The following is a 144,179-nucleotide window of genomic DNA, read 5'->3' on the forward strand; positions in this document are numbered from 1 at the left end:
AGAGGAACATTATGTTTGCCCTCAAGGAGAGTAGACATTCAAGGGAGAGAGAGAGATGTACAAAATTTATTTACCATATAGAGGACATAGAAACTAATTCTGCCTATGGACTTCAAAAAAGACTTCACAGAGAAAGTGGGGCAGATTTGGGGGGAACTCCCATTATCCACTGTCTCCTTCTCTTCATAATAGAATGTACTCCCTGCACCCTGTCTCCACTTTGGGTTTTAACTGAGCACAAAGTCACCAGAGATTCCAGCCTCCCTTCTCTCTAATTAGGACCATGTAATTAAATTCTGCAGGGAGTAAATGTGATGCTTGCAACTACTAGATTATAGCCTTATTTTCTACTAGAGGCCTGGTGCATAGGATTTGTGCACTGGTGGGGGGCGTGGCCTGCAGGGATTGCCTGCTTTGGAGAGCAGCTGCTCATCCTGGTCAGCGGTCAGCTGAGCGGCACTCCCCCTGTGCGAGCACACCGACCACCAGAGGGCAACTCCTGCGTTGAGCATCTGCCCCCTGGTGGTCAGTGCGCGTCATAGCGAACAGTCGACCAGTCGTTCTGCTGTTCGGTCACTGGGCTTTTATTATATAGGATTGCCTATATTGCCCTTTCCCATGGGCTGAGATATAGGTGTTAGTAGAGGATTTAGACCTTCTGGACAAGGACAAAACCTCAGGGGGAGGCAGAACAATTAAGAAGAAGGCCCCAGGGCCCCAGGTGACTCAATGGAACAGCAAGCACAGCCCATCTCCTAGGCCACCAGCTCAGACTTTTTGTGAAATAGAAATACAGGTCCCCTCTTGTTTCAGTCACCATTAGAAGATCTCTGTTAAAGTACCCAAACCAATATCCTAAGTAACATAGGAAACCCCATCTGGAAGAAATTCAAGGACAAGGTGCAGAAGGCAGAGGCACAGTGGCCAGGAATAATGAATGTGGGGGCTGGAGTTGGGGGGCCAGAGAGGTGAATGGGAAGTTGGGACTCCATAAAGCCATGCAAGAGTTTTCACTTTACCTTAAAAAAATTGGTAGCTATCAAACTTTCATTCATGTTAATAACACAAACTCTGTCATTAAAATGACCATGTAATTATCTGGAAATAATCTGTAATCCAATTCATGCATTTTAAAAAATACATACAACTAGATTAAATGCAAACTGTACAAATGGTCGCATACAATACTTGCTATCTCTAAAACTATCGTGGTTGGAACTATTGGCTTTTCTACTATATCCAAACTGGTCTTCCTCCATTCAAATGATCATGTTACAGTCTTGAAAAATAATTTTATATTTTATACATAAAATAGGCATTTCTAGGATAAAGTTATCTTTCCAGTATTAAAACTTACTTTCTGAAAATATTCCTGCCTTATTTAACAATGTTTCTAAATAGTTTATGATGCTAAATAGAAAGTTTAACTTAGACTAATAATTCAACTAGGAAGAAATAAATACTTAATAACTGCTGGTGGAAAGATTAGTTAGAAATCAGTACAGAAAAAGAAATTAAATCCACTTTACATACGATAAAACAACACAAAAATGAAAATTAGAAGACCCCAATAGTAGTACAAAAGAACTTTACAGCAATTGAAAAACGTTGCTGACAAAGTAGGTGAGATTCATTAAAAGAAAAATGAAAAAGATATCCTAAATCAGAAGACAAAAGAAGAGATGGAATAAAGTTATTTGCATACATGAAGAAAGTTTAATATTTTTTAAAGTGATGTAAATCCATATTATTTTTACTAGGCAAATCTACAAAAAGATAGAGAACAGATAAGAAGATACAAATAGAAGTCAATGCTTAGGATAATATTCAGATTTCCTAACATTACAAATGAAAATTGAAACAAATGTGACCTAGTTCATGCTATTATATTAGCAAAACTTTTAAAATTGCCTGTATCTTATACTATTAGAATTATAGCATCCTATATAATAAAACCCTAATAGGCAAATCGACCAAACAGTGGAACAACCAGTCACTATGGCACCCACTGACCACCAGGGGGCAGACACTCAACGCAGGAGCTGCCCTCTGGTGGTCAGTGTGCTCCCATTGGGGGACCGCTGCTCAACCAGAAGCCAGGCTCATGGCTGGCGAGCACAGCAGCGATGGCAGAAACCTCTCCTGTCTCCGCTGCAGGCGGATGGTAAGGAGCGAGGGGTCCTGGACTGCAAGAGCCCCAGACTGCGAGAGGGCGCAGGCCAGGCTGAAGGACCTCCCCGCCCAGTGCACAAATGTTGTGCACCGGGCCTCTAGTATTAGTAATATTTTTAAAGAACTACTTAGAAGAATATGAGAGCTCTACAATCAATCTATCTTTACACATACTAACTTACTTTAAGTAGCATATTCTCAAGAAAATACAGGGGTGGACAAAAGTAGGTTTACAGTTGTGAATAAGTGAAAGAGTTTATTTTTGTATCATTATTTATTTATTAATTACTAGAGGCCTGGTGCACGAAATTCGTGCATGGGGGGGTGCGGTGGTCCCTCAGCCCGGCCTGCACCCTCTCCAATCCGGGACCTCTCAGGGGATGTCCGACTGCCGGTTTAACCCTGCGGGATGGGGCCTAAACCGGCAGTCGGACATTCCTCTCACAATCCAGGACCACTGGCTCCTAACCGCTCACCTGCCTGCCTGCCTGACTGCCCCTAACCACTCTGCTTGCTGGCCTGGTCACCCCCTAACTGCCCCCCTGCCAGCCTGGCTGCCCCCTAACTGCTCCCCTGCCAACCTGATCACCCTTAACCACCTCTGCCTCAGCCCCCGCCACCATGGCTTTGTCCAGAAGGAAGTCGGACATCCAGAAGATGTCTGGTCGACCCGGTCTAATTAGCATATTACCCTTATATTAATATAGATTGTATTATTTATCTGTATTATATAAACCTACTTTTGTCCATCCCTGTATTTAAAAGCAATAAAAGTTACTGGTACAAAGTTGTTTCCAGCAATTTCATTCATACAAGCTTTTTAAAAAGCCCAATTAGTAAATGGATAAGTAAATTTTGGTGTATTGTTATTGCTATTATAGATATTACATAGCCATTAAACAATATTGACATATGTGAAGTTATATGCAACAATGTTTAACTGAGACCCAAAAGTGTCAAATAAAACCTAAATTACTTTGTTTACTAATTATATTGATGTAAAAATTAAGTTTCTCCATTGAAAAGTATCAGAAGACATATGCAATTAAGTGGAGCTTAACATTAAATGGTTCTTCATCTTTTTTCTGCAAAATGTTGACATGTAGAATAAAAAATTAATTGGTAAAGTTAAAAAAGTACTTCTACCCATTTGTAATCACCTCAAACCACAGAGTAATAACTTTCATAAGTGCTACTTATTGTCTAATGTGTGCCAGCAATTCTGCTAGGCTCTTTAAATACAATATTTTGTTTAAGCATCACAGAAACTCTGCAAACTGAGAGTTACCTTTCCCATTTTACAGATGATGAATTGAGGCTCAGAGACACTAAATAATTTTCCAAGTGTCACACACTGAGAGCATGGTAGAGTGTAATTAAAATCTAGTTCTGCCTCCAAAGTTCTCACTAAAACATCTTTTAATGAGGATCAAAATAACCCATCCTCACTGGGGAAGATATGGAAAGGCACAAACATTATTTAAGAGAAAAAAATCTATAATTCTACCATCCAGAGGCAATCACTCAATATTTTCACAAATTTCATTTTAATAGTTTTCCAGTATATTTTTTCTCATAATTGAATTTATAGGCCATACATAATTTCATTTCCTGCTTTTTAATTTAACATTACATCATACTCATAAGCTTTAATGGTAGCATGATATACTATTATATAGATATTCCATCATTTAATTAAACATTCTTGGATGCTGCCCGATTTTTTCTATTATAAAAAGCACTTCAATAAACCTCTTTATACACAAATCAAGCTTGGCAAGAAAATCAATTAAAAGATGAGTGCTTGGAATAAAGGGCATGGGAATTTTTAAGACTCTTATTGAATTTTACCAAATTTCTTTCCAGAAAGGTTATATCTATTCAGCAGTGACTGAGAACGTTAATCTCACAACACCCTTCCCGTGACAAGTATTATCTTTGAATCTGCTAACGGATAAGTGAAAATTTAGGCATACCATTCTTGTTTGAACTACAGATGGAAGTTGCTTTTTCACATATTATTTTTAAAATGCAATATTTTTCTTCAGAGGTTATGCTAATTCCCCTGAATTATTCCAGTGTTAGGCACGTCATGAAGCAATCATAAGCCCTTGAGCTTTCTATTACAACATGCTGCCTCCTCAAATAAAATGCATCTGCCATCTTTAGTTCATTTATTCACCAACCCATCCATGCAATCCTTAAACAAACTTGATGGAAAACATTTTGACAACAAGTATTGCATCTTTTTTAAAAATATATTTTTATTGATTTCAGAGAGGAAGGAGAGGGAGAGATAGAAACATCAATGATGATAGAGAATCATTGATTGGCTGCCTCCTGCACGCCCCCTACTGGGGATCAAGCCCACAACCTGGGCATGTGCCCTTGATTGGAATCAAACCTGGGACCCTTCAGTCCACAGGCCGACACTCTATCCACTGAGCCAAACCGGTCAGAGCACAAGTATTGCATCTTTAAAATATTAATCTTTTAACCCCACAGACTCTCTCCTAGTAGGATGCCTTCTATGGACCAGTCACATTTGATTTGGTTTCTGAAGAAACTTAAGGAAAGTAAACCCAAAAAGATAGCCCTCATCTTTTGCTTTTCTTTGTCTCTCTCACCTCATTTCAGAAGAGTAAAATGTATTACCAAGAAAAACTGTTTTGACAACAGTGGAAACTAAGCAGTTGGTACAACCTATAGCTATGTAATTACAAGCTGTGTAAGGGGCTACCCAGTTGTGCTGATATTTAGTTATTCTAGATTCTGTTGAAACCAGCTCCAAGCCTTGAGGAGATAATAGTTCAGAATCTTTCTGATAGACAGATAAGTAGACAGGTAGGGTAGATAAAGAGATGATAGGAGATGATAGATAGATAGATAGATAGATAGATAGATAGATAGATAGATAATAGATAGATAGATAGATAGATAGATAGATAGATAGATAGATAGACAGATATATGGCCTCTGAAATATCAATAAATGATCATCTTACTTTCTAATTTAACAGCTGTCATATCAGTCTCTTTCAGCACGTTCCAGGGTTGATCTCTCTGTAAACCCACCACCTGCCTCAGGTCTGCCTAATACAGAGAGCAGATTGGTGCACGCTAACTCTCTCTAATCCATCGTCATTTCCTCTGCAACATCATGAAAGCATTATTTATGTCTATGTGCATGTGTGCTGGTGGGGATAGGTGGGTTGGCAAGTATTTTGTAAGCCTTAAAGTGCCACAAACCAATAGGCCTTCAAGCCTTATACATCCAAGCATGTACACATTTGTTCACTTAACAAATATAATGGGTACTTAGCATGTGCTAAATTTTAGACATAAAGTAAGAAATAAAAAGGATAAGGTCACTTTCCATGTGTAAGGTCCTTGCACAGTGCTTACATTCTAAAGGAGAAAGACAACATGAGGAAACAAATGCATAAACAAGAAAATGTCAGCTTATGATAAACATCCATAGGCAGATATGGTAGAATAACAGGGGGATGTGGCCAGTTTAGAACTTCTCAGTACGGATTTGGCATTCCGGCTGAGACCTGAAGGGTGAGAAGATGCCTAGGAACCAACCATGATAAACCTCCAGGGATGAGGGTCTCGGGCAACAAAGAGAATGGGGTCTGGAAGACACAGAGGGTTGACCAGTGTAGCGGGAATAACCTAGGCCTGGGCTAGAGAAGAACAAGATAAGGGTTGAGAGGAAAAGAAATCTTCTATGAGATCCTGTTGAAGGGTTAGGCTTACCTTTAGGAGCTGTGGGAAAACTGAAAGGCACTAAGTGTGAGGGGGACATTGGGGACAGACACAACCTGATTTATATTTCTCCTGCATGCACGGCTCTCTCCCTCACCTCATTTTTTTGCTGAAATATAACCTGGCCAACAAGACCTCCTCTCAGCACTTTGTTTAAAATTGTGAACACTGGCCCTCCCCCTTTACCGCTCTCATCACCCTTCTTCTGATCCCTTGAAACTGCTTGACCTTTTTTTTTTTTTTTTTGAGAAGTTTAAGCATAGTGGTAAGATTTATAGGAGTGAGAATAAATAATATACCCTTGGGTTCTAGGGAGGGGGCAGGCTCTAGTAGCAACTGCCTCCACCTTTTCTTTTTCCAGGACACTTAGCACCTTCTAACACACCATGCAATTCACTGTATTTGCCTTTTATGGTCAGTCTCCCATGTGAATGTAAGTGCCATGAGGGAAGGGATATTTGTGTGATTCACTGAACCATCCCAAGAACCTGGAATGGTAACTGGCACATAGTAGGCCCTCAGTAAGCACTTACTGATCAAATGAATGAGTTTACATGACGATAATAATTTAAAGTAAAAATAACTAGCATGGTCATATTTCAAACCAGTTTTTCCATAGAATGATCTGAGAAAACCACACTTTCTCCACAGCAATGGAAGAACTTGGATGGGACACTTCAGTGCCTGTTGTCATCACTCCATTTAACCAAGTCAATGGCAATTTTCTTACGGTACAAACAGCCGGCTTCTTCAAGGGGCAAAGAGCTGCCATGTGTTAGTCTGTGGGTCTTTACTCGTGCTGGCGTGTCATTTTACCTGGATTCTCGCAAGGGCATGAAGCAATGTGCATTTTATTGCTTGTGACTTCTTGTGCCTTACCATATAGTCCTGCTGCCAGTAATAATAAAGGGACCACAAAGTCTATTCATTTACTGGAATGCACTACTCTGTATTTTGCAGCTGTAGCTATCAATATTGTTGCGTAAATTCACAGAGGTATATAAGATATCTAGCTACTACAGTTACGGAAGCTTCAGGCACAGATAATATAGAAAACTTGCAAGATTACTATATTTTATATTTATTATATAAAATATGCTGACAAGTTCTGCTTTTGTACCTCGTGATTATACATATACTAGAGGCCCAATGCACGAAATGTGTGCAAGAGTAGGCCTTCCTTTCCCCCCGACTGCCAGCACTGGCTTCCCTCTGGCACCCGGGACCCAGGCTTCCCTTGTAGCCCTGGCTTCGTCGGGAAGGACGGAAGGACGTCCAGTCTAATTAGCATATTAGCTTTTATTATTATAGATTCACAAGCAAGCCAGGGTCATAAAACAGGATGAGGATGACAAAAGAGCCACAGTGAGGCTCACAGACAAACAAAAGATGGACATCCAAGAGGTGTGGTCCAGACCCTCCTTCTGTGAAGGCCATTTTGTTACCCAGTGTCTAGTTTTTTCCTCTGTGAAAAACAGAAAACGTTTTTGCTATGCCTCCAGATTTCTGGAGCAACCACCCTAGACAAAATTATAATCCACTTTAGGATCCCAAAGAATTTCATGAATAGAAACTAGAATTTTCAGAAAAGTGCCATGAGGGTTCCTGGTCCCAAAACACAGACACTGATTTGTTAATCACAAGCACTGCTCCTGCCTTTCTAAGAATCCTCTGCCACGGGGGTTGGCTGCCCAAGGCCATTCCCCTTGTCTTTCCCTTGAGAAACCCCCCTGTTACTCTGGCTTCCACCCTCCCTCAGCCACAGAGGGTGAGTCGTGGCGGCCACAATGCTGGCCAGTGAGACACAGCATCTTCTGTGGGGTTTCTCAAAAGATCTTCATCACTGGTAAAGCGATACATGAGAAGAAACAGCCTTTTCATGCCTCTTGGTTGTTTCAGTTGAATGAGGTTATGTCCACGCAGTGCCTGAGAATACGGCACCAGATCACATCCAAAAACAAGACAAGCTGGGCCAGTTTGGCTCAGTGGATAGAGTATCAAGGGCATATGCCCAGGTTGTGGGCTTGATCCCCAGTAGGAGGAATGCAGGAGGAAGTCAATCATTGATGTTTCTATATCCCTTTCCCTTCCTCTCTGAAATCAATACATACACACACACACACACACACACACACACACACACACACACTAGAGGCCCGGTGCACAAAATTCGTGCATGGGGGGGGTGTCCCTCAGCCTAGCCTGCACCCTCTCCAATCTGGGAACCCCTCAAGGGATGTCCGACTGCCTGTTTAGGCCCACTTCTGGTAGGATCAGGCTAAACGGGCAGTTGGACATCCCTCTCACAATCCAGGACTGCTGGCTCCCAACTGCTCGCCTGCCTGCCTTCCTGATTGCTCCTAACTGCTTCTGCCTGCCAGCCTGATCACCCTCTAATGACTCCCCTGCCAGCCTGATTGATGCCTAACTGCTCCCCTGCCAGCCTGTTTGCCCCTAACTGCCCTCCCCTGCAGGCCTGGTCACCCCTAACTGCCCTCCCCTGATGACCTGGTCACCCCTAACTGCTCTCCCTTGCAGGCCTGGTCCCCTCCAACTGCCCTCCCCTGTAGGCTTGATTGCCCCCAACTGCCCTCCCCTGCTGGCCTGATAGCCCACAACTGCCCTCCCTGGCAGGCCTGGTTCCTCTCAACTGTTCTCCCTGCTGGCCATCTTGTGGTGGCCATCTTGTGTGTTGGATGATGGTCAATTTGCATATTACTTTTTTATTAGATATGATAGAGGCCTGGTGCACAGGGTGGGGGCCAGCTGGTTTGCCCTGAAGGGTGTCCCGGATCAGGGTAGGGGTTCCCTTGGGGCGTGGGGTGGCCTGGACAAGGGTTTGCAGGCCAGCCATGCCCCCCAGCAACCCAAGTGGAGGTCCTGGTATCTGGGATTTATTTATCTTCTATAATTGAAACTTTGTAGCCTTGAGCGGAGCCAAGCCTTCTGCTTGCTCCGTGGCCACAGCCATTTTTGTTGGGATTTATTTATCTTCTATAATTGAAACTTTGTAGCCTTGAGTGGAGGCCTAGGCTGGCCAGGGTGTGCTGAAAGCTTGGCTTCCTCCATTACCGGGGAAACCCAAGCCTCCTGCTCACTCTGTGGCTGCAGCCATCTTGGTTGGGTTAATTTGCATACTCGCTCTTGATTGGCTGGTGGGCATGGCTTGTGGGTGTAGCAGAGTGGTGGTTAATTTGCATATTACTCTTTTATTAGATTAGATTTATTTATTTATCTTTTATTTTTTTAAAGACAAGCTGGAATGTTGAAGATGGCTCAGCAGAAACACAGGAGAATGTAGGTCCATGGAGATGTCCCACACTGTGAATTTCCTCTCCTGAAGCCACTCTGCTTCTGGACTTCTTGATATGTATAAAAATAAAACCCTTTATGGGTATAATGATGTCATAGACTGGATAATGCTCCCAGAGATGTCCCGGACCCAATCCCTGGCTTCTGGAAATTTAAGTTATAATGCAAAGGGTCATTAAGGTTGCAAAGAAACTCAAGGTTGCTAATCAACTGATGACTATCCTGGATTATCTGGTGGGCCCACAATAATTACAAGGGTCCATAAAAGTGGGGCAGGAAATCAGAGAGAGGACCAGAGAGATGGCAGTGTCCGAAGGACTCAGCAGGACATTGCTGGGTGAAAGAGCCACAAGCCAAGGAATGTAGGCAGCTTCTAGAAGCTGGAAAGGCATGGAAACATATTCTCCCCTAAAACATCCAGAAAAAACACAGCCCTACTGACACCTTGATTAGGCATAGTGAACATACCAATGCATTCCATATATTGACATATATTCATTTTTTAAATGCTTTAATTTTAAGACATTAATTTCAACACACAAACATAGAGCCAACATCACAGGAATTAGTAGTTACCTCAACCAAATACCAGCTACACATGTGAAGGGCACCCTCACAATATGGTGAACCCAATCCCAAAGTCAACTCAGAGTGTGGAGGGAAGAAAAGCGAGAAAGAACTAGTCCCCACTTTCAGAAGTTGGTCATTAAGTTGGAAAAGCAAATGTCACAGAAATTAAGTGCTTGATGAACTGATTTATAGAAGGACCTGTTTCTTGGCAACCCTCAGAATGCTCCTATGCCAAATTGTTTTATTCCCCAAAAGCCAAGGGAAACAGAAAACTAGTATTCTCACTCCCTGGTATTCTCATTCCCAGAAGACAGGGATTGGGTCCTTACCACTAAATGCAGTGAAAGTTCTTTCCCCAACATGAGCTAAAAGAAACAGAATGCAAAGGTTCATCTTGAAAAGCTCTGTAAGAAAGAATTTGGTGCATAAAAGAATGACAGTCAACTGTTGAATACAGAAAAAAAACATATATGCATTAGAACCTCACTTAAAGAAACTCTCTTTAATGCAACTCTACCTCTATGCAAGCAAGTAAGGATCAGCAACGGAATGAGCTTAAGGGAATTTCCCTTTGGTATTTCAGTGGAGAACAGCAGCAGATTTAAGAGGCATACGAAACCTGAAGGAATTAACTGAGATTATCTGTCTATGAAGTAATGCAAGAAGAAAGAGGTAAATTCAGGGGCTCCTGCTTGGGAAAGGAATTCCATTTCCTGGGATCACTGAAGCGGTGAAAGCCCTGTACACAGAGCCATCCTTCTGGGGAAGGATCAGAGGACCCGGCTGCTGTGGCCCGTCTGGGCATCCGTGGGAGAGTGACTCCACTTACCAGTACAATTTCCTGCATTGGGAGGAACAAGGGAAGATGAAGGGAGAGTCTGTTGGTTTAAGATGTATATAGGAAGAGATTCAACCTCCTATAAAGTGACAAAATCTGTCGGAAATCACAGATGACTTTTTCTTTTAATTGATTTGTTCAGGTGTATTAGAAAATGCTTGGAGAAAAGCGAACCACCCTTTGAAGACAGAAGGCAAGTCTGCAAAAGACTAAGCAGGTTAGGGAGCACACTGCTGAGGCTGTGAAGCTGGGTTAAAGAATACGTAGGTATCCCATGCAAAATAGCTTTTATAACAGAGCAAGCATGTCCATGGGGAACCAGACACCTGGAATTTGGCGTTTGATGTGTCTCATTTCTGTGAGAGAGGAAACCAGGGAGCATTAAGGATATGAATTTGATTGGTGGAGCAGTTGAAGATCTGGTATAAGCAAGGCGTCTAATTGAGTCAAAATGATCCCTTTTATCCAGCTGAACTTCCACCTGCACCACCACAAAAAGAAACCACAGTTTCCATCTAGGTAATGACTTCTTCACTTTTATAAAGAAAAATGGCTCTACTCCGTTCTGAACCTTCCTCAACTCTCCATAGCTTCCAACCATTGATCAATAGCTATTAACTTGCTCCTGCTTCTGAAGTATCCTTCCAATTTAGGTTTCCTTCCCTCCTTCCTTCTCTCCTTCCTTCCTTCCCTCATTCATTTTATAAATATGTGTCAATATCCCAGCGTGCCAGACTCTAAAGGAAACTAAATAAGATCTAGTCTGATTCACACCCTGATGAAAAAGACTCTCCTTAGGCAACAGAATCAGAAAGATCATCCGCATTACTTTGGATTCACCTTTTCCATGTTTCCCCCCATTGCCATCCTAGGCAAGGCCCTCCAAAAGTCATCCGGGGCTTTATCAACAACCTCAATATAGGCTTTCTTTCCCAATCTTCTCTTCATATAGGTACAGTGTAAATCTGGCTCCAACCCCAATTTGTCTCCCCTACCTCAGAGACCCAGTTAGATCCTCTCCTGCTCAGCAGAATAAAGCAACACCTCAATTTGGTATTGCTCTAACGGGAAAATATCCTCCCCAACCACTTCTATTGATCAGGTTCATCTTAGGAGCTAGCTCAAATCTTAAAAGATCCAAAAAGTTGCCCTTGGCTAGCCCCACTTAACGCATTATCATTATCATTATCTGTGATGTACTCTGGACATATGAACATAGGCATTTTTATCTTCTCTTGTTCAGGTGTTGCTATTTAATTGTCCCATGGTTCTGTGTGTTTGGCTTCCGCAAAAATTTTCCTTTTATTTCATATTCTCAAAGTACCTAATACAGAACTGTATTCATAATACATTTAAAATGTTGTTCAACAAATATTTGCCTCATCATTAATTAAATGTGGAAAAGAAAGAAATTTTCCTCTTCCTTCTCCAATTTATCAAAGTGTTCTATTTACTCATTACCATAGCAACAGTGCTATTTCAGACTCTCACAGGCCAAAAAAAAAAAAAAAAAAAAGGCCAAGAGTCATGTTGAGCTCACACTGTCTTCTATGCATCCCCTATGACCACAGCCAAACACTACTGCTCTGCATGCACCACATTCTCAGATCCATCTTCTTCCTCTCAATCTCCACAACCAAAGTGTCAGCCCCAATCCTGTCTGTCCTAATGTCAGGAGCCCATCTCCAAGACTTGGAGAGAAAATCCATCCACCTCGTCCACCAGACTTGACTCAGCAAATAAGACAACTTGTTGAGTGCTTTGAAGATGGCAAGGGCATATCAAATGAGGAGCACCTGGGACAATTTCACTCCCATGTCTTCACTTTACATGGCACTTTCTGGAGCAGCCCTGAGTGGCAGATACTTACCTGTAGCCTTTGGAGCCAAATGGGTCTAGTTTAGCAAGCCAGGTCAGCCACTAGCAAAGGCGTGTGAAATGGGTAACGTTACTTACCCTCCCTGTGACTCAGTGTCTTCATCTGTGAACTGGAGATAATACCACCCGCTTTGCAAGGTCACTGGGGCATTAAATGAGACAACACATGCCAAGGTTGTCACTTTTCAACATGAATGCCCTTCCCTCTTGCCCTGCTCTGCCACAGCACCTACCCTGCCCCTGCTCCTTTGAAAGTGTCACAGTGGCTTCTCTCTGGCACTGACCACAGTTTTATTTTCAAGTATCATGAAGTCCAATCTAAACCACTTCAGCAGAAAGGGAATTAATTGGGTCACAGCTGAAAAGTCTAGGGTAAGACCCACATCAGACGCAGCTGGACTGGGGCTCAAGGAGGTCTCCAGGACCCAGCCTTGGCTGGGCTCTGCTCTCCTTCGCCTGCTGATGCCCTTCTCACCTCCACATGGTCCACAATGGTGTAGGTGCTTCCTGCCTCCCAGGTTCAAGACCAGCAGCAAACACCAGCCTTTTTAATTTTTTTAAATCTTTATTGTTGAAAATATTACATATGTCCCCCTTTTTCCCCCATTGACCTCTCCTAGCCCACCCCCACCCCAGAGCTTCACCACCCTATTGTCCATGGGTTATGCATCTATGCATACAAGTTCTTTAGTTGATCTCTTCCCACCCACCCACCCACAACCTTTTTAATCTTGACTTTTAAAAAAAGGATTTAGATGAACTGTGATTGGAATAACTTGAGCCATGGACCCATCCCTAAGCCAATCATGGCAGTCGGGGGATACAAGCTGGATTGGCCAGGCTAACAAGCCAACACCCATGAGAGGTACCACGTTGCTACACATTCTGAGTTTAGGAAATCTTCGGTCAAGATGGCAGATCTCAGCTTTGAATTGGGGTGGTCGTTAGAGTCCAGGTTGTTAGTGTCTGAGGGCCAGGAGAGGGGTACTTCTGAGCAAAGAAACGAAAAGAGGATTTGGGAGATCCCAGAATGACTTTCGAGGGCTTTTTGCTCGGTCAAATTGTGTTGATCTGGGTCGTGGTTAAGTGCACAGCTTCTGGGCTGACTGGGTCCAAATCCTGGCTCTGCCACTTCCTAGCTTGACAAGTGATTTCTCTGAGCTTCTGTTTCCTCGTGTATGAAAAATTGTGAGTAATAATCGTCATCAGCAAGTAAAGAGCTTAAGACAGCGTTTGGCTCTGTAAGCCCTCAGTAAGGCTTCTCTGTTAATGGAGACCTTAGGAACAGAGCGCCCACAACCCGGCCAAGGGCATTAACACTGAACCGCAAGTGGATGACTAAAGCTACATATGGAAACCTCTTTGGAGAAACAGTGAACCACACGTGGCACTCTGAGTTTCCAATTCCCCTATGATGTAAGCACAAAACCTTTGCATTGTACTGAAAAATGTAATTACAGTGTACTTCAAATAAAAAATGTAAAAAGAAAGGATGGTTATGGAACATCCTACCCCCAAGTGTCTTTGTTTACTGAGTTCTTACATGGATGGGCATCTAACATGCACTTCATTAAACCAGGAAAGCTAGAGCCAGGCTAATTGCATACCTGGTAGCAGGATTCATTACAGAGGCCCCTTAATCAGATGGTGAGCGTGAGTGATTCCCCTTGGAAGGTGACCTGACTAGTATCTGAAAACACTCAGATGTCCCAGCCAGGTTGATGGAGGGCAGGAAACGTAACCTTTGACCGGGCAAGTGGTAACAATGTTGCCCTTTCTGCAACCAAGAACCAAAGGAATTAAAATTGAGTCAGTCACCAAGTAGATTGCATTTAGGGTCACCTATAAATCTCTCAGAAGCATTTACCAAAATGTTTACTTTTCTTAGTAATTTAAAACGAATGGGAAAAGCCTTTGTACCAAACATTGAAAACAGAAACTTGGTTCTGTCTTCCTGGTTCCATTCCAGCCGTCGGTCTTCACTTCCTCTCCAAGCACCCTTTACTGAGCACCTCCTCAACATGATAATGATGCTGCAAATTACAGTTAATTCCTTCACAAATTAGATATATTTCTGCCCCTTCCGCCGAGTACACTGAAATGATTCTTCAGTAATATACATATACGGATGGCATTGAATTTTGTACAAACTAAAGCAGAAATGACGACAATTTGTTTCATGTAATTTACTTTAAATCTCCCTTTGTTTTGCACTTCCCTTTTAATAACATTCAGATTGTGTTTTTTGCAGTGCCACCAAGAATCTGAGTGGGACGCCAGGGACCCAATTCTGTGGTTTTCCCTGTTTGCAGTTATGCTGTTTATTCTAGGGAAGGGGATGGGGTGTCGTGGATGGAAATGTTCTTTTACAATTAAAACCAAGCAACTGTAAGTCTAAAAGCAACTCAAGCCTGATTTCCAGCTTCATCTTGTAGCATAAGGTTGGGTCAGTCCAGGGTAAAGATTTAGGTGGCATTGTAACTGCCTTCGGACCTTCCTTTCTCAGATGCTCAGCATTGACCAGGACTACTTAGGGCCTGATGCAAAGTAAATGCAGCTTTCAGAATGCTTCCTACTTTGACACTACATCATGTTATCCTTCTCAAGCAACATATTGATTTTAAAATTGGCTTCCTGACATCTAAGTAATTGTCAATTTTTTAAATGGAATTCCTGTTTCCTGCATACACATTCCTTTTTTTGTGTGTGTGTTTCCCCTTCTCAAGTGAGGGACATTTTGAATTTCTCAGAATCATTCTTGTGTTCTTCTTTTTTTTCCTTTTTAATCCTCACCTGAGAATATGTGTGGGGTTTTTATTATTTTAATTGATTTGAGAGAGAGAGAGAGAGAGAGAGACATCGATGTGAGAAACATCTATCAGTTGCCTCCTATACACACTGCGACCTGAAATCAAACCCATAACCTGAGTATGTGCCCAGGAATCAAACCCACCACCTTTTGGTGAATGGGACAACACTCTAACCAACTGAGCCACACCAGCCAATGCCATTCTTGTGTTCTGAAGATAAGTTGAGGTAAACCAGTGGAGTTCTGACCCAGCCCCAGGAACTTTCTCTCCTTCTCCACAAAGAGCACCTCAGCACGCCCTGTGTTCATGCTCCCCCTGAACTTTAACTTCAAAAATCCATGTAGCATTGGTCTACTTGTAAGAGAGATGATTCTTTGCCCTCATCGAGCAAAAATTTCTGTTTGGGTTTTACATTTGCTATATTAGGACAGTCCAGTTTAATTGGCCTCTACCTGCCAGGTCAACATAACACAAGCAATTTCATTTGTAATCTAAACTTTATATGCATTGTCAGAAATGAAATGCTATGTTGGTCTGGAAATTACTGGGGCTAGACAGGGCAAGAACTTGAGGCGCCAGGCTATTTCTCAGGGTATCCACCTGCTATTGATTTGAGTCATTTCTGAGAAGGCCTGAGATGATCTCTTTATTAGACACTCAGGTAGATGGAACTTTCTCTGAATGTCCTTGAAGGTGGTAGAATAGCAAGAGTACAATAAGCTACAGCGAGAGCTTCATCCAGAGAAAGCCACTCATTGCAAGGCCTCCTGCTGCTCAGGGCCCCCAGAGTTTGGCTTAGTGCTGTCTCTCTATGGTTGTGCCTCATTGTTAATCGTCCATTCAGAAGTGTTTCTTGAGCGTTGGCAACATCCTCCTTAGACCCTGGCAATCACTACCCCTGCCCTGGGCTGCACAATCTAGAAAGCTTGCTGGGGCCCATCCCCCATTTTCTAAGCCATGCTCTTGGTACCCAAGACCCCCAACCCCCCACCCAAATGGCCCTGGAGGAGGAGGCAGAGGACTAGCTGTGGTTGGGTAGAAGAGGATAGAACCTCAGTGTAAGGCTGGGTTGTTCAAGGTTGGAAGAGAAAGGAGGGTGGGGGAACCAAGGTCCAGGGCCTCCATTTGCAGCTTTGCCTCCGGTCCTGCATGCAGGGATTGGATGGTGAAGGAGAGGGACTGTCCCAGCTCGGCAGAGCCTCCGCCCCAACGGGGAAGACAGATGGGGAAGAAGTCATTGGAAGGGTGATGAGGTCTGCAAATGAGAAGTACAGGGTGCTTTGGGAGCCTCTGCTGGGGACAGGGAGCCAGACTTGCGTGGGGGTGAGTGGAAGAAAGTAGAGATGTCTTCTGTGAGGAAGTCCTACCCACAGTCTCCACCCACAATTTCCCTTGTACCCAAGCCAGAATTTTCACACTAGCACTCAAGTGTGCAATAGCTGCAACTTTATAAGCGTAAGTCTGATGGGCTAAAGTAACATTCTCTTTCAAGAAGTCTTTTCCAGTTTAATTCACTTTTTTTTTCAAGTTCCCCTTAATTGACAAATATACCTTTTTCTCCTAACAGCTGCTGAGTAGTGTCTTAAGAGCAAGATAAGATCCATTTTTAAATAAAGAAAGCAATTTTTTTTTCTCATAAACTGTAGAGTATAAAGTCTGCACCTTGCTACCCATTCAGGTGTCCCTTGACTCCCAGCTCTATGACCTTGGACAAGTCACCTCATCTGTGTCCTGGAGAGAACACTGTCTATCTCAGAGGTTGGCATGAGAGGTAATAGGATGAAATATTTAAAAGCAGGAAGCACAGAGCCTAAACTGAGAATCAGGTAGGTTTCGGTAACTGTTAGTCATACTTCTCTGTTCTCCCATTAACCAGATTGGTTCCGAAAACTTTTGAATTTCAAAAAAGAGCCCAGCCAGTATGACTCAGTGGTTGAGCATCCACCTATGAAGCAGGAGGTCAGGGTTTCATTCCAGGTCAGGGCACTTGCCAGGGTCGTGAGCTCGACCCCCAATAGGGGGCGTGTAGGAGGCAGCCGATCAATGATTCTCATCATTGATGTTTCTATCTCTCTCTCCCTCTCCCTTCCTCTCTGAAATCAATAAAAATATATTTTTTTAAAGGGAGAAAGAAATGCTGATTCTTCATACTCAACATACTCTGCTTCACTTTAATGCTAAGAAGCCATGATTATGTTTTCTGCAAGGATAGATACCTAATAATAAATGCACACATGCCTATTTAGAGAGAGACAGAAAGAGAGCAAGAAAGCTGCTCCTTCAAGGCAGACAGAAATATAATTAGGGCAAATATCATCATTCAGATTTCTGTTTTATTTGCTACTAGTTTTGTAGTTTAAAGTCAGAGAAATGGATTCCTGACCTGCAATGGCAGATTTGGAAAGAAACTAAACAGAAGTCATTTGGAGTTGCCAGTGGTAAGGGTTGTAAACAAGTAAACAGATGTGGAAATGATGAGCATCGTGACACTACAGATTCCCTTTGAATGTGAACACTCCCTCGCCTTCTGTTGCTATCTGGAGTGTAGATGCTCCGCACGCCACTCGTTCATCTTTGTTCCCCATCAGCCTCCTACCTTCTAGACTCTACCTCTTAGTTTTACTAAAAAGCTTTCCAAAGATGACGGTCTAGGATAAAGAATCAAACCCTGGAATTATCTGAGCTCCGGAAACACAGAAGACATAAAAATCCACAGCATCATAGCTCTCAGTGGGTTGATAAATAGCACTTTTATCCTCACCTTGGGTTTCCGGGGTGTTATGGTAATGTAACATGCCACCTTTCTATATTTACTGTCTCTGTCTCCTTTTATTTATAGGGACTGACAAAACCAGACATCTATATTTTTTGTTTTGTGTGGTTTTGGGTGGAAGGTGGGTCTATAAATGCACTATTTTCAAAATAATGTAGTAAGTGCAGCCTAATAAAGGTTTTTTCTAAAGGCAGTGTGACTACCTCCATAAAGTAAATTTAAAGATAAAAGCTGTTTGGAAGTCTGTTTTGAGTTGTTGAAAAACATAATGGATGCAATAAATAAAATGTTAGAAAAATTTTATATAAAAAACCACATCTATTCCCACATACACACACACACACACATGTCGACTTTCCACCCTCCCCCACCACACACACACACACACACACACACACACACACACATTCAGCTGTTTTCACTGTCTTCTGTGCAATTTTCATTCTATGCATGCATTTCACAAAGCAACCTTAATTTAAATGCCATTGAAGGTTTTGCTTTCTAAACTTATATCCCCAGTTTTCTACAGAACAAACAAGTTTTGTTCATTTACTGTGAATCTATGTAATTTAATTACTATTAATGGCTTCAGTCACAATGATTTATATTTTGCTAATCACCGCCTTCTGAAGAATTCAAAGTTTTAAAAACAGCACCTTGGATAGCTCATAAGCCTTCCTGGGGCAGTGTTCCATTTTTACAGATGGGGAAACTGAGGTTCTAAAGAGGATATGGGACTAGCCAGGATTATTCTTAGCAGGTCCGGGACTGTAACCCTAGACCCAACCATGGCTTTCTGCCCAACCACAGCTGCCTCCTGACAGCCCCCAGCATCTCTGCTCCATCCTGAATGGATGTTGCAGTGCGGGGAGGTCACAGAAAGATAACATCCTGCTGATCAGTTTTCCCAATTCAAGTGGACCAGGCAGCCGCTACCTGCTTCTACAAAAGGCTGGTTCGAATGGTATGATCCTAATCTGACTACTCAGAATGTGATTACTTTTCTACTTTTGAAAAACTTTTCTATATTTCATGGGAAGCTGAGCCCGGGGTACTGGGTTCCACACAGTTGCAATCCTGAACATCGTACGGTAGAATTGGAGGCTCTATGAAGGTGGTATGCACCTTCATGTAAATTTTACTGCATCCAAGTCACATCAAAGGACTGGGCCATGCCTCTCCTGGAGGTCACTCCCTGGGGTACCTCTTGGCGCTTTGGGGTGAGACAGGGGCCTGCAGGAAACTCGGAGCTACGTGACTTTTTCAGAGACATGGAGTCAAACCCAGAAGCCAAGCCGTCTGTACACCAGCACGATTCTCGGCAGCTGGATCCACGCAGAAAAGGTTTTTCTCTGGGCTGACAGAGCTCGTGCAGTTCACACAGTCACGGGGCACACGCCATGAGCCTGCAGAGCCCGGGGCGTTAGCAGGGCAGATGGCAGCGGGGCTCGCAGATCGTGGGAGTGCTAGTGAGTTGCAGTTTCCCTGAGTGCCAGCTGAAAGAGTGGTCCTCCTCGCTGGGGCTTCCGCTGCCCAGCTGTCGGCCAGGGAACCAGGAGCGCCCGCCCCACTCCCCAGCTGGCCCAGGAAGCCAGCCTGTGCAATAATTTTTAGTAATGGCTGAGCACAGCTGCCTTTGAACTGACGACCTGGTAATCTGCACTAGAAAGGCCCGGATCCCTTTACAAATCCCTCGAGCCCCCAGCCTGGCCATTTGTTTGACTTGTTGCTCTTAAAGTTTCACATAATTTTCAACATGTTAAGCCACCACTTCAAGAGCGTTATTGAGTCTGAGGAGAAAGGCAGCCCTGAGCATGTTTTCTTTGCCACTTTGCCCTCTTCCTTTTCTGTCACAGCTCACCCACCGGAGTAGGCAGGCATAGCATTGGTTTCAACATTCAGTGCTGCTTTGCTCATTTGAGGGATCCATCTGGTGAATATCTACAGAGGAATCAGCGCTTGAAGAAATGCTTTAATGAACACCTACGTGCCAATGTAGATGACTCTCCATGAAAAATAGTGATACAGCGTCCTACGTCCTGCGAGAGTTCACAAACACACAGATGGCTGCTCCAGAACAATCAAGCGTTTGTCAGGAATGTTAGACAAAGGAAGTTTTATGTTCACTCACTATTACTGCTGCCGGCACCATCCGTTTAATACAGAACTTGCAGACCCAAAAAGTCATCTTACTTCTGCTTTATGGGCAATACTGCACTCTGTGTGTGCTCCTGCAAATTGATGAATATAATCATATGCTTAAAAATAGGCATTTCCTTCTTAGTCTTTCACCCGACCAACATATGATCATAACTATTCCATGAATCATATGTATGTTTATTAAGTATATATTATCTACTAAAGAAAACCAAAAATTGTATAAAATATGACCCAATTAGAACTACTGAATCATTTCAGAAGTTTTAAACTATTCTTATTGTGTGTGTTTTTACCACTTCTATTTCTTTATGAATTTAAAGACAACAAAACTTATCTGAAATCTGATGCAATAAAAAATATGTGGCATATGTCAGAATTGTGTTTTTCTTTTTTTAAATGGTTATCATTTTTTTGGCACTTCCTGGTGCTTTATGGATCTAAGGCATTATAATCTTTTATATTCTATCCAAACTGACAACTCGCTTTGTGCCCAGTATAACTCTGCTTGAAGAATTCTCTAGTGGTGAGTATTTGGCAGCATTATTTTTTATCTTATGTACTGATATTTATGACAAGACTGAGAAATGTGCAGGATAGCCAAATTCCTTCCTTAGTCCACACACACATTTTATTCCAAAAGAAAAGTGATGCTTTTGCTCAGGCTGTTTTGCAAAAGACCTAAAAAGGGAAGCATTATGCAAAACGTTTTACTATTCCTTTGAGTTTGGGGGAAGAGGTATAAGGGCTTGTAACAAACATATATAGTTATATGCTTAAAAATGGGCATTTCCTTCTTAGTTTTCCACCCAACTAACATATGGTCATATGATCAGTTTTTAAATAAACTAGCAATAATATGTGTTTCTAGTAGCATCTTAAGTTTGAAAGTTCCAGATTGAAAGATAACCTTCCTAAGCATCTTTTTCCCAAAAACATGTGTCATGGTTCCTCACTGTGGGATCCTGGGGGAAATGAGTACCATTTCCCTGATCCACTTATGATTGCTAGACCTTACTTTCCACAGCCCATATTCTAAAAGCATATTTGTCTTTTTTCTTTAACTTATCCCCATCAGGTATTGAAGAACAGAAATTTTCCTCAAAGCAGACAACTTCAAGGTAAAATGGTTTAACTACTGACCATGCCACAGGCCAATTGTTAAGCTAGGCCTCCCTGCCCTTTTTACTCCGCTGTTAGGACTCAATCTAGAACCTTGCCTAAAGACACAACAAGTCAGGAGGGTGGTCAGTGTTACTTTGATTACTGTATTTGTCCTGGTGATTGAAGGGGTAAGCGAAAATGAGGACTATTTCTGGAGCCCTTAGCAGAGGAATTTGGATTGTACTTCCTATGAAGAGAAACGTGTTGAATACCGAGGGGCACTATATCCTAAACTGACAACTCTTTTTGCTAGTGGCTTTTTGCACAGCAAATATTTACTAAGGAATCCTTTAATGATCAAAGGGTTTTTTTAAGTGTCAATATTCTCAGGACTCAACAGGTTCTGACAATTACGTTGTATTTATCAACTCAGGCTGCCATAACACAATATCACAGAGTAGGTGCCTTAAATGACAGAGGTTTTCATTTGCACAGTTCTGGAGGCTGGAAGCCCAAGGTCAAGGTCTCAGCAGGTTTGGTTTCTTCTGAGGCCTTTTTCCCTGACTTGCAGATGACTACCTTCTCCTGTGTCTTCACTTAGTTATCTCTCTGTCTGTGTTGTCTGTGCCCTAATCTCTTCTTCTTCTAAATACACCAGTCATATTGAATCACAACTTGCCAATATGGCCTTTTACCTTAATTATTTCTCTAAAGGCCCTTGCTCACATTCTGAGGTACTGGGGGTAGGACTTCAACATTTGAATTTGGGAAAGTTACACAATCCACCCCATAACATATGCTTATGAGAAATATGAGGTAACTCTTAAGTGGTAATGTTTGTTTGGGTTATTCATAATGTTCTTACATTTTAAATGTAATGGTGGCCCTATAGCTCAGGGGTTAGAGCACTGGTCTTGTAAATGTAATGGTGACACTAAGTCACTTATCCATCTATGTGGTGCGGAAAGACAGAAGACTTAAAATTCAGGCAAAGTTTAGAAGATTTTCCTGAGACTATTAGTAGAAGTACTTATCCTGTAGCTGTGAGGTACAACATACTCCTGCTTATAACAGTAAGGGGTCCAAGAGAAATTGCAATTTACCTGACATGTTTATATGTAGCCTCGTGAGGTCCAAAGAATAGTGTGGTAGAAATCAAAAGAGCTGAGTCTTACCCTGATGAGAAGTGACTAGCTCAGGGCACTTGTGGCTTCTTTCCTCAGTAAAGGGTAGCAGTTAAGAATAAACTTCTGGATGAGAGAAACCAAGATGGCGGCATAGGTAAACACCTGAAATTGCTGCCTCGCACAACCACTTCAAAACTACAACTAAAAGACAAAACGGACATCATCCAGAACCACAGGAAGGCTGGCTGAGTGGAAATTCTACAACTAGAGGAAAGAGAACAGCACACTGAGACTCAGAGGAGGTGCGGAAGTAAAGTGCAGAGGTACGGAGGCGCGTGCACGGAAAGGGCTGGCAACTGAGGACGCGGTTGTCTTTTTCAATCGGGAGGGAGACACAAGCTCCCGACTGCTCTGAACTCCAGTTCCGGGCATGACTCTGGGAACCCAGACTCATACAGGGAGAAACTGGACTGTCTGGCTTCGGGCGGCACTCGAGGGCGGCTTTCTGTCAGAGGTGCTTGCAGCGATTACCAAGGGACACTAAGACCCGGGGGCCCCTTAGGGCAGGGCTGAGGATCAGCCATAGCTGTTTGCTCCACCCTGTTGATACCCTGAGACCCCACCCCGTCCAAGCTGTGCACAGAGGCTTTTGCATATGAATGGCTTGGCCCTTTGCAATCTAAAATTACCTAACAAACTGCAGCTGGGTCAGAGAGCGCCAGAACTTCCAAAAGAAGGCCCAAGGCCCCACAGCAGCTTGCATTGCTTCACAGCTGGGCCTCATCTGGGCACCTCCAAACCCCAAACAAAGAAGAGGAATCTGCAGATCTTTCTGTAGCTCCTGCTGGGTGGCCTCAGTCAGAGGCTAAATTTTCACCTCCTTGGATATCCAAGAGCCAGTGTACCCAGTGGTCAGAGTGGGACCATCCATATTACAACTCCTCAGATCCATAGGGACATACTCAAGGGGCAGACTCAGTGTGCACCAAAGCCCCACTGCAGCAAGTCTTGCCCCATAAGGGTGTCTGCAGCACAGCTGATCCTCACAGCCAATTGGCCTGGAGGTTAATTCCTCCCAGTGATACTAACAATAATCAAGGCTTAACTACAACAAGACTGTGCACACAGCCCACAAAGGGGTGCACCAAGAGTGTCCACCTCAGGTAATTGGGGAGGCTGAGCCACTGGGCCCTATAGGACACCTAGCACACAAAGCCACTCTATCAACACAGGGAAGCAGCCAAAATGCGGAGACAAAGAAACAGGTCACAAATGAAAGAAATGGAGAAAAGCAAACTACTGAATATAGAGTTCAAAACCATGGTTATAAGGTTTTTCAAGAATCTTCTAGAAACCGCCGATAAATTAGTGAGACCCTCAAGGATATGAAAAAGGACCAACTAGAAATTAAACATACACTGACTGAAATAAAAAATATTATACAGAGACCCAACAGCAGACTAGAGGATTGCAAGAATCAAGTCAAAGATTTGAAATACAAAGAAGCAAAAAACACCCAACTGGAAAAGCAAAAAGAAAAAAGAATCCAAAAATATGAAGATAGTGTAAAGAGCCTCTGGGACAACTTCAAGCATACCAACATCCGAATTATGGGGGTGCCAGAAGAAGAGAGAGAGCAAGATATTGAAAACCTATTTGAAGAAATAATGACAGAAAACTTTCCCCACCTGGTGAAAGAAATAGACTTACAAGTCCAGGAAGCACACAGAACCCCAAACAAAAGGAATCCAAAGAGGACCACACCAAGACACATCTTAATTAAAATGCCAAGAGCAAAAGACAAAGAGAGAATATTAAAAGCAGCAAGAGAAAAACAGTTAGTTAACTACAAGGGAGTACCCATAAGACTGTCAGCTGATTTCTCAACAGAAACTGTGCAGGTCAGAAGGGAGTGGCAAGAAATATTCAAAGTGATGAATAACAAGAACCTACAACCAAGATAACTCTACCCAGCAAAGCTATCATTCAGAATTGAAGATCAGATAAAGAGCTTCACAGATAAGAAAAAGCTAAAGGAGTTCATCACTGCCAAACCAGTATTATATGAAATGCTGAAAGTATTATATGAAATTCTTTAAGAAGAGGAAGAAGAAGAAAAAGGTAAAGATCAAATCTATGAACAACAAACACAAATCTATCAACAAGTGAATTTAAAAATCAAGTGAATAAAAAAATCCGATGTAAAGAATAAACTGGTGAATATAATAGAATCAGGGGCATAAAAACAGAGTGGACCTACAATTCTCAGGGAGAAAGGGGTGTAGGGGGTACGGGAAGAGACTGGACAAAAATCGTACACCTATGGATGCGGACAGTGGGGGGTGGGGTAAGGGCAGAGGGTGGGGTGGGAACCGGGTGGAGGGGAGCTTTGGGGGGGAAAAAGAGGAACAACTGTAATAATCTGAACAATAAAGATGTATTAAAAAAAAAAAGAATAAACTTCTGGGATCAGATTACCTAAGCTCAAATTTACCACCTATTAGCTGTGTGATCTTGAGAAAACTACTTAACCTCTCTGTCCTTCTGGTTCCTTATCTGTAAAAATAATAATAACCTACCTAAAAGGCAGTGAGATTAAATAATGCTCTATCTCCAATGCACTACAACAGTGTCTGTCATGATATAAAGCTTGGGTATTTACCATTTTTATTGTCTATAAAATGCAAGGATTAAATGAAATACTTTTTAAGTCTCTTTAGACTCTAAAGCTAAGATAGTAATGTTGTTATTATGTTTTATGATTTTCAAAATTGCTGCTTGGCGCTTGCCCATCAGCATTTGTAGACACTATAGCACCTCAGGAGTAAATTCCCTTCATACTCTTTGCAATAAATTAGCTGTTTTATACTTTAGAGAATCAAATGCTCTGTCCATCACTTTACCAGAAGCTCCTGAAATTACTCTGTATCAGCTCTTCAGCATAACACAATTTGCCCTAAAACGCAAATAAAGTAGTTCCATATTGCTTTCTGCTGTATTTCTCTGTTATGCTGTAAAAGTTTTTTCTTTTGCTCTCATAATATTCAATATTTTATTGTGGGTAGGGGAAAGTAATAGCATTTTTCATGCTCATATCGAGGATGCTAAAGCATTCTATGATTAATAAATATACCAGACCACTATGAAGGTCCCTTTCATTTAGAAAATCAAGCATTCAGAGACACTTTACCCTCAATTATAATTCTTCTATGGAAATTGTTGGCAATTTAATTGATAATTAAGTAACATGATAGGTGAACCATGGATTGGAAAGATGAGGAAGAGTAACTATTAGAAGGCAATGGGAATACTTGTTAAAAATATAGATTCCCAGATCTTTCTTTGGAACTCTTGGGTGGGGCCAAGGACTCTATTTCAGTGAGTGGCCCAGGCTATCCTTAAGGCTAGTCAGGTTTGGGAAACACTGCAATAGTCCAGAGATTAGATATGTAGAGCCAGCCCTTGAGAAAAGAACAGGGTGGAACAATATATGAAGCCAGTATTACCTGAATGCCAAAATAAAAAATAGCACAAAAAAGAGCCTACAATCAAATCTCTCTCGTGAACTTAGACACAAAAGTCCCCAACAAAATGTTAGCAAATTGAATCCAGTAATATATAAAAATAATTAAATAACACAGCAAAGTGAAATTTATTCCAGGTATTCAAGGCTGATCCATTATTCAAAAAGCAACAATGTCATCTAACAAATCAACACGCTAAAGAAGGAAAACATATGATTATATCAACTGATAAAGGAAAAGCATTTGATAAAATTCAACACTCATTCATGATTTTGAAAAAAAGACTCAGCAATCTAGAAATAGAGGAGAACTTTCTCAACTTGATAAGAACATCTACAAAAAATCCACAGCTAACATTATTCTAAATGGTGAAAGATTGAATGCCTTTTTCCCTAAGACTGGGAACAAGATAAAGATGCCCTATGTTACTGCTCTTATTCAACATAGTTAATTTAAAAAATCACAATCTTGGATGGAAAAACTCATAAAAATTTTAGAAAAAAAATTTTGTGACCTAACGCTAGGAGAAGAGTTCCTAAACTTGATACCAAAAGCACAATCAATAAAAGGAAAATATGATAGATTGTACTTCATCACAATTTTAAAATTTTGCTCTGCAAAGGACGCTTTTAAGAGGATAAAAAGATAACCTACAGACTAGGAGAAAATATTTGCAATATATCTGATGGACTCTCAAAATTCAACCATAAAAATCAAACAATCCAATAGAAAATGGGAATAAGACATGAACCAACATTTCACCAAGGAGAATATACAGATGGGATATAAGCACGTGAAAATATGTTCAAAATCATTCGCTATTAGAAAGATTAATACTATAATAAGATATCACTACGCACCTATTAGAGTCAATGGCTAAATAAAAACAGTGGCCAAAAACTGGATTACTCTTACATTGCTGGTGTGACTATAAAATGATACAACCACTCTGGAAAACAGTTTGCAGTTTTACAAAAACAACAACTATATATGGAATTACCATATGGCCCAGTAAGTGTATTCTTGGGCATTTATCCCAGTTAAATAGAAACTTGTATTCACACAAAAACCTGAATGAGAGTGTTTATAATGGCATTTTTCGTCATCGTCAAAAATTGGAAACTATCCAGATGTCCTTCAATGAGTGAATGATTAGGCCATCTGTGCACATCCTTAGCATGGACTACTCCTTAGCCATTAAAAAGGAACAAACTATTGATTCATACAACAACCTGGATGAACCTCAGAAAATTATACTGAGTTTTTTAAAAAGCCAATCCCAAAGGGTTATACACTGTATGGTTTTATTTTTATAATAAATATAAACTTACAAATAAGAATAAAATTGAAATACAGTTATAGGCATGAAAAACAGATTCGTGGTAACCACTGGTTAAAGATGGGAGTGGAAGGAGAGGGGGTATCTAAAGAGATAACACAGGGAACCTTGTGGTGGTAAACAGTTCTGTGTCTTAATTATAATGGCGGTTACACAAATCTATGCGCGTAGTGAAGTTACATAGACCTACACACACACACACACACACACACACACACACACACACACACATACACACACACACCACACGCATAACTGAGTTCATGTAAAACTGGTGAAACCTGAATAAGCTCTGTGGGTTGTACCAATATCAATTTCCTGCTTTTGATATTGTACTCTAGTTTTACAAGACATTAGCATTTGGAGAAACCGAGTGAAGGGTACATAGGACCTCCCTATACATTTGTTTTATGCAACTTTGTGTGAATCTATAATTATTTCAAAATAAAAAAATTCAAGAAAATAAACCCAACTATTTTTACAAAAGCTAAAGCATTCAGGAATGTCAGGTTGGGGGGTTGGGGAGTTGGGGATGTCTTTCACTTTTTACTTTATATACTTCTATAATTGGTTGAGGTGAATATATAATAAAGGTGCAGATCTTGGCGGGGGATGGGGAGAGAGACTGATTTCTCATTGAGGAAGTTTGGAGTAGAACTTAAGAATTTACATTTTTAATCAGCTTCAAGGTGAGCTGATGCTGCTGGTCTGAACCCACACCTAAAGAAAAAGGCTCCTTAACCCAGTGGTTTGATAATTGCAAAACTAATCTGAGCCATCATTTCAAATTTCACAGAAGCCATTTCTCTCAAATATACAAATATAGACAAATAGTTCATATAAAATATCTTTCAACTCAAACAAATGGCTACTCAACCTGGTCCTGGAAAATGAATAAATAAATTGACTTAAATTAAAATGAAATACAATCAGTCTGTACAGGGAGATATCCCCATCTAATCTGTATCATAAAACGAATCAATCCTTCTGAAACTCTAGACAGAAGCAGCCTTTGTAAAAATCTCCTGCTCGCCCTGAGCATGGTAATCCTGAGCCTTGTATTTTTATATCTACCTACCACCCAAAGGAGGGATGCCCACATCTCACAGATAGAAGCGGAATGTAGCTCAGTAAGTAAAATGTCACTTTCTTTTCCAGTTCCTTTCTCAGTCACATTTCATACCCTCTTCTCAGAATGTTTATCACCACCAACAGCCATATTTCTGTTTGAGTATCTGGCAAGTGACTCCCTGCTGAACAGGCAGGGAGAAGCCCCATAAATCAGTCCTGCAGTCCAGCCAGTCGTGGACCCTTGAATATTCTTCAAAGCTAAGTACTTCAGAGCAGCACTCTTAAAAATAAAGACCCAATTATTCAAGGCTGGATGGCATTAGAAATACACCAAGTCCCCAAGTTAGAGGAACCCTGAGAGGCTGTGAAGAGTACCCTTGGCTTTCAAGAGCCCTCATCAGCGCTGACCCAGAGAGTTTAATGGAAACATACCTGTCTGTGATGCCAGCCTTCTCAGATGTAAGAACAAGGTACCCACTGGGACACGAGGAAAGGCAAATAAAGTACAAAATCATGGGTCTGTAATTATCTGTAAGAGATCATGGCAATTCAACGTAAGGAAGTTTGGCAAAGTCTACGGCCATACCACCCTGAACAAGCCAGATCTCATCTGATCTCGGAAGCTAAGCAGGGTCGGGCCTGGTTAGTACTTGGATGGGAGGAAGTTTGGCATGTCTGCCACACTCTTACTTTTAAAAATAACACAATTTGAGCATGAACAAATTTTTATGAATATTGCCACCTTCTTACCATTCAAAGTATGTTCCTCATAGGAGCAGCGTTGCATCACCTGGGAGCTTCTGCAAATTGAGACTCTCCGGACCCACCCAGATCCACCAATCAGAGTGGATTGATAACATGATATCAAGATCCAAGCTGACACCTTAAAGTTTGAGCATCTTTGGGGAAAGGTAGCCTAGTGCTCATCTAGCACTGATTCAGACACACACACACACACACCCCTTCCAGATCACATGCTAGATACTCACTCTTACAAATCAGCAGGCAAGGATCATTAGACTTCTAAGAAACACTTCTACAAAAGGGGGGAAGCGAGGGAAGGAAGTAAGGAAAGAAGAAAGGAAAGGAAAGAAGGAAGGAAGGAAGGAAGGAAGGAAGGAAGGAAGGAAGGAAGGAAGGAAGGAAGGAAGGAAGAAAGGATTAGATGGACAATGTAGATACAATGTAGAGGCAGAAGAAAACATTAAAAAATCAGTAAGGTCCTCAAAAATATAAGTTATTTTTAAATACATATTCAAAGACCAGGAAGAGTTCTTAGAAATTATAACCACTGAAATGAGGAGGGGGGAGCAACAGAATGACTGGAAGACAAAGTTGAGGAAAATTCTTAAAAAGATAAATGTATGACCATGAAGGAAAAAAAGATGAAAATTTAGATAATTTCTTCAGAAAGTCCAACTTTGATTATAGCAGCTTAACAAAGAAAATACAGGGAAAGAGATGGGGAGGAAACCATTGGAGAAATAACAGTAGAAAAGGACACAGAAGAGAAAAACATGGGATTCTGTATTAGGGGGTTAAAGTATCCAACGTAGTAAATGAAAAAAGACTGATTTCAAAGCTCGTAGTCATGAAATTTCAAACTCTGAAAACAATGAGGAAATCCTGGAGCTCTGATGTAAGGCCACATACAAAGGATGGCATAGGAAACCTTAATGGCAAAATTGGAAACTAGAAGACAATAAAGCAATGCCTCCAAAAGGCTGAGGGGAAATTATTTACATTCTAGAATTCTATTCTCAGCCAAACTATTGAACAAATGTAAGGATAGAATAAAAACATTTTTGGAAATGCAAAGACAAAAAATGATCTCCTCTGCATTTTTTTTTTACTAGGAAGCTAATAGATTAGACACTTCCCAAAGGAGTGATAAAACAGGAAAGAGGAAGATTTGGGGTCCAGGAAACAAGGGATCCAGCACAGAGAAAGGCAAGGGAATGTACATGATGATGGTAAAGGGGTCTTCTAGGGCAGCAGCCATGAGCCAGTCTAGACTAGAGCAAGGTGAAAAAGGCATCCTGGAGAAATGTATCTACGAAAAAACTATCTGATTTGTTTAATTGTCATCAAAGAAATATATCCCTTTGGCCCAAGATTTGGGGCTAAACTAGAACAAAAACAGAAAACTAAGCAAATGAAAAAGAGAGAGAGTTATTAATTTCAAGAGAAACAACAACATAGAGAATAAAGGAAAAGCTATCGTATCATACAGCTCAGTTGTAAAAAAGATGTACTTAGTCATAGACTCTGAATATTTATCCTACCAAAATGAGTGAAGGTGTCAGGGAGGAAGGGTGTGAAAGCTAAACCTCATTATTAGAGGTAGGAAATTAATAGGTAATACCTAAAGCTGAAAAATAATTTAATCATAGGGTAAGGATGTTATTCAGAAACACGATCACAAATACTAGAAGAACAAGTTAGAAGACTGAAAAGTGGTTACACTGAAGAGGTCTCAGGAGAGAAAGACTGAGTCAGGGGCTGCTGCTTTTAATTTTAAGCCTTGAATATAATTTTCCTTTTAAAATTGTATCTATGTACACCTTTTTTAAAAATATTTTTTATTGATTTCAGAAAGGAAGGGACAGAGAGATAGAAACATCAATGATGAGAGAGAATCATTGCTTGGCTGCCTCCTGCACACCCCACACTGGGGATCGGGCCCGCAACCCAGGCATGTGCCCTGACTGGTTCATAAGTTGATGCTCAACCACTGAGCCATGTCAGCCAGGCTATACCTTTATGAAAGTTTAAAAAATAAAGGGACAAAAAATAAGCAGAATCAAGATATCAAAACAAACCCGTATTTTAGAATCTGATGCATTTATGATAGTGAATGCATATTTCATATTTAATGACAAAATGTGTTAAACAGTCTTTCAAGTGTTACAATTCCAAGTTAATAAAATTTTTTAAGGCAGAAAAATGAGAGAATTCTAATGGAATTATATAGCCACAATATTAAAAAGTGCTTCTTAAGACAGTTTTAATACATTAGGTACAGTTTAAAATCTTAAGTATTTTTTTATTTTTAAAATAACACACATCAATCACTCTTTTCCGAGTATGTATTTATTGAGAAACAATACTGAGTAGATGACATAGTACAAGATCTCCAGTCCGCAGAGGTTTAAAACATTTATTTCCCATGTTTTCCAGATGTCTATGTGGTAGAATTTTTCATTGATGTTTTCTTTCAATTCACTATTTGAATAGTTTTTCCCATTTGTAAACACGAGTATCCAAACAGTAGCTCACAACACATTTCAGTGTACACATATAAACATTTCAGTGGGACAGAAAACTGCACTTCATTCAAACAACAGATTAGGGATAAAATAGTGGTTTTAAGGTTGTTTCTGACATTTAAAAAGGGTGAAGTATTTTTTATCCCTTTGCTGCCTGTTGTATCTCTAGATACCTAATAACGTTGAAGAGAAGATCCCAGCATGTTATATACACTGAAACCCCCTCCAATAGCAAAGTGATATTTTCCTTTCTATTTTTCATTTCTGGATGCTGGCTACAGTCAACAATATAATTGTGTTCTCGTATTGATTTTCTTATAAAAATGTATCCTTGTTAGATTCATTGATGACTATACATTACTGAGGCACCTGATAAAATTTCATTGTGTTATTACCACTGCACTGGAAATGCTCTTTGCTCGATGATAAGAATGACTTTTAAGGTGAAGATGAAACTGCGTTTAATGCAGAATTCCAGAGAGTGTCATCCTTACGTGAAAACTAATCATCAAGAACTCCCACCCTCAAATCCATTCAGTATTATTCTCTGTTGAGAAGATGCACTGTATCATTCTAACTTGACCTCAGTTTTCCAATTTTAAGAAAAGATGAATTTCCCACTTTAAACACTTACCCACTGAAAATTTTAAATTCTTCATAAGAATCCTGGTTCTCTGGCGGGAGGAGGGGGAGGGCGGGGGCTGTGCAGTGCCCCTCCTCTATCACGCTGGATAGACTTCGGTGGCCTGTACCCGGTTAACTTAAATTGATTTGGGTTAGAAGATTTGTTAGAACAACTCAAGTCAAATAGTGACTTTGTGTTTGTAGGGTTGCACAAATATATAACCCATAGTTCTTTTTCCTTTTTTCTTTGAGGGATTATAATAACAAGTCCTCCTTTTTACTAAGAAATACTAAAATGTTCTCTTTCATTTTTACCACAATTCTAGGCTTCCTGAAATTCCTAAAGCTCCCCACTGACAAAACAAGGCAGAATACATTTTTTTTAAAGTTTATTCAACCATTATAGATTATTTCTAAGGAGTCCAACTACTCTTACAAGATCATTTACTATCCAGTTAAATGCATCTCAGCCTGTGCTATTCCTGATGAAGTGGATCATGGAGATTCCGTTTAAAAAAATAAAATGTTCTTCTTGGTGGAAAATAATTTTTAAAATCAATTTCTCATTTAAAATTAGAATAATTGTTAATTTTAAATAATAAAAGTATTCAGAATTCCACATCGATTAGATGACAGCAAATTTATGAATAAACTTAATTTTAAAGACTAGGACACAAAACTAGCACTTTGCTACCTAAAAGATGGTGTCATATACCACCACACTTCCTAGTTCAGTCTAATCTGAATTAGAAACTATTTTAAACCCATCTTCTTATTTCTTTAAATCACATGCCATAACTCAGCCAGCTCACTAGGCACTGCTAAGAAGAAATTATTTAGGAGCCTGATTGACAAATAGAGAAATAATTCATAATTAGCATATCAATGGCATATGACTGGCTGCTTCCCGGGACTTAAAATAACATGTACACTAAACTGTGCTTTGTAGAATATTAGTTTGTTTAGTAAATTTTTTCTCCAGTCTAGAAATAAGAGCCCAGTTCTTGTCTTGATTATCGGAGCTCTTCTTACAGGTAGCACATTGGCAAGGTTTTCAAATAATCTGACTTGGCTCCTGACTTACCCACTGTTTTTGGCTCAAACTAGAGTAAGGTATTTGTATATTCGCAAGCCTTGGTTTCCACACTTGAAAAGTAAGGACAAGGGTCTGTGCAAGTTCATGTGAATCAAGAGTTCACATTGAACCTGATGCTAAAAAAGATGACCAGGTACATAGCAGTTTTCTCCATAAATCATTTTGGGGGAGTTCTGCCCACAATAACATCCCACTTGGCCACTGTAGTAAATGTGTGTAAACAAAAGTACTCTTTTAAGCTAGTCTTAAAAAATATGCACTTAGGGACTTATAAATAGCATATTTTTATTCATTAAATCATTTTTAAAATAGGCTGTGAATGAGGACTTAAACGTGCTTAAGAAAATATTATTCATTCTGCAAAAGAGTTACTATGGCCTGGAATACAAACTGGTCACTGGGGACTGTTTGAAAGCCACAAGCGGGAGGAGGCAAAGGCCATTGCCCTCCTCCCTCTATGACAACTCGAACCTCCTCAGCCTTGGCCTGTCCACTTCTGAGGGACCGTCCACTGAGGGTTTTGCAGCCTGAACATGACTGAGATGTTTGATTTGAACGAGGCAGAAAATCACAAAACTAAAAACAAATTTGCTATAAGGGGGGGAAAAAGTGCTTTGCTTTCCAGATTTTATTTTAAAACATTTATTCAGGCTTCTCTATGATTTCAAGCCCCACAGCCCAAAGGCATTAAACTGAATTGAAGCTTAATGGCCTGAAAAGTTGCCTTTTGAATTAAAGCACATCCAGTTACAAAGCAGGGAGGGGAGGGCATCTGCAACTAATCTGAAAATTCCATCTGATCCTGGACTTTGAGGACACAGGAATAGCCAGAAGAATACAGTGCTTTTAAATCACATAGGGGAGCATATGATTCCTGGGAGCTGGGTTTCTGTACCAATGCCTAGTTAAGGGGCTTTCCCATTAGTGAAGAATAAACTATAATAGAGAGAGGTTGAGATGGGCATGGAGAAGAAAAAAATAAGCTTTTCCAGATTCTCTTCTCACTACGTTATTCACTTATTATGGAGGCAAATTCTACAACCTTTCATTTTATAGGTAAATGGGGCATTGTTCCCAGACCAGTGGGCTCCCAAATAGGAATGATATACTGGATACACGTAGAAATTTTTAATGTTTTTATTTCTGTGTGCTACTTCGACCATCTTTCTAAATTTTGTGTTTGGTATGTGTAAAATACATGTGACATCTCTTAAATAAATAAATGTACTTATATGGGGGTGCTTAATTAAGAAGATCCAGAGAGAGCTCCTCTAAACATTTTATCTGAGTCACAGTGAAGTTATCCTAAATCTTAGTCCATAAAGAAATCCCCTGAATGCTGCAGGTGCAGCCCCCTCAGTTCAAAGAGCCTGATCAACAACAGCTCCCGCTGCGTTTTCTGTTATTGCATCAGGATCCTTTACCTTTCTTTAAAAAAAAAAAAAAAAAAAGGTGCTATTGTGCATTAACAATGGGACTATTTTAAAAAGCACAAATAGTTGAGTCCTGTGCAAATCGGCAAATATTTAGTATCAACTGTCATTGTAAAATATGTATATTTGTGTTAGTGCAAAAAAAGAGCAACTCTGACATGATCATGTTACACTGGACATCCCAGTTATTATGGTAGCATAGAGTATCTCAGGAACAGTGATATACTTACTATCAAAGTGAATATTTTTCAATCTGCTATTTTTGAAGAGCTATTTTTTGTCTCTGTACAAACAGGATATCAATTATAACTTTCTTTTGTTGATTACCTGTATTTCCTTTTTTTAGTGTAAGTTGCCTGCATGGTTATTTAGCAAGTGGTTCTTTGGAAGTGAGAGAAATAAAGCAGGGAGCAGAAGAAAACTTCCAAAGAACTACAACTAAAATTCTCCAGGGGAAAAGAGAAAATATTGCATCCATGAAACAAGAAGAAACTATAAAAACAGAATAAACAAGGATGAGCTTTTAGGGGGGGAATAAAAGAAAGAAAAGATAGCCAAAATAAAAAGTCCAGTAAGAGGACTGGGAGATAAAGTCAATAAAATCTTCTAGGGAAATAGACAAAGAAAATTTTAAGAAAATTTGAGTATCAATGTAAAATATTAAACAGCTGATAAATAAAACAGACAAAAAGAAAATGATTAGAAGACAATTCTCAAATAAATAATATAAGAAACATTCCCAGAACTGAAGTTTATAAATCTGAGAAATGAAAGGCCCTCTGAGAATCTACTATAATCAATGAAAGATGTTCACATAAGGAATTTTAGATCACTCTGGATAAAGGGAAGATCCTAATAGCTTCCAAATGGGAGACTCGGCACATACAAAGGATCAGGAATAAGAATGGCATCAGACTTCTCAAAAGCTACATTGGGACCTACAGAACAATGAAACAATGAAGATCATATTCAATTAGCATTTCATAGCCAAACTATCATTCCAATGTGAGGGTACAATAAATATATTTTAAAACAAGATGAAATAATCACTTCTCGTGCCCTTTTTTCTCAGGGGCCCTTTTTTGGAGCAAAACAAGAAAAGAGTTAAATATGCACTTAAGCCAGTTTGGCTTAGTGGATAGAGCATAGTAAGCCTGCGGACTGAAGGTTCCCAGGTTTGATTCCAGTCAAGGGCACATGCCCGTATTGTGGGCTCGATCCCCAGTAGGGGACATGCAGGAGGCAGCCAATCAATGATTCTCTCTCATCATTGATGTTTCTATCTCTCTCTCTCCCTCTCCCTTCCTCTCTGAAATAAACAAACATATATTTTTTTTAAATATGCACTTAAAGAAGATAGGGAATCCAATGTAGACAAAAGGCAAGGAGAATTCCAGGACCACAGGCCTCTAGAGCAACTGACTCAGATTAGAGCAAGAAGACCCACGGTCCAAGGGAGATATTTCCAGGGCGAAAGTCAAAGGAAGGGTATAGGGGGAACCTGATAGAGTGTCAGATAGGTTAACCATTAGGGAAATTGGACAGAGAGACATAAGAGGGTATGGAAAGATCTATTACTGAGTACAAAGAAAACAAATCCAATGAAAATCAAGAAAGTTAGTAACTGGGGAAAGTGAAAACTTATATGACAGAAGAAACATAATCATGGTACACTCTTGGGCTCAGACAAGAATAATGGTAGTCATAGTTTTATAAACTCTGAAATACTAATTTAACCAAAACTAGTGGGGAAAGACTGCAGGGTGGTGTAAGAGAGCTAAGTCCTCTCTGTCAGAGTCACAGTCAAAGGTGGTGAGTAAAACTGACCACTCACTCTTATTTAGAAATTGTGGAAGTCATACCAAATAACAAACAAACAAAGAGCCAAAAGAGCTGAAAGCAGTTGAAGGGTGAAGAACAGAGTTTTATTACATAGTCAATGAGACATTTCCTCTTCATGGGAAACTTTTATGGCTTTTACCTAAAGAAGAACACCAGTTCTGATATTCTACTACAAAGTGCCTTAATTCTGTACTTTAAAAAGTAGATTATCATGTTCTTGTTAAGCATTTAATATCAAAAGGCAAAGAAATTCCTCCCATCCTACCCACTTCATCACAGGCCTGCCAAGCCCTCTATGCCAAGATGAATGGACCAGACTAGACACTCCACTGGCCTGAATAAAATATATACTATCTCTAGCCTGCCAATGGATTCTTTCAAAAGTTCCTGGGCCAGTTGTTTGAAATATGAGAATGTTTTTTTCTGCATTATCCCTACCCCAGGAGATATGTTTTAGATGATTACTTATCACAGGATTTTGGATTCTGCTCCTTGGGTCGAGGAGGAGGGAGATTGGATGGGGGGAACAATAAGTTAGATGTAGGTTATTGTTAAGACTGAGCTTTTGTGTTAGATGGTGGTTTCATGGATACTTATTCACAAAATTATATTTATGAAAAAGTAAACAATAAAAACAGGACCATTGATAAGAATATGTCATGAACCAAAAATTATTAACTCATTTCTACATACCAGAAACCCAATGGAGACAAAAATCTATTAGCCCAGAATCCTGTTTAACTCATAATTCAGATGGCACATTGCCTATATATTTATCAATTACATGCAATGAATATTTATTAAATAACTCCTAAGAAGTAAGGCATTAAATAGGTCCTAGGGTTACAGTAATAAATAAAGGTAGGGCCCAAGACCTGTGGGTATCAGAGAATCACCTTTATCTTTCAGAATTCAGAAATTATATTTAAATATCTAGACCATTTCAAATGTTTTTAAAATATACACACAGCAGTTCCCTCAAACATCTCATATAACTATTAACAAAAAGGAAGGCAACAGTAAAATGGATTAGGAAAAGTATATATATATATATATATATATATATATATATATATATGTATATGTATATGTATATGTATATGTATATGTATATGTATATGTATATGTATATGTATATGTATATATATTATTGTTGACACTTTTGAAAGTATATTTAATTGGAAATTCCAAAAAAGTCCAAACAATTTTGATGATGCTGGTCCTTCCCTTTCCCTTGACATGCATGCCCTTGAGCACTGCTTTATGCTTATTAGTCAAGATTAGGGACATATTTAGGTCACAGATATAGTGGGTACATGTTAATACTGAGAAAATAGCTAAAGTCTCTAGATTCTCTCCACAAAGCAATATTTTCCCATTATTTCTTGATTCTTCATTTTCAGAGTTTATCTCTCATTCTCTTGAGTTGCTTTCTTTCATTCTAAAAATATCTGAGTGCCTTGATTACAAAACAAGTTTTAGCCCAGAGGGATTCTGGTTTAAACCATACTCTCCACAGGTCACAGACCACACACACACTCACCCCACATATACCTGACAGCTGCAGTCAGCAGTCTCAGACCTGAAGTTCATGGTCATACATCAGGGCCAAGGCTTCACATGGGCTCATTCAGGGAAAATATACTAACCCTTAAGTTAAAACCTTGTCAGGGGCTGGGACTGCCTGGCTCCTGGTCCCCAAACATATAACCTCATCCCCCAGAATAACAATACTATAGGAAATAGCAAAGTAGAGGGAAGAGCGAAGAGGAACAATTTCTCATTATTTGAGAAACACTAACATAGCACTTACTCTTTGCCAGCTCTGTTCTAAGTGCTTTACAAATATTAACCTGTGACGTAGATACTATTATTCACATTGAAAGATGAAAAGATGGAGACCAGAGAGGTTAGGTAACTTGTCTAAGATCACACAGCTACAAAATGATGAATTTGATCCAAGCAGTCTGGCTCCAGCATCTGTGCTCTTAATTATGACTCTCTGCAACCTCCTTAAGCCTATTCTCTACCGGGGATAATTAATAATCTGTTTTCATTATCAGAAGGAGTAGAGAGTGTGGGTGGGGAAAGTGCTTGGGCTAAGCCCAAAATCTACCTTTCCAGGCAGGCAGAGGAGCAGCAGCTAGAACAGGGGAGTCAGGGAAAGAGGGTGTGGGTTCAAGATCTATAGAGTGAGAATCTGGTACTCCTGGCCAGAACATGCGTGGGGATGGATAATGCTGGTAGCCAATGTGGAGGGAGGTGACTCCAGGCCTGGAGGCCATTCATAAATAGGAAATAAGCCAGAAGTAGAGGTTAAAGTCTGTCTGAACTGATAAGAGGACTCTGACTATCTGTGGATGTAGCACATTGGAAAATGAGCCAAATCACTGTCATCAGAGAAGCATATAAATAGCATTAAGACCTTGGCCTCTTTTCCTCTTCAACTCAGTGAATGTTCCTAAAGGCCTTCTATGAGGAAAGGATCACATTCGACAGAATCAAATAAGGATATGACCCAGATTTTTCTCACCTCAATGAGTCTTTACATTGAACTTGACTGTGGGTATGATAGGCATGAGATGTTTGGAGGGGACCTCAACCACCAAGGCCCCTTGAGAGCGCTGTCAGCACAGTCTGCAAGACTGAGAGCAGCAGGGATTCTGGGAACCTCCACCAGGTGGAGGAAAAAATAAATGGGGGGGGGGGGGGCGGGGGGGAGCAAAGCAGCCAATATTAGTCAAGATAAAAGAAATCCACAATAGGAAGGTCAGCCACTCTAAGAATAACTGTCCTGCAAAAACAAAACCAGGCCAAATATAACGTCTCCTACCTCAGCCAAAATCATCTGCCTTTTGAAGTTAGTGTTATGTTCCGGCTTTGTTTTGGTTTTTTTTTTCTCTCCTTTATCTCCTATAGGTTCTTCTAAGGTAGGCCATTCTCTGTGAGAAGATATATGTGAACAAGGTTTCATTTGACATCTGTTTTCCAACTATTAAATTTGAGGTGGTTATTTTTAGAATAAAAGATCATTTAAGAAATAATTAGGTGCCCATATATGATACAGACTAGATGGTTGTAAATTTTTTTAGGATTATGTCTAAAATAATTCAGACTGACTGAAAAGTAGGAGAAAATAATGTAGAGCTGAAGTTTATTAAAAGGACCAAATATTTAAAAATCAGCAATATAATGTATCTGTGTGCACCTCCATTTCCCCATTTGCACGCTGCACTGTCGTTTGCAAAACATGACTCCCCTGACCCTCCCAGCCCCCAGCCTGGGAGCCAGCATGAGCAGTTGGGTTTCCGGGAGTGGTGATGTGGTGATGGATTTGCCATGATCCACCCTCACCCTTTCTCCCGTTTCCACCCATGATGAATGGACACCATTACAAGATGGTGACTGGGGTTAGGAGTGCACCTGGGAGAGCTCACCTCTAAGGGGGAATCAAACGCTGGACCTTGGCCTCTTTTGTGTGATGCTTTACCCCTACTGAACCAATCAGAAAAATAAGGATGCTTATCACTGGCTTGCCAAATGGAAGTGCTGTGAGAATGTATTTTTTAAAAAGAAGGGGAAGGATGAAGAAAGATGTTAGAAGCTTTGCTTTCACAGTAAAAAAAGCTTTACTTTCAAATACCAGCTAAGATTACTATAAATCGGGAACTGAGGCAATGGCATAAAAGCCGTTTCTGTAAGTCAACAACTGGCTAGAGACTACATGTGTCTACAAAATAGGTTTCGTAAGATCATGCTTCTTTTAGAAACATCAATACTAAAACAGCAGTAACGGAAAGTGTTTTTTCCCCTTAGTTTAAGCACTGCTTGAATATGCATTATATCCAGCCAAGCAATAACCGAACAAATTCCTTTCTTAAATGTCCCCAAGTTCAAGTAGATGGCTTCGAGCACACCACAAGCTTTATAAAACAGCCTAGCTTTGAGTGTGCAATAATCGCTCATTTCCTGGCCATTCATTCAGACATCATGCAATCAGTCAAAGGCATCCATTTTCCTCGGCTGCTATTTTGGGGACTGCTGCCCTATTGTCATCCCTGCCTGAGACCCCTGACTTAGCCGTCTTTTAATTAGAGCCACCAAGAGTGACAGGCGGAGCCAGCCTACTGAGGGTGATCCATCACATGGCTCATTTTGCTCCCTGGCCTCGTGAATGACAGTGTATAAACAGGACATCTTGGATAGCAAGATAGCTGCTTAAGGAAACAGAAGAACAAATGGTGACCACCTTGTAAAGCTCCTTCCCTGCGATTATAAGCTCTAGTCTAGGGCTGCATGTACTGACACGGTATTTTGATTAATCATCCAAATAAACTTTACCCATGATGATGCTCTCAAAGATGTTTTCTCTAAGCTTGCCCTTAAACAAACTGATGTCATAACCTAACATTTGTCCAAGGTATTGATTCCTATACCTACACTGAGCAATTGGGCCAATTTTTAATGGAACTGCTTTTTAATTAAATCCTTTCCACATTGGTCAACAGCTATAGTCCCAGTCCTAGAAAATAAAAATAAAATAAAATCAACTCAATACTGGTAGGCTCTTTCTTTGTCATTATAGAAAGCACTACAAATTAGCCTAGAGAATGTTACAATTCAATTATCTTTTCCAGGTAAAATTAAAGGAGTTATTTATGCCTGATTAAATATAACCTTATTTTTACAGAGAGAAGATATATAAGACCCAAAGTTATGTTAGGTTGGAACTCAACTCTATACCTATGTGGTGAGCCAGAGAAATGGAGTCCGGAAGTGATGAGGGTCAAGAGGTAAATACTTGGTATTACCTTCCTGGGCTCGATGATTTGTCCATATCTGGGAAGGTGCATGAAGTTTTGGTCCTCACACTCAATATCTACACATGGCCAGAAAGTTAGATGAAAGGCAACTAAAATAATCATGTGGATAAAGCAGTTTTCAAAAAAAGGAAGACTTAAAAAGTTAAGACTTCCCTACCCAATAAAGTCTAAAAGGGAAACTGTATTAAAGCCTATGAAATTAAGATAAATAATGAGTAGGCTACCATGATATACTTGCTCATCAAATCCAAAAGATGAAATTTTAGACAAAATCCAGCCAACCAGGGCATTTCACATTAACCCTACACTTGCAGAACCTCCAAACAAGGGCCTTGGAATTTATACTTTAACAAATGTCTCAGGTGGTCCTTATGCTTAGGCAAATTTGGGAATAACTCAAAGTAGAGGCTGCAAACTCCTAGGATGAGTAATATTAATTGCAAAAATGTTCTCACCTGTTCTGCTGTTTGTCTGACATGTGCCAATTATCAGTCCACCGGACAGCTCGGACCACCCCCCCTCAAAGGATGGCTGGGGCTGTTCATGGATAACACAACTGACCCAGAGCTCACCAGCCTCTTCAGCTCAGGGAGACAATAAAGGTTCAAGCAACACTGTTTGACTGTGACGAGCTCAGCCTCCTTCAAAACGTACCTGTGGTTTCCCCAGGTTCTCTCACAGGAACGTGTTCATTTAAAGTCTTCTTCTCAAGCCACAGGCCGTTCCAGGCAGTCACCACATGGCAGCTGCAGCTCCTGGTGGCCTCCTGTGTCCCTCTTCTCTCTCTCTCTCTCTCTCTCTCTCTCTCTCTCTCTCTCTCAATGCCCTTCTCTAAAGCCCTGTCCTTCCTTCAGACTTCAGGACCACAATGGACTTGTGCTACATTCCCGTTCCTGGCTTTACTTTTCCAGGACTGCACTGCTAAAGGCAATCCCCCTAAAAAGACTTGATTTTTACCTGCTTGTCAAAAAATTTATTGTCATATTCACAAGTATCACTTTAGGTAATATTCCCAAGCACATAAAAGAGATTTTTAAATATGCTTATTTTTCAATTACAGTTGACGTTCTATGTTGTTTTATATTAATTTCAAATATACAGCGTAGTGGTTAGACTACGCTGTATAACTTACAAAGTGATCCCCCGATAATTTTTGCACACATCTGGCACCATGCACAGTTATTACAATATTATTGACTATGTTCCCTATGCTGTACTTTATATCACATGACTATTTTGTGACTGCCAATTTGTACTTCGTAATCCCTTCACCTTTCTCACCCAGCCCCCTAACCCCCTGGCAACTCAGTTTGTTCCCTGTATCTATGAGTCTGTTTTTGTTTTGTTTGTTCATTTATTTTGTTAAAAGAGAGAATTTTAAAAAATATCTAGAATATAAATTGTTTTGTCGAATTGCAGCTTGATGGCATTTGAAATACAGAATCAGTAAAATGACGGGGCTTCGGCATCCTGGGAACCACAGGGGAAAGAGCATGCCTTTCCTGGCACTTGCATAAGCCAACAGCAAATGGAAGACATTTACAGCTTAATGAATATGGTACATAGACGCTTCTAAAATGTACTTGCATTTCAATAATCTGTATTAAGTGAATATGTTCTAAGTAAGAGCTCAGTTAAACTAGAATCATAAATACAACTGTTTCACAAACCAAATCTAAAACTCCAAAGGTTTAGGGTGAGTGTAGAACCTTCATTAGTGTGAGTCAAATTTGATCCCTTGTTTTTGGGTCCTTTCACTGCTTGCTAAAACTATCAACAAAAGGCAGAGGAAAGACCCCAAATCAATCAATGACAGATGTTGATTTGTTACATAGAGAACCCTACAGTCTGAAAAGTCTGGAAGGACCCCTTCCTGGGTAATGTAGACCAAGAGAAGTTTCTGCTGGGCCAAACATTCTCATATGCTAAACAAGTGTAGACATTCTGTTTACAACTTAATTAAGTTTACTAGTCAACATCAGGGTCAATTTACTACAGCCACGTGACTCCTCAAGAGAATTACATGAGTTTCATAAAGGGAAAAGAAGCCATCGCCAAACAGAGCCACTCCCCTGCTCAACCTGTTATCTTCAGAACACATATTGCCCTCATGTGATGAGTGTGCAGGTCTTTGATAATGATAATTCTCCTACTCAGATGATTGTCCAGGAATGGGGCGCGCTCACCCTATCACTTCTGTTTCTCCATATGATTAAAGTCTGGCCACTTGTGATGTGGATCCTTATTTAGAAAAGGGAATAGTTCTCTAAAGATGTCAGCCCTGGTCATAGGTACTGATCAACCACTTTTCAGTAGTCAACATTTTGTACTACAAGACCCTTTTCAAAATAAATTATGAGACAATATATTTGTTCATCTGGTGTGTTTGGGGCCCTAGACATACATCAATGTTATTCTCTTTTTTCCCCTTCAATTCATTGGATAATAGATCTTAGTGTTGAAATGCTTCTTTCAATTAAACTTGTAGTAGATCTAAAGATTCAGGATTGTAAACTCATTACAATGGAAGTAACATAGGAGAACAATACCATTGCTGGTGGCCCTGGGTACCCAGATGTAAGGGGAAATTCCTTATAACAAGTTTCAAATTTAATCTTTGTGTGAGAGGATTCAATTCCTGTGAATAAGACAGAATCAGACATCAGAATGCAATAAAAGGAACTCTGAGCATGTAAAATTAGTAGTGGTGAAATATTTAATAAAAGCCAAATATTGGGCTTGGACCTGGAAGAAGACTTTGTTTCTGTTGTGACCTGTTGGGGGTGAAATGGAAACCCCCAGTCCCATGTTGAGCCAGACAACAGAAAGTGGCCACATAATCCAGCTCAGACTGTGGTGAAAGACAAGCTTGGGGGGTCAGGGGAGGAAGGGAGGAGTGTTCATACCCAGAATATTTTACCTGATTATGTAAGCCCAACAACTAGCGTTGCCCGATTTAGCAAATAAAAATACTGAATACTAATTAAATTTGTATTTTGGATAAGAAATAATTTGTTAGTATAAATATGTCCCATACAATACTTGAGATATACTAAAAATATATTCTTTCTTTATCTGAAATCCAAATTTAACTGGGCATACCATAATTTGTTTTTGTTTTTGTTAATTCTCATCCAAGGATATTTTTTCATTGATTTTTAGAGAGAATGGAAGAGAGAAGGAAAGACAGAGAGAAACATTGATGTGAGAGAAACACATCAATTGGTTGCCTCCTGCACAAGCCCTGACCAAGGCCCGGGCCAGGGAGGAGCCTGCAACCAAGGTACGTGCCCTTGACCAGAATCCAGCCTGGGACCCTTTGGTCCACAGACTAATGCTCTATCCACTGAGCCAAACCATCTAGGGCCGGGCATACTATAATTTATCTGTTAACTCTACCAGTTCACTGCCACAAAAGGAGACCACATTTGAGTCTAAGATAAGAAACAAAATTTGAATTAATTTGTCTGGTTCAATATTACCTGAAGACCAAGAGTCCTAAAGCAGAGAACAGAGATTTGGTACAAAGGAAAACCTCTTGTTTTTTCCGTAAAATAGAAGGACATTGCATGTTGTGATGATGGTTTTATTTTTGTTAAATTTCCTTGAGTTAATATAATATAAAATCATAATCCTTTGCATTTGTAGTAGCCTGGGGAAATAAGAAGAATGTCATCCCTATGGGAGTTTATGTGCATTTCTAACAAGACTACCGTGACAAAGGACTAAGTACACACCACAGTTGTATTTAACAAGGGAAAAAAGGATTGTCAATGTGGCCCTTATGATTCGAGATGGGCAACCTTAAGGTGGGTTTATTTATTGTTTGGGGTTTAAGGTTTGGTGTGTAAATGTGTGCATTTGAGAGTTTCTCTGTTATAATAGGGTAAATCTCAGAGAAGCATTGAACAGTGCACTGATAAAAACAAATTATTTTTAAAATCCATGATAAAAAATTTATATGTATTTTTTAGAATGCAGAATACATATATCTCTTTTTATAAATAGCAACCTGTAAGGACACAGAACACATTTATTAACTTGTACTAAAAATACCAAGGTGACTCAAGATCAAAAATTATCATATATAATTCATTCCCAAATACACGGACTATCTTTGAGACGAAGGAAATTACCCAGCCACCTACTATACTTCTTGGGTATTCTGATGTTTTTTAACATATATAAAATCCTATTTTTTCTCAATATGCATCAGGAAATCAGAAACTGACTCCAAAGTAAAAGAAAGATTGAACTTCTTTATTACACACATTAGTCTCTCTTTATTTATCCAGAGATCTCTTAAGCACAAGAACATCTCTTTGTTTTTTATGTCCCTGCAACTCGGCAGTGCCTGACTCACCATAGGTGCTCATAAAGTTATGCTCAGTGGATGAATCAATGATTCCAACAAGATTTTTTGGAAAATAATTCAATACCAAAAAGTGTCAACTGCCTTTTAGCATAGGTTTTATTGGGTAAGATTTGAAATGAGGTGTGTGTGTTTTTTAATCTCCATAGTTGGGGTCTAAGAAAAGTGATGTCAAGCCCTAAGTTGGCTTTAGATTCCAGCCCTAAGATCTCCAAAAGCCGCACTGGCTTTCTCTGCATCCAGGAAAGGTCCCGTTTGCTTCTGTGGGAGCAGAGCAGCAGAGATTCCTGCATCTGCCCGTGTCTTTAAGGAGACTGACCATGAAAGCGGGCGGCTTACTTACCAGCTCTTGTTACAAATACCATCCTATCAAAAAAAAAAACACACACAAACCCCACATTATTTTATTCCTTTATAATCTAACTCCAAATAAAATGAAATATATAAAAAATGAAATATAAATTAAATGTGAATTTCTTCCATAGCACAGTGATAATGACGCTGAGTTGTGTCAATGGCACACTGCAGAGAAAGAACAGGGAATGAAATAAACCGTAGCCCTCTCTACCCACACCTGCATTACTGATGCCTTCATAAAAGACAAGGGAGAAAGGAGAGAGAGAGTATTACGCACTCAGCACCATATTGGAAAGCATCATGTACTCATTTTACAAATGAAGAAACTGACTTTGCAAAACTAGGAAGCAGCAGTGCTAAGATTTGAACCCAGGTCTGACTGATCCCAAATGCTGCACTTTTGCTAAGGTATCATGATGTTCTCCCTACACCAAGGGCAGGTGGCTTGCAGCAGGTCATCCCTGCTAGTGCCTAGTCAATTAGGTACACATATCTGACTATGAGTGGATAAGGGGTGTCATTGCCTATTTGAAATGAGAGCAGATAATTCTATTATTTTATGGAATGAGAAGTGCCAAAGTTAGGATGAATCAGTTCTCACTAAAAATTGCAATGGAGCACACAAGATCAGATTAGTACAAAAAGAATAAAATACATGACTTCTTTCATTGTTAAATTTGGATTTCTATTCTCTGCATTTTTCATGCTAGCTTGCTGAAACATCAAGGTTAATGTCTGTTAGGTTCCAACTCCTGAATGACCTTTATCCAATTATCCTTCCATGCAACACCTGCTTCAGAAAAATTAATCTTCAAAATTCCCCTGAAATGGAATTTTCCCCAAGATCTTTATCCCAATCCACTCACTTCTTGAGTTAAATATGCTCAAATGCCCATGCTGTCACAAAGGGTAAGATTTCCTTCTTTTTTATAGCTGAGTAGTATTCCATTGTGTAAATGTCCCACAGCTTTTTTATCCACTCATCTACTGATGGGCACTTGGGCTGCTTCCAAATCTTAGCTGTTGTAAATAATCTGCAATGAACATAGAAGTGCATGTATTTAAAGCTGATACAAGTCATCTAGAATCTAATTCAACTCAATGGCGCACAGAAACAATGGGAATGTACTAGTATGTATAGACAAGATTGTGAGTTCATTATTGTTGAAGCTGGGCAATGAGTACAGGGAATTCACTATATTATTCTCTGAATTTTTATATGTTTAAATTTGGCATAATAAAAAGTTATTTAAGTACCATATGTAAATAGTCTAAAGTAAAAGAGAAATCAAGATCTGAACATGTGAGCTAAAAATAGATGTCATGTACAAGAGTGAGCAGACGTGGTGAAAGCTACAACTCAGCTTAAAGAACAACATTCTAAAACTCTATTCAAGAAGTTAATAAGAAAATAATATTTGATAAGACATGTTTGAAGAGACATAAATAATCAATCATATAATAAGGCCATGAAGTTCCTGGAGCTGGAAGAGGAAAGCAATACACGGACCTCAAGGAAACATGTACCCAACTAGAGCAGAGGCAGAAACTGGAGACCTCAGTCTGGAAAAAATAGCAAAAAGTAACAGAAGAACAAAGAGGATCTGAAACCAGGAAACAGACAGTGAAGTGAAGATGATGGGATACATTATAGAGATAATTCATAACAACAGTTGGCAGTACTTGATGTTGGGATGAGAAAGAAAGAGGAACCAAAGATGATTCAATTCAGTACAACAAATATTTACCGAGCATGATTTAGCCTGACATGGTCTCAGAGACCTGCAGTCTAATTGAAGAGCTAAATAATTAAAACAATTTACTATATACAAGTGTTTTATAACAGACATTAGTATGAAAGTTGTAGGAGATCACAGATGAAGGAGCAACTATATAGATGGTGCTATTAACTGAAATGGGGAAACACTGGAGGAATAGCAGCTTAGAAAGGACTGTAGAATTTGAGATGCTTATGGGACATCCAGTTGAAGAGGTTCAATAGGAGGTTAGACTTAGAGTTCATATATCAGCATATAGCCAACGACTTCTAAAATAAATGGATTAGTTAAGTGTGTTGGAAGACAATTTTTAAAATGCCATCTTTATACTTTGGGCCTATAAATATAATTTGATTTTATCAACATCTTCATCAAGTTAAAAAAATTTTATTTAAATCTTGCCTGAATGCTAAGTAAACAAAATTCCAATTTAATGCTACTATAAAGATTTGCCTAAATCATCTGAACCTAATGTCAAATTCCCTGATGCACCATTTAAGTGCATCATTTAAGATAAATTAAAACAATTTCTTTGTAAATGCTTGCCTCACTGCACTTATCAGTACAGATATAAAACAGCAGCATGATAATGGCTACCTTCAGTGAAAAAAAATGTTACTTCAAAAATGGAAATGCAATAAATCTTTGTTTTAAGGGCTATGTAAGAGAAGACAGATGCAGCTCTGAATGGCAGTAATTTTCCAAATGAAAACAAATCATATTTCTCTTTAGAAATGTTTGTACTCGATTTCTGAATGCCCTCTCTTAGAATTTATTGTTTTCTTGCAAAGTAGGAAATTGTGAAACTGTCTCTAAAGTTCATTTATCAATTGGTCCAAATATATGCACAGAGCAATGACTCTGAAGTGTCTACATTTGCTATGTATGGTTAAGCTGTAACACACAGTTTTCAACATCAGTTGACATCATCAAGAACTCAAAAAGCAAAACGTGCCATATGGCGTAAAGTTCATACTGTAGAAACAAGGGACTACACCGTCTACTATTTAACCACCACTGACAGTTATTTTCTTAGGTTGAGAAAGAAATCCCATATTACCAATATACAGTATACAAAATTTAAGCAAGCTATGAGGTATCATTGAACATTTGCATATTAGCTTCTTTAATTTATTAGAAAACTTAAGAAAAATTCTTAGGATGAGCCATTTTCATCTTACACCTGTCTATAGATCGTCATGGTGAGAAATGAAAGTCTATATTCTCAAAAGTAAGCTCGCCAACTTGAACGATGAACTAAAGGTGAGTAATGGTATAGATGGAAAGGTTTATTTAACTACCACCTCACCAAGATATGGCATGGAAGGCTGCCTGGAGATCCCCATCCCCTGGAACGCACGTTTTTATTTTTATCTAAGCAACGTGCATGATACAGTACATGACTAAACATAATCCAATTCGATTTGTGTTGCCGTGGTTCTCCAAAGAACAAATCTGTAAAATGACAACGTGTGAAAGCTTAACACAGTGATAGAAAATGGCAGTGGCTCGGTTCATATCTTAAACTGACAGACTGATGGTGATTATTGCAAGGACAATGCCCTGCATATGTCAAACGATTTGCAAATAATTTATGTCACCTTCCCCTCCATTATTGTTTTTGCAGAGGACATAAACTGTGTCACCAATATTAAACTGTCTGCAAAAAGAGCCGAGCTCAGCTTTCTCCTCTCTGACAAAGCAGAGCCATCTGCACCCAGACAAACATGCATATGGCCATCATTTGTCCAACATCTTACACAGTGTGAAGGTTTTTTACTTGAAATGCCAACCTGGGTGGCAGATGATGTATGTGTTTCCTCAGTCCTGTGATTACCAGGCCCGCGCGCTGCGCCGCGCTCTCACCTCATCAGTTCCACAAGCTGCGCTGCAAGGTGCGTGAGGCATTTGCAGCAGGATGGCTTCTGACACGCGCCGCGGGGGAGGCGGCCTGGTGTGAATACCCGACTCCAGGTTTTGTTCCAATCAGGGTCAAAGTCTGACCCGCCGAAATTGGTGTGGGTAGAGATTTAGGACTAAAAAACGGCAATTTGAAAACGGGAATGAATATATTTTGATAAAGGGGAAAGCAAAGGGCGTTCGCTATCCCCCGCTGAACTGCTGTGCCAAATGCCTCGGAAGCGGCCCGAGCATTGTTCCTCCGGAAGAGGATGCCGGGGAAGGCATACTGGTTGGCACGGGTTGTCAATAGGAAAGGTTACACCTGCAACTAGAAGGGGTCATTAGTTTGGGGCATTTGCCATTCCTATAGACGAGAGGAGAGGGAATTGTCATCCCTGCAAAATGACATGACCAGGCAGCTCTCCTACAGACCTGTCGCAAGGTTTAGGGACACTTCAACAGGATTTTCTTTCATGTATTTGTGTGTGTGTGTACACACACAGAGGATGTGAGACCCTAAAATATAATTTCAAAACGATGAAGATCTTTTCTTTTTAAGAGCTCTCCAGAATCCAGGCATGTGATCCAAGGCAGAATACATTATTTTTCTCTTCCTGTGAGCCTCTGTTTTTATTGGGGAGGGAGGAGAAGCAATAGAGGAGAACTGAGTTTAAAATGGTCCCAACGGGATCTGTTTAGACATCAAATAGCTTTTACAAAACCACACATTTTGATGAGTTACGTGTAAATTCATTAGAAACATATGGACTTAGTTTCCTATAAAATTCACATGGACATAAAATATCTCCCCAAGCTCCTTTATTCAGTGACGGGTGGTCGAGGGACTAAAAGAAGACATGTGACACTTAGTTCTCGTCATAAACAAAACACTTTTCAAACATGGACTTTGAAAATTCAACCAAATACCTAATTTTATTTTTTCCCCCATGGATTTTTAGAGAGAATGGAAGGGAGGGAGAGATGTGAGAGAGACACATTGATTGGTTGCCTCCTGCATGAGTCTGACCAGCCTGGATTGAACCTGCAACCCAGCTACGCATCCCTGACCGGGAATCGAACCTGAGACCCTTTGGTTTGTGGGCTGACTCTCTAACCACTGAGAAACACCATTCAGGGCCAAAATACATAATTTTAATTAAAAGAAATAATTGCTCAAAATAAATTTGTTAAGAAAAAAGTCTCTGTACTTGCCAAATTGAAAATGTATCCCACCTAGGAGCGGTTATGCTTATGGGAGTGAGTGAAATATAAGCCATCAAGACCATCTCAGTAGTGACTCACTGTGATATGATTTCCAGAAATTGAATTCTCTCAATTGAAAATAACAGGCAGTTAACATTGTCTCCATCAATATTTGCCACTTCTGATTAGCTGCAGTTCTTTCAATTAATGACAAGAGGGATGAAAATGGAACATACATATGTTAATAATAAAATTATAGAAAAACAAGCATGATGGATTTTGTGGATTTACACTTGGGGAGTTTGTAAAATGTGGCCAGCAGCCCCTTAGGAACTTATCTTGACAAGTTTAATTTCCATGTTTTTAAATGAGCATTGTCAAGGTTGGCAGAGCTAAATAACGTCCAGTTTCCCCCTCCTCCAGGCTTTTTGTTCTCCTACACCTTAACAATATCAACAATACGGTTATTTAAGGTCTCTTTTATGTACAGAAGATTTTTTGAGAGATTCATTAAATTAAAATTGTGAAAATTTAGTCTTTTATTTATTTTTTAATATATTTTTATTTACTTCAGAGAGGAAAGGAGCGGGAGAGATAGAAACATCAATGATGGGAGAGAATCATTGATTGGCTGCCTCCTACATGCTCCCTTCTAGGGATTGAGCCCACAACCCAGGCATGTACCCTGATGGGGAATCGAACCTATGACTGCCTGATTCATAGGTTGATGCTCAACCACTGTGGGGCTAATGTCTTTTAAAACTGTCAATGGGGGGAAAAGGAGACATATGTAATACTTTCAACAATAAAGAATTTTTTAAAAAAGAGAGATGTCATATACAGAAAAATAAATAAATAAATAAATAAATAAATAAATAAATAAATAAATAAATAAATAAATAATAAAAGTGCCTACTGGACCTTTCCATTTGGATGTCCAACACAGCAGATCTGAAACTGGCCTCCAAATTGTCAAGGTCTCATGAATTGCTTTTTTATCAATTACCGTATACCTTTTCTTCCATTGAGGCTCAAAATCTTTAATGCTACTTTCTCCTTCACCACATCTGATTAGCTATCAGCCCTGTAAACTTTTTCTTTCCAGTTTTGATCAGACCTGCCCCTTTATTTCCTTTTCCTTGGCAATGTTTCTGATCCAAGTTCTCATTACCTCAATTCAAATTAATGAAAAGGCCTTTCATGTTTGCTTCCTACCTCCAGGAGGCAGATGACACATCACTTCCTGATCAATCCTTCTCAATGGCCAATTTAATCGTATCTTATTCTTCTCTTCAATAAGAATAATATTTGGGATTTGTGGAATACTTAAAAATCCACAAAGCGCTTTCACATTCATAAATCTGTTTGATCTTCACACCAAGCCTGTGAGGTGGGCTGAACAGGTATGGACATTTCTGTCTTGTAGCTGAGGAAGCTAAAACTTGGAGAGGCACTTGCCTGAGGCTGTGCATAGCTACCAATTGGAGCAGAAGTCCAATCCCAGAGCAATTTCCATTACACTATTCTGTCTAGGGTAACTGCATGTTGCCTAAATGTAGAAATCGCTTAAGTACACTCAAGGCCTATTGTAATCAAATCCCAATTTACATTTATAAGATTATGTTTCATGGCTACCCTACAGAAATCTTCTGATCCAACTGCATTAATTTACCTACTGTCTAAAAATGTGCAGGGCACTCTTTATTCCTACTGTGAGCTTCTAATAAAAGTCATCCCCTATTCAAAGTCTACCTACCTACCTTTTAAAATGCAATTCAGTTTACCTTCACCATGAAGCTTTCCAAAACCATTCCATTAAATGTCAATATTTTTTTCACAGGTTTAAACTCAATGTAATTTTTTTTAAATACTAATTTGGCCCTCCCCTTCTGAGGCAATACCCTTCTGGGGACTCCATTTGATGACCATGTGTATCAGGTGATCTTTCCGCTCCCTGGTGGGAACATGAATGATTCCCAGCCCTTTGTGAGCTCTAAAGATCGTTTTGCTTGTTCTTTTCCAATAGTTCTTTTTGTATTTAAAAGTCATTCTTTCTTCTCTTCTGGAATGAGAACAACTACACCACTAGTTCTTTCCTGAGTCTTGGTAGTGTCTTCATATCCATGTGATAATCAACACTCAGTTGAAGTCTAGTAGCAGAACCCTCTACAGCTCTCTCGAGTTCTCTCTCTATGCAGTTATCTCATCTCCAGTGTTCTGCTTTGTGAATTCCAGCCACCTTAGTCTTCTCAAACTCTGAACCCTTGTCTTCTCAACTCAGGGAACCTCCTGGGCTGTTTGGTCCCCCATTCCTGTGCTACAGCCTGGACATGCTCACTCAGCAGCAGCTGGGATAATGAAGGACTCACCTTGTTTCTCTTCATGCAAGGATCACTATTCTGAACTATTGTTTCCGTCTGAACCACTGTTTCCTATATTTTGTCTGGTTGCTTTAGTTGTTTAAAGCAGAATAAATCCAGTCCCTGTTACTCTCATCATGACAGGAGGTGGACATTCTTAGATAGCATTCTGAAATGTAAAGATTGCTCTAGAAGTCAGAGTAAAAATAAACCTTTCTTATTTGGAAGTGTTAAAAAAAGAAAAACACTAAACAAAAAAAACAACAAAAATGAAAATTTACCCTTTCCAAAAATAAGCCCTTCTGCAATGGTATTTAATTCAAAGTAGAAAAAGCAAAATGTATCAACTCATTAGAGTGAAATCTTTAATTTATACACATATAAGGAGGTAATTCAATATTTTAGAGGTAATTTACCTAACCTCTTTCAAACTCATTTTAATTTTTTAAAGGTCACAAAAAACACTGTTTCAGTAGCCAGAAATATTTTCTGATATACTATTAAAATATAAGGCGTTTCTCCATTTGTGTTTAGTCTCAAAAAAAAAAAAAAAGTAGGATTGGCAACACAAATATGTTTGTAGTCACAGAGAGAGAGAGAGAGAGAGAGAGAGAGAGAGAGAGAGAGAGAGAAGAAAAATTGATCTGAGCAAGCTAGTACTTTTTTTTCCCTACATGCTCCACTTTGTATTGGTAAGACCAGATAATGAGTAGCACTTTTTCTTTGTAACAATTCATTAATCAGAGAAATGATCCTTGCTAGTGTTTAGATGTTTTACTTAATTTGGTACCTCTGGCCTGCTGCCCCACTAGTGCCAAAATTATTATTTCTCACCCAGCAGGTGATAAATAACAACTTCAGTCGTGATTAATACCATGAATCCTTCAACCTGACTAATGCAAAAAAAAACTTGAGACCTACAGAACAAGTGGGTGATAATTGTTGTGAGAACTGTTGAAGCTCTGCTCAGCTTGTGAGGAATAAATCCACAGGAAATGGAGCGTTTGCTAGCAGTCCAGCTGATCCTAGGAGGCTTCATTAAACCCATCTCAGCCACATTCGCCATTTGAATACCAGTGTTAGATTTGTCTCCCTCCCAACACTAAATTTTAAGTATCTTCTGAGAAAAGAAACCACTAACTCATTTTTGCATACATTTAAATATTTATTGAATGGATAAATGAATGGATGAATGAATAATAAATGAGAAAATAGAATTCTTGCCTAAGTACTTGTCATTGTTAATATGGGTCATTTGAGAGCTACATATGGTTATTTCTCTAATAACGCAATTGTGCACAAAAATGTAGTTTTGCTATAGCCCATAGCAATATTAACATTCTCTGCTGGCAAAAAGAAAACTGTTAGTTATGGCCAGTAACTAAGGCCATCATCTTAATTATTATCGCTTAGCAATAGATATCAAGGTAGTATATGAGTAGTCAATTAGGCAGATGGTAAAGGGAATATGTATTGTTTGAAGAGCTTCTCTGGATATTCCTTGCCTCCTGAGAAACTTCTTTAAATGGTACAACATATTTTAAGTCAATGAATGGTGGTCAACCAGTGAAATATGGCTTGCAGGCATGTTTGTTTGGCAGACAAGTTGTTTTAATTTTTTACGTTATGCTAATGCTTTAGGTGGAGAGATGCATTCTCCAGTTTGGCACAGCCCCCACTATGCCTATTGTCTTAATATCCAGTCTGTCTCCCTCTAATCACCATATGCCTGGCTTCTCAAGTAAGTTTGTGATCCCTGACTAAATGGGGTGGTGTTAAATAATGACAACCAAGGTGGGGGGCCCGGGGAGACGAAAAATTAGCTTGGATTGAGATATGTGGCTTTTTGATACAAGGTGGGTCAAAAATAGGTTTACAGTTGTTGATGTTGTAAACCTCCTTTTGTCCCACCCTGTATATCCAGAGATTTTTCAAGAATCACAAATTATCTAAACATCAATTTCTTCAGTTAAAAAATATTTTACCTCTTGGTGGTTTAATTACATTTACTTGATGACTAAAAAATCTTTTTGCCTAATCCAAAGTTCTAAAGATTTTCTCCTATTTTTTTAGAAGTGTTATTGTTTTAGCTCTTACATCATTTAAGTGTATAGTCCATATTGAATTAATTTTAATGTATGGATTGCAGGTTGCAGGTCTGATTCCCAGTCAGGGCACATACCTACGTTGCCAGTTCAGTCCGTGTTGGGTTGCATATGGGAGGCAACGAATGGATGTTTCTCTGTCTCTCCCTTCCTCTCTCTCTAAAAAACCAATAAAAAGTGAGGATTAAGTATACATATATATAAACCTATTATAAAAATTGTGCGAAGATTAAGTATATATACATAAGCCTGTCATAAAAATTGTGCAAAACCAGGTAACTTGGGATTTTTTTATTTTAATAATAATACACATTACAAAATTAGTTCATGGAAGCTATAATAAATAGCACTGTAGTCCAAAGAGAGAGCCCAAAGTTTATGGGGGATTTAGACTAAGGAGACTATAATGTGCGCCTTATATGGTATATATTTATAATCTTCAACAAAAATAGGTATAGTGTTCCTTAAAGGCCAAACAGATGCCAGACTGCCTGCGTTTGAATCCCAACTCTACCACTTATAACTCTATGACCTTGGGCAAGGTATTACCCTTTCTGTCTCCATTTCCTCTTTTTTGATTTGGGGATAATAACCTTTGCAGTGTTTTTGTAAGGATTAAAAGAGTTAAAAATTCATGGTACCTAAAAATACAAAAGTAATATTATTATAGAAATTATTTTTACATCTGACTCTTCATAGCATCCCTGGTTTTATGTAAAATATTAGAAAATTTGAAAAGGATACCAACATATAATCCTTAATTCTTATATATAAACTCTTATTGATACTTCTGTGAAAACTATCCTCTCTTCCCTACAAAAGGAATAAAAAAGCATTATTAAAATATTACCTCAAAGTTTCAAAAAAATAAGGTCCTTGAAACTATCCCTTTATCAATATAAATTATAGCTGCTCTGATTAAATGTTTTTAATTTTAATTGAGTTTTTTATTCCTTTTTATTGAATTTATAGGGGTGACACTGGTTAACAAACTTATACAGGTTTCAGGTGCACAATTCTACAACACATCATCTGTACACTGTATTGTGTATTCACCACCCCAAATCAATTAAGCTTAGACATGAAGAATGTTCTTAAATGGTAATCTGCTCAAGGCTTTAATCACCTTGTAATCATTCACATTTTCCAAGAGTATACTTATTAGGAACATTTTTCCTATTACCAGGTTTACCATGTAGCTAGCAAACTAATCTTGGGCGTAGGAACACAAATTATTTGCCTGAGAAAAGACATTGTTTACTCCATGTATAAAGCTCAGAAAGTGGCTCTCAGAAAGATCAAGTAAATATAGCAGCCATATAGTTGCTTAAAGTTTATTTTTATGTGCATACAAGTTTCAAGAAAACAAAACTTTCAAGATATAGAGTATAACATATCAAATGGATTCATTCAGAATTATTTCAATTTGTACAGAAACAACAGTATAAAGTACATGTACAAGATACATTATATAATTTTTTTGAGGTTTCAAAAACAGTGTTTTGGTTTTAAAATTTTGATACCATTCACATATCATTCAAGTAACATATTTCAAAAGTTAAATTTTTTAACAACTAAATTAACACATAACTCTAAGACAATCTAAGAGATGAGCTGCCTTTAGCACGATCTTCAAAATAGTGCTGTTCAATTCTTCTACAAAAAGCAAGAAGGTTGCTATAGTTTTTCACCTTCTCAGAAAGTTCATCATTGGTCAATTGTGTGGTAAGAATGGTGTACAGATGGCCAAATACCAGTGCATCTAGTTCAGTAGGCCTAAAACAAAAGTAGAAATGAGAGTAACATAGTGTTTAACTTGTTTGGTAGGGTATATACTATTTTTAAAAACATATTATTCATCTATTTAAAAGAAAAACTCACAGAAAGAAATTCTACCCAACTTGATAGAATTTATTGTTTTAACTTAGAGTTTGTTATAAGATATGAAAAAATAATTTTAAACTATGATTTGCTAGTGTGTGCCTTGCTTTTTGAAGTAGTAGTATTATTTTAATGTGTTAAAATTATATTGGTATGATTGATCATATTCATTTTATTCATTAATTTGTTCACTAGATAAATATAGCATGTCACCGATGTGCCAGAACCTTCCCTGATGCTAGAGAGATAAAAACAAGACAGATATTCTAAGACATGGACACAAATTACCACAACAGAATTTAGTAAATTTGTTAATAGATGCATAGACAAAATGTTGACAAAGCACAGAGGATTTCACTGTGGTGCCGGGACAACAAAATGATACCTAAGTACCCAATCATATACTAACAATATATCATTTTAATTTGACCATTTTTTAAGTGACTTAACTTTAAAAATGAAGATGGCTTCAACAAAAATTTTTCCAGGGGGGTTTCCCTATAAAAAATGAAATTTATCTACCTCACGACTAATGGTCTATAAATGGGGCATCACCAATCTACATTATATTAAGATAACCATGATATTATGAACTAACTAGAGGCTCGATGCACGAAATTCATCCAAGAGTAGGCCTTCCCTCCCCCCAGCTGCCGGCACCGGCTTCCTTCTGGCACCCGGGACCCAGGCTTCCCTCGCAGCCCTGGCTTCATCCGGAAGGTTGTCTGGAAGGACATCCGGAAGGATGTCCAGTCTAATTAGCATATTATGCTTCTATTATTATAGATTACTGCTATTAGTCCTATAGTCATACAAGTTTTTGAGAAAACATGTGTTAGTCCACCTAAATATGAAAAAATATTACAGTAATCTGGTTTGGCAGAATAGATTTGGGGGGTGGGGTCCTATCAAATCTAAATTTGAATCCTAAAGCTGCTACTTACTTACTAGCTATGTGGCCTTAATCACTATTGATGAATGAGCTCATGCAGTTCCATGGCTTTAAATGCCTCTTTATGCCACTAATTCCCAGATATTTATCTCCAGTCCTAATCTTTTCCCTAAACTCCAGAATCATATATTCAATGAATCAATAAAAAAGTGATACCACACTAAAACTGTAACTAACCCTCCCCCCATTATACTTCAAGTTATTTAAAGGTAACACTGCACATATCTTGATATCCCCAGTTCTTAGTAAAATATCTAAGGAACTGAATCTGTATTTGCTGAATGAAACAAAAAGAAAGCATCTTGCCTAAGGTGTGTAAAATACTTCATTTTTCAAAGTCTCTTTCTCTCTTTCGACACATTCATGAAGTTTTCATAAAAGTCAGATACATAGTTGATGGCCATGTTTAAGAGGGAAGACAATAGGATGGTTTCAAAAAAAAATCACAAGTGTCCTTGGACTTAATAGAAACATAATTCTATCACTATAAATGGACTATCAAGGGGGTGAGGGCAGGAAGAGATTAACCAAAGAACTTATATAAGCACTAGAGGCCTGGTACACGGATTCATGTACCGGTGGGGACCCTTGGCCTGGCCTGTGCCCTCTGGCAATCCGGAACCCCTCAGGGGATGTCGGAGAGCCAGTTTTGGCCTGATCCCCGCAGGCCAGGCTGAGGGACCCCACCTGTGCATGAATCTGTGCACCGGGCCTCTAGTATGAATATAAGATCTTTGGTTAATCTCTTCCCACTCCCTCCCTTCCCTCTGAGATTCATCAGTCTGATCCATGTTTCCATGCCTGTAGTTTCCGCTCCTGCATTGAGCGTCTACCCCCTGGTAGTCAGTGTGCATCATAGCTACCAGCTGGTCGGCCGGTCGCTTACGCTTTTATATATATAGATAACCCATGGACACAGACAATAGTACAGAAGGCCTTGGGGTGGGGGAAGGGGGTGGTCAATGGGTGGAATAAAGGGGACAGCTGTAATACTTTCAACAATAAAGATAAATTTTAAAAATACATACCCCCAAAAAAAGAACAAATAAAAAATAGATCCCTGGAAAGAACCAAGGATGTAGAACAAGCATGTCAAACTTGCAGCCAACAGGCCGCAAGCCTCATTTAAATAAACTGTAGAAGGTGGATAAATGTAGAGCCTTGGCACTTTGTGAGAAGTAATATAAATATCAACACTTCCATATGCCTAAACACATTTCTCAAAAGATATATCTTATCTTACCAATGCAGAATTTATTTTTCTAATCCTTTTTTATGGTGAACTACCCTTTGCTTCTTATACTAGAGCTTTAAAAAGGTGAATATATTCCCTGATGCAACTCCCAGTAGTGTAGATAGCATCCTTATCAATAAATGCTCTGAATGAGTTGGAAGTATAAATGTATGTTTAACCTAGTGTGGTCTAGAAATGCCTCTGAAGTGTTCAAAATGTTCTTAGCTCCAAATATACGTTCACATAACTCAAAAGGTGCTGAATTGCATATGGATAACAAGCATACAAAAACTGATCTGAAGTTACATAAAAATAGCTGTTTTGTGGCCAGTTACTCTAGAACAAGCATATCAAACACAAAGGCTAACATGGGCCAAATAAACAAGGTTTAAGTTTATGTAGGCCGCAAAAAAACAAAAGCTTCAATTTTCATAGAAACAGGTTTATTTCAAAAAGTATAGTATAAAAAAAAAAGAACAAGAGCAATGATAAAATTAATGTTTTCTTCCTGACACTTGGCATCTCTTCTCTGCTACTATCTTTCCTACTTCGGGGGAAATCTTGTTCGCAGTGATTACTTTCAAAACTGACCCAAGGTGAATGTCAGTAATTCTGGATCTGACAGGAGAGTTATTTCCTTTCATAATTGTAAATAACTGCTCACACTGTTATATTAGCTGGGCCGCAAAAATATTCGTTGTGGGTTGCATGCGGCCCATGGGCCATGAGTTTGACATGCTTGCTCTAGAACCGTGGTCGGCAAACTGCAGCTCACGAGCCAAATGCAGCTCTTTGGCCCCTCGAGTGTGGCTCTTCCACAAAATACCACGGCCTGGGCAAGTCTATTTTGAAGAAGTGGCGTTAGAAGAAGTTTAAGTTTAAAAAATTTGGCTCTCAAAAGAAATTTCAATCGTTGTACTGTTGATATTTGGCTCTGTTGACTAATGAGTTTGCCGACCACTGCTCTAGAACATCTAACAGGACGTAGAATACAATATACCAAGTCAAACAAAACACACACACACACAAACTTTAATGCATATCTGTTGCCATCCTTACAAATTTCAGCAATTACTGATATTTATTGACTCTGACATATATAAATTACCAATTTTCTCAATTCTTCTTAAAAAGTACGCTTATAGTAGTGATTAACATAACTGTATACTATTACTAAAACTCACAGAACTATGCACATAAAAGTGTCAATTTTACTATATGTAAATTATATAACAATAAACTTAACTTTAAAAAGCAACAAACTCAGAAAAATGTTTGCAACTCATATGCAAGACAAGCACAAAAAATACATTTTACCCAATATTTCTACTGAATTATTTAATTAAGCCAAGATCCTTAAGTACTTCCCATTTTAATTACCTTTCCTATATCATATGGACAGGAAACATAACATTTGCACCCTTCTGTTTACTAAGTAGTTGGTGAATTGTAACTTGGATATAGATAGCAATTCTCCTACTAAGACTTTTAATATCTTTCATATATATTACTGCATTTATCTTTATAGACTTTTTATTAGAAAAATATCCCAGTGTGACAAATATTTAAAGTCCTAAGTAATTTGTTGCCTTCTTATTATTCTTTCCACATTTCTGATGGTTAGCTACTATTCGTTCATGTGAATATTAAAATAAAAACAGCACTGTAAATGTAAATATTTTCCTAACCTTCCTCATTTAAATTGTTTGCACTCATCTTTTTTGCTTTACTTCTTATGATTCCATACTTTTCTTTCTGTTGCAGTCAGTCTAGTTTCAAAAAGATGAATTTTGTTTGAGTGTTCCTTAATCTTTCTTTCCAATTACACCACTAACTTGTCATGTCTTCAGACCACTAGAAATAATCTACATATCCTTTCTTTAAATACTGGCCACTATTCTTTAGGACAGTCATTCAAGTTTGTAAATCAAGCCCCTTGCCATTAACCTTTTCTATATTTTGCATTTGGATATTTTTGAACTATTTTCCCTTCATTTTCTTAACTGATGATTTCTTAATTGAACAAACCTCAATAAAATCCTATTCCTTCTGGAAACTTTTCATCTTAAGATTCCCAAGTATAATTCTTGCACCATTGTTTCAATATACTTCCCCATCTGTATATGAAGGTATAGTTTCAAATTTTACCATTTACTTAATGGTTACTAGCAATATTTCCTTCTTCTTAAAATCTAACTCCTTTTCCAATTCCTCATTCAACTTAACCTAGTTTTAACCAACATTTATTGAGCTGCTTCTAGCTAACAGACTTTGTTTGAAAAACACAGACCTGCAAGGAGGTCATAAATACTCTGGAATACTATAACTCTTTCTTGATTAAAATATTTCTTTAATTAAAATATATATATATATATTTCTACTATTTCTTCTCCTTTATTAAAAAGGTCACATATAAATATCACTTTAAGAAAAGTATTCTTTTTTCATTCCAAGTCTACACTTGAAGGGAACTAATCACTAAGTAGTCTTTGCTTAGGTATCTTAACAGATCACACATCAGCAAGATAGTGTAGTACCAATTTTGTTTTTGTTGCATTTCAGAAATATGACTCAAGATACTTAAAAGCTACCAACACTATATAGTTGAAGGAATAAAAAGCCACATGTTTTACTATCTACCTTGTATATTCATAATATTTTTCAAATTCATTTTCTTCTGCCTTTCCACCATTTAAGCTTCTTTGTCTTCTTTTCCCAATTACTATTCTTGCTGCAAGATCTCCCTCAACTACCCTTTTTCCCTTTCTCTCATCAAGTAAAACTATTGGGCTTCTTTCATGAGCTCTCTCAACAACCCCAGTAGGTAAGAAGCAAGGAGAAAGTTTTATTCTAATTTAAGAGGGTAAGGAGAGGACACATAGGAGAGTCAAGAATAGAATTCAGGGCCTCTAACTTGGAATCCAGTACTATATATCTTGACTTAAGCCAGCGCTCTTTTCACTACTCTTATAAAGTAAATATGCCTGCGATAGATAAAGGAATGAGAAAAGTTTTGCCACAACAAAGTGCAAATACAAGTTACCTTTTCCTAAATGTAATTTTCTTGCATGTTAATATTAATTAAACAGTTGGGTGAAATTAAAATTAAAAACTAAACCTATTCTTTAATCATAACTGTTAAGGAAAAATGTTTATCTAGGTAAAATTATTTCAAACACCTATATCTTAATATCAGTTAACTGTTCCTTGATAGGAAACCTCTTTGGTTTTGCAACTGTTCTAGATTTTTTTATTTTTCATTACAAGTTTAATTATAATTGTACCCTTATGAAGAAAAAATATATATTTTTTTAAATATGTTTTATTGATTTTAGAAAAAGAGGAAGGGAGAGGGAGAGTGAAAAAGAGAAACATCAATGTGTGAGAGAAACATCAATCAGTTGCCTCCCGTATAGACCATGACCCAGGACCAAATCCCACATTGACCAGGGACCGAATCCCACACTGGCCAGGGCAGAAAAGAAAGTTTTAATATCTTCACTAAGCCACATGCCAAATGTTACCTGGTTACTAAATCTTTGACACCGAGTTTAAATGAAAAGAAAAATAAGTTAGATCTATCCTCCCAAGAAGACAGCATGTAAGTTAGATCTATCCTCCCAAGAAGACAACATGTATAACAAAACTAACTCCTAACACACAAGATGCACTTCAAACAGTAAAACGCACCCCTTCCGAGCTTTACAAGTCCTAGAGCTTTTGAACTCTTACGACCTTTCTTCGGAGATCAACAGGCTCCAATTTATTTTAATATCAGTTACATATAGTACACATTAATATTAAATATTTCCAACCTATCAAGTCATTTTTGTTACAAATATTAATATCTCTAACCAAAAGATGTTTGATATGGCTATAGAAAATGAGTGCCTATAAAACATAATAAATAATAGCAAATAAAGGTTTATAAAAAATTATCAATCTAGCCCTGGCTGGTGTTTCTCAGTGGTTAGAGCGCTGGCATGAGCACCAAAAGTCTCGGGTTTGATCCCTGGCCCATCAGGGAACGTGCAGAAGGCAACCAATCAATGTGTCTCTCTTGCATCAATGTTTCTCTCTCTCCCCACCAACCTCCTTCCATTCTTTCTAAAAATCAATGAAAAAAATATCCTCAGGTGAGGATTAAAAAAAAAATCATCAATCTAAAAAGCAAGAAAATTTTATTAAAAAGCCAAGAAAAGGTTAGAATTTCTAAGCTAACCATTGAGATTAAACTGCTAATTTAGTTCCATCTTAAACTGGATCACAGGACAGCTGATGTGGTACACTAAAAGTATAACTTTAAAAAAAAGAAAAGGAAAATCCATTCTTTGCCTACATTAGATATTCTTCTCCAAATTACAAAAAAAAAAACACCTGTATTAATGAAACATGAATTAACCTATATAATAAATATTTAATCTATATCCTTCTTATTCTCTCCTATACTTTACAAATATTTTCACTACTTTAAAAGATCCTACCTAATAAAAGAGTAATATGCAAATTAACCATCACTCCGCTACACCCACAAATCATGCCCACCAGCCACGCCCACCAGCCAATCAGGAGCGAGTATGCAAATTAAGCCAACCAAGATGGCTGCGGCCACAGAGAGCAGGAGGGAGGCTTGGGTTTCCCTGGCGATGGAGGAAGCCAAGCTTTCCGCACACCCTAGCCGGCCCAGGCCTCCGCTTAAGGCTACAAAGTTTCAATTACAGAAGATACATAAATCCCAACAGAAATGGCGGCAGCCACGGAGCTGGAGAGAGCAGGAGGCTAGGGTTGCCCCCGGTGATGAAGAAAGCCAAGCTTCTGCAGCCCTGGCCTGAGTTTCAATTATCCTCTCTAATAAAATGGTAATATGCAAATTAACCATCACTCTGCTACATAAGCCACGCCCACCAGCCAAGCCACGCTCACCAGCCAATCAGGGCGAGTATGCAAATTAACCCCAATCCAAGATGGCTACAGCCACAGAGAGCAAGGTTTCCTAGGTAACAGAGCAAGCCAAGCTTTCCATAGCCGTTGCAGGCCTAAGCCTCCACTCAAGCTACAAAGTTTCAGTTATAGAAGGTAAACAAATTGAAACAAATGGCGGCAGAATGGAGCTTGAGAGAGCAGGCCAGGGTTGCCGGCGGCAAAGCTTTAAAGCACACCCTGGCCGGGCCCACCCACTTAAGGCAACAAAGTTTCAACTGTAGAAGGTGAATTAACTGCCACAGAGATGGCTGCAGCCCCGGAGGGAACAGCAGGCTTGGCTCTGCTCCAGGCTACAAAGTTTCAATTGTAGAAGGAAAATAAATCCCAGATACCAGGGCCTCCGCTTAGGTTGCCAGGGGGCGTGGCCGGCCTGCAAATCACCACAGGCCCCTCGCTCAGGCCGCCCCATGCCCCAAGGGAACCCCACTCTGATCCGGGACACCCTTCAGGGCAAACCAGCTGGCCCCCACCCGTGCACCAGGCCTCTATCCTATCTAATAAAGGAGTACTATGCAGATTGATCATCACTGCAACACACAATATAGCTGCCCCCATGTGGTAAAAGATCCTGCCCTCATGTGGACACAAGATGGCCAGCAGGAGAGGGCAGTTAGGAGGCACCCGGCCTGCAAGGGAGGGCAGTTGGAGGTGATCAACCCTGCAGGGGAGGGCAGTTAGGGGTGACCAGGCCAGCAGAGGAGAGAAGCTGGGGGCAAACAGGCTGGCAGGGGAGCAGTTAAGCATCAACCAGGCTGGCAGCGGAGTGGTTAGGAGGTGATCAGGCTGGCAGGCAGAAGCGGTTAGGCGCAATCAGGAAGGCAGGCTGGCAAGCAGTTGGGAGCCAGCAGTCCTGGATTGTGAGAGGGATGTCCGACTGACCGTTTAGGCCCGATCCTGTTGGGATCGGGCCTAAACGGGCAGTCGAACGGGATCGGGCCTAAACGGGCAGTTGGACATCCCTCCAGGAGTCCCAGATTGGAGAGGGTACAGGCTGGGCTGAGGGACAACCCCCCGCCGTGCACGAATTTCGTGCACCGGGCTTCTAGTAGAAGATAAATAAATTCCAACAGAAATGGCTGCTGCCACGGAGCAAGCAGAAGGCTTGGCTCCGCTCGAGGCTACAAAGTTTCAATTGTAGAAGATAAATAAATCCCAGATACCAGGGCCTCACTTGGGTTGCTGGAAGGCGTGGCCTGCCTGCAAACCGCCACAGGCCCCTCGCCCAGGCCACCCTACTCGTCAAGGGAACCCCCACCCTGATCCGGGACACCCTTCAGGGCAAACCAGCTGGCCCCCATCCGTGCACCAGGCCTCTATCCTATCTAATAAAAGAGTAATATGCATGACCATCACTCCAACACACAAGATGGCTGCCCCCCTGTGGTCAAAGATCCTGCCCCCATGTGGACACAAGATGGCCACCACAAGATGGCCAGCAGGGGAGGGCAGTTGGGAGGGACCAGGCCTGCAAGGAAGGGCAGTTGGGGGAGATCAAGCCTGAAGGGGAGGGCAGTTAGGGGTGTCCAGGCCAGCAAAGGAGGGAAGTTGGGGGCAAACAGGCTGGCAGGGGAGCAGTCAGACATCAATCAGGCTGGCAGGGGAGTGGTTTGGGGATGATCAGGCTGGCAGGCAGAAGCGGTGAGGGGCAATCAGGAAGGCAGGCAGGCGAGCAGTTGGGAGCCAGCAGTCCTGGATTGTGAGAGGGATGTTCGACTGCTCGTTTAGGCCCAGGATCGGGCCTAAACGGGCAGTTGGACATCCCTTGAGGGGTCCCAGATTGGAGAGGGTGCAGGCTGGGCTGAGGGACACCCGCCCCCCCCCCCCCCCCCGCGTGCACAAATTTCATGCACCGGGCCTCTATTAAGTTAATAATCGTGCTTGTCCACCCCCAACAGTATTTTTTATTGCTTAGCTTTTATTCACTTTTCTAGTCTTAGGGCATCACCCTACATAGACAAGTGTGGTTGCACTTCATATGTTAATAGTACTTTGCAAGCTTAGAATTCTTTTAATTAAGATGTCATATTTCGCCCTGGCCAGGTGGTTCAGTTGATTGAAGCATTGTCCCATACACCAAAAAGGTTGCTGGTTCAATTCCAAGTCAAGGTACATACCTAGATTTTGGGTTTAATCCCTGATTGGGGCGGGTATGGGAGACAACTAATGGATGTTTCTCTCTCACATTAATGTTTCTCTCTTTCTCCTCCTTCCTTTCTCTAAAATCAATAAAAATATAACCTTAGGTGAGGATTTTTTTTAAAAAAAGTCCTATTTCCATACACAGCACCTTGAACGTCCTTTAGTAGAACCTCTATAATATCATATACTAATAACTGGTTTACATATTTGCCCTTTAGAGAAATTCTCAGTCTTCCAGAGCTTAACACTATGCCTGACACCTATGAAGTGCTAAGTAAATGTTTAATAAAAGCAAAAATAAATTTAAATACAACTAAATTTTTTCACAAATATTTCTTGATAAAACAACTCCTCCATGATAAAATAAGTTTGTAACCTAACAATATAGAAAAGAAACTAACTTAAAAAAAATAAAATTTCTTACTGCTTATTGAAGAAATATGGTTGTGTTCCCAGTCTTTGAGAAAGGGCTTGACAGCACTGGTCGACATCTTCCAAGACCTAATATAGGCAACAGACCCCAAAGAAAAATATTTTAATTAGCAAAACAATAAAATGTACCTAAAACTATATTACAGTTTATAACAAAAATATAAATTTAGGTAATCTTACCTAATAATAGAGAAACATGTAAATTGACCATATCTCCACTATGCCCACAGCCAATCAGAGTGAGTATGCAAATAACCCAACAAAGATGGCGGTTAATTTGCATACATACCTGGGTCCCGGGAACCTCCTTGGAACCCAGGTCACTCCCAGCCAGCCATTGGGCGGAAGCTTTAGGCTTGGGAAGGGGCCGAGCCTGCAATCAGAGGGGCAGGGGAGTCCCCTTCCCAAGCCTAAAGCCTGGGGCGGAGGCTTTAGGCTTGGGAAGGGGCCAAGCCTGTGATCGGAGGTGCGGTAGGGGGCGGGGGGGGGGGACCCCTTCCCAAGCCTAAAGCCTGGGGTTGGGGTTAAAATCAATGGAAGGGGATAAAATCAATGGAAACATGTCTTCAGGTGAGGATAAAAAGGAAAATAAAGAAAGAAATGTCATATCCTATGAAAGATACATCTTGAAAATGCTTAAAGAAAGTTGTCATTTTTTCATGGTGAAGGGACTGGAGTTCGTGTTGATGAAAATACCTTGGCGACTGCGGTGACTGGCAGTGGCTGCAGCAGCGGGGTGATGGGGCTGGTGCCTTCCCCTGATCAGCCCGGTTGCCTCCCGCAAAGGGAGGCCAGACTGCGGCTTAGGTCCGCTCCCAACGGGGAGCGGGCCTAAGCCATCAGTAGGACATCCCCTGAGGGCTCCCAGTATGTGAGAGGAGGAAGGCTGGGCTGAGGGACCCCTACCCAGTGCACGAATTTCGTGCACCGGGCCCCTAGTCTTTTATAATACTAGTATATTTAAATTTGCCAATAGGTCACATATAAAATGTAAATAATATTTCCTATAGAAGATATATAAAGAAAATTTGAGAGCTAATTTCCTTTAAATGCAAGTACAATTAAGTTACTTATAAGGATTACTATCAAGAAAGTTTTTACCTTAAAACTCTACTAGTACTCCCTACAAAAACTGTTTTTGCTGAATCCAATGATTTTACAAATATTAAAAAACCTGCTTCATAAAAATGACACTGCTGACCTACCATGAGCAAAAGCATTTCAATTGTTTTTTCACTAGTGGAGATGGATTTTATTTACTCCATCCCTATTAATTTACCCAAGGTCCCTTACGGCCAATAGCACACATAAGTGAGTTGTCTGGCTAGGACTAGGGGTAGCCTTATAAAAGAGGCGTCAGCCCTAGCTGGTTTGGCTCAGTGGATAGAGTGTCAGCCTGCGGACCCAAAGGTTCCAGGTTTGATTCCAGTCAAGGGCACATGCCTGGGTTGCGGGCTCGGTCCAACGTGCAGGAGGCAGCCAATCAATGATTCCCGCTTATCACTGATGTTTCTATCTCTCTCTTCCTCTCTGAAATCAATACAAAAAATAAAATTTAAAAGATGTTTAAAAAAATAAATAAATAAGAGACATTAATTAGTCTAATGATATTTAAACTCATGACCTTGATAAGATTTATATTTCTTAATCTTGCTACTCAGTATATTTAAGACCAAAATCTTAAAAAACATATATTAAGCACTGTATTTAACGGGGTGTTTTTTAAGCCCTGTTACTGTAGATCAATATTTATTGGCATAAAAGATGCCCACAATATATTGTTAAATGGGAAAAACATCAGGTTATAGAGTGGGCAGGTATAATATGATCCCATTTAAGGAAAATGTTATTAAGAGATATCTAGAATAATGTTCTCCAAATAGTTAACAGTGGCTATTTCTAGGTGGTATTTCAGGCCATTTTTATTTCCTTTTTATTAACTTTTCTGTATTATATAGTTTGTTTTACAATCAGTATGTGATTTTTATAAAATTACTTCACGTCAAAGAAAATAAGAGCAAATGTTTTGTTAGTTTTTTATTATGTTGGGATTTTTTAAGTACTATCAATACAAAAAAAATGAATTTAATACTTGAAAGGTTTATCTTAAATGCATTAAGGGTTTGTGAACTTCAATCTGAACTGACCTGGTCCAGAGTCTTCTTACCCCATCCAATAGCTTTCATCTTACGTTTGACTTCCCACTGTTTCTGATAGGCCAAAATACGATTCAGAGGCCAAGGGTAAGGAGATCCATATCTAGCATGTGTGATCTAAAGCAAAAAGATTTTGTTAAAAACATGAGTCTTCCTAAAAACAAAGCCTCTTTTTCACAAATAGAATTCTAAGGGAAATAGACTGTCAGAGAACACAAATAGAGCAATCTGAAAAAAAAAAATACAGAGCTTGCAATCTAAAAAATTAAAATTTTAAAACATTCCTTTTAAAAATATATAAACTTATGTACTTCGCAACCAGTTATATCAAACAATGACACATAGCTTCCCTAAAATGTATGTGCAAGCAAAATTAAAGTAAGTGAAAAACTGTATCACTAATGGTATAAACCACAATGTTTCATTTATGAGCAGGGACTTACAATTCTGAACAAAAGTATTTTCTCATTAAATTTTAATTAAGATAAATGCTGCAGAACCACTCACCTCCCCTACTGTAGCTTCATCACACCACTGGAGATACAACTAGGAACAAAAGAAACAGTCACAAGAACTTTAGAATACCAAAGAGAAAATGGATAAAAAGAAAGTTATTTCTTGCCACAGTAATTTTTTATAAGCCAACTTTATAAAAGTCACATATATGAGGGGCTTTTATCTCCCATATAAATATAAAATAATTATATATAATTATTAAATTTAATGGTGGTACTTAATAAAAAGATTTCTTATTCATATAGTAACATCTCCAAATACCATTATTTTACAGATATTATTTAAGTACACTTAACAAGGCCAAATAAAGTGATAAGTGAGCAAGAATCACTCCTTTTTACAAACAGAAAAATCAGAAGTAAAAATGTCAGGCAATTTTTTCAAAGATAATGATCAAATAATTTGGGTAAGCATCCTAGCCCTTGAATTGCTTGACTATTTTACTATTTCTCAATAACTTTAAATAACCCATAAGAAAACATTATTTTTTATGAGAGAAAAAGCTTATTTTTAAGGCCTATTATTTTCTATTATACCTCTGCAGTCAACAGCATATTGTTGACTAATTCCATGTAGGCTTTCATTTCTGCTTTTTGGACTTCATCCAACCCATCACTAAGAGAATGGCCCTAAAGGGAATTTAAAAAAATTTAAGAGCATCATATTAAATATACAAAAACTTTCAGTTATGTACTACCAAGTAATATAACATCAATCCTTTTACTGCAAATGTCCAATGGATTAATTTCCAAAATGTTTCCAAAAAGAAAATTATTTTATATCAAAACGTTATTTTATACTGTATGGCTACAACATATTAATAAGTCGTATTTGTCATTATAAAATGATTCTTTCAATGGATAAAATTACATTATCAACTATTTCACAAAAGAAGAAAACAACAATGGTCTGTAAACCTTGTTACTTTAAGAGACTAACCTTATTAATAATAAAATAAATGCCAAAAGATTGACATGTATTACTTATAAATTGGTCAAAGATAAATAAAAGTATAGGGAAATAGATACTAATTTTTAAAATCTACACTATAGTAATGAGTGAATGCATAAAATGATATAACCTTTAGTTCAATCTGGCAATCTGTTTTTAAGATTTTAAATATGCATACCCTAACATCACTATATTACTCTTAGGAATTTATCCTAAGGAAATAATCTGACAAGTGAACAAATGTGTATGTACAAGAATATTTCTCATAGCACTCAATAATAGCAAAAAATTGGCAACTTGCAACTTAAGTATCCATCAGTAAAGACAATAAATTATAATATATCCATATAATAAAACACCATACAATTTAAAAGGGTAATATATATATATATATATATATATATATTATATATATATATATATATATACATATATATATATATATATATATTATATATATATATATACATACACATACATATATGTGTGTGTGTGTATGTGCATATATATATATATATATATATACACACATACACACACACATATGTGTAAATTTATATATATATTCATTACTATGGAAAAATTTCCAAGCATACTGATGATTTTAAAAGACAGGTTGCAAAATAACTAATAATAGTATGACCTATGTTTTTCTATATATACAAAGAAAAAAGTCAGGAAGGGTTTCCCCAAAATGTTAATGGAGGCTGTCCTTTAATAACTATTGAAATCTAAACTGAATAATTCAAATGGATAAATTAATACATTCAACTTCTAAACAGATCCTATATCTCCCTTCTTAAAGATTAATTTGACATTTTTTAAAAACCTAACAGTTTTCATTCATGGCCAAAATTCTCATAAGCATAAGTTACAAAATTATCTACCATTTTGTAAAAGTCAAATTACCTCTTTTGCCAATGATTTTCATTATTTAAAAAACTTGTACTTCAGAAATATTTCTCCAGTAGTTCATACTGGCATTTTCTAAAACTAGGTTAAAATCCATGTAAATGTTAAAACATGCTAAAAAATGATGAATGACTTATTTAAGAGTAGCTGTAATCAAATGTATTTGGTATCTTTTTTATTACCTTGGCTTTAACGAATTGGACTATTGGACCAAGTTCTGATACTACTTGATTTCCTACATGAATAAAAGGTACTTTACCTGTTGAGGGGGAAAAAAAAAGTGTGAAAACACTGTCAGTATATTAAAGTTTGTGCTAATAAACATAGGAAATTAACACAAAACTGAGATATGTTTTATTAATACAGAATACCAGAAAACTATAACTTTTGAAATTATAGTTAAATGTGTATGTTAAATTCTATAATTTTAAATACTGGTTATTTACTAATTTTAAAACAAAAAACAAAAGAACTATTTGAATTATTCATTTCCATAATTCTCACTTATATATAATAACAGATCACAATAGTCCCTTTTCAGCACTAACACTAACAAATCACTCTATAGTCGTAAATGTTAATTATTCAATTACATGAACCAAGCCCAGATACTGGTTCATGACCACTGATAGATTTCAGAGAAATTCAACTGGGCCTTGTCTTCAATCCATATTTAAAAATACACTTAAGAAGACTTCCTTTTGTGTCTTCTACTTTCAAGTCTGATATTCATTAAGGTTGATATTTTAAGTACATAATGGTGTATTAATAAATGTCTTTGAATCAGAAATTAAGAGAATTAACAATCCTTGAAAGTATGTTAGTTTATGAATCATAATACAAAGTATGTTTCTAACATATATTGGAAAAAAGAACAAGTAGGATACTTATAAAAACTGGCTTTTGTAAATAAATGTCATGTTAAAAAATTATTTCATTCCTATAAGCACTAATAGTTGATGAAATTATCAGAGATGATGAGAACAAAATAATCTCCAAGTAGCAATAAAGTTTATCCCCCAAACTAGAGAATAAACCTTGCTGTCAGGCCTAGTTCAAACAGAGTTCACATTAACAGCAGGCTTCTTCATGGTCCTTTTCAATAGATTCACTCCTCTCTGGCTCAGTTAGCCTGAGGGTAATGGATGAGGTGCAAAGCACCAACAAAAGCTTCATATGCATCCATAGGATAAAACATTACAAAGGAAAGTCAGGCCTCTTGGAACACAACTCAATAGATGTATTTAGAAGACATATTCATGTTACCAACATAGAAACACTGAATTCCGCATTCTTTTCTTCTACTGTTTTATAAATCTTGCAATAAAGAAAATATTTCTTATTTGGGTAAGCATTAGGGCATATTGTTTTTTAGTGCAGATCCTTTGAGATAAAATAATCTTAGAATGAAAACTATTTATTAATGAATGCCTAGACTGAAGGGTATTTCTGGGGTGTAACATTTTGAGAGTAAAGTGTATTTCTCCTTTTCAATAACCAGTTTGGAGTTCTTGGAAGAAAAAGATTTCATTTTATTTCTTTTCTTAAAAATATTTTGAGCACTGTAGATTCTGAAAAAGGGAAGCAGTGGGGGTAATAAATTAAATACTTATATATCACAAAATATAAAAATATCCTAATATATAAAAAGCCAGGGGCCGTCATGACCAAAACAACCAGATGGCCAACCAAACAGCAGGCTGCGTGGGGCGACAAGGCCAGCAGGGGTGTTAGTGAGGGACAACCAAACGACTGAACAGCAGGCTGCATGGGGTGACCAGGCCGGGACGACCAAACGACTGAACAAGCAGTCAAACTCAGATTGGAGAGGGTGCAGGCTGGGCTGAGGGGACCCCCACCCCATGCACGAATTTCATGCACCGGGCCTCTAGTGTGTGTGTGTGTGTGTGTGTGTGTGTGTAATGCAACAAAGTAGAAGTGAATAATGGTTTTTGTTACTTGCTTCACTTAAAGTGAAGCCAATGTTATATCTTTATTGTATCCTTATTATAAGGCAAAAAGCACAGTGAGACAGTTATTGTCTGGTACCAATCAAAGGTTATAAAAGAAAATTAAAGGCACTTTTACTCACTTTAGGCAGAATAATCATTTTTAGAACTTTTATTTATTAAGAAAGCAAGGAGACGTTGCCAAGCAAGTATGAAGATTTAGAGAAATTAGAAAAAGAAAAAACCTTGGATGTCATCATATCCAACCACCTCATATTACAGATGTGGTCACCAGAGCTCAAATTTCCCAAAGAAACTGTTAATATGTGACAAAGTCACAGAAGAATTAGACCAAAATTTCCTAACACTTAGCCAAGTGCTCTTCTGACTATTCCATGATGCTCTCTGCTTTAAAAATCTTCCACAACATCCCTGGCCAGGTGGCTCAGTTGGTTGGAGCACAGTTCTGTACACCAAAAGGTTGTGGATTCCATTCCTGGTCAGGGCACATACTTAGGTTGCATGTTCGATCCCTAGTCAGAAGGCAACCAATTGATGTTTCTCTCTTTCTCCCTTCCCCTCTCTCTAAAATCAAGAAAAACATACCTTCGACTGAGGATTTAAAAAAATCTTCCACAATGTTAAATAAGTAAATAAAATGAAATACATTCCCCTGATCACCCCATGATGAAAAAGACTAATACTAGAGACATGATAAAATGTAAATATCTTAATAGAAAGTGCCATTTCATCTACCTATAAAAGCCCCCTCCTATGAATGAATGTATATCTGTATGTATGTATTATTGTAGTCTCTACAATATTTATCTGTTTGTCTTTCATAGTCTATAAAAATAAGGTAGATATCTATCTAGGTGATACTTAAGTATATAATATAGTCATTTTAGGAAGCAGGTAGGTATGGCTTCTCTTTATTTGCCAAAGATATCAAGTTCAGTATTAGATTACTAACGATTTTATATGTATGCATACACTCTTTGTATGGCTACCTAGAGGAAAAGGATAGATAGAACCCAATATAATTCATTTATCCAGAATTCAGTAAAGTTTATAAAACCTATGTGTATAATTAACAAAAAATGAGTCAGTTAATGGCCTTCAAGAATATAAAATATGTCTATGTTTATAAGTCTGGAAATTATTTCATGGAAATGTTTTAAAATATATATTCATAAACCTATAAACACAGGGTGGGGCAAAAGTAGGTTTAGAGTTGTGAATGTGCAAAACACAGGTTTTTTGTTTGTTTGTTTGTTTGTTTTTTAAATATATTTCTTTACTGATTTCAGAGAGGAAGGGAGAAGGAGAGAGAGAGAAACATCAATGATGAGAGAGAATCATTGACCGGCTGCCTCTTGCATGCCCCCTACTGGGGATTGAGCCCGCAACCCAGGCATGTGCCCTTGGCTGGAATAGAACCTGGGACCCTTCAGTCCACAGGCTGATGCTCTATCCACTGACCAAGCCAGCTAGGGCGCAAAACACAGTTTATATCTTATATTTTCTTTTGAAAATGTACTAAAATTTAATCACTCATAAAAGCTGTAATTATTCTTGTATTATTATTATTGTATTATTTTCCACATGAATATCTGTAAACCTACTTTTGCCCCACCCTCTATAGAGTATTCATATAGAATTTTAGAATTTTCAGTGTGTATGGAGAGAGCATCTTCACAGGTTTTGACAATTATTACTACCCTTAAGAACATAAGATGGAAAAAAATGTTTAACACAAGTAATCATTACAATGAAGACAGGTAAATATTTCCCTAAAAAAAAAAAAGTAACACACTTATGCCCATTGGTTATATTCAACAAGATTTATTCATAAAAGTATGATCTATGCTATTATTGCTCCAGCAAAAGCATAGTTATAATAATCCATATCAATTCTATTTAACATTTATCAGCTTTGTGGCATTATCCTAATAAAGAGGGGATATGGAAATTGACCATCACTCAGTCACAAAGATGGCCGCACCTATAGCCACAAGATGGCGGTGCCCAGTCCTCTCAGCCCTGCTGGAGTCCCCCGGTCCTGGGGGGTGGCTGCTAAGAGCAGGCAGCGTGAGCGGCCTGGCGGAATGTTTGCTTCGTCCACCCTGGCCTCGGAGGGCCTCTGGGCAGTGGGCATGAAGAGCGCCTGGGGCGGGGGGTGGGGGGAATGTTTGCGTCATCGCCCCAGTGACGAGGCAAGCGTTCCACACCTGGCTGCGGAGGGCCTCTGGCCAGGCCGGGCGCGGAATGCTTGCATTGTTGCAGGCCGGGCTGAGGGACTTCCCCGCACCCCCATGCATGAATTTCGTACACCGGGCCTCTAGTATTTTATATTAAAAATATCTAATCATCCTTATTTAAAACTGTACTAATACATGACACATAGAAAAGCAATACTGATTATGAAAAATATCAGAAAGGCTAAAATCTTAATAGAAAGTATCTTAAAACTTGTTAAAACGAAAAGAACTAAAAACCAAAAGCATTCAGAGATGACATTAAGACCTATGACAAGTTAATTTAATTATTTTACAATTTCTCTTCTTCCATATTTATAATGGGACAATATAATTTAGAGAAGTCTGTTTGATAATAAATGGGTCCATCAATATTAAAATTTGTTTTGTGAAGAGGAAACAGTCCTGTGTAAAAAAGACTGGCAAAATCTAAGATTTTGTATTTTCCTAAAATGTACTATTTAAAACAATTCCTTAACTTTCCAGTAAATATTTCTGACCACAGAGCTGAAATGCATAGACAGGCCCACCACAGTATTGTCAAGTTTGCAATTTTACTTTATAAAACCATAGGGAAATTCTTCAAAGAGTAAACAAAAAATGTAGGCATTTAAAAAAATCTAGGTACAAATTGGACTAGCACCAAGTTTGTCAATGTATAATAACAGTAGAGAAGAAGACACTTACCAGATGGAGACATATATTCTGCATTTGCCCTACAAACTACTTTGATAGGCAGATTACACATTTGCAAAAAGGCCTGTAAATCAAGAGAAATACAGTAAGCCTAGGGAAGTATATGCATATTTGAACACAACTTTTTAAAAACTTCTTTTCTAAACTTAAGTAATCACTTATATAATATATCTATTGAAAGTGAAAGATTTGTATTCCAAACAAAAATAAAATATTTCCCTACTGAAAACCCAGTATGATGTAGACACCAGTGAGTGTATGAAGTTTAAAGCATTTATACATTTATACATTTAAGAAAGGAAATGTAAATTATCCACATTTATTTTACTGTATTCATTTACATAAGTCAACAGTATTGTACATTGCTTTAATTTTCTTTAATAGATGGCAAAAGTCCAATTATTATAAGGAATTATTACTTAATTCTACTATTCTTTTTTGTCTTAGGATAAAGCTCTCAAAATGTTATTTCTGCTATTTTAAAGTTCTCTCCAATAATACTAAATATCCTAACATGTAGTTTTTATGCTCATTAATCACTTACTAAAGATATAGTTTATTTTTACTTTGTTTGAAGTAATGAAAATTTTATAAGCAACTTAAATATCTAACAATAGGAAATGGGTAAATCATTTATGATAAATCCAAACCATGGAATATTATACAATTTTAAAAATCACACTTTTAAATAAAGAATATTTTATGACAGGAAAAATATCCACATTATAATACTAAGTGAAAAAATATAAAATTGTATTGATGATATATATTAATTCATTTTTAAGTGTTTTTAAGACATCAGTAAACTCTCTGCCAACATACATGCCTTCTGATAGATTCTCTCCACTGTTTTTTTGTAACACTCAAAGGTTACTCCCCTTGTTCTCTCTTCTATGACATGCAGGTTTCTTTTTCTCCACTCACTATATTTACCTATCTTCTTTCTATAAAATTGTTCAATTGGGATAGTCATCCTATATAATAAAAGGCTAATATGCAAATTGTCCCCTCTACTGGGAGTTCCACCAGGGGGCGGGGCCGGACTGCCAACCACCCACGGCCCCTCCCCCCGGCCAGCCGTGGCCCCTCCCCCTGGCTGCCCCACATCGGCCCCCCCCACCCCAATCAGGGGCGGGGCCAACCGCTGGCCTCCCATATGCCCTTGTCCCCTCCCCCCACCACACCCCAATCTGGGCAGGCCAGCCGGACCCCACCCATGCACAAATTGCACCAGGCCTCTAGTCCTATATAATAAAGAGGTAATATGCAAAATGACCATCACTCCAACACCCAAGATGGCCGCCCCCATGTGGTCAAAGATGGACACCCCCATGTGGACACAAGATGGCCGCCACAAGATGGCCAGCAGGGGAGGGCAGTTGGGAGGGACCAGGCCTGCAAGGGAGGGCAGTTGGGGGTGATCAGGCCTGCAGGGGAGGGCAGTTGGGGGCGACCAGGCCAGCAAGGGAGGGCAGTTAGGGGCAACCAGGCCAGCAAGGGAGGGCAGTTAGGGGCGACGAGGCGGGCAAGGGAGGGCTGTTAGGGGTGACCAGGCCAGCAGGCGAGGGCAGTTGGGGGCAACCAGGCCTGCAGGGAGGACAGTTAGGGGTGACCAGGCCAGCAGGGGAGGGCAGTTAGGGGCAATCGGGCTGGCAGGAGAGCAGTTAGGCGTCAATCAGGCTGGCAGGGGAGTGGTTAGGGGGTGATCAGGCTGGCAGGCAGAAGCAATTAGGGGCAATCAGGCAGGCAGGCAGGTGAGCGGTTGGGAGCCAGCAGTCCCAGTGGGATTGGGCCTAAACGGGCAGTCGGACATCCCTCAAGGGGTCCCAGATTGGAGAGGGTGCAGGCTGGGCTGAGGGACACCCCCCCCCCAGCACGATTTTCATGCACCGGGCCTCTAGTAGATTATAATGGTTTTAATACCACATACAAATTAGAAAACAAAGTTTTTATCTATTTCAAAACTGAGGAAACTACTATAAATAACAGTCAAATCTCAGTTGAGATAAATTAATAAATAACAAGGCTAATACTTACCATATATTAAGTCTATTAATAGACCAGCCTATCCTAGCCAATAAAGATTTCTCATAGGGGTTGCCTATTACAATTCCTTCCTCAGTTCTATATTGGATATCAGTCTTAAGATTCTTTCAAAGCAGTAAGAGTGTTCAACAGTGATTATAATCTTATATGAAGAGCTCTATTTACCTAAAAATACGTCAATTCTCTTCTTTAAATCTGTCTTCCCAAAACTCCAGTCTTCTAGAAATGCTCCTCTCTACAAATAAACCACCCATGACTCTGATCCCTCTCTACTTATACCCTCTGATTCCTGCATTGCTCTAAAATTTATGTCTACATGTCTGATGTCATCAAGTAAATGTAATATCTTAGAGAAGCCAGGAATAGATTTGAATTTTTGTAATTATGTCACCCCTCCAACCTCCCTCATTTTCCTACAGCTACCATAAGACAGTGCACTACTTATACTAAGCATTCAATGCTTAGTGACTGAGCCAACCAAAGCTCTCAGAGTTTATTGTGGCAGAGGCTCAATTATTTCCCTATATATGCTCCCCCTCTTTCTCTACAGTGGTAGAACCCATGAGTTATATCTTCACACGTGACTGCCTGAAATAAGAACTTTATTTTCCAGGCTCTCTTGTAACAGGGTGTGGCCAAAGTCTAAATTCTGACCAATGGGATTTAAAGTTCTGGGCAACTGCTGGAAAGTTTCTTAAATAGGAACCATTTTTTCCATCCTGTTGACTAGAATGTGAAAAGGATGACTGTAGCCCCAGCAGCCAAACTAAATCATTAAGTACAAATTCAGTGTTTAACATGGTAGAACAATAGGAGTAAAGAAGCCTAGGTCTTTGATAGTCATGTAGTCACCAAACCTGGATTACCTGTGTTTATAAGGAAAAAAAAATTTTTCCATTTGGGTTTTTTGTCACTCACAGACAAAACTTAAACCTAACTAATTCACCAACAATTACTGTTTCTAAGTTTAAGCACCACCTCAGCCAATCAAAAGCTGATTCCTCTGTGTCACTGTAAGTGTATATTAACATTCCTCTAAATACCATAATGTGCACTCACAATTTATAGTAATAATAGTGAGCTTCTTGATTGACCTCTAAGTATAGACTAGGGAAGTGGTTCTCCAATCTGGTTGGCATGCATCAAAATCATGTGGAAGTCTTATTAAAACACCGTTTGCTAGGAAGAGAATTAGAGAGAATAAGTTTAAACAGCTCTTTCAAGAAGACTAGTGAGGAGAAGGCAGGAAGGATTAAAAAGGTCAACTCCCTTCCATTATACATGCAACAGCACTGATGATGGAGAAAGGCTGAGCTCATTAAAACATAAATAGAAAAAAAAAGTGAAAATAGGCTGAAATTACAAGAAACGGGTAGAAAGATTGACATGCAAAATCCATGAGAAGGGAAAAAGGAATGGAATAAAAGCACAGGTGGAGAGACTTTTGCCAAAAAACAGGACACTTTTTCCACTGTCATATAAGGGGTAGTCGGAAACAGTGATGAGAATTGCAGTATAATAAGAAAATTAGAGGGTGCTCATATTCCATGATTAACAGAAGGAGAAATCATGTGCTAAGAATGAGGGGCTAAGAGAGGATTGAGGCCCTCAAAAGAAGAAAGGAATCTGAAAGAACTGCTTATATTTTCTCAAAGGTCTAAATAATATTCAGTTGTTAGTTAACAGTCATAATATATAAAAAATAATAAACATGGTATACTGCATTTTGCTATACTACATGCATAATGGCAACTATACTAATCAATATTCCAGAAAGCTGTATTTCACAAAAATGATTAAGCAAAATTGTAATGTTCTGTAATCAAAGCCATACTTCCAGTCTTGTGAATTTTCTCCTCCTTTACTATAAATACAAACTTAATTTTGTCCAATTTAACATCAATTTTGTCCAATTGATGGTATAACTCTGGTTAGCCAAAGATTAGTTTTACAATATTTACTATAATTACTCTTCATCCCTGATTCAAAATATGTTTTCTTAATTAATCTGTACTTCACAAAGAAGTCTGATGTCACAAACACAGTATTTTCATCCAAACTTTCAAAATACAAAACAAAACATTACTATGATTGTGTTCAAGGATATAAAAATTCTAAAACCAAACCAGGCTTTGATTCAAACAGTATTACCCCTTTCTCTTGTAGGATGAAAGAAAATCCCCAAAACATTCCAAAATAGTATTTTCATCTTTCATTTTCATTTTCAATCCCCTATCAGCACTCCAAATACTCCAAATAAAACAGGCATGAAACAACAACCTAAAACACATTTTACTTTCAATCTGAAATCGAAATCTGCATGTTTTTATTCTTATCTAAATCCAAAGGAAAATGTAGTTCTAATTATAGTTTAAAAAAAACTTAGGATAACTCACCTAAGTCCTATTCCTCAGTTGGATATTTTATTCCAAACTAATTCAAGTGATTGACAATATAAAGTTTTTGAGTCAAAAAACTTACTACATTCTATCAGAATAATGATGTATAAACTGTGCTGTCCAATATGGTAGCCACTAGTCATCTGTGGCTATTTAACTTAAATTTAAGTGAATTAAAGTTGAATAAAATTTAAATTCAGTTCCCCAGTCATACTAGCCACATTTCAAGTGCTCAAAAGTCACATTTGGCTACTGGATATCATAGTTATTGGACAACACACAAAACACACACACACACACACACACACACAAAAAAAAAAAACAAAAACAAACCACCAGAACATTTACATCATCGCAGAAAGTTCTATTGCACCCAGTGGGTCTGTAACAATGGTAATCAGTGCATTAAAGACATCTTAGCAAAAAAAAAAAAAAAAAAAAGACATCTTAGCAAGAGAAGACATGAATAACAAGCAACTCCACTCTGTTCTCTTTTCAAAGACCTGGAGATGCTAAGGAATAACTACATTCTTTGAAACCAGACAAGCATGTTCTATTGAAACACTGAGAAGCCCAATCTTGAAGGCCGCCCCATCTCTTTTATGGACACAGGTGACAGAAGTATGTACAGATCAATATCATCTTTGTCAATACTTTCCTGCAGGTCTATAATATCAAGGTGTTAAGAAACTGATATTATACAGAATAAAAAAACAATCAAGGATAGTTTTATCTTTGGTGATTTCTATCCCCTGCATCTACAGCCCACCAAGTGAAAAGCCAATTTAACTGCCTGGTTAAAATAAGCAGCTTTAAGAAGCTAAGAAAGCCATCCAATGAGAGAAGTATTATCTTCTGAAAATTTGCTGAGACATGAATGACATGAAAAAGCCACTGCCAGCAGGAGTCCTTTAAAATCTCAGCAACTCTGGCTCAACCTTCAGGAGATTAAAAATAAGTATGCAGGTCTCTTATAATTAATATAAGTAGGAAAGTAGAATAACATTAATGAGAAAATCAAACAAAAGCAATACATCTCAAGTATTATGCATATCTAGTTTCTTCAAGTCTTTATTCATGGAGAAATATACTAATAATAATATTCCAGAAAGAAATGTAGGGAGGAAATCAGTGAAATTAAATTCAAAGCCAAAAAGTCATTCATTTCTTTTACAGAAAACAATAAATATGATAGTTCCTGACAGAAACAAGGAAATAGAATCCACAATATTAAAAACCTTAAAATATCAAATATTCTTTTATTTAATTGCATTATGGCTTTTCAAAATGATAACTAAAAACAGTTCAGAAAATGGTGAAAAGGGCTCCATCCCAGTTGAATGGAAACACAGCCAGCCAACAACGGGCCTGCTCTGGTCGCTACATTTACCCAGGGAAAATGTTGCCTCATTAACATGCTATCCTTACCATCATTTAGAGCAATTGACTTTCTGTTGCTGACTCATAAGCCATACCACTATTATGACTGGGTGAACCATTAGCACATCCCCACTCCTTAATTGTCACTGGATAAGTGCCCTAGCAGAACTTAATGGATCCTAACAAAAGATAGATGTAAGAAGCAAGTTGTTTAAATGGAAGACTACAGTATCTTTTGAAAAATGAAAAGTCTTTGCATCAGTTTTAAGAGTCAGTATAGAACAAAAAGGAATTAATAGAGCAGAGCCTCCCAGTGAGACATCTCGCAGTGGAGTCTTAGCGACTGACTGTGTTAGCTTGAGAAAGTTCCTTTATCTCATAAGCATTCTGATTTCTAAAATGAAAACAATTTATTAAGCAGAGTAATTGAGGTACTGTATGTAAAATATTATTTAAAATCAAAATAGCAAAATTGTACACTAAGATAAAAATCTCTAAATAGATATTTAAAGGATAAATAAGGCAACATAACCCAAAGTACTTTTTTAAAGAATAATGTAAAGAGCAAATGTATGATTTCTGTTTTTAATATGTATCTCATATAATATAAACTCTTTCTAACAAGGCAAAAACAAGTGAATAAGGATATTGACATAAACTTTTACTTTACAAATAATTTTTCTAAGTAACACACTGATGAAACTGATAAAAGGCCTCTACCTCCAGAATACACGCTCCATTAGTACACAATGACCATGTCTATCTTATCCACTGCGTTATCATTGGCATACTACAGGTTCTCAATAAATATTTGCTTAATGAGTAAGATATTGATATTCATAATAATAAATGCAAACATAACTTCATAGATAACTAGTAGTATACAACAAAGCTCACTGTTCTTTAAAAATTAGATGTGGGAGGAATTGGGGGGAGACATCTATAATACTCTCAACAATAAAAATTAAAATAAAAAGTCTGCAACCCCAGAAGAGGGCCCTCCCTCAACCATGTTGCAACCCTGTCTTGAACTTCTAGCCTCCAGAACTAAGAAATAAATTTCTGTTGTTTATATGCATACAAAAAAATAGATGTAACTCCTTTTAAATTCAGAGGATTTTTAAAAGTCAATAATATTACAAATATCAGTAAACAGTGTTTTAGGAAACAGTAATAGGAATTCAACTTAAAAAAATAGCTGTGCAGAAGTAATCAGAAACCACAATTCAATAAGCATAATAAGCTTTAAATAGAGCAAATTTGTTGCCAAAACATGAAATGCTATTGAGAGCAAATCAGAGGACCTCCCATAATACAACTCTCACCTGAAAACTATTCCTGGAATATTTGACTCAATTTTAGACACATCAACATCTGACAGCTGTAGAAAAAAAAAATCAAGTATAGAAAAAAAGCAACAAAAACAATAACCAGAATAGGAAAAGATACAAGCTTTCCCTGTTAGAATAAATAAAAGTAAGTTATAGGGTCAAAATTAAGCAAAAGAGATATAAAATAGGCAAAGGAAGGAAAAGATTAATTCTTGTAACCCAAGAACCTAATGCAATACCAGTTGCATGGCTAGCACTCAATGAATAATTTTGGAGTAAAGAAAAGAAACTTTTCCCCCTGAAGTCCTATAATGAATGTTTTAAAGTTTTGTTATTTACAGATAAAATAAATATTACCAACTGAGAAGAATAAAAACAGAAAAAAAATTCTTAGGATATGCTAAATAGTAAATGGCAAGAATAAAATGTATTCTTTTCATTTTAATAAAATAATGGTAACTCAATATTGAATCATTTACCAATGAGCAGTAACAACGATCTTCTTTCCTCTTCTTTATTCCAAAAACAAAATGAGCATTGGTAAAATACATAACAGTATTCTTTAATTGCACTTAAACAAGAAATTCAACATTGCTTCCCAATCCTATATAATAAAAGCCTAATATGCGAATCGACCAAATGGTGGAACTGGTGAAATGACCGGTCACTATGACACGCACGGAGCTTCCTCCAGCCTGCAGGCCCCAGACCAGCCAAGGCGGGTGCCAGCGGGGGGGCCCCCCTGATTGCCCTTCTAGTCGCCCCACAATCGGCCCTGACTGCCGGCCAGGCCTAGGGACTCTACCCATGCACACCAATTTCGTGCATCAGGCCTCTAGTAAAGATATAAAAATAATTCAAAAGTTTAAAGAATTATATTGAATACGTTTTTTAAGATTGGGTGCTTTATACTAATTAATTTTGTGGAATTTAAGGAATTATAAACATAGCTTCTAAAAAGTATGTGAATCACATTAACAAAGTTATCCAAATTCTAGGTAGTGAACAATCAATCCATTTTTAGTACAACAAGGTAAATCTATCCTGACAGCAGACCTTAGGTTTTCTTCTTTAGGACAAAGCTTTTATTCATTTCATAATTAAATTTGAAATATTTTATGTAAAGATTCACCAAGGACTATTCTAAAGCATGCAATGCCATTTTCAGGACACAAAATGAAAATGGTTCTGAATTTTAATTCATATCTTGTTTTACTAGGACACAAAGGAAAACTATGATGGCAACTGAAGAATTATTTTTCACTTTACTGAAGAGGCATGTTTTAAAATTAAAAACCATGAACAAATCTATCTACAAAATAATTTTTATATCAAACAGCTGCAGATCCTGTAATTGAAATAATATATCTAAGGTTACAAATGAAAAGTGTTAGGTATCATTCTTGAAGTGACAGATTAAGTACCTAATCCAGTTAAAGTAATAGCCATATTTGTAGTTTAACATAAATTAAGACCTTAATTATATTTGTGACTATTTTAAACAAAATAACAAACTCCTTTGTACCTGGGAATGTAATTTATAGCAAAGCCAGGTTCATTTTCCAAACCAATCTATTTCACACTGCAGAAGTACTTTGGTATAATGGTATAATGTAATTCTTGTTGTAGAATGTTGAAAGAGTAGATTCACTAAAAGCACAGAAGAGGTTTGAAGATAAATGAAGATGCTATTCATTCAAGGGTAATTTCATCTTAGAACTATATGAAAGATGTTTCACTCACACGAGTAGTGTATGGCCTCAAATTTAAGTGTATTTTCAGCTCAAATACAATGCTGCTAGATCGATTATGTTGATACTGTATATCTAATAATGAAGAATTCTAGCCTTTTTCTGTTTAAAAAATTGACTGTCATTTTTCTCATCTTACTGCTGTCTTTATTGCTCTGTTTAACAGCAACAAATTTTGAAATTCTGCTTGCTATTTACTTTTTAAACAAAAAAGTATACAATTGATGTTCTTATTTGTAATCTCTCAGAATTACAGGAGTATGATTTTTTTTGCTAAGTTAAATAGATATTTATATTAGTAATCCATTACCCCAAATAATCATTTTATATTATTTCACTAATTACTAAAAATAACAACTCTCTTAGCCACCTAATTCCATTTTGAATATTCTTCATTTTCACAACTCTAGTAAGATTAATTTAAATATTTTATATAACAATACCATTTATGTGCTGATGAATTAATATTGATGAAAATTTTTTTATTCTGCAACATTCTGTTTGTAACTTAAGTTTTATATATTTAAATTATTCCAGATTATAAGCATAAATCAAAAAAATGCTTTTTGGTATAGAAAAGGTGATGAGGAAAAAATATTCAATCTGAAAAATATAAACTCAGTGTTATCAAGAAAACCTCTGTGGCCTCCATTTTGCTCATTTTAGAATACTGAATAGAATTTTACAAGTCCCCTGATGTAACAAATGTTTACCAAATTCTCTCTACCCCTTAGTTTTCCTTTCTTTCTCCTAATCCTGAAAGTAAATACAGAAGCCTCATTTTGCAGAGGATGAGCAAAGTGGGAGGGGTGAGCAAATGTTAAAAAACTAAAATTTAGCACTGGTTGGGTAGGCCAGTTGGTTAGAGCGTCATCTGATACACCAAGGTTGAGGGTTCGATCTCTGGTCAGGGCACATACAAGAAGCAACCAATAAATGCCCAAGTTGAACAACAAATCGATGTTTCTCTGTTTCTCTCTCTCTCTCTCTCTCTCTCTCTCTCTCTCTCTCTCTCTCTCTCTCTCTCTCTCTCCTTTCTCTCTAAAATAAATAAAAAAGTAAACTCAAATTTTCACTTTATGAAATTTTAAGATATCAATTTTTAAATGTTTTCCATAAAATATTAATTCTCTATTAAAATATATCCACTGATATCATCCTACTTGTATTTATATCAGTTTTAAATTAAACTAAGACAAAAATTGCATACAACCATAAACAACTTGTTTAAAACAAAACTGGATCCAACTAAACTGAAAATTGAAAATCATTTCCTTCAAAATTCTGCAGGGAAGCTGTCCACTGTGGCCATCTGCTATACAGCATTTTCATAATCACAATGCAACAACTGACATGCAGTCCCAAAGGAGAAATATCCCTCCCTCTGTTCTTCCCTAATCACTACATTAGGATATTACTATTTAACTACACACCAAAAACAGGTTTCTTTTTATTTATTTATTTTTAAATACATTTTTATTGATTTCAGAGAGGAAGGAAGAGGGAGAGATCGAAACATCAATGATAAGAGAGAATCATTGATCAGCTGCCTCCTGCAGGCCCCACACTGGGAATCGAGCCTGCAACCAGGGCATGTGCCCTTAATGGGAACCAAACCTGGGACCCTTCAGTCTGCAGGCTGACGCTCTATCCACTGAACCAAACTGGCTAGGGTAAAAAGGTTTCTTTTTAAATTAGCTTCATATATACTAATCAAAGTCTTCTCTAAAACTGAGTAGAAATTAACATTTTATTATATAAAGACATTAAAAATATGTATATAAATCTTTGAAGTCAAAATAGGCACTAATTCAGCATTTAACATCATGTTCCTATTGCTTTTACCTTTTTCCCATTTATTACCAAACTTCAATTTCACAATAACTCATAATATAGGTAAGACTGCCTTACTGCCTTTATCACATTTCAAAGATCCAAAAACTAAGACATGTCTTAATGTCACATCTTAATGTAATCTATAAGAATAAGATATAATTGGCTAGGAAATGTCAGAAATAATTTTTGAACTAAATGCATATATATATATATATATATATATATATATATATATATATATATATATATATTATGCCTAATATGCAAATTGTCCCCTCAGGAGTTCGACTGGGAGACCACTCGCTCGCTACAATGTGCGCTGACCACCAGGGAGCGACGCAGAATGAAGGAAGGCCCCGACCAGTGGCCAGCAGCCGGGGAAGGGAGGCCCTGGCCGGCAGCCAGAAGGCCTTGATCGGCCCTGATCGCCAGCTAGGCCTAAGGACCCTACCCATGCACGATTACGTGCACCGGGCCTCTAGTCTATATATATAAAAACCCAAGAACTGTTCGACCTTTTGATTGGTCACTATGACACGCATTAACCACCAGGGGGGCAGACGCTCAATGCATAGGCATGGAAACATGGAACAGACTGATGAATCTCAGAGGGAAGGGGAGGGGGAAGGATGGGAAGAGGTTAACCAAAGATCTTATATGCATACTAGAGGCCCAGTGCATGGATTCATGCACCATGGGGTCCCTCAGCCTGGCCTGCGGGGGTTGGACCGAAACCAGCAGTCCAATGCCGCCAGGTGCAGCAGGGCCGGCTGCTCCCCCTCATCCCGGCCCTGCTGCACCTGCCGGCAGGCTCCCACCCAGTCAGTCCTGATTGGGAGAGGCTCGTGCTGCTGTCGTGGTGCTTGCCAGCCATGAGCCCTGAATCTAGCGCATGTCCCGAGGGGGGTAGGTGGGCCAGGACGCGATCGGCCCTCTGGGCAGGTGGTGGGACACCCTTGGCAGCCTGGGATCCATCCTGCTCACATTCGTGCCAGTTGTCAGGAGCCACCAGGAGGCTGCTTTTATAACGTTTCTTCCTTGCGGAGTGTCTATGGAGGGGCAACGGCCGCGGTGCCCAAGGCCGACTTCTAGGAGGCCAGCAGCGCTGTCGGGATCGTGCCAGCAGTGCCTGTCCGTCAGTGCCTGGCCTGTTCTCTGGAGATTGGACCTGCAGGACTACTGAGGGAGTGAGTGGCTGCTGCCAGGCTGGTGGGCTGCCAGGACAGGTTGGTCAGCTGAGCGGCACTCCCGCAGTGGGAACACGCTGACCACCAGGGGGCAGCTCCTGCATTGAGCATCTGCCCCCTGCGTTGAGCATGGTCAGTGCACTTCATAGCAACCGGTCGTTCGGTCATTCGGTCGTTTGGTTGCTTAGGCTTTTATATATATAGATATCTATTAAATAATTGGTTTAGGTTTAAGGGTATGAGTAGCCACAGAAAATTATTATCAAAGTTCTTTTACCAATCAATACAAGCTTAATTCCTTCAAAGTGGAAGTATTATAAAATGGAAAGTTTCTCTCTCACCATGTGTATGTGTGTGTGTAGTATGTCATATATATGTATATATACCTAGTTACATGTATGTATGTATGTACATATGTATATATGTATATATCATGAAAAACAGAGAAACACACACTACACTAATACTTAACTACATTCAACACATGAGATTATTTTATGACCAGGCAAACACTTGAGGTAATACTAATACTTTGTGGATGAGGAAAGAAAAGCAAATCTAAGAGGAAATAATAGCCATGAGAAAAAATTTTATTTTCTTTTAAACTAAAATCATAAAGGTTCCTTTAATCAAAAATTAACTTAGTTTCAGGGGTATAATAAATGCCAACTCTATGTGGTAAGTAAAATTTAAATTTCCTGATGGCTTAACTAGCAGACTACTAAAATATCTGATGTATGATATCTGGTTTCTTCTAGTAAATATCCAGTTTATGGATACCTGTTACATTGTTTTGATCAATTTTATACATTTAACTGATTCTTCTAAATGGATCTGGTCCACTATATAGATGAAAATTACTCCATAAAGTTTACATCAGATATCTGGAAAAGTCACATTTATAGTCATGGCTACTATCAGCTGTCAAGCCAAAGAATATTGAAGAAAACCAAGAATTTTTAATATATGCTGGTTAATTTATCATCTAAGTGACATATGTAGTATAACAAAACAACTGAAAATGGTTAAGCAAAATTCTGCATTTTGAAAGGTTCCTTTTTTCCTGGTTTTATTTTTAATTGCAACTATGATTTGAGAAGCCATGGTGAGAAAGCAAATTAACAGGAACCATAAAAATAGAGTTGCTAAATAAAGTACACACCAAGATTTTTCCCTCCCACAGATTATTTAAGGCATTCATTGTTTTTTATCGCTAATATACCAATATTTTAGTTTGCTATGAAAACTAATTAAGCCATCTATCCCAGGGTTTCTCAACATTGACACTACTTATATTTGGGGCTGGATAATCCTTTATTATGGAGAGACTGTCCTATGTATTGTAAGATGTTTAAGAGCATCCCTGGCATCTACCCAATAGAATTTTTATTGGGAGTGCCAATAGCACTCTCCCATAACAGTTGAGACAACCAAACATGTCCAAACATGGTCAAGTGTCCTCTGTGGAGTTGAAATCTCCCTTAGTTAAGAACCATTGGTATATTCCTACCCAAAATACTTTCCTTAGTGAAAATTACTTCAGTATTTCCTAAACTACCATATTTTCCGGCGTATAAGACGACTGGGCATTATAAGACGACCCCCAACTTTTCCAGTTAAAATATAGAGTTTGGGATATACCCGCCCTATAAGATGACACCTGGCGTATAAGACGACCCCCAACTTTTGAGAAGACTTTCCTGGGTTAAAAAGTCGTCTTATATGCCGGAAAATACGGTACTCTTCTTTGGGGGTTTCCAGACAGCTTCAGCAGAGAGATCAGTAAACTTCCTAAAACCATATGCAGAATAGTCTGGGTATGTTTTTACTTGTGTGCATGCACTGGAATGTGTTTCATCAGATCCTGAAAGAGTTATCCCAAAAATGGCAATTAAAAAAAGGTTAATTAGTGCTTCGACTAAAATATTCACTGTTCCCTGAGCCATCTTTTCAAGGCTATAAAGATTGAAAATACTAGTTTATACACAGCAAATAATTTATTGGTGCTATCAATTACTAGGTAACATTGCTTTTCCCACACGTACAAACCCTTCATTCAACAAATATTTACTGAGTGCATTCTATATTCTAGGTACCATGTTATTAGTATTTGAAAGCAAAACTTAAATTCTATTTTCCTTACCAAAAATAAATAAATAAATAATCTTTTTAAAAATTAAATAGCAGTATAAAATCCATATTTATTGCCTATAACCAACTAAAATTTCTGCTTCTCCAAAGTTAACATAAGAAAACGCACTAGTTATAATGCTAGTGCCTAAAGATAAAATAAAGGTAAATAAATAAAATAAACAATTTATATTCTAAAAAGATACAAATCTTCAAAAAGAAACTTGAAGATACTCAGACTCATACAAATAAGTTACTGTTCAATACATTCCTTTTCATCTCTCCTTTCCCTATCTTAAACAAAATACAAATGTACTGAATGATATACTATGTATTAGACATAGTTATTAAGCCGAGAGGATACCAAGTGAATAAAGAAATATAATGAGATAACCAAGTGTCTAACATCATGCCTAGAACACAGCAGAAGTTCACAGTTCCTTTTCTTCCTTTCTGTCCTCAAGATGCTCACAGTCTCATCTCCAACAAATATCACATGTCTTACATTTCTCTTTTAAGTTATCTTTTAGATGCTGGACCAAAAAAAATATTTCTTTGTAATTCAAATTATGTTAGCTAACTGAATAAACAGCAGATAAGTATGTAAAATGTTTGAATAATTATAATTCTATAACCTACATGAACATTTCTTTCTTTTGTTAAAGCAAATAATCCCCAAGTGTCCTATTCTTCCTATAGTACAATTTAAAATTTATAGGACCACTAATCTTTTTTGGATTATACAACTGTGATATACAACTTAAAGAGCTATTCCATTCAATAAGTGGTTTGGGGATAAACACTAATGTAATCAATCCTACATAATAAAGAGGTAACATGCAAATTGACCCTCACGCCCTCACAAGATGGCTGGCTGCCTACAACCAGGCTGCAGGGTGGTTAGTGAGGGACAACCAAATGACTGAACAGCAGGCTGAGTGGGGTGACCAGGCCAGCGGGGGGGCCATGAGGGGTGACTAGGCCAGCAGGAGGGGCAGTTTTGGGAGACCAGGCCGGCAGGGGGGGGCAGTAAGAGGCGACCAGGCCAGCGGAGGTGGGCGGCAGTTAGGGGCGACCAGAACAGCAAGGGGGGGGGGGGTGCAGTTGGGGGCGACCAGGCCGGCAGGGAGGGCAGTTGGGGGCGATTAGGCTGGCAGGGGGGGCAGTGAGGGGCAACTAGGCTGGTGGGGGGCGTGCAGTTGGGGGCGACCAGGCTGGCAGCAGGGGTGGCAGTTAAGGGCAACCAGGCCGGCAGAGAGGGGCAGTTGGGGGCGACCATGCCGGCAGGGGGGGCAGTAAGGGGTGACTACGCAGGCAGGCAGGTGAGCACTTAGGAGCCAGTGGTCCAGGATGTGAGAGAATGTCCAACTGCCAGTTAAGGCCAGATCCCCGGACATCCTCCCAAGGATTGGAGAGGGTGCAGTCGGACATCCTCCAAGGATTGGAGAGGGTGCAGTCGGACATCCTCCAAGGATTGGAGAGGGTGCAGGCTGTACTGAGAGGACCCCTCCCACCCCACCCCCGTGCATGAATTTTGTGCACCGGGCCTCTAGTAGGATATAAAAAACTAGAGGCCCGGTGCATGGAATTCGTGCAGGAGGGGGGGGGTCCCTCAGCCCAGCCTGCACCCTCTCCAATCTGGGACCCCTTGAGGGATGTCCGACCGCCCATTTAGGCCCGATCCCAGAGGAGAGCAGTTGTGGGAAGTTAGGGGTGACCAGGCCAGCAGAGGAGGGCAGTTGGGGGAGACCAGGCCAGCAAGGGAGGGTAGTTGGGGGGACCCAGGCCTGCAAGGGAGGGCAGTTGTGGGGGACCAGGCCTGCAGGGGAGGGCAGTTGGGGGTGAGCAGGCAAGCCGGAGGGCAGTTAGGGGTGATCGGGCCAGCAGAGGAGGGCAGTTGGGGGGGACCAGGCCTGCAGGGAGGGCAGTTGGGGGGAACAGGCCTGCAGGGGAGGGCATTTGGAGGGGACCAGGCCCAGAGGGATCAGGCCTAAACGGGCAGTCGGACATCCCTCTCACAATCCAGGACTGCTGGCTCCCAACTGCCCTCCCCTGCAGGCCAGGTCCCCCCCAGCTGTCCTCCCCTGCTGGCCTGGTCCCCCCCAACTCCCCTCCCCTGTAGGCCTGGTCCCCCCCAACTGCCCTCCCCTGCAGGCCTGGGTCCCTCCCAACTGTCCTCCCTTGCTGGCCTGGTCACCCCTAACTTCCCACAACTGCCCTCCCCTGCAGGCCATCTTGTGGCGGCCATCTTGTGTCCACATGGGGGCAGCCATCTTTGACCACATGGGGGCAGCCATCTTGTGTCTTGGTGTGACGGTCAAATTGCATATTACTCTTTTATTAGATAGGATTACTAGAGAAGAATATGTCTGCTTCAAGATTATCAAAATGTTAGAATGAGTATAATGAGAAAATGATGCTTTAAAATATGTGGTGAATGAATCTTCACAAATAAGTTAGAAAGTAATCTGGTGTCTGTAAATGAACATATCACCCCCCAAAAAAATCAACACCATCATATCTAGCCAAAAGCAAAACTACTAAGAAACAGAAGTAATTTTTTATAAAAAGAACAAATAATGAAAATGTTATGCTTATTTTATATACTTACAACAATTATCTGAATAATATTATATAATAAACTTACCCTTCACAGAAGAGATTATATTGATCATTGTAAATCACACAAAAATTCTAAACAGACCGCATCAAATTATCTGGGGGGAAAAATTTCCAACTCAAAATGAAAAAAATGTTACATTATTTATATATTTACCTGCACAGCAAGGGAAGCTGCATTGTCAGAAAGCAAAATTTGCTCCCCTGTGGAAATACAATAAAAGGTTTGAGTCAAAAGTGTGATTGCTAACCAAGTCAGATAGACTTATATTTTTATTTTTAAAAACTATTCTTATTTTTAAAAAGATATAGCCTTTCAAGTTACATAAGTATTAAGTTCTAGATCAAAGCTATTTAATTATAATTTTGATTATATTATCATTGTATGTAAACAATGATAAAACAAGACTATTTCCTCTAAAACTGATTGTTTATCACATTTTTATCAGCAACATATAATTAAAATCACTCACTTAAAAACAAATTCATTTTTTAAGTTTTTAAGATATTCCTCTTCTTTTCATTAAAATTAAATATATTTTAAAATTAAGTACTATTTGTATCTACTCAAACCTCTCTAGTTAAAAATAAAACTATTCGAAATCATATAAAACCAGCTTGCAGTTAATATTGCACAGTGTGTCTAGGTCTGTCACACAAAAGAAAGATGACAAGTTCACTGCAATAAAAATTCCATGCTTAGAAGACTAGGGCTGCTGCATATTAGTCTTCATTACTTTGCAGTCTTCTGACAACTGTAGCAGGCTGCTGAGCCCCAAATGGGGTCCATAATGTGATCTGATGATATATGAAGAGCTGCTAAAGGGAGCCTGAACATCCTGGCCTATACATTTTAACAGTTCCTTTTTACTGAGAGCCCACTTTACCACAGGACTTCAAAAATCTGCTGTGTCAGCTATTGGTGCAGTAAATCTGCCAACTGCTCCTGCAACCACATCATTTTACACTGCCTACAGCAGCCAATATAATGAGTCAATAATAAACTAAGGACCTTATAGGCCATGAATAGTTGGTTTACACTGGCAGATACAAGTTTAGGCAAAATCTCCTAGACAAATTACACAAGGGGAAGCCCTTTTCTTTATGTTTTATGTTCTCCTTGCAGTAAATTATATTATTGAATGAATTTTTTTGGTAATAGATATATTTTAATGCAAGGCCATTTTTAATTGTGAACAAGTTCCTACCTTTCAGTTGCTGATATAATGTAGCATTTTCAGGCCAAGGTTCTACAGCTGTGGAAACAAGGCAGTGGTAATTAGGCACATAGGGCAAAAACATATGAATAACCCACCAAGTTAAATAAGCACATGCATTGGCCTAGAGCAGTGGTCGGCAAACCGCGGCTCGCGAGCCACATGCGGCTCTTTGGCCCCTTGAGTGTGGTTCTTCCACAAAATACCACGGCCTGGACAAGTCTATTTTAAAGAAGTGGCGTTAGAAGAAGTTTAAGTTTAAAAAATTTGGCTCTCAAAAGGAATTTCAATCGTTGTACTGTTGATATTTGGCTCTGTTGACTAATGAGTTTGCCGACCACTGGAGAGCATTTAAAGTTAATTGTCAAGTTACCTTAACTGTAGCAACTACTCACACTACCTTAGATTCTATGGTAACCTGTATAAGTAGTTTAGATAAGTTTTAAATGCATGTTTGGTTTATTGTTTGGTGGTAATTTGTTTTTTGTTTGTTTGTTATGGGGAGGAAGTGGAAGATATCTTGCCCAATCGAAAGTAAGAATTGAGCCGAAACCGGTTTGGCTCAATGGATAGAGCGTTGGCCTGTTGACTGAAGGGTCCCAGGTTCGATTCCGGTCAGGGCATGTACCTTGGTTGCGGGCACATCCCCAGTAGGGGGTGTGCAGGAGGCAGCTGGTCGATGTTTCTCTCTCATCGATGTTTCTAGCTCTCTATCCCTCTCTCTTCCTCACTGTGATAAATCAATAAAATATATTTTTAAAAAAAGAAAGAATTGAAAAAACTAACATAGCCTATATGTTACTATTCCTTTAGCCTCCTTCAAACACAGACATATCCAAAATGTTACTCATATATATATAAAAAGATACTGAATTCTGATTCACTATAAAAACAATAGTGAAACAATATTTATAATATTTCACTGTAAACATTTAACAAAGTAAATTTTCAAACAGACAACAATGCATGAAAGAATCAAATATATCTGTATGATGCTGTGCATATTGCTTTATAAGCTGGTAATATTTAAAAATATAGTGCCGTGGTCAGCGAACTGCAGCTTGTGAGCCACATGCGGCTCTTTGGCCCCTTGAGTGTGGCTCTTCCACAAAATACCATGGCCTGGGTGAGTCTATTTTTAAAAAGTGGCATTAGAAGAAGTTTAAGTTTAAAAAATTTGGCTCTCAAAAGAAATTTCAATCGTTGTACTGTTGATATTTGGCTCTGTTGACTAATGAGTTTGCCAACTACTGATATACTGGAATCCTGGTGTATTCTAGAACATTTCATTGCCTTGATCCCACCACCACCACCCCACAAAATCAAAGGAGAGTAGCATGATGAAGCAATAAGTACCTACAATGTCAAAGCTGGTAAAGTTAATTTTAGGCCTAAAGTCAGGTTTGACCTTGACTCTTAACCATTCATCTACAGAGACTCTAGTTAGCTACAAAAATATTAGCAACTCAACAGTGCTTGGAAAAAGCACTAGATTTAAATTCTGTCTAATCAACTGCACTTAAGAAGCAACGTCTCCACTGATAGAATATTAGTCTTCATAGGATATACATAATTTGTTGAATTGTCCTTTATAAAAGCCATAAAACATCAGAATCACCAATTCTAGCATAGTAACTACATTTGCTCTCAGGAAAAAAGGAAATTAAATACATGAAATTTGATAATAATTAGTATTTTCTTATTCTGTTTATAATACACTTTCTGTGATATAGCAACAAATTATCATTTAATATATAACTCTAGCTGACTTTTTTAAATGTATGTATGTGAAGTATATTTTTCTTATGAATGATCATTTAAGATGCACTAAAACAGTCCCAGGGATAAGGTGACTCCTTATTTGCTTTTATTTACACTTCAGAATAAAAAGGAAAGCATAATAGTAGTATTATAAATTGTAAATGCTTTGGTTTAGTTTGGGCTACACAAAATTAAACTCATACTTAAGGGTAATACCATGAAATCACCAAGCAAATAATGAACATACATAGTTTTATATGCTGTTACCCACAATATTATATATACATGTAAAGGCTACTGAGTTTCAACTCACATACCAAAAAGGCAGTAAAACTAAATATTATGTTATTGTAAACTTTTTAACGAAGTAAAATTGCAGTAAGAAACCCAATTAACCTGTGTAACACAGTTTTATAAAAAGTCAGGGAAACAAAAACAAGCTGACATTAGCAAATTACTCAAAAATAACCTTTTAGGATAAATTGTATGGTCAGCACACCTACACTGTTTACATCTATATGAGAAACAATACAATGAGGTTCATTCATTAGAAGATCCTACATCATCAAAGATTCAATTGTATGTACTATATTAATATTATTAAAGCAATAAAGCATAGAAATAAAATTTACAAAAATTTCAAAGATCTTGAAACTAAGTTCCTTGAGGACACAGATATGTTGTATACATCTTCTGTATCATGTTGTACGTATATAGTTGGTGTTCATTAATTGTGTGTCGAAAAAAAGAAAAGGGATATTTTGGTTAAACCTCCTACTCTATTCCCTAAATATTTTAGCTAATCAAAATTTTATCTGAACTGCCCTGGCCGGTGTTGCTAAGTGGTTAGAGCATCAACCTGCACATGGAAAGGTCCTGTGTTAAATTCCCAGTCAAGGGCACATACCTGGGTTGCAGGTTCAATCCCTGGCCTGAGTCAGGGAGCATATGGGAGGCAACCAAACGATATGACTCTCACAATAATGCTTCCCCCTCCCCTCCTTCTGTCCCTCCCTCTCTTCTCACCCTCCCTTCCACTCTCTCTAAAAATCAATGGAAAAAATGTCCTTGGTACTGAACTTAATATTATCAACTATGTTAAAGTAATGAACGTTCTAATTATATATTCTGGTAATTTTAACTGCTGGTTAGGTGTTTTGTACACATACGAGACATAGATTTAAATTTTTAAAAACGATGGAATAGCATTCCCTTAGCATTAAATACATGCTGAATATAATTTAAGTGTTCTCTGTTAAATCAGAAACTATTTCACTACTCTGCAGTATCAAGTTCTCATATAAACAATAAGTTATGTTGAGTTAATTTATCATCAACCCCATGGATTCTTCAGATATATTACAAGAGACATATGTGAAAGTAAAAGAAACATTGCAACATATTGCCTAACTGCAAATAAGAACAAGAAGTTGCCTACAAATACTAAAAGCTCTGCTATTAAGAACCTAAAGCTGAAAACGAGGTGAAAGTGCTATGCTTTTCTTGATCCAAGATGCAAACTATGTTCCAACTCAGAAATTATTATTGAAAAGAAATTCTTGGAAAGTAACTGCCAAAACATCTGATACTATCTTCACAACGAGAACCTACCATTTAAAAAGAGAAGGCAATAAGGCTGACAGAAACCTATATAATCATGTTATTTTAATAGCCTGGAATTCCAGTGCATCCATAGACCAGGTGGCAAGAAATGGTAGATGAGGCAGGGAATGATTAGCTACCTATCTCACCCATGAGCAGTTGAGAGTATACAGATATCACTGATTTAAATGTGTCACCTATGTAAACCAGCTCAAATAATCACATTTTAAGCAAGACATGGAACAAGAAATGGCTAGCATGTTATTCGATAGAGTGTCCAAAGTGAAAATCCTAAGTTGTGTAGATCTACAAATCAACCATACAGATTTTTATCTAGAAAATGAGATCTATAACTGCCTTCATAAGGAAGTCTATGAATCATGAACATCATTACCTACACATAGCAAAGTACAAAGCCTATTTCTCGGTTTGGGTAATATTAATTAAAGCCTTTTTATTGAGAATGCCTATTACGTGAAAGACAAAGTCCAAAAATACAACTTCTTCCCCACTCCTCTTCCAAAGGTTAGGCAAGTCAATACCCACCTTTGCTTCTGACCCTACGTAACAGATTATGAACTTAAAATTATAGTGCTGACACTAGACCTTAAAAATCTGTAGTATTTAAAAAGAAAAATCTTTTTAAAACAATAAAAAAACATTTTCATCTCATACAAGTTTTACTTCAGTCAACCTAAAATGTTTTGGACCACAGACTTCTTATTTTTATTAAATTTATTGGGGTGACATTTGTTAATAAGATTATATAGGTTTCAAGTGTAGATTTCTATGATACATGATCTATATATTGCATTATGTGCCCACCACCCAAATCCAAATCATCCTCTGTCACCATATTTTTGCTCCCTTTACCCTTTACTGTCCCCTACCCCCTTCCCTCTGGTTAACCACTATAGTGTTGTCTAATTCAAGAGTGAATAAAATTTCAAAATTCATCCATCATATTTTCAATTTCTACCAGCAAAAGTATACACTGATATGAAATGCCTTTTTAAACCTGCCTTAGAGAAGGGCCAAACTTAGAATAAATATAGAAGGTGTAGCTAAAAGTTTCTAAAAGAAGGCTGGGCCCTAGCCAGTTTGGCTCAGTGGATCGAGCGTCGACCTGGGGACTCAAAGGTCCTGGGTTCGATTCTGGTGGAGGACATGTGCCTTGGTTGCGGGCACATCCCCAGTGGGGGTGTGTGCAGGAGGCAGCTGACTGATGTTTCTCTCTCATCGATGTTTCTAACTCTCTCTCCCTCTCCCTTCCTCTCTGTAAAAAATCAATAAAATATATATTTTTTTAAAAGTAGAATAAATAAAAGAAGGCTGGTAGGAAATGGGGATTGAGAGAGAATGCTGTCTAATGCTGTTAAGGTGCCAAGTTACTGGTATTATTAGACAAAAAGTAAACTTTATGCTTAACATACATCAACAGTTTGTGTGGCTCTTGAAATAAACATCAGAATCGTCAGCTTGGCCTTACACATAACTCTCCCTACTCTCTGACCTCATCGTAACTCCACTCCACCCACTCTGTACTCGAGCCACACTGGCCTTCATCCAGTTCCTGAATGAGCCCCATTCCTTCCTGCCCTAGAGATTCATTTGGGCGGCTGTCTCCTCTGCCTTGGAGCAATCTTCCCATCCTACTGTGCCCTCACATGTCTGCTCAAACATCACTTCCTCGGGTTGGGCCAATTTCATGGACATCCAACCTGAGCAGATACACAGGCCTACACTTAGAAAGGCTCCACCCTTGGTTTAATGTTGTGCTATCTCAATCCTGGAATACTTTTGAACAAGGGGCCTCTCGTTTTCATTTTGCACTGGGCCTACAGCCAGTCCTATCTTCAGGGAAGTCTTCTTTGACCTCCCTGAATAGTTCAAACACTCTTTACAAGCTTGAAGAGCATGCACACTCGGTTGTACCACTTAACACAGCCAACATTTTGACATAGAAGTCAGGACTATTTGATTGTTTATCTCTCCCTAGAACATAAAAACACCATAAATCCCCATGTCCAATTTTTGTTACCACTTCATCCCTAGAACCTAGCACCTTATAGGCAATCAGTAGATGTTGGCTGAATAAATGTTTTCTATTCACGATCATTATTATTATCAATCTATTACCATTTAGGCTAAGAATACAGCAGAGAAGATTAGGAAACTATACAACATGCTCCAAAAAAGGAAACTTTACCCAAAAAACTTTAATACTACAACCAATAACACAACTGTAAAAATATTAAACAGCTGTCTGAAATAGTTGGCAGAATTTAATTCTATAAACTCACCTATGCAATGACCCTTAACACTGAAAATTTGTTTATATATTTTATATCAAATATATAGTTTTCATGAGATATTACTGTTATAACCCTCCTAAAACTAATATACTAGTAAGGCCCTCAACCACTGGTAAGTAATCTCACCAATCCCCTTTCCACATTCTAAAATCAACCCAGGGATGACCACCTTTAAATCTCATGTCCCCATCAATAAAATATATGAGCATGCGGGCCCAAATAGATTTAGAAATCATATGGTTGGTACTCCTGAGCTAATAAATCACATCCATTATAAAACATACACTAAAAATGAAAGTAGAGTTTTTAAAAATTGAAATCCAAGTTCCAAGAGTTTAGTCCTGTACTTTAAAGGATTGTCTTGCACAATGCAGGGTGTTTTTACCCCACCCCACTTTGGAAAACACTGTTCTAGTTAAATAACTACCCTTTTGAAATTTTAGAAGAGAACCCAGCCATTCATGTACCCTTGAACAAAGAAGTACTAGTATCCTCCTCTATTTTAGTAAAATCCTTTTTTGACCATAGAAAAAGCTTAGAAAGAACACACACAAATTAATGGGAAGAAGAAGGGATATCTGCCTACCTTATCTACCTAACAACAGGACCCTCATATCCTGTGAGAGCACTTAAAATTTCCCCATACATTTCATACTTTCTCACATTCGTGACTTTGCTCAAATTATTCCCTTCTGTCCAGAATACTCCTTCAGCAGCACAAACTTAAATCCTATACCTTTCTCAAGACCAAGTTAAAATGCTACCTCCATCAAGGCTTTCGTTAACTTATCAAACCTAATTTCTCCTTTATCTATACTGTCCATAGCAGTTTGTACTTGTCTTAGATCATATATTACTTCCTACTCTGTTCTATTATTATGTCAATATCTTATCTCCCTTTCAAGACAGTAAGTTCCTAGAACGTGAAAAATTCCTATGGTCCTGAGATTATTTATTAAAGACTTGGATTCTCAATTGCTCCAAACTGAATATGGCATTTATAATAATACTAGAGGCCCAGTGCATGATTTAATCATGCACCTGGTGCACCAGCGGGCTGGCTGTCCGCGGGTGCCCCAGGCCTTCCGAAAGCCTCCGGCGCTGCGGAGGCTTTCGAAAGGCCTTGCGCCGGAGCAGACAGCCGGCCAGGTCCCCCGCTTTGGCCTTTGATCGCGGGGGACCTGGCCGGCTGTCCGCCGGTGCCCCAGGCCTTCCGAAAGCCTCGGGCGCAGCCATGACACAGACGCTGAGCTGGCGCCGCGAGCTCAGCGTCCTGCTGGCCCAATCAGCTACCCCAGCCACCCTGAGTCCCGCCCCCTGCGCCTCCTGCTGGCCCAATCGTGGGCGTAGCGGAGTGATGGTAATTTACATATTACCATTTTATTATGTAGGATATGCCAAAATATAAAATTCAAATTAAGCAATATTTAAGTGTTTTGATCTAAGTATCATTTAAAGCTAATATCTTTATTACAAGAGTTCCAAAGTAAAACTACCCACCTTTCAGAAATTTATCCTTTCACAATAAGAAACCTATTATATCATTTTTATAACAAAGCAACAATTTAAGGTACTCTTAGTGACTGCATAACAAGGTTTCTCTCCTATTAACATTATTAAAAGTCTTTTACCCACTTAGTCCTTTACTTACTTTCCAATTTGCCCAAGTAAAATAATTACATTTAGTATCTCTTTTCCCAGTAGCAAAGGAGATGCCTCTTATTATTTCAATCTTCAATGGAATACAGAGGGGTTTTTTAATCCAAATGAGTATTTTTAAATTTTTCAAAGAAACTTTCTCTAGTCCTAACAGTGTTTATGTTGGAGAACAAAGTTTAAAAAACAAGAGAAAGAGGGGATCTATATGCTTGGACTTTTGAAAGTCATAAGATAAACTTAATAATGCCTAAATAAATTGGTGTTAAAAATGCATACATTGTAAAGCAATACCCACAGCCCCCAATATATATATTTGCTTCTCATTTAATTATCTTTAAGGTACCTACTATTTTTAAGTTTTATCAACCAATACAATAGAGCCAAAAAAATCAATATTCTTCACTACTAATCCATTATAATTTTAGAGAAATGACTACTGGCCAATAAATTTTAGGGATATTTATATCCCTAGATCTCTTAAAGGTTCTACATTTTACCTGAGGTATTCTTTCAAGTATTAGGTTGAGTGACAAGTCATTGTGGTAGCAGATGATCTATTTCATTCAATTCAGGGTACATCAGTATCAAAGTGCTATGACCTAATAAACAAATCTAATTTCCAAGTCCATCTCTTCATGATCTAACCTAAGAGGACAAGAGAAAGGCCATGAAAAGACGTGCCCTAGGTTGTTGTTGGTTTTTAAATTCTGCATTCTTAATGTACAACATGACTCCTCTGGCATATGAATGAAAGTAAAGACATAATTTGTAGAATAATAAGCACTAATATTACATGCTGCTTCAGCGCTGTCATATTTTTAATCCATCAAATTGATTAATGTTATAATAACTCTACACAAACCTATCATTTGTGCACTAATGAAGTAAACTACAGTTTATCCTTAGGCAACTGGATCCCAAAAGCTCATAGATGTCATCTCTTCAGCTTCCAAAGATGATGTAGACAGTGTTATACAAAAGGAGTAAGAAACATGTATAACCTACCTCCAAATCTGAAAGGCTTTCTGCCAAAGGTGTAAATACAAATACTACTAATATAACAAATGCTCAAAGAGCCTTTGACAGCTCTTAAACATGGACAAGTTATGGCAACACACAAAGAGAAAAGAAGAAAATAATTTACTAGTTTGACATAAATACTATTCTGATGATCTCAGTGATACCAACAGACATTAATTTCAAAACCTAACAAGTTTTAAACGATTATGATATGAAGGCCTCGTTTAAAGTAGATTTTAAAGATGTTTTGACTTAAAATATGATAATATGTGACTTTATTAAAACTAGAATTTTAAGAGCTACGTATTAAATTCAGAAGCAATTCAAACTGCAAACTATAGTACAATTCAAAGATAACACTATATCTCAGGTATCACTGATAATGAAATGATTAAATAGTGATGCCCCTGAACGGTTTCATAGGGGATATTTAATGATATTACATAGGATATGTTAGGAGAAGTGACTCTTCCCACAAAAGGAGTTTAGAACCCATCTCCCATCACCTCAATAGTCAGAGAGCAATGTTTATGTCAGAAAGTGGCTCATGTGAAAAAAATGGAGAAGTGCAGTGTAACACTGTCATTTCCATAAACCTAAAAAAACCAGCAAGCAGCATTTTGTATCATTAGCTGTAAGTCTACTGACTTAGTCCATTTGGCTGCTTATAATAAAATACCAGAGACTGGGTGACTTATAAACCAAAGAAATATATCTCTCACAGTTCTGGAGGCTGGAAGTCCAAGATCAGCATGGTCAGGTTCTGGTGAAGGTCCTCTTCTAGGTCATTAACTACTGTGTTGCTGTGTCTTCACATGGCAGCAGGGCAAGGGAGCTCTCTGGGGCCTCTTTTATAAGGGCACTAATCCTAATCATAAGGGCTCTGTCTTCATGACCTAATAACCTCCCAATGACCCCACCTTCTAATACCATTACCTTGGGGAAAAGGATTTCATACATAAATTTGGGGGAAACACAAAATTTTAGATCATAGAAGTTACTTAAAGAATATACTGGAAACAAGTGCAGATACAATGATTACAGACTATGTTAGATTGAAATAAGGGCCCTGAAGCCCATGGCAAATAAAACTTATCCCATAAATCCCTCATCAATATCCTCAATCACCCATTCATTTGTAACAAAGTGATAAACAAAAAATTAAAATGATCCTAAGTGAGGGCACATAAATGAATAATAAAGAATTAATTCTATATTAGTAATAGAGAATTAAGGCAAATGGATTCTAATATCCTGCCATTCATGAAGCAGAAAATAGAAAGCAAAACAGATTGAAAATTCAGGAAAACTAGTAAAGGACAGAACTTCTTCCCCACAACCCAACATTAGAGCCCAAATGAAACAAGAGAATAATGAGAATCTATCATCTTCTGGTCAAACACTACCCAGACTTCTACCTCAGCAGATGATGATGTTGTTGATGATAATAATGATGATGATAGCAGTTAAAATTTTCCAAGACTCATAAAGATTATATCCAGAATATACCAAGAACTTTTAAAACCCAATAATAAAAAAGACAAATAACCCCCCAAAATTTTATGGGCATAAGATCTGAATAGACATTTAAGCAAATGATGGCCAACAAGCACATGAAAAGATACTCAGTATCGTAAGTCATTAGGGAAATACAAATCAAAATCACAACATACCATTTCATAACAACTAGAATGGCTATTATCAACAAGACAGACAAAATAACAAATATTTAGAGGATGTAGAAAATTTGGAACTCTCATACATTGCTGATGGAAATATTAAAAAGTTGGTAATTTCTCAAAATGTTAAACACAAAATTACCATATGACCAAGCAATTCTACTCCTAGGTATTCACTCAGGAGAAATGAAAAAACATATATCCACACAAAGTCCTGTACGTGAATGAGCACAACAGCATTATTCACAATAGTAAAAAACTGGAAACAAATGACCATCAATTGGTGAATGGATAAATAAAATGTGGTATATTCATACAATACAATACTATTTGGCAAGAAAATGGAACCAAGTATTGACATATGCTACAACAGGGATGAGCTTCAAAAGCATTGTGCCCAGTGAAAAAAGCCAGACTAAAGAAAATACATTGTATGATTCCATTTATATAAAATGTTCAGAATAGGCAAATATAGAGACAGAAAGTAGATTAGTGGTTGACTCGGAATGGGGATGAAAAGTGACTGTATTAAATAGGCAAGAGATTTTTTTTTTTTGGAGTGATAAAAATATTCTACAATTAAATTGTTGTAATAACCATAACTCTGTAAATATACTAAAAAATTCTTAAATCGTATATTTAAAAAGGATATCAACATTATATCTCAGTCAAGTTGAGGTAAATAAAAAATGTTAAAAGACTCTTATTGCACTTAAGTGCTTGACATATTTACTATCTCACAACTTTATGAGATAGACATTATTATCATTATTATTCCTATCTCTATATATAAAGCCTAATATGCAGTGTCCTCTCGGGAGTTCGACCAAGAGACCAGAGTTCGACCGAGAGACCGGGAGTTCGATCGCTCACTATGATGTGCGCTGACCACCAGGGGGCAGTGCGGAATGAAAGAAGCCGGGGAAGCAAGGCCCCGTCCAGCAGCCAGCAGTCAGCAGCCAAGGAAGGAAGGCCCCGGCTGGCAACCGGAATGCCCCAATCGACCCTGATCACCAGCCAGGCCTAGGGACCCTACCCATGCACAAATTTCATGCACCGGGCCTCTAGTTTTACAATAAGAAAATTGAGGCACAAGCATAAGTAATTTGCAAAGTCACACTGCTAATAAGTGACAAGTGTCAGGATTTGAACCCAAGTAGTCTGACTCCAGAGTCAGTGAACACAGAACTTCATTAGCTAACATCTTACAGAGCCCACAATAAACATTCTGGTATTAAAGCAATTATAATCATCCTACAACAGTTGTTCTCAACCCTTAGCATATAAGAATCACCTGAAGAACATCATAAAATTGTGTACTTCCACCAAACCCAAAGCTCAGAGATTTGAATATTGTAGAGATGAGGACCAACATCCAAGCATGCCACAAGGACTCCCAGTAAATCTGATGCAGAAGTATATGAACACAACAAAAAAAGACTGTACCTAGGGCAAAAAATATACTTGAAATAAGACTGAGTTCTTTTCTCCTCTTTCATTTATTTGCCTCAAAGAATGTGATCTTAAGGATCTATGTAGATTCATTCTATTCAATAATATTTTTGCACATTTTATTCTACTCAAGTATTTGTGGATATGGCTTAAAGCCATGTTTTACAAAATGCCTTTGTAACATGTTACAATTGTATAATGTTCCAGAATAAGCCTTTAAGATTAATGAACTGAAGCATCACTAATTTTGGAACCAAAGTGGCTAAATGATAGTTTTTCCATTAAGTGTAATCAATAAGGAAAGTAAAACTAACTTAATAATTATAAGACCTGAACATGAGCCATCTAAATCTATCTATATGAAACGAGATCAATTTCAAAATGGTAGTCAAAGATCAAGTTCATAAAACTGACAAACTTCTGGACGTTAACAAGGATCAAGAAAACAAATTCACGCTAGCTGTCAGCCTTTCCCAACCCAACATCTCCGTGCCAGCTCTGCGCTGCCGCCATGGCCAACATGGAAGATGGCAAGGAGCCCTGCGCCCTGTCCTCTCACTCTGGGAGCACATTCTTTCTTTATAAGTATGCATGTGTCATCTCAAATAGTTATGTTTAGACTTTGTCCCATTATAAAAACGAACAACCATTTTTCATTAGTTTCCAATAAAAAGGAGGCCAACTACATGTGATTATAAATAGACTAGATGCCCGATGCAAGAAATTCATGAAAGGGGCTCAGCCCTGGCAGCCAAGGGGGCGTGCCTCAGCCCTGGCAGCCGCAGCGGCGTGCCTCAGCCCTCACAGCCCCGGCTTTGTCTGGAAGGTCATCCAGAAGGACGTCTGGGGAAGGTCGTCTGGCTGTCCGGTCTAATCAGCATATTATGCTTTTATTATTATAGACATGAACCTTGTATCTAGAACTCGAAATTTGAATTTTTTTTATGGTAATCTGAAATGCAAAAAAGAAACACTAACACCATGTCCGAGCTTTTCTCAGAAATAGAGATGAATATGAGATTAACAGCAGAACTATACAAAAACAGCTTGTTAAGATTAAAAGTGTAATTTGGCAAAAAAAAAAAAGACGACGACAAACAGCCCTGCACAAGTATTAGACCTCAACAATGTTAACAATGTTAACCTTCAAGTTTTAATGGTTCTCTAAATCTAATCCTAGAAAATGGAAAATAGATTTTCTTCAAAATAAGGAGCAATTCTCCCCACTACTCTATGCCAAACATTATCATTGTAATAACAGCACCATTTTTTTAAGAATCTACTATTTACCCACTATTCTAAGTACTTTGTATATACTCACTCCCTCACATCAAGCTAAGTAACCAAAAAACTCTCCACTCCTCCTTCCTCACTCCTCCCAGCTAGCCAGGAAACACAGGATTCCCTACAGAGGGTATGTCACTGCACCTCCTGAAATCCTGGCAGAACTGCAAGATACGCCAAGAACAAACAAACAGGAAAGAAGATAACATAGCCTAATCATCACAGAATCCCTTTATGAACAGGAGTTCAGAGGTAGAAAATCCTCAGAAATAGAAAAAATATAGTATACATTTAACATTTAACTGAACAAATAAGTTATTAAACTTACAAAATGTACCACAGGCTATAATAAAATGATAAAGATAAATATAAAATTGTCATTGCTCTCTCGAATCGAATTTTGTTGAGTGGGTCAGGAGCCCAGGGGTGGGGTGGTTGAGAAGAGGGCTGAGATATATAACCATTTACAATACAATAATTGAATGCAGGTGGTATAGAGAAAAAAACATAGGTTTTGAAGTCAGGCATACCTGGGCTCCCCTCCCAACTCTACAACTTATTGTCTGAGTTACCTTGGCCAACCTGCTTAACCTCTTCTTGCCTCAATAATCTCATCTGTAAAAAGGGAAAAAATTACCTACCTTGTAAAGGTTGTTGGAAGAATAAAATTAGATAAATTAGGTAAGTGCCATATACAGGCTCTAGCTTACAGAATGTACTTTCAATAGAACCCCCTAACTCCCCCACCCCATCAAGAAGTGAAATCTAATTCCCCGCCCCTTGAATCCCCTTGCAACTCTCTTGTGACCAATAGAATATGGTAGAAGTGATGCTTTGAGATTTCCAAGGCAATGTCATAAAAGGTGATGCAGCTTCTGCCTTGTTAGTTTGGACAAATGCCTTTGGAGAACTGTGTAAGAAGTCTCACTACCCTGAGGCCACAAGCTCTAAAGAAGCCCAGGCCACATGGAGAGGCAATGTGTAAGAATTCCAAAAGACCACCCCAGCTCAGATCATAGCCAGCACCAATTATCAGATATGTGAGTGAAGATGCTTCCAGATGTTTCCAGCCCTCAACTGTTGGATCATCTCTGCCTTTGGTTCTTTCCAGCTGAGAATCCAGACATTGTGAGGTAGATACAAGCCATCCCTCCGGTGGCCTATCTAAATTACTGGCACACAGGATCCATAAAGGTAATAAAATAGATGTATAGTAGCCATAGTTTGTGGTCTGGTTTATACACTACAACAAAAACTGAACAGTTATATTTTAATAATTACTATTAGTCACAGATTTAGCATGGAAGACAAAATTAAATGCTAATTCATATGAAGCCTCAGAATCCCCCCTGTTCACCTAAATCAGACATCCCTCTCACAATCCAGGACTGCTGGCTCCCAACTGCTTGCCTGCCTGCCTTCCTGATTGCCCCTAACCGCTTCTGCCTGCCAGCCTGATCACCCCCTAACCACTCCGCTGCCAACCTGATTGATGCCTAACTGCTCCCCTGCCAGCCTGTTTGCCCCTAACTGCCATCCCCTGCAGGCCTGGTCACCCCTAACTGCTGTCCCCTGCAGGCCTGGTCACCCCTAACTGCCCTCCCCTACAGGCCTGGTCCCCCCCAACTGCTCTCCACTGCAGGCCTGGGTCCCCCGCAACTGCCCTTCCCTGCAGGCCCGGTCACCCCCAACTTCCCTCCTCTGCCGGCCTGGTGACCCCTAACTGCCCTCCCCTGCAGGCCCGGTCACCCCCAACTTCCCTCCTCTGCTGGCCTGGTCCCACCCAACTGCCCTCCCCTGCTGGCCATCTTGTGGTGGCCATCTTGTGTCCACATGAGGGCAGGATCTTTGACCACATGGGGGCAGCAATCTTGTGTGTTGGAGTGATGATCAATCTGCATATTACTCTTTTATTAGATAGAAGCCTGGTGCATGGGTGGGGGCTGGCTGGTTTGCCCTGAAGGATGTCCCGGATCAGGGTGGGGGTTCCCTTGGGGCGTGGGGCGGCCTGGGTGAGGGGCCTGTGGTTTGCAAGCCGGCCATGCGCCCTGGCGACCCAAGTGGAGGCCCTGGTATCTGGGGTTTATTTATCTTCTACAATTGAAACTTTGTAGCCTGGAGAAGAGCCAAGCCTTCTGCTTGCTCCATGGCAGCAGCCATTTCTGTTGGGGTTTATGTATCTTCTATAATTAACCTTTTGCACTCAGATGTCGAGTGTGACTCGACATGGTTAGCATTAGAATAAAGGAATCGAGAAAAAAGCAAGCGAGTGCAAAGGGTTAAAACTTTGTAGCCTTAAGCGGAGGCCTGGGCAGGCCAGGGTGTGCGGAAAGCTTGGCTTCCTCCATTGCCGGAGGCAACCCTAGCCTCCCACTCTTTCTAGCTCCGTGGCTGCCACCATTTCTGTTTGGATTTGTTTACCTTCTATAATTGAAACTTTGTAGCCTTGAGTGGAGGCCTAGGCTGGCAAGAGCAGGCGGAAAGCTTGGCTTCCTCCATTGCCTGGGAAACCCAAGCCTCCCTCCTGCTCTCTGTGGCTGTAGCCATGTTGGTTGGGTTTATTTGCATATTCGCTCCTGATTGGTTGCTGGGCGTGGCTTGTGGGAGTGGCTTATTGGTGTAGTGAGTGATGGTTAATTTGCATATTACTCTTTTATTAGATAGGATTAGTCAAGTCATTTACCTATGATACAAATATAATACAAAATTTTAAATAATAAATATACTTTATATTGTCTATAAACTACATTCCATGATTTCTAAAATATATCTCCCTTTCTAAAATATTTATTTTAATATTAAAATTATTTTATCTTCGCCAAACCACCACCAAATGTTACACTATGAGAAAATTGGTACAAGTATATGGCAAGAAGGAGAAGTCTGTTTTAGGAAAAAATACATCAAGAACAATTCAACTAAAGAACAAACATCAATTACCATGCAGTTAACTTTACATAACTAGTTCTCATCCACTAACCTAACCAGAATAGTAAAAATAACAATGACAATGTCTAATGAAAAAAATATAGTAACTTTTATTTTTACATTATTTCTCATGATGTATCTTTTAATTTATAAGAAAATTAGAAACATTGCTTATAATTCATGATGCCAAAATATTTTGCTACAACATAATGATTAATCAAAAGAAAAGGAGGTGGATAAAAGGCCAGATCACTAACGCATCATCTGTCAATATTATCTTACAGAAATAAATGCTGGAGTAATGATGGCCTCTTCATGGCTAACAAATGATACAATTTTTTTGTATGAAGTTCCAGTCAGTGCTCTATTTTGACCAAGTAATGAAATATGACCTGAAGGGGAAAATATTTAAGGATACTGTATTCACTGGGATATACACAACTATATACAACAAAAGTCTTTTTTTTTTTTTTAATCCAAAGGCAGGTTAAGTCATAAAGAAGCTTCTTTGACATAAGAGTTCTTAGAGATGAAAATATATAATCAGCACAAAAACACAGCTAAGTGTATAAGCACAATGAAATGCTTTTTATGGTTTCTATTTTGCTAACACAAGTTACAGTTAATGGGAATTGCCATGGTAAAATGATTGTTTTTATCAAATGAACCTTCTTTATTACTAACCAATCAAATTTCATTTTTATTACTGATATAGAAAAGTCCAAAACCATGATTCATTTATAGAGAGTACAAAAATAAGAAAAGTGTTCAAGAATAGAGGATCATTCACAAAGCAATAAAAAATTAAAACATGCATTTCTCTTACTGGCAAGCCAAATAATTCTACACAAATGTCTGTAGCTGAATTTGCTGAATATTGTAACATTTCTGAACAAAAAATGAGAAGCCTGAAATTAATATCTCATCCTCCATTTGGTATTTTAGTCCATCTGATAACTGCTTATCAAGAAATTTTTTAAATGTTTAAAAAATGTTAAGAAGTTTGATGATGTTTTCTTTCCATTTTCACTCAAATATGGAAGGCTTGAGCTAACAATAATAACTCAAATGTCTTCATAGAAATAAGAGTGATGAATTTTATGGGGCACCCATCACCAAAACCTTTAAGTTAAAAACAAAAGTCATTTAATTTTAGAGTATAAAATGTTAATAAAGCACACAAGAAAATTAAAGCTCGCATTATGTTTAACTACGGACTATTTGAAGATCAAAATAAGCCTTTCAAATGATCTTAACACATCGAAGTTTTCCAAAAGGCAACAAAACACTTCCTCTAAGAATTTGGCTTCCAACCTATTCATGAATACAAGTATGATAAACTAAAATAGCCACACTGCTGTCAATAAATTGTACTTTGCCTCTAAGCCTCTAATCTGAAGTATAACCATTTTTTGTCTTGGTTTTGCTTGTCCATCTGCCCCTTCACATCTGCCCCTTCACATGTGCCAAAGTGCTAACACTATAATATGAGACTATTCATATAGCTAAAATGAATCAAAGAAGATTCTCTGAAATGTAACAGCCAGTTCAATAACTTCTAAATAATTCCTCAATGCCTTCCTCCATACTGGAGGATCCTCAGAATACTGATTATAAATATCAAACAAAATATCTTTATTTTCAAGAACAAAAGAATTAAATGCATTGTGTTGGGGTTTTTTATTATTATATGTTGCAATTATCAGGCTCAGATATTCGGACATGCAGATTTAAGAGCCGTGATTATCATTTTCTTCATTTTCAATAAACCTTGTGAACAATAGCATCACTTCTATTTTTAAAAGGACTTTTAAGCTATGTTTTCCACTTCTTTGCACCTCTAGAACTCTTCTGAATGCTTTTCAAGTCCAGATTTCCCAGTACTCATGTGGAAATGGGATGAAATGGAAGCACTTTATTACTGATATAAAAACAAATATTTTTAAACATGCCTGTTTTGATTATACTTACTTTCAATATTTTTACATATGGATTCCATGGAAACTGTAAAACTACTTTCCCAGATCATACCATAAACTAATGCTACCGCTAAAATGAAGTTATTAATAAATTTAAATAATTAAGTACCCACATGCCCACAATGAGATAAATGAAATATTCCAAGTCTTCTTTTCTCATTCTTTATATAGTTTTGAGCTTCTAAATAAAGAACAGACAGATATTGTCGTGATTTCAAAAGATTAATAATTACAGTATGACAAAATTAACCAATATGCTTAAAATATAGCAAGGCACTGGGAAGTAATAAGATCATTCAGAAAAGATGGTATATGAGTTAATAAAAATAAAGGCACTTTGGACATTTTCTGCTGTCTAAAATGGTAATGGGATAACATCCTCTTAAGCAATAAAAGTAATAATAGAAGCTACCATGTATTGAACACTCATCATATACCACCATGTACTAAGTGTTTAATATCTATACTAATAAAAGGGTAATATGCAAATTGGTCAGGATGCCCTCACAGTAACAACCAAATAGCAGGCTGCATGGGCGACAAAGCCGGCAGGGGGGTTAGTGAGGGACGACCAAACAACTGAACAGAGACTGCATGGGCAACAAAGCCGACAGGGGGGGTTAGTGAGGGACGACCAAATGACTGAACAACAGGCTGCGTGGGGCAACAAAGCCAGCAGGGGGGTTAGTGAGGGACGACCAAACGACCGAACAGCACAATGCGAGGGGAGACCAGGCCAGCTGGGGGGTTAGCAAGGGACGACCAAACGACCAAACAGCAGGCTACATGGGGTAACCAGGGGGGCAGGGAGGGCAGTGAGGGGCGACCAGGCTGGCAGAAGGGAGCAGTTGGGGGCAACCTCACCAGCAGAGGGGGGCAGTTTGGGGTGACCAGGCTGGCAGGGGGGGCAGTTGGGGGCAACCAGGCCGGCAGGAGGGCAGTTGGGGGCGACCAGGCTGGCAGGGGAGGCAGTGAGGGACGAGTAGGTCAGCAGTGGGGGGGGTGCAGTTGGGGGCAACCAGGCCGGCAGAGGGGGGCAGTTGGGGATGACCAGGCCAGTGGGGGGGCAGTTGGGGGCAACCAGGCTAGAGGGGGGGGGCAGTTGGGGGCAACCAGGCCGGCAGGGGGGGGAAGTTGGGGGTGACCAGGCCAGCAGGCAGAGGCAGTTAGGGGTGATCGGGCTGGCAGGGTGGGGGCAGTTAGGGGCGATCAGGCAGGCAGGCAGGTGAGCAGTTAGGAGCCAGCAGTCCCGGATTGTTATTCATACTCAACTGACAGCGGTCCCGGGGATCGGGCCTAAACCAGCGGTCAGACATCCCCCTAGGTGTCCCGGATTGGAGAGGGTGCAGGCTGGGCTGAGGGGACTCCCCCAACCCCTGTGTATGAATTTCGTGCACCGGGCCTCTAGTATATTATAAAATATATTATCCCCCTTATAAAATAAGGAAACTGTAACCAAGAAGGTTCTGCCCAAGATCATAAAAGAGGCAGAGATGAACTTAGAACTCAGTTCTTCTGTCTTCCTTCAATGGCCTGTTCCTAACCTTCATGCTTCCTTACCTAAGGGAGCTTCAATTTCTTCATCTATAAAATAACAACACCTATCTAACAGGATCAAATTACTAATATTAGCAATTATGTATATAAATCATCTAGCACAGTGGCTCAAAAAGGGATGTACTCTTAATATACTAGTAGTAATCAGATAAATATCAGCTAAGTTTTTAAGGCTAAAACTTTTTGGCACTAATAAATCTGCCTCTACTGAAAAAGACTCAGAATATATGTATATCTATGACCTATACCAAAATTCTATTTTATAGTAAAGACTAGAGGCCCAATGCACGAAATTCATGCAAGAGTAGGCCTTCCTTCCCCCAGCTGCCGGCACCAGCTTCCCTCTGGCACCCAGCACCTGGGCTTCCCTCCAACCTCCAGCAGGCACTGGGGACCCTGGCTTCCCTTGCAGCCCTGGCTTCATCTGGAGGGACGTCCGAAAGGACGTCTGGTCTAATTAGAATATTAAGCTTTTATTATTATAGATAAATATGGCTGGAATCTATCAAATGTATAATCATGAAACAAGTATCTTAGAATCATTTGTTATAGGAGTAACTTTAATAATTGTAATAACTGTAGATGTTTTATATTATTGAAATAAATTTTGTATTCTATTTATAAGTAATTTTTAAAAGCTTGACCAAACATATCTTCACACAGGAAGTTAGAAGCAAAACCCAGTAGAAGAGAAAAACTGATAAGTAAACAGCTAAAAAGACTATTAATGAACAATTATTAGGTGCTTAAAATATGCCAAACACAACACTAAGCATTTTATATCTCTTCTCATCATTTTAAAATAACATGTAATTTATATTCACTATTTTACAAATAAGAAATTTGAGGCTTAAAAAGGCAAGAATTTGCCCAAGGTCACACATTTAGTAAGTAGCTGAATAAGAGCCTAGATCTGATTCTTACTCTAAAATTCAGACAGTGTAAAAGCAAGATGAAGGAAGTTATCAACACTACACAGATGCCTCCTGCTTGTGCTCATCACCTCTCTCTCCTTTTGTATGTACCTGGTGGCACTGTGGAGCCCTAAAGTCAGGAGCCACTCTTGACACAGGAATGGGCAAGTAAATCAGGCCTGTTCATCACAGTACACCATCCTTTTGGCAACACTGACTGCTCCAAATGTGGTCACACAACTCACATGGGGCTACTTAATCCTCCCCTTGGATATATTCATACTCAACTGACAGTGAAAATTAAAAAAAAACGAAAACAGAAACTCAAGTAATGTACTGGAATACCTTGTCATTAAAAGAAAAAATGCAAGTCAAAATTTAAAATACACAAGCTGTTATAAAAGATTTTGAAATCCATTCAATATGCAGGACTGTTTTTATCTTTCTTCTAAAGTTCTAAATCTACCATATAACAATCTAGCAACCAAACCACTAGTTCAAAATTCATACTTTACCATTCCTTTCCATGTTACTGAATTAAAACAACAATTCAAATTCCTTTTCCATTTTAAGAAACTTATCCAAAGAAACTACTCAATAGATACAAACATATCTATACAAACATTACTTATACAGAGAAAAATCACATATACCTGTGATGGCTTTAGCATGCATCAACTTAGCTAGACTGAACTTACATTTGCCAGAATTCCCTTTCTACTATATTTCTGATTAGGGTGAGCTACAAGGAATCTTCTCTCACAGACTTTAGGAAGACAGAAGGGGCAACAGTCATTCTATAGCATGTAAAACACCTCCTAATTATTCAAACTCACGGCTGTGAAGGGATTTTGCTGATATAATTAAAGTCCCTTAATTAGCTGACTTTAATAAAAAGGGAGATTATCCTGGGTGGACCCTATTTAATCAGTTGGAAACCCTTTAACAGAGGCTCTAAGTCCTCCCAGAGCTGCTACATGTGCTCTCTCCCTCCTGGATCTCCCATTCCTGCCTGTCCACCTTGTGGACTTAGTACTTGGTTGGTCAACCCACATAACAGCATAAGCCAATTCTGTGTGTGTGTGTGTGTGTGTGTGTGTGTGTGTGTGTGTGTGTGTGTGTAGAGACACAGAGATAAAGAGAGATATAGAGCTCCTACTGCTTCTGCTTCTCTGTTGAGCTGACTAATACACACCCTACATACCCATCAGAATAAGACTAGATAAGTAAATTATGATTTTATTACAATGAAATACTATATTACCATTTTAAAATTATGTATAACTCCATTCATAGACATGACATATGACAAAACAGATTACAAAAAGGTATCATATTTTACCTTTGTTTTTTTTCAATATTAGGGAAAGAGAAAAGAAATAGCTTTGCTTACCAAAGTTTTAATGATGAGGATGGGGTTTTAAAGTCTTAATCTGGGTGTTACGATTTTAGGTGATCCTTACTTCATTCTTTTTATATTTATTTGGGGGAGGGAGTTGTTTTCATTTTCTACAATGGCCATGTATCGTAATTTTTCAGAAAAGAAATAAACCTTTCTCATTTGAGAGGAGAAAATGCCAGGCAGACTTACAGGTTAAAATGTGCCAAAAGCCTTAAAAGACAAACAGGAGTTATCCAAGCAAAGGGGACATTTCAGGCAGCGGGCAACATGTGCCACAGGTGGACAGAGTTTAGAAAGGAGAATGTTCAAGGAAAGGAGTGACAAGAGATGAGGCTAGACATGCTTGGACTAACTTATGGAGAGTCTGACATGCTCCCTCCACCTACTGGTAACTAATGAAGGTATTAAAACAAGAGGATCACATTTGCATTTTAGCAAAATAAAAATAAAATAACACAAACAAAACCCCACTGAGGCTTGCAGTGTGGAGACTAGACTGGAAGCAGGGAAACCAATTCAGAGACTACAACAGTAATCCAAGCAAGAAAAGCAGTGGAGATGGAGAGAATAAGGCAGAGTCACAGAAGGAGTAAGAATTGAGAGAACTTAGTGGGGGACACACTGGTAGCAGAGACAAAAGTGGTTCACTTAAACTAGGGAGTTCAGAGAAGGCTGCCAAAAAGATGTCCTTATGCATAAGGCTCCCCAGATATCACAGGAAGCCTTATAGGCAAGAAGTCTCTAAATGTATCCAAAAGAAATATCAAACATTGTGGTGGCTCACAGCTACTGAAAGGAAGAATAATAAGCAAAGTGTTAAATACATTAAAAATGAAAGCTCTGGGCTACAAAAACAGATTCACAATGATTTATTAAGTTAAAATAGGACTATGTATGCATATCTCTCAAATCTCCTGAGGTTGAGCTCTTCCAACAAAATCATATTACTGCCAAAAATAGAAGATTCTGAATTGTTGGATTTGAGTCACACTTAGATGTCACTTCAAGTCAAACGCAGGGTTTCATATAAATTATTATTTCATCTGCCCTTTTTTTTACTGCTTGCCAAAATTAGAATCGCTTAAATTACAAAAGTAAAATATTCTCACTAGAACAATTTAAACAATTCAGAAATATAGTTCCTCCACCTTCTACCAATGCCCTACCCTGATTACCCTTGAACTTACTCCTTAAAATTAGTTGAATATTTTTCTGTGGTTTTTTGTTTGTTTTTGTTTTGTTTTTTTTTGCTTACATATACACGTTTACACAGCATTTATTTATTTAACAATAATGGGTTGATACAATATATATTATTCTATAACTTGTTTCTTACTTAAGATAATCATAACTCAAGCCAATATATTCAACAAGTGTACCTCTTCATTTTTAGTATCTGTAATTATGTGAGCATACGATTTGATGTATAATTAGGACATTTCTGGTTTTTTGCTCTTACAAATATCATTTTATATTTCTTTTATTTTTCTGTGTATTTCTTTAAACGCTGGTCCTTACATTTCTATCAGATTGAATCCCCTGAAGAAGAATTTCTGGGTGTTATGTCAGTCCATCAAATCAAAGGTGTTTCTAAAAAGTACATGTAGCCCTGGCCTGGTGGCTCAGTTGGTTGGAGTCCCTCCAAACACAAAAACAGCTGCAGGTTCCATCCCCAGTGGGATGCATATGGGAAGCAACCCATCCACGTTGCTCTCTCACACAGATGTTTCTGTTTCTCTGTCTCTCTTTTTCTCTCTAAAATTCAATAACAGAGAACAAATCCTGGGATGAGGATTTAAATATATATTTATATTTAACTCTAGTCGGTGTTGCTCTGTGGTCGGCGGCACACAGAAGCGTTAGATTCCAGGTCAAGGGCATGTACCTGGGTTGCAGTCAGGGCAAGGGCAAGGGCGGGAGGCACCTGATCGATGCACATCATTGTTTCTCTCGCACACCCTCTCTCTCTCTCTCCCTCCTTCTCTCTCTAAAAAATCAGATTTAAAAAAAATATCCTCGGGTGAGAATTTTTAAAAAGTATTTAATAAGTGTTTTTTTAAGTACATGTAGATTTAAAGATGCTTCAGTGAATCCTAGAGACCCAGCGTATGGCTATATTGTGTCTCTTGGAGATAAAACGAAAACCTCGGTGACCCCTCAATGACAAAAGGTCACCAGGACGACTTATTGGTGGCAATCACCTGACACTTCAGGTCTCACCACCGAGGCTGCCCCCGCTCCCACGGAAGCCTGGGGACGCCCGGCCCCTGTTGGCCACGCCCCCACCCCAACCCCAGCCCACCTCCTCCTCCACACACACCCGCCCCTCAGGCCCCTAGGGGGGCCGGATAGAGCACCGCCCCGGGGAGGCAGCCCGGGCTCCCGCCACGGCGAGGTGACCTTGACCAAGCGTCTCCCCTCAGTTTTCTCATCCGCGGTAGAAGGCTGGTACTCCGTGCCCGCCTCCTTCCTCAGGCCCGGGTTCCGCATCTAATGCCGCCAGCCGGGGGGGAAACTGCAGCCCTAAACCTCACGCTGCTCCCCGCAACTGGCCCGCGCCAGCCCCAGCCTACCCCGCGGCCCTGGGCCACGCGCGCTACCTGCGATCTGCGAGACGAAGGCTTCCGCCACGAGAGACATGTCGGCTGGGCGGCCCGGCGCCCGCGGTTCCTGCTCCCGCGGCCCTCCTCACCCTCCTCCGCAACCCCGGCGGCTCCCGGCAGCTGACAGGCCTGGGCCGGGCTGCGGCTCGGACTCGCAAAGCCCACCACCACGGCGACTGCGCCGGCGTGGACCCCAAGGTTACCGCCAGCCCGGCCGGGAACTTCCGGCGCAGCTGACAGCGGCGCGCGAGCGCTTCCGCCGCCCCGCCCCCGGCCTCCGCGCCCGGCGCCCGGTGCCCCTGGCGGGTGGAGGGAGGAGGAGTGGGGGTGCCTGGCTCCCCGGGGACCCTAGACTCCGACCTAGGGCGTGGGCAGGGGGACCCTGGCAGTTTTCAGTGCCCTTTCTGTAAGCGAGAATCTTGTAAACAGCTCACCTTTTTAAGGGCTCACTAGATACCGGGCACTTATTAAACTATATACAGCATTCTATTTCATTTCATCCTCTCAACAACCCAATAAAATGCCACTGTTATCGCCATTTTACTGATAAGAAAACAAGCTTGGAGGGTTTAAACGTTTGCTTGGGGAGTCTGCTTAGGCCCCGATTCACATCCATGTTAATTTCCTCTCTTCTACTGTACTGCCAGGTTGATTAGCCCATGGACAGACATTAGTGTTTAATTATTCCTTTATTCAAACATGCTTGCCAAAGAGAAGGAGACTTGAGCAGCGCCTAAGCTGAGAGACTGTGCCCTTCAACTCTATACACCACAAATGCGAATAAGAAGGCTCTAGTTTCACACACTTCTCCACTTTTGGGGGTGAGAAGGGCAGGAAGAGAAGACACTAAATCCCATAAGTGGCTTTTTAACCCCTTAACTTGATAACTTCCAAAATATACATACATAATTAAAGAAAAAACAGACTATGTTACAAATTAAAAAGTGGAACAGACTTAAGAGATCATCTTGTGGGCCAACTGATGAGAAACGGGTTCAGAGGTGAAGTGGCTGATTTTAAATCACACAGTAAGTCAAAAAGTCAGGTAGCTTCCTAAGTTTTTGCAAAGGAAATCTGGTGTTCTAAGAATTGCTGTCCATGACACAGGATATTAAGGAAGTTATGTCTCCTTTCTGTTTGCTTCCATAACTCTAAACTTCTATTACGATTTATTGATCATATTTCTGCCTAGTTCACTAGTGTATTAGTTTCATAACTGATTGCCACAAACTAAGTGGCTTAAAACAACAGACATGTCTTCTGGGGGCTAGGAGTCCAAAGTCAAGATGTCCACAGGGCCATGCTTTCTCTCATGGCTCATGCCTTCCCTGCCTCTTTGTAACTTCTAGGGGTTGCCAGAAATTTTTGGCCTTTCTTGGTTTAGGCATATCACTCAAATCTCTGTCTCCATCATTACGTTATTTTCCCTGTCTGTCTGTATCCAAATTTCCTTTTCTCATAAGGGTACTAGTCATTGAACGAGGGCCCACCATAATACAGTATGACCTCATCTTAACTTATTTTCATGTGCAAAGACTCTGTTTCCAAATAAGGTCACAATCATAGGTAACAGAGGTTAGAGGCTTGAACATATCTTATTTTATTTTATTTTATTTTATTTTATTTTATTTTATTTTGCAGGTGTGGGTGGATTCTGCCCACTACACTAGATACTTTTTTTTAATGTCTTATCAATATTTGCATCACCTTCTGCAACTAAAAAAAAAAACAAAAAAAACTGTTTGAATTAAATTTAAATTTACCCCAAAACTTACATGAACAAAAGCAGTGTTTTAGAAAGCAGAGTTTTTTCAATGGCTGAGATTCAGAGTTGACAAGAGGCTGAGAAAATAGGCTTTTCTTGTTCATGCTGAGGGCAGTAACACTGATAGTAAAGAGTATGCTATGCCCAGTTTCCTCATCATCATCCCAGGGGTGGTATTGACCAAGAGAAATTAACTGTTCCAGGTATTTGGGTGTCAATTGAAAGAAAACTTTCAGTTCCTGTCTGTTCTCTGCACAGTGGGGAATTATATATAACCTGTACAAGTGAAGAAGATCATCAGCTATTCAAATTCTATTACCAGGTTTGGTTGGTTACCATTAAAAAATGGAAGATAAAGTATTTTGACTACTTTTTGACACATGCAGGGTGTTTTAGATTTCTTTATATCATAGAACTGAGCCAGAGCTCTTAGACTTAAAATTGAACTGGGGAAAACAAAATCCAACATGTCCAAGGGGCAGAAGTGAGCCCCAAAATGGAAGAGAGGGGCAAGAGTCAGGAACTGGGCATTCAGGCAAAGAAACAGCGCAAGATGAGAGGCAAAGGAGAATACATCCTTGAAATGTCAATACACGTCTATGGCTTGATGCATGGCACATGAATGAACTGGGCTGGCTGAAAGTTACTGGGTTGGGACTGACATCAACTCTTCTACCAAGGTTTTGAGAAAGAAAGAGATCTGCTGGGGTACTGTCTTTGCTCAAACCTTTCTTCATTGTAGCCAGGGAAACAGAAGCATCAGCGCCATATGGATTCACTTTTTCTCCCTGACTGCCGGTTCCTTTGCTTCCCACACAGGCTAATTTAGGCTGGAAAGAATCTATAATGTGGGAGGTCTTTATTACTAAAAATTAAATCCAATAAAATGCAGATGTCCTGATGGTACCCACAAACAAGCTGTCTTTGTAATAAACAGCCAACTGGAGAAAATATATTTATGCATCTGTATTAGAACAACTGGCAGCTTTAAAACTGAAGATCTGTTTAAGATCACCACAATTAAGGAAAATACAAGAAAACAAGCCACTGGAATTTCTAAGAATGAGGCTATAAAACAAAAGTGTTAGGGAATCCATATGTTTCTAAAAGGATAATCACACAATTATTTAAAATGAAATATTAATGCATAACACTAAGAGCCTTATTGTTTGCCCTAATAAAATCACTTATCTTGCAAAACTGTACCATCAGAATATTTTTATGTCTGTAATCTAGATTTTATATTACTATATTAAATAGAAAATATACAGCTATCATGATGAATATATACTTTATAAAGATTAATATACTAAGGCATTTTATCTGCATTTCATTTTTCTCTGACAAAACTTTAATATTTTAAATGTAAATATTTTCTTTTTTTATAAAATGCCTGCAAGAGAAAAATTTGGGCTAAGATTCTTTATACTATTTATAAAACCACGATATAATAAATTCTAAACTGTAATATTTTTATGACACTTTCTCTCCCTCTCCCCCTCCTCCCTACTTCTATAAATAAATAAATAAATAAATAGTGACTATTATGGGAAGTGCTCTGACCTGTCTACTACATCCAGGCCTTATATAATATTGGTCTCATTGACTTTTAATTGTATTGCTGAGAACCTATCTTAAATCAGCTTCATGTTCCATAGCAGAGAGTCACTCTGACAGTAATAATGACAGAACATGTGCAGACAAAACAATATCCAAAAGTTATTATTTGATTGTATGTCCTTATTTAAGACTGTATACAGATGGGCAAGACACATATCATTGGGCAACTGTACTGCTTAATACAGAATGATGTGTTAAACAAGGAGAAACTGGCAAACTTTGTAGACTGGCTGTAGACACTCTTGCTTTTGATAATGGTTTGGCATTGGTTTTACACTATTCCTGAGCTTAATGCCGGACATTGGGCACCATTTAACACCGGTGGTCTTGATCCAGCATCTAGAAGGGTTCAGGAAACTGGAGAAGGGGCTTGCATAAATTAAATAAGAGTCCCAAGATGAAACATAATTTTGAAAGGCATTATAGGGAGTCAGAGAAGGCTTAATTAAAGGAACTAAGTTCTCCTGTCTCAGGACCCCTTGCTTTTTATTAACACAAATTGTCCTAAGGCGAGGTAGAGCTATACACATCAAAGGGTAGGGTTAGGTACAGAAGCATTGTCAGATTGGGGAATTGCCTTTGGCTGTTCAGGAGTTTGGCCAACAAGAGGCAATAACATGTAGATTGAGATGCCCTGAGCTGTCTGGCAGCAAGCAATCATCCTTTTCAGGTTCGGGAAGATGCCTTTAGCCATCCCAGATGATTCAGCCCTTGCTGACATGCTAGAATTGGCTTCCGGCATGAGCTCTCATATTTTACCCTTACACAATGCCAAATAATTGATGATGGTGGTTAAGGAGCCTGAAGCCAGAGTGTCTACAACATGTGTCACACAAACAACTGGTAAAGGGATGGACCTAAGCAGAAATTTGGAAGGACTCCTGAGCACTTGGAGCCATTTTGAGGAAAGGGTCCCATGATGAGAAAATAGGCCACCTCTGATGTAAACTCACATCGAGAAGCTTATGCCAAATGACATGGCCACCACTGTTTTCCTTTGCCTTCTTTCCAAATTAGAATCTACATTAGAGCATGAGATTTTTTTCAGTCAGTCAATCATCAGATAATTATTGAACCCCAAATTGTAATGTCGAGCCCTCAACTAGATCATGGAGATATTATGGTGAACAAAATTCAGTGTCCACTCTGAATTACAATCCATCTCAGAAGATGGATCCAATTGAGAAGGTGGACAAGCAAACAAGTGATTTCAACACAGGGTAATAAGGACTATGAGTGTCCAAACCTATTTAAAGTCATAGACAATCTTACCTAAGAAATGTTTCAAGTTGCTGTGTTGCCATAGTACCACAACCCTTCAGTGGAAGCGAAATGCCCTTGCCAGGATACCAAATGCCTTTCTTAAATTTAGATGTATGAAAAATAACTCCTTGGGCTGGTGTACACCTTTAGTAACCCAACAGGTCTTCTAATATGTTAGCATTAAAAGGGATAAAGAACAACCTCACAATATCTCAGAGGTGCAGCATGCTTCTGTTCATGAGAATTATTTTTTACTTTCTAGATAAAATGAAAAAAATTCACTATATAACTCTTCAAAACTAAAAGCAACCACCTTAAGTTGTTGCTCAGTTTCAGTTTCAGTGTGAAATATTTGGTATCTTGCCAGCTTCCTTTTTTTTTTTTTTTTAACAGTACTCCAGGAACTAAAACACAAGAACTCAAAAGGAATAGGAACAGCTAATACTGGGTAATAGCACCTCTTGGCAGTCATAGCAATGGTTCCCATTTCTCTCTAGAAAGTTTTTAATAAGTGACTGAATATTCTTTTCATTGGCTTCATTCACATGAACCACATGCGTTTTATCGAGATCTTCTATTTAGTTTTGTCTGTACTTTACTGTCAGTAAAGAACCTAATTCCAAGTATAAAAATCACAAAAGAGCTCTGGCTGGTTTGGGCCAAAGGATGGGGTGTCGGCCTGCGGACCAAAAGGTCCCAGGTTCATTCTGGTCAAGGGCACATGACGGGGTTACGGGCTTGCAGGAGGCAGCCGATTGATGATTCTCTCATCACTGATGTTTCTGTCTCTCTCGCCCTCTCCCTTCCTCTCTGAAATCAATAAAAATATTTTTTTAAAAATCACAAAAGAGCCCTAGCTGGTTTGGCTCAGTGGATAGAGCGTCAGCCTGTGAAATGAAGGGTCCCGGGTTCGATTCCGGTCAAGGGCACATGCCTGGGTTATGGGCTCGATCCCTGGTGGGGGACTAGCAGAAGGCAGCCGATCCATGATTCTCTCTCATCATGGATGTTTCTATCTCTCTCCCTCTTCCTTCCTCTCTGAAATCAATAAAAATATATGTTTTTTTAAAATCACAAAAGAATATTTTCCTTTGCTTTGTTTCAAATGGTATTTATAATACTAGTAGTGTTGTCAGACTACTACTTCAATTCAGGGGGAACATATATTGTATATAAAGCACTCACAACACATCATTTCCATCTAAACAGAATTCTAAGGCTGGAGTATTAAAAACTCAAATATGAAGGACTTTCACTAGCTTAAGTGATAAGAAAATTCAACTTCTCCTCTGAGACTCTCTCACCCAGCTTTCTCCAAAGGATTTGTAGCTAACCTCCCCACACCTAAGAAAAAAGAATCTGCCTACATAGTGCACCTAAGTAAGTGTAGTTGCACATACACAGAAACACAAATATGAACAACAAAGAATCTCAATATCTTAAAATGAGATGAAGACAGAATGAACAAAGATGCTACCTAAGAGAATAAATTTCAAGATGATAATAATAAATTTTCCTGGGTATCTAATAACAGTTTAAAGATCATATAAGTTGCTTATATATTTTTCTTATGATGACCTAAAAGTATATCTCTCACCTTTTTTTAATACCCATTTTCATGTTGAAGTGTATGTTTACAGCAAGACATAAAGCTTTTAGAAAAAGAATGCATACTAGAAAACACTTTAAGCTCACCAGCCCTGCCAGATCATGTTGGAGCAAGAAAACATATTAAGGAAAGAGGAAGTTGGATTAAAAGGCACTATAACAGGCTTTAGATTAAAGTTAATAACATAACTTTCCCTGTATTTTCAAAATTTAAGTTTTTGAGTTTTAAAGCATGCACTCCTGATAGCCAAAGGTTTGTCCTATTTTATTTGTTTTTAAATTTTGTGTTGATTGTTAGACTTATAATAGAAAAGTGGCAAAAAATGTAGCATTGCCATATACTCTTCACTCAGTTTTATCTAATGCTAATAACTAATAGTAAAATATAATTTGTATTTTATGTAAATACAACATTGTATTTGCAAATGTTATGCACTTGTATTTATAAAATGTATGCATATTTGTAAATGTAAAAATAAAATTACTGAAACTAAGAAATTAACATTGATGTGGTACAATGAACTAATCTCTAGACCAGTGATGGGCAACCTTTTGAGCTTGGTGTGTCAAACTTCGCCAAAACACTGAGCATAACTCAGGTAGTGTGTCACTTTGAGGAAAAAACATTATTTCGCAAATGTTTCATTTTCAGGAGCAGCAAATGTTTCATCCTCGGCATGCAGCCGCCTCAGCGGCCGTGTGTCATCAGAAATGGCTACGTGTGTCAGTGCTGAAACGCGTGTCATAGGTTCGCCATCACTGCCCTATGACAATTCAACACCTCTCTCGTTTCTCCAGTTTTCCCACTCACCTCCTCTTTCCTGTCCAGGCGTCCACGTTGCATTTTTGTATTTAATAAGTACATTGTGGGAGATACGTTGAGACTATACAAAATCTTCTTTCTGATCATACTTTTGTCCACTAATTTTAATATACATTGATGGCTCTTGCCTGTGGCAATTATTAATTTGATGTTTACCTAATGGTGATTTTCTATTTTTATCATTCCTCCTACATTTATTAATTAGAATTCTACTGCAAGAAGAGCTATGCCTTCTCCTTTTATTTATTTATTTATTTATTTATTTATTTATTCAATTACTTATTTGTATCAGTATGAATTTTATTCTATCATCCTATCTAATAAAAGAGTAATATGCAAATTAACCATCACTCTGCCACACCCACAAGCCACACCCACAAGCCAATCAGGAGCAAATACACAAATAAACCCAACCAAGATGGCTATGACCACAGAGAGCAGGAGGGAGGCTTGGGTTTCCCCAACAATGGAGGAAGCCAAGCTTTCTGCCTTCCCTTCCCTAGGCCTCCACTCAAGGCTACAAAGTTTCAATGATAGAAGTTACATAAATCCAAACAGAAATGGCAGCAGTCACGGAGCTGGAAAGAACAGGAGGCTAGGGTTGCCCCCGGTGATGGAGGAAGCCAAGCTTTCCGCACACCCTGGCCTGCCCAGGCCTCCGCTTAAGGCTACAAATTTTCAATTGTAGAAAATAAATAAACCCCAGATACCAGGGCCTCTGCTTGGGTTGCCAGGGGGCATGGCATGCCTGCAAACCACTACAGGCCCCTGGCCCAGGCTGCCCCATGCCCCAAGGGAACCCCCACCCTGATCCGGGACATCCTTCAGGACAAACCAGCCAGCCCCCACCCGGGCACCAGGCCTCTATCCTATCTAATAAAAGAATAATATGCAGATTGACCATCACTCCAACACACAAGATGGCTGCCCCCATGTGGACACAAGATGGCTGCCACAAGATGGCCAGCAGGGGAGGGCAGTTGGGAGGGACCAGGCCTGCAAGGGAGGGCAGTTTTAGGCAATCAGGCCAGCAGGAGAGGGCAGTTGGGAGGGACCAAGGCGGGGGCAGTTGGGGGCGATCAAGTCTGCAGGGGAGGGCAGTTAGGGGTAACCAAGCCAGCAGAGGAGGGAAGTTGGGGGTGACCAGGCCTGCAGGGAAGGGCAGTTGGGGGGGACCCAGGCCAGCAGGGGAGAGCAGTTGGGGTGACCAGGCCTGCAGTGAATGGCAGTTAGGGGCAAACAAGCTGGCAGGGGAGCAGTTAGGCATCAATCAGGCTGGCAGGGGAGTGGTTAGGGGGTGATCAGGCTGGCAGGCAGAAGCGGTTAGGGGCAATCAGGAAGGCAGGCAGGCGAGCATTTGGGAGCCAGCAGTCCTGGATTGTGAGAGGGATCCCAGATTGGAGAGGGTGCAGGCTGGGCTGAGGGACACCCCCCCCCCGGCACGAAATTCGTGCACCGGGCCTCTAGTATATTATAAAAGGCTAATATGCAAATTGTCCTATGGGTGGGAATTCGACTGACCGGGAGTTAGACATACGCTGACCACCAGGGGGTGGTGCAGAACATGGCAAGCATCAGTGATGCGGCGCTGGCTACAGGCAGCTGTGGAGGCACTGCTGGCCCCAATGGGCCCTGACTAGAGTGGGATCGTGGTGGGATGGTGGAGCAGGACAGTGGGTGGTGCCAGGCCAAGGCAGGTGCAAAAGGAGGCCCCAGCCAGTGGCTGTGGCAGGCAGCCAGGGAAAGGGAGTCCCCAGCTGGCTGGCAGCCAGCAGCCACTAGGGACCCTACCCATGCACGAATTTCATGCACTGGGCCTCTAGTTGGTTATAATCCAAAACTATTATTGTTAATTTTATTATTCAAATGTCCCCAGATTTGGCTATTGGTACATTTTTATAATACTAGTAGTGTTGTCAGACTACTACTTCAATTCAAGGGGAAAAATATATTGCATATAAAGCACTCACAACACATCATTTGTTGTGTTGTGAGTGCTTTATTGATTCCTATATCTTTTCAAATGTCCCTATTATTATTTGAGCATTTCCTTATTTTCTGGCACTAGGAGATGTTCCAGGCTCATTTTGTATTTTCCCTGTTCCAGCCATGGAATCAACCATTTTCCAAGAAACCCTGGTTTCTTTTAGTGAAGCATGGTATTTAGAAACCAAGATCTGGATGCTTCCAGTGGACAAAGGTAGGAGATATATGTGTATAGTAACACCATATTTATTTCTACAACTATCCATCTGTGTGTATGCATGTGTGTATATATATGTGTGTGTGCATATACATATATAAAGCCATGAATTTATACTGATAATTTCCATTTTAACCCAACACCACAGAATTCATTCTAGCCTTCCCCCCTTTTGTTAATCTTCCTTATTGGTAACTTCTTTCTCTGGCAGTGAGAAACCTGGCTTTCATTATCCACAATATATTTTCTTATTTGTTCAATCATAGTATATGCATAAAGAAGTTACAAAATTGCAAACCCGTATCCCCATGAGAAACAAATTTACTAAGTAGAGTACACTATTTCTATGCAGGATTTTTGGCTTTAGCTTTACAATGTATAGTCAATAAATTATTTTCCAAAGTTAGTTAGGTTAGTTCTTTTCTTCCCTCCCCACTTCGTGTGATTATGTTATTCATTTAATACACTTAGGTTTATGTATTACGCTTCATGTTCCATTTGAGGTTCCTTCCAAGTCCTGGCTGATTTTAATTATTCATTTGGGGGGTGAGGAGCATGTAAAACATTATCATGGTCCTCAGAGTCAAAGCAATATAGAAAGACATACACAGAGAAGTGTGGCTCCTCCCTCGTTTCCACTACACAGTCTTCCTATTCATTCCCATCCACTCCCTGTAGGTAACCCATTCCCTTCTTTCTGCTTTATCCTTCCTGCATTTCTTAAGCACAAATAAGCAGATGTTTATTTTCTTAAACTCTCCTTCCTTTTTACATGAAGTAGTTTATCTTCTTCAGTACCTTTACTTCTTACAATTTTGAATGTTATCCTGGCTATTCTTGCATGTTTACTTTTCTACATAAACTTTAATATCAACTTGTACAGCTCCATAAAAAACCAGCTTGCTGGTATTTTTACAGGATTAGCATTAAATCTATAAATCAATTTAAGGAGCACTGACATCTTTACAATGTTGACTCATCCTATCCAAGAATAGAGGATGTCTTTCTATTTGTACAAATCTCCATTTTTGGCTTTCAGGAGTGTTTTGAATTTTTCACATTTAGGTTTTACACTTTCTTATTAAGCTTATTCCTGGGTATTTAATCACCTTTAGAATGTGGTTTTCTCTAACTTTATGGACTTTAACTGGTTATTGTTTGTGTATATGCACAGAAAGGGGTGCATGTTGTAGAAAGAGAAGTGTAGACATGATTTTCAGGTGGTAGCAGAATATACAAGTGAAAGTATTCTGGAGGTATTTTGAGATGCCTAGAGCTAGGAGGGATAGTAGGATTGATTTTTTTTTAAATGCATATATGTGTGATGATTGAAACCAGGAGATGGAATGTGACCCCAAAGGAAGAGAATTATAGAAAGAAAGAAAGAAAGGAAGGAAGGAAGGAAGGAAGGAAGGAAGGAAGGAAGGAAGGAAGGAAGGACCGTGAGCTGAGACCTGAACCTTGGAGAATACTCCTGTTAGGTTGGGACACAGAGAGAAGGTAGGAGAAACATCCAAATGAGGGAAGTCACAGAGGCCAAGAAAGAAGAAAGATCCAGAGAGATAAAGTGGGCCTTGATGGCAGAAATGGCAAATACAATGAGGCCTGAGCAAATGCCATTAGATGCAGGTAATTTAGTGTTTTCCAAAGCTTGGTCCCCAGCATTCTAGTTCCTTCAGGATGGTAATATGTATTGTTCAAAAAGTGTTATGGGGATCAAATAATTTAGAAAACACCAGATTAATCAAAGCTAAACAGGTTTCTTTACTGCAGAACTTTTCAAAGCTATTAATATGTTCCTATGAATTATGAATTTCCATAAAAGAGAATAGCATGCAGATTGCTACAATTTTTTAACCAACTAACCTTGTTTTCTTAACCCATCTTTTTTTCCAGAAGGATTTCTCAGGATGAGACGTATCTTGGAACACACTTGGAAATTTTAGAGCACACTGCAAACCAATTTTCCTTAGCCTCTTCTCTGCCCTCAAAGTCAAACACAGAATTGAAGAATTTCACTTTTTTTAAATTACTTTTTTTGTTAATATTCACCCAAAGATATTTTTTCCATTGCTTCTTTAGAAAGCGTGGGAGGGAGGGAGAGAAAGAAACATCGATGTGAGAGATACACATCAATTGGTTGCTTCCCACACCTGGGATCAAACCTGCAACCAGATACATGCCCTTGACTGGGAATCGAACCCGTGACCCTTCAGTGCCTGGACCAATGCTCTAAACACTGAGCAACACCAGCCAGGGAAGTAACTTGTCCTTTTCTTATGTCCTCAATTTCTTCCTTGAAGTCTACAGTTGCATAAATCAGATATTTGCTAATATTTAAACAAATGCTTCCATTAGTTGAAGTCCTGACCTTCATTCATCGTAGGTTATTTCCTTGCAGATTTCCTAATTTTAATCTGTGCAGCGTTTTCTGTGGAAATTATGTGCAACTCGGGTTAAGTGTATATTCCTTCAGAAAGGTTTTGCATTTGCTTCTACCAAGCACTCCAGCCTAGCATAGACCACTTTTTTGTTATTGTTGATTTATCAATGTGGGAGAGTTCCTAGACCCCTACAGATGGTATAAATTCAAATGACAAATCCATATGAGGGCTTGTAGTTAAGAACTTTAAGTGGATACTGTTTTGGTCCACCCAGAGCACAGGTGAAAAACATCAAGATCCTGGTTGCCTCCCTGTGCTGGTAGGCAGGTTTTTGCTAGCTTGCCTTTTCTCTGAAGGCACAGCCTTTCAGGGGTTCCAGCATTATGGAGGTGTCTAACCTGGCACTGGCCCAGGCCTCTCGTGTTCTTGCATGGGGCAATAAACCCCAGACGCTAAGTTAACAAGACCAAGACACTTTCCAGGGCAGCAATTCATCCTCTTCTGCGGCACTGTTTTGTTTTTCAATCCACTCTTCACTTTTGGCGTATGGGGATGTTTTATTCTACCCTGAGAATAGTGTTTTGTAATGAGAGAGTTTTTTGTTTGTTTGTTTGTTTTATTTTTTTTTTATTTTTTACAGAGAGGAAGGGAGAAGGATAGTTAGAAACATTGATGAGAGAGAAACATCAATCAGCTGCCTCCTACAGACCCCCTACTGGGGATGTGCCTGCAACCAAGGTACATGCCCTTGCCCGGAATCGAACCTGGGACCCTTCATTCCGCAGGCCGACGCTCTATCCACTGAGCCAAACCGGCTAGGGCTTTTTTTTTTTTTTAAGATATTTTATTGATTTTTTACAGAGAGGAAGAGAGAGGGATAGAGAGTTAGAAACATTGATGAGAGAGAAACATCGATCAGCTGCCTCTTGCACACCCCCTACTGGGGATGTGCCCGCAACCAAGGTACATGCCTTTGACCGGAATCAAACCCGGGACCCTTCAGTCCGCAGGCCGACGCTCTATCCACTGAGCCAAACCGGTTTCGGCATGAGAGAGTTTTTCAAGTTATTTAAACCACAATTTTCCTAGAAGTGGAAGTGTCAGTGTGCCTTTTTAATAACAAAAAAAAATTCAATTGGTAATTCTATTGGTATAATTATATTTTATTTAATATGATTTTTACATACACAAAAACTACCTTCAAGAAAAATAATACAAAACCTTACAATGATGTACTTTAGATAGTATCTCGTTGTGGTTTGTATTATAAATCGGAAGGTCTAGAATATAATTTCTGATCTATGAAATAATAAAATACCATTCATTTCCTATAACCTTTTTCCATAGTCTTTATATATCCACTGCCATTCTGGTTTAAGCCATTATCTCATGCCAGAATTTATAAAATAGACTCTTAATTGATCTTCCCATTTCCAGTCTTTCTCAACTCCACATCATGCCACAGATAACCACAAGATTAATCTTCCCAAAATTCTGCTCATTCCGTGACATGCTCTCTACATATCTCTGATACTTCTCCACACAACTTAGACATTTACTCACTACATTCCTGAATTGTTTGTTAATTCTTGTTTCTATTCATAATTCTCCTCTCATCTAGAATGCCCTTCTTCCTCTACCCTGCCTTTCCAAACTCCTGCCCATTCTTAAATGTTTTGTATAAATCTTCCGCCTTGAAAAGTTCCCTCACCTACATCCTCCACTCCCAGGAGGGAGGGGGGGGGCTCTTTAGTACACTTCCAGTGTCCTGCATCTGAAATACTCACTTAGCATTTATCATATAGAATACAGAGAATCCCCAATTTACAAACAAGTTGTGTTTCCAACGTATCTTTGTAAATTGGCTGCTTGAAACGCTGAATTCAATTTTCTTCAGAAGTCAGATTACAAATGCTGGTTAGATTTTGAAGCAGGAGTCCCAGAAGTCTATTCAGCCCTTGAAACTGAATCAAAGTACTAATAGTACCAGCTCAAGAACCTATAGGCCAAACTTTATGCTATCCAGAAAAAGCAAAAGGATAAATATTAATTTATTCCTCTCTTTTGATAAAGCAATTGTTTCCACTCTTGGACAAAGTTCTACTTAATGTAACAAACATTTATTTGACAACTAGTAATTATCAGGTATTCTTGAAATACAATTAAGACAGATACATCACTTGGACTCATAATGTCCTTCATCTCTACCCCTTCATGTATACAATCCTCCCCCATTTCATCATGCTCTTCTCCCTGAGCCCAAAGTTTCTGACCTGGTGACTATGTTGTTGGAGGTAGTGCCATTCACCAAGGTGGAATTGCCAGAGAAAGGTAAGTTTTGTTTGGTTTGGTTTGGAGTTTTTTTGGTGGCTGTTTTTTGTGATAGAAGTGGTTTCTGCTTTTGTTATACTTTGTTTGGGAGAGAGATGGTATGTTGGGGACAGATTCTATATTATATTAGAACTTAAAGTTTGGCGTGCTTGTGGGACACCAGGTAGAGATCTACAGAGTGAAAAAAATAAGGGAAATATACTTAGCACTTATATGAGTAAGAAGTGACCTGGCCAGGTAGCTCAGTTGGTTAGATCATTGTTCCAATAGGCTATGGTTGTGGGTTTGATCCCTAGTCAGGACACATACAAGAATCAATCAATGGATGCATAGATAAGTGGAACAATAAATGAGTCTCTCTCTCTCTCTCTCTCTCTCTCTCTCTCTCTCTCTCTCTCTCTCGTCAATTTAAAAAACTATTTTTATAAAAGATATGGCCTGGACCAGAGCTAGAGGTTTTAACTCATCAGTATGTCAAGGGAATCATTCTCATCATGAGCATGAATAAAACCATTTTTGTAGGTATAAGTTACTTGAAGGTTTATTTTTTTAAATTTCTTTATTGATTAAGGTATCACATATTTGTCCTCATCCCCCCATTCCCATCCCACACCCCTCCCTGTTGTTCTTAACCACTGGTTAGGCTCATATGCATGCACATAAGTCCTTTGGTTGATCTCTCCCCTTTACCCCCACCCTCCCATACCCTCCCTCTGAGGCCCGACAGTCTGATCCATGCCTCCTTGTTTCTGGGTCTGTTCTTGTTCATCAGTCTATGTTGTTCATTATTTCCCCTAGATGAGTGAGATCATGTGCTATTAGAAATACACTTATAAGAACCGAAAATGAGACAAGCAATAATGGTTATGGTGACAGGCAAATGAATCAGTGTGTAGTGAGTTTCTTTCTGGGCCAACAGTTCTTTTGAGACCCAATATCAATGTCCACCAGTTCCTTATGAGTACATGTCGGCAGTGACCCCTCAGCTCTGGATGGTGGACAAATGGTGGTAATGCAGGTCCGACTCCCTCTGGTTTGGTCCTGGGCAACCTGCAGTGACGCCCAGCTGCTAACTGCTAGTATGGCAAGGTGACGTCAGCGTCTTCCATCTCTGGACTGCTTCTCTTCTGTCTTCATGGCTGGAGTAGTCCTGTCGATTCCTCTCTGTTGCTGGAATCCACATGGTCTCGGAGTTGTTTTCTGAAAATATACAATCATATTCTCGACCAAAAGTTAATAAAGGAATATTTTCTATAAATTTGACTTGGGATCCTATTTCATTTTTTGCCCAAATGATTTTCCTCTGGCTTGTTTTGACACTTTGTGTGTTTTTCATGGGTGTCTTGCTTTTAGCCTTACAATTAATTTTCTAAAGTACAAATTTTCTAGATGTAATTTACTTACAGGTTATTTTTCCTTACATGATATTCTTCTACTATCCCCCACTTTCTTAATTTAAATATTAGGAGGCTTTTGAAAATTTTATAATGTAGTCTTGATGGCTTTTAAATTTTAATTTTTTGCACTATAATATTACTGTTTTAGGTTCATTACATGGTGCACAATTTTATCATGAGATGAACTACCAATAAAAATTTTAGTTAACTCTTTAGGAGCACCTTTTTGTCCAGTACAATTAATTTTTCTAGCATATTCGCTTGTTTCAACTAGCCAATTTAAATTTGCCTGAAAGCTTGACTACTATTTTACTGTCAAATTTATTACTCTAACAACAATCTTATTTTAGCCTGTAAATATTAGTGGAAAGGAATATTTGCCTTCTTGAGTAGGTCCTGGGCATTCCTGGTGGTAGGCTGGATTTAGATATCATAAACCCACTTCCCCACACCATGGGTACAAGACAACTCAAACAATTCTTGTTGGAGTGAGAGGGCAGCTGCTGTCGGCCAAGTCTCTGTCGGTCACCTGGGTCCTGATCTGAGCTGTGCATGGGAAGCACGAAGAAGCCATGGGGGCAGGAGACCTCCCTCAGAAGGGGCTAGGGTTCAGTCCCCTGCAATGTTGGGGGGGTGAGGTTCTGTGCCCCACCTCTGTTGACCCCCAAGTTCTCTCCTGATGGCCCTACTGCAACTGTGCCTGTCTTAGGTTGTTCCTTCCCTGAGGAATCTTACCCGTCTCTGGCTAACCAGCCATCCTCCGGGGCCAAGCAGGGTGACGTGAGATTCAGTTTTGTCTCCTTGGTAGGCTATGCCCCTGTGGCCTCCATGCCCAGCACCTGCCTTGGGATCCCCTCGCCTGCTGGCGGGGCCCCAGCACTGATCACATATCTTGGGGAACCCGGGTTTCTTCTCCAGGGAGGGCTCAGTTTGCCCCACTGGGCGAGAGACAGATCCATGGCACCAGTCATCACGAGACTTCAACCTCGACATGTGAAGGTTTATTTTTTAAGTGCTAGGCTATGTGATCTAGCTTTTTATTTTGGGTTTTTTTTTTCCTTGAGGGCATTTTAAAACAGCAACTAGCCTTCTCCCTTAGGGCAAAATCCTTTCCAATCCAACTTTATGCCCCATAAAGACTTTGCACACTATATGGATTCAATAAATATTTATCCATTGTTCCACTGTGTCAATGTTAGATTTTGAGACACATCAATAATTTCCCTGGGGTTAATAAAAGTAATTGTAAACAGTTGGATAGGCTGATGTACCACAGGCTGGCTAACTATAGAAATAATAGCTACCACATTTGCTAAAATAACAGCTAAGCTGCTATACACAATTTGGGATTAAAGACTCAGTAAATAATATTCTTTTCGGCCATACTGACCCACTCATTATTCCGAGACAGGCATTGAATATGTCTGCTCCCACGTTTCTGATAACTCCACTTATCACACCTGGAAAGACCTATCACTCCTCTTCAGAGGTCCACACTCTTCTTTTTGTTAACCTCTCTCAAGTCCCATTTGTGAAGGGCTTCCTAAGCACTCTGGCCTCAGGTTATCATTCCCACCCAGCACACATTACCCCGTTTCCTCAGTTTTATCTATCTAACCCGCCTTCCCAGCCAGAATGAAGAGGAATCTTTTAAATTGGTAAAAGATTCCTTGCCGAGCCCAATATGATAAAATAATAAGTACCCCATAACTCCTTGTTGGTGATGATTGAATCATAGGCACCAAATAAGTCATAGAACCATAGACTGTTGGAGTTGAAAGGAAACTGGGAATTCTGTGATCCCAGCCTAACCTCTAGCTGCTAGAGTCTAGCAGGTATTGGGCTTTTGTCCTCAAATTAACTACATAAGCTAATTGGAGGTTTCTAACTAGGAGTCCCTGGACAGCTGCTAAAATGAGGTCCTCTAGAGGTGAAGAAGGTCAGGAAAACTAGTCTAATCAAACTTTCTTATTTTGAAAGTGAAGAAACAGAGTTACAAAGAGCCAAAATTATTTTTCCAAGGTCGTACAACTGATAAAGTGCAGTAGAGTCTAGCTTACTGACCCTTACCCTGAAGGTTTTTGCATAATGTCAAAATATTTGGAGGCTGATACCTTTGTTATATTACCAATATAAAAGACATACACACTTGACAATTTTCCTTACTGCTTTCGATAATAATATTTTGAGTTCAAAATCTATCGAATAATTGAACTAGATAGTGACTGGATAAAAATTGTCCTTTAGTTTAACCAAAATAACTTGGCGCTTAAAGGTGTTCTTTATGGTTATTACCACTGAAGCTCAATTCCAAATGGAGTAAAGTAGGAGAAAGATTCCTGAATGAAGCTGCTTCCACTATTCTAGCCTTGCTCCCAACTCCCACAAGGGCAAGGATGCTATGAGTGACTAGGTCCCCTAAAATACTTTTATAATATAGGCATGGTTTCTTTGATGTTGTAAAATCAAAATGCTTCATTTTGTTTTGAACATCCTAGATAGAATTCAATCAATTGTCTTAAAAATATTAAGCTTTAAAATGGGGTAAGCTAGAACACAGTCAAAAAAAGAATTTATTACATAAATGAGCACATGTAGCTCCCATTGCATCCTCTTAAAGCTCTGTAATGGGAGTAATCAATACCAAAATTAAAAACCATTTCTTTCACATCTATGCTTATTAAGAATTTGGGGGGTACTACCTCAATAAGAAAAAATACCATTTACTAGAGGAATTAGCTTTCTTGCTCTTTCCCTCCCCCCATCTTTTAAACTAGCAATACAAAAAAAAAAAAGAAATGTGAATTTTACTTTTCAGACAATTTATTCAGTCTTGCTATTGCTATATCTCCAGAGACTAGATTTACATTTTGGAAAAAAAAATACCCTACTCAGCCAACATATCATAGATACTGTGTAATGACATGTGGGAATATTAAACTTTGCCTTCACTGGCAACCCAATTGGCATATTTAATTTACATTGCAGATGTTTTATACTGATGTGTTTGGGAAATATTTGAAGTATTCTTAAGACAGTATTCTGAGGTTTCTGCAGTGGTCCACTTTCATCTTTTGAAGTTCTTTAGACAATAGGATACATACATAGATTTCCCCAAATATGCCTTGTTGGGGGGATGAAAAGAAAGAAAAGTTCAAGTTGGCATTATCCAAAGCTTCCCTGAGGGGTCTGCACCTAATTCCTTTCTGGCACTGTTGCTTTGGCAGCCAGTGAGCTTTACGATACCCATCTGATAAAACCGTTCCTGTTCCCAGACTGCTTCGTGCAATCTAAATCGTTTTAATGCCTGGTATTTATGCAACACTCATATTTATGAAGTACAGGTATAAAATTTTAATTTTACTTCTGAGCACATCATATTTTGGCTGCGCATTATCCAGAGGGCGATGCCCCATGATAGCAATTACTGCCTGAATGCGCGGAGATGGCTGATGACCCCATGCACGATGGTGAGCGCTTCCAAGGGGCTCCCGCTGAACAGTGCTCTTTCATTCCAGACCTCTGGCACTTCTCGCGGAGCTTGCTCCTGTTTACGCCACTGGCTTCTCAACTGGAGCACAGTCCGGCTTTTGTTTGAAAGGAGCTGCCTAAACCATCTGCCACTAGTGTTTGCCAGGGGTCCACTACTGTGCCGCATGCTGAAAATGTGGACTTTGGAACATTTTTAAAGCAGAGTTTTCATCTCTCCTATTTCATCTCCTTCTTCTATTATGGAGACAGCAATACTTTCCTGATCAGGCTGCCGTGAGGATTAAATAAGAGGAAGTGGGTAGAACATTTTCCACAGTGTCAGACCCCCATTAGGGTGTGCAATTAACATTCTCTGAACTCAGTTGGATTAGCAAGTGTTAAAATGCACACTGAAGTATGCCACAAGTTTTTTTTTTCACTAGTAAGCAAATCATTGTTTTAAAATAGTTTGAAGAGTATGAGACAATAAATAAAATATATGGTATCATATTTTTTATTTTTTATTATTTATTTCCTGGTCAAGTCAAGGAAAAATATGTAGATATAGTGTGTATACTTCAAGAAACCCAAAATGCTGTAAATTATTGAAGAAATGAAATGATTTGGCAGAGCTGCTTCTAACATTGAGGAAAAAATATTTATCTCACATAGGCATCATTCCAGAGTGACTATCCCATTTACCTGCCCCTGAGTTTGCCATCTGTGGAGGCCCTGTCTAGAGTGCGCTGAATATTCAAGGCCACTCTGAGCATGGGAATGCCAATCAGGATGTTCAAGACTAAGTTGCTATATGCAGGTGCCAAAGGAAAGACACAGCTATCTTACTGTATGTACACTGCATGAGAGTGCCCTTCTATAACCCAAAATAGTGAGGTCACTGTTTGGAAAGAAGCTTCTTTTGTCTAAGTTGGTATTAAAGTATGTTACTGACCAGCAGGTAGCTAGCTTGGCTTGGAGGCGGCTGCTTAGTGTGGCTGTAGCTCTAAGGATGGCTCCTGTATAGCTCCTATGTTGGAGGCTACTGCTACTTTGTAGGAAAGATGTATTGTTACCTAGCCAGTGTATGGCTACTGTATGGGACTTTACTTTGAAGAACTGCTTGGTCTAATGGCTCCTTGTTAACAATGTCTACTTGGGCTACAATAAAGACTGTCTTATAAATCCACAACTCTCATGTCTTCTCCGTCGAATACCCAGAGTCCAAGGAGGTCCAGGCCCTGGCAGAGGGGCTCAGACCTGACAACATCCCTCTATTTGTATTATCTGTCAGTGCCTACCTTGATATCCTTAAAGTCATGTTTATTAGGTAAATATCACAAAAGCTGATAAACACTAGCTGCAACAGGTTTCTCCTGAATCTCCCAAGGATAAACTGAATAGATAGGTTGGCACAGCTAAAACAGGACTGTCTGTAAATCTGCTTGGCTGTCAAAAGAAAGAGAAGAAGAATTGTACAGGAAGTGAAAGAGTCAATGAGACAAATTAAAGGAAATAAAGAATTCTGGTGTGGATTGAACTGACAAGCTCAAGAACAAAATGATAAAGACTTTTAATCACTTCAGAAAGTCTATAAAACTGTATTAAGTACAAGAACTAGAAGATGTTAATAATAAACCTTATCCTATTACATAAGAGACAAAATTAATTGCCAGAGCTTCAGAAACATCATCTCTATCATATATTGTATCTGTATTCAATGTTCATACTGAAAACTAATTGGAAGTCTAATGAAGAATTTGCTTTGCTAGGAAAGAATGATCTTTTTAATTAGTCAAATGATTTCAAATATGTAAGCCTTTTAGATCCCTGTAATTGCCCTGAGAACATGCTTGGGCTAATCTGCTATAGGGTGAAACACAGGAGAAGATGAGCCATCCCACCAGAGTCCATCCTAGATTAAGCAACTAGTGAGTGAGTCCTAGCTGAGCCCAGAAAAATTGCCAGCTAAGCCCAGCAAGATCAGCAAAATTGCCCAGCCAACCCCACCACTCAGTCCCCCCATGGGTAATATCCCTTACAGTGTCAGAGCAAGGGCAAGTGGGGAGACCAGTGAGGAGGCTACTGCAATATGCTATACTGATGGCCCCCAAACTACTAATCAACGCTAACATCACAAAAACAGAAACAACGAGGCAGTATGTGCCTTCTGATGTGATGCAGTAGAGAGGACACAACATCTCTTGGAGTTGTTTTTCCAAACAATAAAACCTGCTCTAACTAAGCATCCAGATCTAACTAACAATTTACAAGAAATACAGGAGCCGAAACCGGTTTGGCTCAGTGGATAGAGCGTCGGCCTGCGGACTCAAGGGTCCCAGGTTCGATTCCGGTCAAGGGCATGTACCTTGGTTGCGGGCACATCCCCAGTAGGGGGTGTGCAGGAGGCAGCTGATCGATGTTTCTCTCTCATCGATGTTTCTAACTCTCTATCCATCTCTCTTCCTCTCTGTAAAAACTCAATAAAATATATTTAAAAAAAAAAAAGAAATACAGGAGACAGAAAACATGTTAAACAATAACAGGGGATGCAATCAACAAAATTTAGACTATGGAAAACTTTTATGGTACAAATTACCTGGTTTCTTCAATGAACAAGGGGTAAGAAAAAAATAGAGCAGGGGTAAGAAGGCAGTCACACAAGCCAAATATAAAAAAAAAGACCCCACATTTATTATACAAACAGGGAAATTTTAACAATAATTGGGTACTTAATAATATTAAGAAATTTCTAAGGATTTTTAGATGAGATAATATTGTGGCTACTTTTTTAAAAAGTTTTTATAAAAATACATACTGAAATACTTATGAATTAAAAAAATATGATATTTGGATTTGCTCCAAAATAATTCAGTTGGGATGGGGAAAAGTGGAGGTATAAACAAAACAAGGTTGGGCATGAATTGATCATTGCTGAAGCTGGTTGATGGATACATGGGGGTTTATTATACTGCTAGAGGCCTGGTGCATGAAATTCATGTACAGGTACAGACACTAGGCCTGGCCTGCAATCAGGAACGTCTTCCCCGGCTGCCAGCATCTGGCCCCGCCCCTCGCCGCCACCCACCCCCAGTTCCCATTCGCCATCAGGCAATGGGAGCCTGCCGGCCGGGGAAAGAGACCAAGAGGTGGTCAATGTGCCTCATAGTGACTGGTCAGGGATCATTCTGGTCCATCCACTGTTAGGGTCAATTTGCATATTACCCTTTTATTATATAGGATTCTCTCTACTTGTGTGTATTTTAGAAATTTTCCGTTTTAAAAGCATGTTGTATCATTTACATACAACAAATGACAGGAAAAGGTTCATAAATATAGCTCTTTTTCTTGATTGACAAGCCCTGCTGTTGCAAAAAGCCCTTCTCCCTTTGAAGACCTTTGTTCCTCTTGGAACCCCCAATGACATTATTAATGCAAAAATCCCCCTGAGCTAAAAAGTGACTCTAACTCAAGAATGAAATTGAAAGCATGGTGCAAAAGCATATGTACAATGCATGCCTGTAGGCTATAGTATGTATTTCAGGGTATGCTCACTGAATGACTATCCTTTTTAATTAGCCGGCTTTTAAATTATTAAAATAAAATCATGTTCCTGGCAATAATAATAATAATAATCCTAATAGTACAGAAGATGGGGGAAAGGCAGAAAAGTTTTCCTCAACACCCAGTCTCTCTCCCAGAGGTGTGGAACCACATAATTAACACGCTCTTGAGTATGCTTCGAGAAATGTTCAACACATCATCATGGTGTGTGTATGTGTGTGTGTGTGTGTGTGTGTGTGTGTGTGTGTGTGTGTGTGAAAGTTATTTTTAGGAAATATTTGATTAAGTGCAAGAATGATCTGGCTTTTGGTTAATTTTATTATAAACAGTTATTAGTGAATATATAATACATCTTAATTTGGAGCAACACTTTTATATTTGCAAAGCTGTCTAGTCATACAATTTATTCATAGCCCTCATGTCACATGATTTTCCATGTCATTCTAATATAGTTATTTATATCTTTGTTGGTCATTTGAAAATACAGCTGAATTTTTCACCCTAATATAAAAGAAGATACATTAAAATGAAAACAAATTAATGGTTAATTTATTATTGTTTCTTTAAAACCTTTCAAATTAAAAAAATGTTTAGATAGATTTTCCTCTGGGGCTGTTATGGTACTGTCTCACATCAATAAAGTAATACAAAACTTTAATGCATAAGAAGATTGCTATCTTTGCTTATTCTTATGCCATCTACCTCAATTAGGAGTAAAAATGGTTATGTTATAGATATATGCAAAATAATTTTTCAAAATATATTCAAATTGTGAGAGTAGCTCTTTTATATTAACCTTTTTTTCTTACATTGTAAGGTTCGCATCAATAAACAAAAATGTTTCAGTCTCGAAAAATTTTTAGTCTATTAATTTTCCTCACAACTAAAGATGATTCTCAAATGAACATTGACCACAACTTCTTTCTTTCCTATTAACTTGTTTACGACATTACATATTTATCTTAGGCATGTGTTACCCATTATCATGTTACCTTCCAATATTGCCCAGTTGGCATGTGATCATTTTGTTTGTGCTCTTCCAGTGATTACTGATTTTTCAAATTACTGAAAAACGCCAGATAACTCTTACTTTGCTTACACGCAGGGCTGGCTTCTAAGGTGTGTGACCTATGTAGTAGTCACCCAGGGCCCCACATTCAGAAGGTCCGCACACTTGGTTAAATGCTCTGCTGTCACTGTCTTGAAGTTCATAATAATTTTGTCTGTGAACTTGTGTTTTGTAAGTGAAGTCCAAAGGGGCAATGGCATGAGCAGATATTCGTGTGTCCGTTGCTCCTTGCCACCCCATTTGCATAGGACATTCCTGATGCTGCGTGAGCACAGAATTCCAGTGGACCCCACATGGCAGTTCAGCGGGACTCAAAGCAAGTAAAGGTCAGCATTTCAAGGAGTGAAATAAAACATAGTCAACTTAGTTTTTGCAGCATTTCCAGTGTTCTGGTAAGAACAAAATACATATGCATGGTATGAGCTACAAAATTCAAATTGTGTTATTTTGGTGATTCCTCATACAAGTTAAATGTTCTCGTATTTGCATTTAAAACTGGCATTCCGCAATAAAAAAAAAATGAATGATAAAAATTATGCCAATAATTTAAGATATTTAATTTTTCTTTACGGAGGAAAGCATTACATAACAAAAACAACAGCAACAACAACAACAACAACACCATGACAAGTCAAGAGAGAAACTGGAGAAAAGGAGAAAGCTTATATTTTAGTATCCTTTATGTCACTTTTTTTCCTGACTTTTGAACAAGGGGCCCCACATTTTCATTTTGCACTGAAATTCACAAATTCTGTAAGCTGTACTGGTCACATGTTCTTTGTCTGCCTGGGAAATCCTCCTGCAGAAAGTATCTGTCTTCCATTCTGAAGTCATTAGTTCACTCTTGCAGCTGAGGTCTGGCTGGAGAAAGGACATCTTTATTTTGGCAAATGGGCAGAATTGGCAAACAGAAGTAGCAAAAGGAATAACTTGTGTCCTGAAATCTAGTCTGGTAAAATGCTTACACTCAATGATTGGGTTTTGTTTGTTGGTTTTTGTTGTTGTTTTGTTTTGCTTCATTGTGGTTTACAGCTGTGGGTTTTTCACATTGAAGAGCAGTTGTCAAATATTTTCCTTCATCACTTTTTTTTACAAAAACTCCAGACTTGCCACTGCTGTCTTGCTGTGAATTTTCTTTTCTCCTAGAACTAGTAGAAATGACCCAGACTAATCAAATGTTGTGTTGTTCATTTTTTTTTGTGCTTTTCTGTCATTGTCTCTGATGGACCATCTTCAGATTATTTCAAGAAATATTTATTGAGGACTAGCTTTGTGACAGCCACTATGATAGGATACCAAGTGAAACAGGAAAAGTCGCTTAGATCTAAATGTCCCCCAGAGGGAACGAGTGAGGCCAAAATGTGATGGTGAGAGATCTGGTGGTTCATGGGAAAAGGTTTTTTGTTTTGTTTTTTATTTCCATACAAACTAGTGAGCTCCATTTTTCATGGTACATAAATCACTCCCTAATAGTGAGTTAAGAACGGTAAGTTAACCTAGTGCTTGCTTCGGCAGCACATACTAAAATCGGACCAATACAGAGATTAGCATGGCCCCTGCGTAAGGATGACACGCAAATACGTGAAGCGTTCCATATTTTTGTATGGTTTTGTTAACCAATGTCACCCCAATAAACTCAATTTTTTAAACGGTAAGTTAACTTAACCATTGAATAAATATATCGTTGCTGTGGGAAATGGCAAGAAGGGATTGAAACTGACCCATTTGGGAGGGGAAATGCTCCTTTGAAATAAGCCATTGTCATTTTAAGTTGAAATTTCAATTTCTCTGATTTGAAAATCTAAGTACAGAAATGGTGCTTAGGAGAATCCAACCTAAATGAAACTCCCCAAGTCCCAAATCTGTGATTCAGAGTAACTCTACTGACAAGGATCAAAACGTCCCTCACGGGTGACAGGCTGCTGTTCCACTTCCAGAGTGCATTTATCCACAAGTCTCCGAGGT

General features: G+C 38.9%; 1 protein-coding gene across 1 annotated transcript; it reads right to left on the minus strand.

Annotated features, from left to right (window-relative positions):
- Nucleotides 1–56,929: 56,929 nt before the first annotated feature.
- MTX2 (metaxin 2) lies at nucleotides 56,930–118,932 on the minus strand. Its single transcript, XM_079782673.1, has 10 exons — nucleotides 118,717–118,932; nucleotides 94,556–94,603; nucleotides 93,505–93,551; nucleotides 76,660–76,732; nucleotides 71,948–72,024; nucleotides 70,439–70,531; nucleotides 69,894–69,932; nucleotides 69,378–69,503; nucleotides 67,223–67,299; nucleotides 56,930–57,385 (listed from the first exon to the last, which is right to left on the minus strand). The coding sequence occupies exons 1-10, from the start codon at nucleotides 118,754–118,756 to the stop codon at nucleotides 57,202–57,204; spliced, it is 804 nt and encodes a 267-aa protein (XP_079638799.1). The 5' UTR covers nucleotides 118,757–118,932; the 3' UTR covers nucleotides 56,930–57,201.
- Between the last annotated feature and the right edge of the window lie 25,247 nt (nucleotides 118,933–144,179).

This window comes from Cnephaeus nilssonii (assembly GCF_951640355.1).
Source record: "Cnephaeus nilssonii genome assembly, chromosome: 10".
NCBI classification, from domain to species: Eukaryota; Metazoa; Chordata; class Mammalia; order Chiroptera; family Vespertilionidae; genus Cnephaeus; species Cnephaeus nilssonii.

What these genes read in the sequence shown, in the direction of transcription:
- MTX2 (XM_079782673.1), bottom strand. Translation starts at nt 118,756, where the DNA reads ATGTCTCTCGTGGCGGAAGCCTTCGTCTCGCAGATCGCAG. An exon ending in CAGCTTCCCTTGCTGTGCAG is followed by an intron (nt 76,733 to 93,504) that starts GTAAATATATAA and finishes CTTGATTTACAG; the next exon opens with GCCTTTTTGCAAATGTGTAA. An exon ending in GTAAGAAGACTCTGGACCAG is followed by an intron (nt 67,300 to 69,377) that starts GTCAGTTCAGAT and finishes TGCCTATATTAG; the next exon opens with GTCTTGGAAGATGTCGACCA.